The following is a 144,179-nucleotide window of genomic DNA, read 5'->3' on the forward strand; positions in this document are numbered from 1 at the left end:
TTTATTTGCCTTTATGGTTCATATTTTCAAGCTTTTCTCATCAGGAGAGCGAGAAGCTTTTTTAAAAAAAAAAAAAAAGAAAATTTGCAGTTCTCATGTAATGGCCCAAGGAGCTGGGGCTTTAAAAAAAAACCCACATTTTCTGAGACTTGTGATAAAATCATGATAGCTACTACTGCCGTTGAGAAAATGAACCTCATTAATCCTTATCTGTAAAGGCTGTTCTGAGCCAGGAACAGATAGAATAGAGCATTCTGTAAATTTACACAGAGACTAATGGCAGATTGTGTTAGCCCCCAGACAACTAGGTAGATCTTGTGTTTATTGCATACAGAGTTGATCAGAAAGTTACGAGCTCCAAAAATGCCTGCAAAATTTTGTGTGGAAATTTCCTCTCCTCCATCCCCCAGGTTTTTGACCAGCCCTAGTGTTCCAGTATTGCAATAAACATTCTGGGAAAGAGTTCAGCAGTTGCCTAAAAAATACTGTGCTTCACAGTATCTGACACCTACCAGTCATGCGCCCAGGAGAATAACAGAGGCATTGATAGTGGTTAGACTGGTGACCATCTGTAATTACTGAGAATATGATTACTACCTTATGCAAATGCACCCATCTCTGGTGTTCCTTTGGCTTCTCGCTCTCTTCCCCCCATATTTGTCTGTTTATTTGACTGGGGCTTCAGCATACAAAGTGCAAAGCATTGGGGCCTTTATCCAACAGAGCGTGCACACACAATTAATTTTAAGCACAGGAGTAGCACTACAGACGTCAGTGGGGCAATGCACATGCTTACAAGTAAATGCATGTGTTTAAGTGCGTTGCTGCATTGGGGCCAGAATGCTCATTACCTCAGAGGATCAAGCCTCTGCTGCGGATTGTCCAAATGAATGGGATTATATGTCAGGGTTGCCTGTGATAGCAGAACAATGGACCCATGACCCAGCAGGGACACAGGACTGGCAAGGACCTAAATCCTAGATTGAGCGCTTTGATGTAAGGACAGTCTGTGCTATTTGTTTGCACAGTGACAAGTACAGTGGGGCCTTCCTGCAATAGAAATAAAATTTAACCACAATAACAAAGGTGTTTTCTAGCTAGGAAATGGTGGGGACTGTGCTCTGTTCCAAAAACAACATGCTGAACAAATAGACTTTTGCCCTGGGACACTTTTTCTCAGTTTTTGAGAAAATCCTTAGGAATCCAGGCTTTTGGTTCCAGTTCATATGCCTCCAAGAAGCTTCCGTGTTGCCTGTCACCACTATACAGCCAAGAGGAATTTCATTCTCCTTCCTCAGCAAAACCTTCTTCAACAACTTCCCTAAGTAAATGTGATTTTATAACACAAGGCCTTTGATGTGTCTTGCCATCTATCTTTCTCCTTGGGTTATTTCTATTTTCCTTTTCTACTTTTCCTCTCCCTCTCCCAGCATTCTGCTTTTTGAATGACAAATGCCCAGGGCCATAAATTCAATTTAAAAAGGAAACCTCTTTAGGCTCTCTTCTCATTTTTTCTTAAGCTAATGAGAAAATGCATAATTACCAAATGTAAACTAACTATGAAAAAAGAACCCACTAATCAGCTGCTGTTTGCTGTGCCACTAATAATGTTGGATGACTGTTCTGCACAGGGGAGCAAATTCCCTTTAGGAAAGTTGAAAAGGAAAGGGACAGATCTAGAAGTCACACTTTATGTTTCCGGGAATGCCAGGCAAGGAAACTTGCAGTGTCAAATCTCAACCATCTAGTTTGCACTCACTAGAGCAAGGGTGTATCATGGAGTAATAATAGTATTTCTAAGAAAAGTGAATGTGCACTTGTATAACATAATTCCTTTCCTCAAAGCCCTCAAACCTGAAACACCTGTTTGAGGAATGTAAGGGTTATATAGGGATCGCTTCACTCACACTTTTACCTGCCTGCAATAGAGAACTGAACTCCCTGCAATTTCCCTCTCTGTTGAACCCACCCACTGCTTCCAATTGCAATTACTTGTTTTCAAGAATTGAATTTTTGCTGTTGAAAACCATCATGTGACTTAGCAGACAGTCAAAAGCTCCAATCTTGTGAACACTCATGTACATGCTGCTGCTTCTGATTATTATTATTTTATTTATTATTTGTATTGTTGTAGTGTTGGGTAAAGTCTGTTTCTGACCTGTTTTATGTAACAGGATTTGTAAAAGGACAGCTAAGCCTCCATCTTGGATACCCTTCTCTTCAGATGATTTAGTGCCCTTTCAGCCTTTTTCAAATCAAGGAGGAGAAAGGTCAGGGCAGTTAGAGTCATTTGACAGCCATAATCTGCCTAGCAACTACAGGTTATTGAGTGAGTGGCACGCCTGTCACTCAGGGCTGTCCATCTGAGTGGCAGCCAGTGTCCCACACAGTTCAGCTAGCTGCCAGGAGCCCCAGAGGGACCAGGACTCATAGGAATTTAAATTCTTGGTCTCTATTAACATACTTGGACTCAACTGCTGCACACCATTAGTGAGCGCATGCTTGCACTGGACTATGAGATCAAGCAGAGACTGTGTGGGCAAGCACTGAAGACCTACCTGAGGGAGAAGATCTACCCAAGAGGGAGAAGACCTGCCCAGAGGACCTGCCAAGAAGGAGAAGAATACTCAGTTCCTGTTTGGTGTCCAGCACCCCTGATTTTCACCACTATCTCTGTCGGTATCCTGACTTTGTCATTGTTCCCTGTCTTCAGGATATGGTATTGTAATATCCATTGTGGTTTCCTCTGTTTTACATCCATAGGTTAAGGGGGTTTAAGAGCTCTGAGCTTCACTCTCTGGTAACTGTTAACAACCGAGCGTGTCTTGCTTATGTTGTTTATTGTCTGAAAGGGTCCTTGTCTAGTATACTGACTAGTGACATAATAACTATTTGTGTGTTACATCTTATTCTGCCTCTGTCTTAATAAATCACCCAATGATAGATGCAGGCGGGGGTGGGATCTGCAGACAGCCCATCTTTGGAACTGTGTAGACCATAGTTAAACTGTTTTGGGTGAACAGTAGGGCCTAACAGACCCAGAAATGGACTAGGACTTCACTGTGCGAGTTACTGTGCAATCACGAAACAAAAAAGACAGGTCCTGTTCCAAGGACCCTGCAATCTAACATTAGCTTTATGCCTATGAATAGTCCCAGGAGTGCTGATGGGCCTACTAACGTGTAATATCACGCACATATGTAAGTACCAAATTAGCAAAACAACAGCAACAAAAGTCTAGAAAAAACAAAGGATAATCTTTATTTTCAGTTAACATTTCTGAAGAAACATTTTGGAAAGTGCATATATTAAAAGAATGGAATTTTTTTTTCAAAAATACCCCTTATGAAAAATTTTTGATAAGATTTTTTTTTGATAAATTTTTACAAAAGTCTTACTCATATTCTACCTCTTCCTCACATAAATGCCATATCTAGACTTTGTAGCTTTTTTTGCTGTAACTGATCATCTTCTTTTAAAATTATTACAAAGTTCTGCTATCTAGCATACTCCTGAGCTCCTCCAACCCTGCTAAAATATGGCTCCTGAAAAGATCGTCCTCACCCATTCACTTGATCATATCATCAGCATTCTTGTCTTTACCTTCTAGTCCTTACATAACGCCACAAGGGTCAATATCTCAGATCTTATTTCTTATCATGTCACCCCAACTCTTCCCGCTCTATCAAAGATGTCAGCCTTGATGCCCAGTTTGTCCATTTCTTCCACAGCCATCACCTGCTTTCATGCTTTATGAATATACCAGGTGCATGTGAAACCTTACCATTCTCATTCAGTATCATTTTATCCTCACTTTACACAGGTGTAAATGACCATACAAGCCTGATTCTCCACTGCCTTGCAGCTGTCCATATTTTGTGTATTTCAGCTCCCAACACATTATCAGCTCTTAATAAATCATAAATAATTAATATTATTAGTAGCTGATCCTTGGGTTGATCACTAGGTGATTTTATAGAGCTATCACTGGTCTAAATGAAACACTTCTTTAATTCTGATTTAATGGTTTCTTAAGTCACCTTGACAAATTTGAATGTTAGTTGTTCTATCCTCAGTTACTCCAGCAAATATTTCATTGTTGGGAGAAATTGATTTATAAAGCTCTTATAAATACTTCCATTAAAGTATGGTGACTCTTGGAAAAAAAGAAATATTATTACCACAGGATAATTGTCAACAGGTTTTTAAAGCTTAAGCATTTTTTTCTTAATTTTTTTTTGTTATTGTTACTCTCCTATCTCTGGAGATTATTCTGCTCTTTCCAAAGAACAGTCCATTGTCTCCTGAATCGTTTTAAAATAATATAGCCAATCTTAAAAATGATGACTAAGTGTGTGAGGAGTGTCATGAACTATATATATATACTAGAAAGGGTCTTTCATTTCAACTGTGGACAGGCATTCTATGGTGACAATAAGTTAGAGCGGATCCGTGACTAGACCTGGATGAAATTTTGGATGGAACTTCCTTTTGCCAAAAAAAATTGCAGATTTGGTCAACTTAGAATTTACCTAATTGTTTACTCAGGGACACTCCCAGCACCCAAAAAACTCATTAAAAATCAAATTTTTAATTTCAATATTTTCTAAATGAAATGGTTGGCTTTTCTTATTTAAAGGGACTTTTGTTTACAAATTTACTTCAGTTTCACATTTTTTTTAAAAAAAAAAAAGAATAAAAAAAGTTGAAAATAAAATAAACAAAACATTTTAGGTCAAATAAATATTTTCTTTGACCTGAAATAAAATGTTTATGACTTTTCAGTTTGCCATAAAATATGAAAAAAAATTAGTTTGGGATCAACCTAAAACAATTTTTTTAAATTTATTTTTCAGTTTGGCCAACAAACCAAAAAATAAGTTATTTGCACAGCTCTATCTATAACACACCTTCTCTGTATAAACATAAAACTGGAAGTACTTAGGAGTGTTTTAAAGCTTCCTTTGGATATATGAGTAACTGGGGTCAAATTGAGTTTTGGGGAGTAAGTTGGGGTTCCTGGTGGGATTCTTAAAGTCCTCTCCATTTCCACTCATTTACCCCTTTCCTTGCTCTCAAAGTGTTATACTGAAGCCATCATTATTCCAGCTAAGGTTTGGATGGAAGTTCCCTTTCAATCTGATCAGTGCTAGAGATGCACAGAGACACAAACTGGATGTTTGATCCAAAATTCATTTGAGTGTGGATAAAAATAATGGGATCAAACACCAATTGTTATGATTTTAGTCTTGCTGAAGCTGAGGAGAAGACGGAAGAAAGGGGGTCAAGCCATATTTCAACTTTGACAAATCTGGGCCAGCCAAGAGCTGAAGTGGGCCCTGGTGTAAGTTAGGCTACATCTGCGCGATGAGCTGGGGTGTGATTCCCAGCTAACATACACATACTTGCATTAGCTGCATGAGAGCTAGCATGAGTATAAATAGTAGTGTAGCTGAGGTAGCACTGGCAGTGGCAGCAGGGCTTAGCAGCACTGAGTACAAATTCACCTGGACCCTGTGGGTACATACTCGGCACGGCTTAGTGCTACCGCAGCTACACCACTATTTATACTTGTGCTAGCTCTCATCAAACTAGCATGAGTATGTGCTTAAGGACCAGCTCCACTTAAATGCCCAAACCCCATTTTTGGGGCCCCTATGTCCTAGTTTTAGGTGCTGCTGCAATGCACAAAACACCTGCTCGGCTGTCACCTAATCCTGTAGGTGTCTGAACTCCCTCAGTGCCTAAATTTCCACTGCAGAAGTTCCCTAGGCACCTACGTTTCTGCCTTTGGGCATGCATGCTGCAGCCTCAGGCAGGAGTCTTGGTGCCTGTCTCATGCTTAAGCCCCTGCATGATCCTCAGGTCAAGTGAAGATAGGTGGGGCAATGTGTATCTCATCCGCAGGATCCAATCCAGTAGGCATGCTCCAAGCACACTGAACTCCACACAACCTCAGACTCAGTAGCCCCAACACCTGATGAGGCAAAAGAATTTGAATAGGGGTTCCATACCTCTCAGGTGAGTGTCTTCCGATGTGGATCTCTGCACCATCCTGCAGCCTGACATTAAGCACCTAAGTCCACGAGAGGGGTGGAGCTTAGAATATATCCCTCTCATCAGCATCTTCCATTGGTCCATTTAGGTGGCTTCCTGCTGAGCGTGCTGGCCTTTGTGGATCCCATTCTCAGGCACCTATCTCTCCTTATGCATTGCACAAGGAGCCTAAATTCCTCCTCTAGGCTTTGTGGATTCCAATGATTTTCAAGATGCCTAAAAGTTAGGCACTGCGACACCTTCATCCCTTTGTGGATCTGAGCCAAGTCAGTATTGGAACAGGGATGTAGGCTCCTAAGTCACTTAGGTGCTCACTGCTCTTGAAAATGTTATGTTTAGATAATCTCTGACTCAGCAGCCTCTGCCCCTGAATTCAGGACTGCGAGAAACTGCAGCTCGGATTTCAACATGCTGTGCTGTTACCAGCCCAGCCTGCCAAATACTGAAGTAGTCTAGCAAAGAGGGAAATGAGAACGAGCAGGGCCGGCTCCAGGTATCAGCTTAGCAAGCAGGTGCTTGGAGCGGCCACTCTGGAGAGAGGTGGCACGTCCAGGTATTCGGCGGCAATTCGGCGGAGGGTTGCTCGCTCCAGCTTGGAGCGAAGGACCTCCCGCTGAATTGCTGCAGATTGCGATCGCGGCTTTTTTTTTTTTTTTTTTTTGGCTGCTTGGGGCAGCAAAACCCCTGGAGCCGGCCCTGAGAACAAGGTATTTCTAGTGTTAAAATAAGCAGAAAAACAAATGTAAAAACTCACATGTAATGAAAGCATCTTTATTCAGCCTACCGGAGTAGAAAAGGGAGCAAAAACAAATAGTTTTGGCTTGTATTCACAAACCCATTTCAATTGTGCTCCTGAATCTGGTAGACAGGGTTGCTGATCAGCATGTGAGGATTGGATGCATTGCCTCCACAAACCTTGCCACGTTGGGTAGCAAGAGGCAGACAACCAGAACTGGGGATTGGATTTGGGACTCCAACATGACAGTGCAAAGAACTACCATAATTGCTACACCAAATTAGTTTTTTATTTGGTTTTGTTCTGCAGGAATAACTTGGAACACCAGAAAGAGGATTTCCCCAAAACAAAACTTAATATGGCTTCAGCACAGCCTGTTTTGATCAGATAGCAATCTTTATGTTGTATGGAAGGAATGAGAAACGACATGACAGTATTCTCTGAGCCTACAATGGAAAAGCAGAAGGAATAGAAATCAAATGTGTACTTCTTACAGATAAAATCCCCTGAGAGAATTGTGGAGATTTGTATTATTTCAGTGCCCCTTAGTTGAGGCCCAGAATTGACTTTCTAAATTGCCATCATTAGCTCTTTGTCCTGCTGTGACCTAAATATCAACCATGAAATGCTGGTATATAGGTCACAGCATTGCTGATGTATGTGCGCACCACCATGTAACATGATTGTGTCATGGATCAATAATAATGTCATGGTGCAGCGTCAAGACATGTTATTGCACAGTACCTGAAAGCTTTTCAGACCTGTTAATATTGAAATTGGGGTTTCATTGTGCCAGTTGCCCCCTAAGTGTCCCCTCATGGACAGATGTAACTCTGCTGATTGCCTGCTTCAGTTTTCCCCCTTTCAGGGGCTTCTTAAATAAACTCTACACAGGCTTTCATGAGTCCGGTGACAACCGCCTGCCTCAGGCTGTCTGGTCAATTAATATAAAGTTAAAAAATAAACACAAAAGCCTCCCCCGCCCCCAGCCTTTAGCTGAGCACAGACTCAAACTTCCCTGGTGATTCAGGTCCCCTGGCTTTAGCAGGCTACTCCTAGCCCTGCCTATCTGAAGAAACTCCCCTGGTCTCAAGGTCTGCCCTGCAGGAGCCTTTCTCACTCTCTGCAGTCTTTCTACAGCTTCCTGAACATTCTCCCCTTGGCAGTGTCCTGCTGCTCTTTATAGGCAAATCAGCCCCTCCACACCCAGTGGGTTCCACTAATTAACACCAGACTCCATTCCAGGTGTGACAGGCATTGCCAGTTGGATGGCAGCTGGGCAGAGCCTGGCCAGTGGCTGGCTGGCTAGCTCCAGGCCTCTGGCGCTTACTGAAGGAGGCCACCCTATCACAGGATGGTATTGGGACTAGAATTGGACAAAGGCAGTCAGGACCCTACGCACACCACCACAAAAGGACCTCATGACCCCACTGTGGCCCCATTCTGCCATGTGGTGGAAGAGGCCACCCAGACAGGAGACTTCTGCTGGGGAGCCAGAGAGCCTTCCACCATTCCTCAATGGGCTGGGACCTCTTTTCTCTCTGCTTCGCCGCCCCCTGAGTTCAGGCAGGCTGAAGTTCATCCAAGAAGGTGACAGTCCCACTTACACAAGCAGGGGACTCTGTAGGGTGGATTCCCTGCCATCAATCCAACTGAGGGCTCTCCTGTCACACACCCTGGCACCCGAGCCGATAGCTCTATGTGAGAAGGTCCTCCTGCCCTTCAGTAGGGTTGTTTACATGTAGATATTTTCCTCCCACTCATATAGAGCTTTGTGCTGGCAGTTGTAGGGCTTCCCCTACAGTGTAGTCTGCAGGGATAACATTATCCTTCCTCCACACACAGAGCCCTCTGCTGAGGTGATTGGTTCCCTCTGGCAGCCCCATTCTCCTGGCTGTCCTAAGATCAGTAGTCATGGCTGAATTCTCTCTACCCAGCTGTATTAGCAGCCACAGCAGCAATAGCTGAGCCTTCTCTTCCAACAAAGTAGGCCATGTCTACATTACAAAATTAAGTCGACCTAACTTATGTTGACATACAGCTACTTACATTACTTGTGCGTGTCTGCCCTTTGCTCCATGTGTCAGCGGTGCATGTCCTTGCCAGGAGTGCTTGTATCAATTGTCCTGTCAGCTTGGGGCACTGTGGGATGGCTCCTGACACCAGTAACAGTTGGCATAATCAACACAGTGCCTACCCTGACACTGCGCCAACCTAACAACATTGACCTGTACTCTACACCGCTCAGGAAGATGCAATAATTAAGCTGAGGTGGCAGGGCAGTTACGTCAGCAGTAGTGAAATTTAAGTGTAGACTCTTCCATAGTTAGGCCAATGTAAGGTGCCTTGCATCAACCTGACTCTGTAGTGTAGACCAGACCATAAAGACAAGCACTGATATCCTAGACCTTTACCTCTCTGGCTACCCTGACAGTATGCTAAATATGATTCCACCTTCATACCAGCCCCTGGTTCCTGGCTGAGTGCCTGCTTCAGCTGGATCTGGCTACATGCTGCAGGAACTCTGTTCCTCATGCCGCATATGTTGACATCACTGATGATATCATGTGACCCCAGACATGGGAGGCAAGTTTGTAGAAATTTTGGTGGTGCCCAGAACCTGCCCCCCCCAAACTCCGCCCCCTCAAACTCTGCCTCCACCTGCCTAAGGCTCTGGGCGGGGTTTCAGGGGGGAGGTCTGTGGTGCAGGTCCTGGGCTGGGAATTAGGGTGCAGGAGGGGTGCAGGCTTTGGGAAGGAGTTTGGGTGCTGGGTGCAGGCTTTGGGCTGGGGCACAGAGTGGATGCGCAGGAGGGGGTGAGGGCTGCAGGCTTTGGGATGGAGTTTGGGTGCAGGCTCTGGGCTGGTGGTGGGGTGTAGGAAGGGGTGAGGGGTGCAGGCTTTGGGATGGAGTTTGGGTGCAAGCTCGGCTGGGGGGGTGTAGGAAAGGGGAGGTGGTGCATGCTGGGGCAGAGGATCAGGCTGCAGGGGAATGAGGGTTGGGGCTGAGGATGAGGGGTTCGTGATGCGGGGGGGCTCAGAGATTTGGCAGAGGCTCAGGGTGCCGGGGGATGAGGGCTCTGGATGGGGCAGAGGCTCAGGGTGCCGGGGGATGAGGGCTCTGGATGGGGCAGAGGATTAGGGTGCAGGGGGATGAGGGCTCTGGCTGGGGCAGAGGATTCGGGTGCAGGGGGATGAGGGTTCTGGCTGGGAATGAGGATCAGGGTGCAGGGAGGTGAGGGTTGGGGCTGAGGATGAGGATTTGGGGTGTTGGAGAGGCTCAGGGCTAGGGCAGGGTAAGGGCAGCCTGCCTTGCCATTAGCGGATGGCAGGCACTAGGACCCTGGGGCAGCAGACAGCAGTTCTGCCGGGAGCCAATCTGCTAGCAGGCAGGGACGTGGTGGAGGGGGGATGCAGGGGCAGGGGTGGAAGGCGGAGGCCAGGACCTGCTCCAGGCAGGGTCGCGGCGGGGCGGGGCAGTGGGGGGAGACGTGCGGGGGCCAGGGCCCGATCCAGGCAGGGCCGGTGGAGAGACCCAGCTCCAAATATTGCTGGAGCTGGGCCCCCAGCCCTGAATATTCCTGGACCCCGGGCACCTCGAGCCCATATAACTCGCCACCTATGACTCTAGAGTCAGGATCCCTTATCACAGACTTATTCTCCTTAGTGGTTAATCTGGCCATGCATGGAAACACTGTGTCCCATGCAAAGTTGGTGCCTGTCCTCTTACTGAGGTCAATTACTGAGTATTAATCAGAAATATTGCATCATGAAACAGAGGTTATGGAAAATGATATTTATTTAAAGAGATCAACTCCATGTGCTACGAAGTCAGTCCCTGCATCTGTCCCTCACCCCACATGGGCTTTGTCCTACAGCATATCCCTTCATTTGGGACTTGGCATGCGGAGAGAAAGTAGAGGAATGAAAGCAGTAAAAACGAATGCAGAGTAGCTGCACAAAGAAACTGCTGCAAGAGGAATTGGACTGCAGCACCTAAAACTGCCAAGTTATTCTGCAGCTTCAGGGCTGGGGTGGAAAGGGGGAATGGCAGAGGAGGACTGAAGGCTGCATGTGAAATTCTGTTTCTGTAGATTTTTATCTCTGCAGTTAGGTCTTGAATAACAAATCTCCTGCCCTTTTGACTCATGCTCAAGAGTATCTGACTTTCATCAAGGTGATGCGGTGTCTGTAGCCAACGGTCACCCTTCGCTTGAGCAGAAATGTGCATCTTTATCAATCTGGGATCCTGGTTATTACACTAAATACATACAAACTGCTCCCCTACTGGGGCCAGAGATAAGGAAAAAAATAACCCTGTATAATGATAAAAGGGAGCTATAAATCCTTCGTGTGCTATGGGGAAAAAATTACTTTTACTGGCATTTTTTTCCCACCTGAAATTAGGTTTGTATCTCTGTGATGGCTTTATTTCTGCTGCAGGGGAATTATTATTATTTATTGGTTGCTGTCTGTCTTAGTTCTTTGAGGAACAATGTCTCATTTTCCCAGTTATGTGTGTATTTGTTAAAAGCAGCACCGACTGTGAGTTTGGCTGAGGTTATGCTACAGTAACTTAGACGCAGGATCTGCATTGATAAAGCACTCAATGAACCAGAACTATTCAGCCACAGGTTAGGCACTCTTCATTGAGCAAGGCTGGCACCTGAGACAAGGGCTGGTGGTGGCAGTAGCGGGGATGGAGTTTGGAGACAAACGGACCACCAATGCTGCCTGTTGCCTAATGGGAAGCTGCATGGCAAAAACATATCTTTCCCTACTCCAATCCTAACAACCTTGATCTGTGAGAAGATTCTCAGCTTGTATTAGAGACGGGAGACAGGTTATTGCAGGCATGTTACCTCTTGTATCTGCAGGACTGAAACGTGATTGAAGCCCAAAGTGACCAAGATAGAAAGCAGCCGGCAGTGGAGATTTATTTTTTTTAATTATTTTTATTTTAAATTCAGACACTTTGAATGAGAGCTATAAACAACAACCCCTCCCAGCAGCCCTTCTCCTTCCGAGTACACTAGGAGAAATCCCACAGAAGTAGTAACAGAACCAAAGCAAGGTGAGTGTATCACAAACAGTTCATTGATGTCTACACCTATATCAATAGCTTTGTCTGGTTCCCTTCAATTCTTCCTTCTTAGACAGCTACTGCTGTGTTCAGCAGGGTGGTCACAGCTTCATTGTGTCCTCTTGCTGGTTTCCATTACTTATCTCTGCTTGTTTAATATGCCTTTTTTTCCCTCTTGTGGAGGGAATGGCAGGGGTGGGGAGTTGGAAGGAAAGTGGCAAGAAACAAGGTTGTTCTTGAATTGGGAAAGAAAGTTCACAAGTTTCTTCAAAATATTTTGGTTTTCAGCTGCCAGCATGGAGAAGTGGCAGCATGGCACTCCACCCTCACCCCTCTCCACAACCTTCCACTGAATGCTGGAGACAAGAACAGAGAATCTTGTGGTGCTGACTTGTGATTCAGGAGATCTGGGATGAATTCCTAGCTCAGATGTAGAGTCCACATGTGGCCTGAGGCAAGTCACTCAATTTCTCTGTGCCAGTTTCCCATGTGAGAAATATGGTGAATAAGACTTTTCTCTCACCCTTTGTCTGCCCTGTCTATTTAGATTGGAAGCTCTTTGTGACACTCCTGTCTCTCACTATATATTTGTACAGTTCTGTTTATGAAAACAGGTGCCTGACAGCACTAGCTAAAATGAATAATCCCTTCCGTCCCATTCATCTCTCTGCCCTTCCGTACCCAAGTGTTCCTTATTTCTCCAGTTTGTTCCATTTTCAGCTCCCATCCCCTTCACAGGACTAAATGCTCCTTATTTACACCCTCTGGGCCTTTATCTGGAAGCAGGAGGCTGTTGGGCGTGGGCTCTGTGTTCTTCTGATATGTTCAGTCCCTCACTCAGCTACTGTGACTGTTAGCTCATTTTTGATTGTCAACAGTTGCTTAATTATATTGGGCACATGGACTCCAGCTCTGATGCTGTCATTGTCTTTGTATCTCTGGAGGTCAGCTTACCACATGGCCTCAAGCTCAGTCACTTGATGGTTCTGTTGTGCTCTTCCTCACTCCCACCTGCCCGCTACGAAGTTCTGCAGAAGTTTTCACAGCCACTCAGCGATTTCTTTTAGCTATGCACAGAGCTGAGCAGAAATTAGAATTCCAGCCCACAGAAAATTCTGATATTACAATATTTGCTGAAATAGTTGTTTGGAAAAGTTGAAAAGTTTCAACATTTTTCAGTGCGAGGAAGAAAAAATGACATTCCCGAATTAGACCATTTCATTTCAGTGTGTTGAACTGAATGGAAACAACTTGTTTCCAGTCACTTCAACATTAGGCTACCTCTGCCTATGATTTGATGGTGCCTCACGGAGTACCAGTTCAGCTGTGGTGCCTTTTGCCCTCATTCTTCCCTGCAGGACTATGTCTCCCAGGATGCATCCACGTCATGTGACTCCCATGATATCATGCTGCTCAGTCAAAGGGGAAATTGCAGTGAATCATGGGAGATGTGATCTGATGAAAGAGCTTGGTTTGGAGAGGAGAGTGGGGACATGTGGCATTCAAATTTTGCAGAAACTTCATGATTCAGGCAGAAAATGCCTGACCAGCTCTACCTGAGTTGCAGCATAGCATACAGCTATGGAAGAACTTTACTACCCTGTCACAAGCCCAACTGACAGTATGTAGCAATGGTGTCTCCTGAAGGGCCAAATATATTGCAACAATTTATAATGTGTTTTTGTTCCAAAAGGCATTTATAACAAACACTAACCAACAAGGTAAAACATTTATGAAGCACAGCATAAGAGAGAGAGCCAAATTAAGCAAATATCACTGGAGATGTGCCTGTTGATACCAGGCCTGATTCTCCTACAGGTTAACCAGATCAGCCACGACATTACCAGTTCATTCACCTGCACATCCACCAATGTAATATATGCCATCACGAGCCAGCAATGCCCCTCTGCTATATACATTGGCCAAACTGGACAATCCCTAAGTAAAAGGATAAATGGACACAATTAGGAATGGCAATATACAAAAACCTGTAGGAGAACACTTCAACCTCCCTGGCCACACAATAGCAGATTTTAAGGTAGCCATCCTACAGCAAAAAAAACTTCAGGACCAGACTTCAAAGAGAAACTGCTGAGCTTCAGTTCATTTGTAAATTTGACACCATCAGCTCAGGATTAAACAAAGACTGAATGGCTAGCCAACTACAAAAGCAGTTTCTCCTCCCTTGGTGTTCACACCTCAACTGCTAGAAGAGGGCCTCATCCTCCCTGATTGAACTAACCTCGTTATCTCTAGACTGATTCTTGCTTGCGTATTTATACATGCCTCTGGAAATTTTCACTACATGCATCCGACGAAGTGTGTATTCACCCACGAAAGTTTATGCTTTGTTAGTCTATAAGGTGCCACAGGACTCTCTTTCACTTTTTACAGCTCCAGACTAACATGGCTACCCCTCTGATACTTAAAGAGGATGGTGATCAATTGTTCTCCATGTCCACTGAAGGTAGAACAAGAATTAATGGGCTTAATCTGCAACAAGGGAGATGTAAGTTATATATTAGGGAAAATATAATGGTAGTTAACCTCTGGAACAGGTTTCCAAGGGAGATTGTGGAATCCCATCATTGGAAGTTGACTAGGAAGGGGATTAGTTAGGTGAATGTGTTGTCTGTGTTATAAAACCACAATAAATGCATCTGAGTCAACTACGGTTGAGTGATTGCTGTTACACTGTATGACTGTGGAGTGACCAGGCAGATACATTGCTATCTCTTGTGTCATGACTGACTATTGCTTATCTTTGCCTAGTTGTTTTGCTGATGGTTATTCTTCCTTTTGACTATGACACTGTGTTCTTCTCTAAATGAATGGTCAGTTGCCTTTTGTTATAAAAATTGGCCTTAAGATTTTAAAGCTGACTGGAATGGACTGTTCTCTGATACTTCTATAGCCCTCATCACTATAATATCTGAGCACTTTACAGTCATTACTGTATTTATCCTCACACCAACCCTTTGTGGGCAGAGGGGAGGGGAGTACTTTGAGATTGATGTGAGGGTCTTACAGATGAATATGGATCTGTTTTGAGAAGGTTGTTCATCACTGTATAGCACTGGAAGGTAAGAAAAGCAGGTGTTCAGTCACTCCTGCACACTACTAAGCAGTTGGAATAGATGTGGTGGTGTTACTTGGGGTTCTTTCAACCCAAAGCTCTTGGTAACATTTGCTCTGTGCAAGATGGTGTCAGGAAATAAATCAGGGGAGACACAGCTGTCCGACCGATAGATGACTGGCACAAACAGGACAACACAAGAGTGCTTTCACTTAAAGCTAAACTTTACTTAGTCTCAGCACTTACACACTTCCGCAACAGGTTAATAAAACACCCCCAACCCTCGATAATTATTGAAGCTGAGTGTGGCTCTCGAGTGGCACAGCTGCAGCCCATCTGCCAGTGGGGACACAAGATACATTCAGAGGGAGAGTCCAGTCCTGAAGATTCCCCCTACCTCAAACTTTTCCCTCTTATTTATGCGTTAGTAATAGAATGACATGTCCCTTAAAGAAAACTTGTTAAGCAAGCAGTTCCAATGAGCAAGCAAGAGGCTTCCTTGATTATTGATTAACCAGGTGTGGGTTTTTCCCAGAGTTTGCAGACTTGAGACCCTGTTAGACACATTCCTGAGGGCACATCCTGCTCTTCTAAAATGCATGTATCAACAACTTCAACACAATTCTTATCAGGAAGGACGCGGGGTCAAGCTGCCCTTTCTGTGGCACCCAAAACCCCCTCCCCTCCTGCCTTGGTCATGCTGAGGCTGGGACATGGCCAATTTACAGCCTGCTTACTTGGCTGCTTTTAGCAATAAGCAATAGTGGTTTCAGGCACTTTACTGGTTTGCCAAAATCTCCCCATACAGTGGTGTACCCAGATCTGAGTCTGAGCATGGGAGAATTGTGGAATTCCATCCCAGAGAGGTAAGGGCATGAGGCCTCACATCTGAGGGTCTGGATTCAGAGACCAGACAGAGGATAGACGTGCAAGCTGCCCTCTAACTCTGAAATACATACATATTCCCATTTTAGAGATGAGAACTGAGGCACAGAGCAGCAAAGTGACTAGCCCAGGGTCACACAGGAACTCTGTGGTGGTGCAGACACTTGAATCTGAAACTTCCAAATCATAGATTACTGTCCTAACCATTGAAACATCTTCTCTCTTTAAACAAAAATATTCCTGAGTGTGTTTCGGATAACTGCCATTCAAGTGTATCACTTGGCACTTGAAAATGATGCTCAGTGTTTTGTGCTATGCATGCAACATCTCGTATGGCTGGGACTGCCAGAAATCACAGGGGATGCAGAAGGAACCGTGATCTCTGATGTATTTCTCTGGCATTACATCAGGTTCTCCTCACTGCCATTGTAGAGCATAAATAAGTCCTTTGGATATCTCAGCCAAGTGGCTTTGGTATTCAGTAGCCTGACTGGGCAACCCACCACAACTGCTGCTGCAGCACCTTCTGACGAACTGGCAGCCTCACAGAAAAAAGTGCAGTCACTGGCAATACCTACCCTGCAGTTCCAGATAACCTCACTAAGAACTGCTTTTCATGCCAGGACCTGGGCTATCTCACCAGAAACTGTCTGGAGCTACAGTCAGGAACCAAGAGCAGACACTGAAGGAGCTGAGAGGATCAGCAAGATCAGAAATAGAAATGGAGGCCACATTTCAACTATGTGCTCATCACCACAATCAGGAAACTTCTAGAAGCCAACATTTGGATCATACAGTTGGCCAACAACGCAGCTCAAGTTTGTATGGCATGAATAGTGTAACCCAGTGTAGATGTGTGTGCACCATCAGTGGGGAAAACGATCAATTGTCTGGTGGACTCATGGACATCCATCTTCTAGATCTAGGAATAGTTTATTCTTAATGATATACCACAGTTCTTGTTTAGGCTGTGAGCCAAAGATGTAAATGGATTGGTGGTTTAAAAAAAAAAAAGAAAGCAACCTTCTTATGGTCTCTTTAGTTTAATGGCACTTCCTTCCCAACACAGGATGATATTGGACATGAGCAATAGCCTGGAAATCAGGAATACCTGCAACTACAGAGCTTGGTGAGAGTTTTTTACACCAGTAGACATGAGACAGGAATTGATCTAGAATTACCTTGATGTGTTTAGATGGAAGGATGGTCTCCCTCAGCTGTACTAGCCTCACTGAGCACTGCCTTGAGCTCACAAATAGCAACTCATTGGCCACACCCATAATCACCTACAAAAGGAGGTGGGCAACAAGCAGGTCACAGAGCTACTCACCACTGTCCCAAAATACTCATCCATGGTATCATTTATCAGGGTCCAAGCATACAGGCAGTCTCAGTAGTGACTGTACAGAAGCATTGTCCCTGGGTTTCAGGAATGGAGTGATATGAACAAAACAGGAAGTTAGGAGAGAAGGCTAACTAGTGAGACAATTGGTTAGGTTAATGTGTCGGTAAACTAATATAAGTAAGTTAAATTAAACTTCATTTGATTAATCATCAGATTAATCCTACAATACTGTAATATACAGAAGAAGCACTATATGCATAAAGCTATAGAAGAGCATACTACCTGTATTAGCCTGCACCACTTCACTTATAAGAAAAGCTTGCCATCTTGTGGAAAATATAGAACTTCAAACCTGTCCATCACTTACATTTAAGCTTGCAAGAATTCGATTTTTATTGGTAAACCCCATTTTCACCAGACACACACAAACCAATGAAAAAATATTTCTATGGACTATAATTGAAATGTACAGATAGACAAAGAAAGAAAAATGCTGCTTTCAAAGTTTATTTAGGAATATTTACTTAATATATTTTGATATGTGATGTTGACAATTTCTGTTTTAAGGTTATAAAGCTTTAACTTTTTTAATCTTTGTGTCTACTGTCATTAAATATTTATCTCCCTCCCTCAATTTTCCACAGCCATGAAAATTTAAATAAATAAAAACTGAAAAAAATGCTTTAAAAATAAATTTTGGTATTTAGGTGGATGAGATAATATTTTTTATTGGACCAACTTCTGTTGGTGAGAGAGAGAAGCTTTCAAGACACATAAACTCTTCTTCAGATGTGGGAAACTGTGATACTGAGAGTACCTTTCCCGGACCTGAAGAAGAGCTCCGTCTGGCTTGAAAGCCTGTCTCTCTCACCAATAGAAGTTAGTCCAATAAAAGACATTACCTCACCCACCTTGTCTCTAATATCCTGGGACCAGAATGGCTACAACTGCATACACTGATATTAACTGTCAAGAATATAAAAAAGTAAAAATCAAATTCTGCCAATCCTACATACATTAGTTGATGAGTTTACTCCAGGTTAACGTTTAATTATGTTACACAAAAACTTATTGCCAGTCATTGCTGTGGGCATCAAGCAGCATTAAATCTCCCCAAGATTTTCCCCCCTCTATTGCTTTAACTCTTACAAAGTGTAGGAAATTAAGGGTAGGATATAGGATGTTGCCAGGATGCCTCTAACAGAAAGTAGGATGTTCAAATTTCCATCCTGTACAAATTTCAGGTGGAATGTTCAGGACATTCTAAAGGGGAAGAACCCAAAATGAACACTGAAGGAGCAAACCTTTCAGTCAAGGAGATATCCCAGAAGATACTCATAGAAGAATCTGAGATGGACTTCCTATGCTTCTTACATTAGATTAGAGTGGACTAACCAGAACTCAACTGGAAGCTTTAGAATTGAAAACTCAAGGACTTCTGGTGATATTAACAGCACAACGTGGAAATTAGGCAATAGAGGGAAATTGTCTGGGTCAGAGATACATTTTTTTTTTACAGCTAATGCTCATATTATTCTTATAGAGTTTGAAAACATAACATATCCTTTTGAACACTTCAAACAGAGATTTCGAAGCACATGTTGCAGGGAAGCTGCAGTTTGGGAATTCTAATGCCAGAAGCCTTATGAGGCCTAGACTATGAGATTTAGTAGGACTTTTGTTTGTTTGTTTGTTTAATTTAGAGGGAAGAATACAAGGAAGTCACCCTTGTATAGTAACCATTCTTGACCCCTGGTTGGCCCCTTAGGGCTGTGGGAAGGCACACAAAATGGAGCATCCTTCAGACTGCTTTCACTTTTGCCAGGGACCAGCCTGATCCCCAGCTGGTTCTAACATCCAGGTTTGTAAAGGTGGCTCAAAGCCACCTCTCATCCTTCCACCTTCTGGATCTGAGCACTATTTAGCTGGGCCAGTGACTATGGTCATTGATTACTAAAGTATAAGGCTAGCAAATGGTTTACACAGCAGGGTTCCCAACCCGCAGCAAACAAGTTACCCTCTTAAAAGGTTCATAGGAAGAAGCATCAGATGTGTGTTATTGGTAGCACGGTTATTACAATGACATGCAACACAATACAAAATTCCACTGGCTTGGAGAAAAAAGGAAAACCCAGGTTAGAGTGAAAAGTATAACCACAGAAATCACATTTGGGGCACACATGCTTTAAATTGAAAATATGACTAAGTGGTAGAAGGCAGCGGAAGGAAAAAGGATATTAGAAAGAAAGTGCGTAGGAAGTTTTAACAACCACCCAAAGAAGGAAAGCAGAAAATCTGTCTCTTCAGCTGCTTGGAACGCTTGAAGAAAACTTTCTGTTTCTGAGAACAATAGCTGACCCTCCTGCACCCTAGAATGAGAATATCAAGCCCTACTAATAATTGAGGTAGGAGATGGGCAAGGAATGGAAAAAGGTTTTAATAACTTGGATGAAGAGAAAACAATGGATTTTACAGATGTTGTAGAAGAAGAATTGCCCAAATCTGGCAAAAGTTTGGATATGGGAAGAGAAATAGAGAGGAGTCAAAAACACCACTGTTTGTGATAATGCACCCTTTTTTTTTTTTTTTTTTGCATACAAAAATCTATTAAATAAATATATGCTGATCACACGAGGCTTCTACTGAGCTCCATTTGAGAGGGCTCTGCTATTGCAGTTTTCTCCATCAGTAGGATCAACACCACTGAAGTCAGTGGGAATAGTATAGGTTTAAATGAGGCCAATACTGATTTTACAATGTTGTATAATAAGATCACTACTGATTCTTAAAAATTGTCAAAGTTGTTTTTTGATGGAAAATTGGGGTTTTGATCAAAAAAGTTGTTTTGCTTAAAAAAAATCTGCTTCCTGAAGGCATTTCATTTTTTTATTAAAAAATAAGAACAATCTGAATGCACAAAACAAAACAAAAAAAGTGGCCAAAAATCAAAATAGTTCAGCCACAAATCCAAATATTTCAATTTTGAAATGCTACTGTGGTGCCTCATGGGAGTTACTGTTTGGGTGCTCATTCTCCTCTGAGCTCTTCTGCTGGTGTCATAAACAGATAGCTAAGGGTTAATGTCTCTTTCACCTGAAGCACCTGACCAGAGGACCAATCAGGAAACCGGATTTTTTCAACTTTGGGTGGAGGGAATTTAGTGTCTGAGTCTTTTGTCTGTCTGCCTGCTTTCTCTGAGCTTTGGAGAAGTAGTTTCTACTTTCTAGTCTTCTGTTTCTAAGTGTAAGGACAAAGAGATCAGATAGTAAGTTATATGGTTTCTTTTCTTTGGTATTTGCATGAATATAAGTGCTGGAGTGCTTTGATTTGTATTCTTTTTGAATAAGGCTGTTTATTCAATATTCTTTTAAGCAATTGACCCTGTATTGTATCATCTTAATACAGAGAGACCATTTGTATGTATTTTTCTTTCTTTTTATATAAAGCTTTCTTTTAAGACCTGTTGGAGTTTTTCTTTACTTCAGGGAAATTGAGTCTGTACTCACCAGGGAATTGGTGGGAGGAAGAAATCGGGGAGATCTGTGTGTTGGATTTGCTAGCCTGATTTTGCATTCCCTCTGGGGGAATAGGAAAGTACTACTTGTTTCCAGGATTGGGAACAGAGAGGGGGAGTCACTCTGTGTAGTTTCACAGAGCTTGTGTCTGTGTATCTCTCCAGGAGCACCTGGAGGGGGGAAGGGAAAAAGGATTATTTCCCTTTGTTGTGAGACTCAAGGGATTTGGGTCTTGGGGTCCCCAGGGAAGGTTTTTCAGGGGGACCAGAGTGCCCCAAAACACTCTAATTTTTTGGGTGGTGGCAGCAAGTACCAGGTCCAAGCTGGTAGCTAAGCTTGGAGGTTTTCATGCTAACCCCCATATTTTGGACGCTAAGGTCCAAATCTGGGACTAAGGTTATGATAGCTGGACTTCATCTCTCTTGAGGCGTCATGACCAACTTACTGTCATGATGCTCTGCCTCCCGTCACAAAGAGGGGAGACCATAGTGCATCATGGGAAATGTAGCCTGACCAGGAAGCCCACAGAGAAGAATAGTTGCACGAGGGACCCAAACTACAACTTCCATGAGGCACCATGGCAGCATTTCTGAATCCTAATATTCTTTGTTTTTTTGACTGAAATATTTAGGTTTTTGAGTTTTGGAATAAAACTTAAAATGTTAATCAAAAATATAGACTTATTTTTGGTGTGAAATCCCTCTCCCATTTTTTCTGATCAGTTCTAAAGATGACATTGATCAGGGCTAGATTTTCAGAACTGCATCAGGCTCACTGAGAGTTCTTAGCTGCTTTTGAAAATTCCACTCCTGAATGTGGCATAACTAAAGGAGGCTTAGGATGGGATGCTTAGCCAATTTTAAACTGTCACTGTTCTATTGTAAAGCACAGTAGAGCCCAATATCTTCAATAAATAAAAATAACATCCCAGAATATGACTAACTAAAAGTTCCTCCCCGGTAGTTTTAAACTTTCCAAAAATACACCCCAAGTCTCAGCCAGTCAATGGTCATTTTCTTTTCCTTCCCTGCTTTAGTCCCCAGTTAGAACAGTGCATTGCAACACTCAGGCCCTGATCCTCAATGATATTAAGGTGCCTAACTCCCACTAAAATCAATGGGAATTAGGTGCCTAAATATCTTTGAGAATGTGGGTCTCAGTGGCCATGTGCAGCACATCAGGGACAGAGGGCTCTGTGGAGTAAGAGGTGCTATATTTACTATTTCTCCCATTGATGTGATCCACTAAATAACCACTCCATAGGCTAGGTCTTCTGCCCCTGTAAATGATTTACACCAGCTAAAGAGCTGACCCATATTTATTCCACATTGTTCAAGTCTGGTAACAGCTATTCTGCTGTCCCTTTTCCTGGCGTGCACCGCGCAGGTAGAGATGGATCTGAACCACAAAATTTGGATCTAGATCTGAACTTCCCTGAAGTTTGGGGTGGCAACTGGATATGCAGTTTTACTTTGGGCTTTTGTCCACTCACATGGCTGGTACCTGTAGAAATAAAGTTTTTTAAAAACTGAAAATACATCCTAAGTTTCAAACAAGCCCATATGAACCATTTTTCGTTAAACAATCTTATTCATATAGTCTGGAATTTCAGAGCAGGTTAGGCACCCGACTCCTATTTGCTTTCAGTTGGATTTGGGTGCCTAACTCCTTAGGTTCCTTTGAAAATGCCAGACATAAGATTTAAATGTAAAACCCCTTGTTCTAGGAAAGATCATCTCAGCTTCCTGTTCTGTCCCTCAGCACATCCCTTCTATGGTGTCCAGTGACAAGCATCACTAGCTGACTAGTCTGGTTAAAGAAATACACTGCCTGGTTCCCTTGCAGCTGCCATTGCATACACCACGTTCCTTCCGACCTCCCTTTCCCTCTGTGTAGAGAAGCATGGTGAAGTGCGAGTAGAGCGAATATGTTAACTTCATCCTAGATGTGTGCTGTGGGGAGATTTCAATTAGGAATCCAGGCATTCAGTAAAGTAGCACTAATAAGGACTCTAGGCCAGCAGGAGCCCAAGAGGATTGCTAGCAGGTAAAAGGAAGAAGTAAGTATGTGGCTGGGGGTCCCCGGAGGTCTCAGATCAGAATTCAGAGACTCTGGCTGGTAAAATATAGGAGTTTTGTTTTTCTCAGAAAGAGAAAGTAGGTGACCTTGTTTCAATTCGCAAAAGTTTTCACAATCCGTGGTAAATGTTCTCCCAGCCACTGTACTGATAATGAGATCTCTTTTCTGCGTTAGATGAAGGGGTGATCCACACCGTGCTCTTTCTGTGCCTGACTTTTCAGAGGCAACAATTAAATGTGAACTCTCCACTTCCTTTCCAAGATGGCACATTGTACATTGTACACAGTGTGTAATATCCAGATTTCAGTTTTACCCTACATTGCAGACAAGAAAAAATACTTTCATACTGCTGATGGCTGAAATTAATTCACTTCTGTGAAGACAGCCAGCAAAAGACCTGTGCACTCTTTAGGGCAAAGTGTGGCCTTGTGCTGAGCCTCTGCACTAGGGTGCAATTCATCTGATGTGTGCGTACTCCATGGGGATACCTGTAGAGTGGCCATGTGTTCAAGACAAAAACCCTCTGTAACTCAGTGCTGTTGTTTGCCTTTGTTCCCCCATCCCTTATCCTTTATGTACCGCTGCTTACTAAATTTACTTCTCATTCCCCCACTGAGTAGTGCAAGCAGGAGAAAGTAGGGTATTTTTACCCTGCTGCCAAAGTCCTCACTTCCTGTTTATACTTTCTATTCCTGGCTTCAAGTCCTACCTTTATGCATTGCTGCTTTGGTCTACATCCTCTGATTTCTTCCCTGAGAATTTTCTATTCTAAAGTTGTCTCTGTCCCCTCCATTTTCCAGATCTCCTTTGTCTTCCCCCAATACTCTCTTCCCACCAGTGCCTGAAAACACACCTCAACGTCCTCATCTCACTGAGTTTGTGGACTAGGAACTGGCATTTATGCTGCTGCTGCTGCTGCCGCTGTGTTTCAGCTACAGCTCTCCTCTCAAATGTAGTTGAATTCTGTTCCTCCTTTGTTGATCAACTGAGAATCAGCCAGTGCACAACAGGTATGGAGGTGCAACTGAAGGAACTTTGGGAGGTATTGGTCTGTCAAGAACATGCTGGAAAATACTGAAAATTGAGGACACAGACAGGAAGCCCCCAGTGACCAGACAAACTGACAGAAGTACTGACCGAGAATTGCCCCTTAAAACCAGAGCAATCCTATTAAACCAATACTTATCCTAGCCTTCTTTCGTTCATTACTCCCCCTTGGCTGCATCACTGACAAGTAATGAGGTCAGTCAATTTATGAAAATAAATGTGTCCAGATATGCATTCAGAACCCTGTATTCAGATAAATATACATCTGTAGCTAATAGATACAGCAAAAAATCTGATTGCTAACAAATGAAAACAGTAGAGATGGGCTTTAATCGCAATATCCACATCCAGATCAGGATCTGGGCCTTCCTAAACTTTGTTACCAAACCTACAAAAATAAACTATATTTAAACGGTTATAAACTTCACTGGTCTGAGTAAGGACTATAGGATTTGGCCCCAGCAAGTCTGATGACTCAAGAAATCTTGGCCAATTGCTCACCTTTTGGCTAAATGGTCTCCCTAGAGGAAGAACCTGACTTCAAATTCTTCAAAATGAGATTCTGATGGAAACTCTGGGACTTGGGAAATTCTACCACTTCAGTATAACCCAAATTAATTGATTAGATAAGTGTTCACTGCTAATTTGTAAATCTCCTACTGACATGTTTATATCATTAAAACATGTAAGATTAACACTTAAATCATGCAGAAAAAATAGATACTATTGATTTGGGAATTACCGTATATACTCATTCATAAGCCACATTTTTTTAGTAAAAAAGGGAAGCACCAGATATGGGGGTCAGCTTATGAACAGGTATAGAGAGGGAGAGGTGGGACACAGTCCCTCCCTCCAACAAAGGGGGCAAGGAGAGGCAGCACAGCCAGCAGAGCCAGAAGGGATGATGCAGGGCCAGAGTCTCTCTGCTTCTGGCCACACTGCTGTCCCTCAAGCCATCGAAGCAGCTGCAGCTCCGGGGCTGGCAGGCTGCAGCAATGCCGCTTGGCCCCACCCCCCAGAGCAGGCTGTGGTCATGCCTCCTGGGCACCGGAGCAAGGTGCGGCCATGCTGTGCAGCCCACTGGAACATGCTGCAGCCACGCTGCCTGGTCTGGCCTGCCAGAGAAGGCTGCGACCGTGCTGCCCAGCCTGCTAGAGCAGCTCCAGCCAGGCCAGAGACATCCTCCCCTGGCCCTCCCCAGATAAGGTGGGAAGGGATGGGATGGGGAGAGTGTGGGGGTCCCAGGCTAGGGGTGGGGTCATGTGGGGGGTAGTCACAGGGGTTACTCCCCTGACTCCCAGCTTCATCCCCCCAAGAAATTTCACCACCAGTTGCTGTCCCAGCCCATCAGGGCAAGCAGCTGGCATGCCAGGACACTTTGTTTACTTAGGTTTACCTCCGTGCCTGCGGATGCTCAAGGTAAACAAACCATCTCGGCCCACCAGCACTTATCCTGGTGGCTTGGGAGCCAAAGTTTACTGACCCCTGAATTATAGGGTCGGCTTATGAATGGGTTATAAACAATTTCCATTTTTACTTATCCATCTTGGGTGTGCTGGATTATAAACGAACCAGCTTATGATAGAGCAGGGGACGGCAGCCTTTCAGAGGTGGTGTGTCTAGTCTTCATTTATTCACTCTAATTTAAGGTTTTGCGTGCCAGTAATACATTTTAACCATTTTAAAAGGTCTCTTTCTATAAGTCTATAATATATAGCTAAACTACTGTTGTATGTAAAGTAAATAAGGTTTTTAAAATGTTTAAGAAGCTTCATTTAAAATTAAATTAAAATGCAGAGCCCCCCGGATCCTGGCCAGGATCCGGGCAGTGAGAGTGCCACTGAAAATCAGCTTGCGTGCTGCCTTCGGCACATGTGATAGAGTATATATGGTAATTGTCTTGGGTCTCGCTTTAGTCAATAATACGTTGTTAATCATTCAGCAAAATAATGTTCAAATCAATGATAAAATTGTCCTTATCATCTCAAGCCTTGATCCTCACGTGTGACGTTACACTCTTGAGTAGATCGACTAAGTCTGTTGGACTAGTCATGAGCTGGAAGTTCTATCTATGTTTCAGTCATTGCTGGATTTGGGGAGTAGACTTTGTGTGTATTAGTAAAGTCGTAACAGTTTAAATCTATTTGAAATCAATCTAATTAAACTCATGCAACCCTCCTAAAATTGACGCTCTTAAATCTGTTTAACCCCCTCTTAAATCAGTTTGGTTTGCATCAGTAAATCACTAAATTGAGATAAAGAGTGTTAAGCAAGGGTTAAACCAACTTAAGAGTATCTTCATTAGAGGTTTGCACCAGTTTAACTAGATGAATTTGGAACTGATTTAATTAAAACAGTGCAGCTTTCCTCAACAAGGAAGGCTTTAGTCTCTCTTCATAATTTGTGATCTAGTAGAATTATGTCAACACGTTGAAAAAACAGAGAACAACTGAAAATAGACAACCTTTTGGTTTGTAATTTTCTCAATATTTGTATCAGTTAAATAAGGGCAGGATCCTGTAAACCTTATTGGCATGAAGAGCTCTGAGTTAATTTAGGACTGTTCACATGAATGAATAGAGCATGCTTACATAAGTAATGGATCGCAGGCCAGGCTCCTTAAATTGTGTCACTTGTCTTAAAATGTTTAAGATTTAGTTATAGGATAGATGAAGAAGCATATTCTCATTTAGCATATTTGTTAATAAACAATTCACCATTTTTTACAGTCAAATATTTGTCTGGGTTTCCAGCTGGAAATGATGGTACGATTACATCAAAGTTAGTATTTTAAAAGAAAAAATATCTTGTTTGTTAATTTTGTATTCCCAACAAAGAGAGACTGGATTTTAAAATCCTGTCCACAGTGCTGATCTAAATGTTTGAGAGATCATAAAATTTGTTTTCTTTTCAGGTATAATGCTTTCTACAACTAACTATAGACTATATATGTATTTGTTTGCTGAACTTAAACTAATAAATGAAACATACTTGTTGCAAAGTACTGCCTCAAGACAGACTGGAATGGAGTAAAAGGACTCAAAGAACCAATCCCAGATAGATGAGACTAAGGCTAGAAGAAGATATAGGAAAGTCTTATAACCCAGTGTAAGATAACTTCATCTCACTGGCCAATTCCAATACATTATTCGTAAAATTATTACATCTCCGTAGTCTCGGGTTGTTACATAGCAGCTCCATGTCTGTCACTGTAAGAACAACTACATATATTTTAATCCATCATTTCTCAAACTGTGGGTCAGGGGCCCGTTTTAATGGGGTCACCCAAGACAGGATTAGATTTGCTGGGACCCAGGGCTGAAGCTAAAGCCCAAGCTCCACCCCCACCTGAGGTAGTGAGGCTCAGGCTGTGGTCCCCTCTCCCCTCTACCCGGGGTGGCAGGGCTCGGATTCCGCTCCCCGCCCCTCTCACCTCAGGGTCATGCAGCAACTTTGTGGTCAGAAGGCGTTCTCGGTACAATTAGTGGAGAGCACCTGTTCCAATCAATAGATTACTCCTGTACATTGTATAAAACTGTTGTCTCATTTGGAGTCTGACTCTGAAAAGTGCTCTGTTGAAGTATCAAGTTATTTTGCTTATACTACTCAAGAAGCCCCACCCTACACTTACATGAACTCTGATCTTGGGGGACCATCTGCATGTGAAAAGATAGTTCAGCTTCCATGTTGATTAAATACAGAGGATTTCCCAGATGACTGTGACTCAGAGGGATATTTATGGTTCTGAGTTTTGTTTATAACTTGCAAAAAATGATCAGAACTGTAAAAGTCCCCGTGTTCCCCCTATCCCTCTTGCTCTCATGAATACACATTCTGACTTTTTGCTGACGTAGCACAAATCAGTTTACATGCAGCAACTACCTTTTGTTTCTTTTGGGCTTATTTAATGTTTTAGCTAAACCAGTCTGTTTACCTTCCTGGTCAAGTCTAATTCCTGCATACTTTAAACTGATTTTTCATGCTCTGACCTCTCACAAGGGCTTGTCTTTATCGCAACAGTTCGCTCAGGTTAGTACACTCTAGTTACTCCAGTCAAGTTGCCTAGCTCAAGTGAGAGTGACTGCTCTGCAGAGGCAGATTAGCATTTATTGGGGTCCTGGGCACAAAAAACACTTGGGCACCAGAACCAGGGAGGGGGCCATGCTCTCCCACTTTTTAACATGGAGATAGTAGCCTCGGGCAAAGTCCACGAAAGTCAGTACGTACTGTTTTCCTCTGGGTGTCTTTTTTGGGAAAGGACCCAGAATATCCACAGCTACTCGCTGAAATGGGACCTCAATTATGGGGAGTGGCTGGAGAGGGGCCTTGACCTGGTCTAGGGGTTTTCCCACTCTTTGGCACACCTCACAAGACCGGACATACTTGGCAACGTCCTTGCCCATCCCCTCCCAGTGGAAGGACTTCCTCAACCGGTCCTTGGTTCTGTTTACCCCAGCATGGCCACTGGGATGATCATGGGCTAAGCTTAAGAGCTTTTCCCAGTAATTAGTTGGAACCACCAACTGTTTTTGCGGATGCCAGTCTTCCTGGTGTCCACCAGAAAGAGTTTCCTTGTATAAAAGTCCTTGTTCTACAACAAACTGGGATCGATTAGAAGAGCTGAGAGGCGGTGGGGTGCTCCGTGCCGCCGCCCAAGCTTTCTGAAGGCTGTCATCTGCTTCCTGCTCAGTCTGGAACTGTTCCCTTGAAGCTGGAGACACCAATTCTTCCTTAGACTGTGGACTTGGGCTTGGTCCCTCTGGAAGCGATGTAGGTGATGGGATCATTTCCGTTGCTGGTGAACCGCTCTCCACTGGTGCACCAGGGGGTATTTCAGGCTCTGGCTGAGCCTCTTGGGTGTGGTGGTCTGCTGCTTCTACCGGTTTAGGCTCACTGGCACCCTCTGGCATTGGGGTTGAAGATGGATTTGCAAGCACTGTCGTCAGTGCTGGCACCGGTTCTGGTGCTGGCTGCTTTTCCAGTTCCTGGTCTGGGACTGGAAGCACTGTGGCTGTTTCCGTTGTTGGCATGGGATCCAGGTCCACTATCTCTGTCTGGGTGTCTTGTAACACAGACGGGGCCTCTGTGGACGGCTCAGGAACAGGAATGGGTCTGGAAGCTTGCCTGGTTTGGCTACATGTAACCATTCCCACTCTCTTGGCCCGCTTCACCTGGTTGGCCAAATCTTCCCCCAGTAGCATGGGGATGGAATAATTGTCATAGACTGCAAAAGTCCACATTCCTGACCAGCCTTTGTACTGGACAGGCAGTTCAGCTGTAGGCAAGTCTACAGCTTGTGACATGAAGGGGTAAATGGTCACTTGGGCCTTTGGGTTGATGAATTTGGGGTCGACAAAGGATTGGTGGATAGCTGAAACTTGTGCCCGCATGTCTCTCCATGCGGTAACCTTCTTTCCGCCCACTCTCAAAATTTTCCTTCGCTCCAAGGGTATTTGAGAGGCATCTGGGCCTGGTGATCTTTGGTGTGATGGTGGTGTAATGAATTGCACTCGGTTGGGGTTCTTTGGGCAGTTGGCCTTTATATGTCCCGGTTCATTACACTTAAAGCATCTTCCAGCTGACTGGTCACTGGGTCGAGGTGGGTTACTGGAGACTGGTGAGGTGGAAGAATAGGGCATCTGTGGCTTTCCTTGGGTTGTCAGTGGGGTCTTGTGCTGCCCTCGGTTATAGGGTTTATTGTCAGTGTGCCCCCTGGGGTATTCGCTCCCCTTGACAATAGCTTTTTTCTTTTCTGCCACTTCCATCCATTTGGCTCCAATCTCCCCCGCCTCGATTACCGTTTTGGGCTTTCCATCTAGGATGTACCTTTCTATTTCCTCAGGAACACCATCTAAGAACTGCTCCATTTGTATCAGGAGGTGCAGCTCATCCAGATTGTTAACCTTTGTTCCTGATATCCAGGCTTCATAATTCTTTGCAATGTGGTAGGCGTGTCGGGGGAATGACACATCTGGTTTCCATTTTAGGGCTCTGAACCGCCGACGGGCATGTTCAGGTGTTATCCCCATTCGGTATCTGGCCTTGGTTTGAAAAAGTTTATAATCGTTCATTTTCTCCTTAGGCATTTCAGCCGCCACCTCTGCTAAGGGTCCACTGAGCAGTGGCCTCAATTCTACCATGTACTGGTCTTCAGAGATGCTGTACCCAAGGCAGGCTCTTTCAAAATTTTCTAAGAAGGCCTCAGTGTCATCACCTGCCTTGTAGGTGGGAAATTTCTTGTGCTGCAGAACAATTATTGGCGAAGGGTTGTTAAGATTGGCTGGGTTCTGTTGCTTAGCCTTTTCTAATTCCAGGGCCTGCTGGTAGGTCTCCCTCTGGATTTCCAGCTGTCTTTGGTGGTCTGCATCTCTGGCTGCTTGCTCTCTTTTGTAGGCTGCCTGTCTTTCTCTTTCTCTTAGCTCCATCTCTTTTTGTTTTATTTCTAATTCTTGTATTTTTTTTTCCATATCTCGCTTGTGCTTTGCGTCTTTGATTTGTGCCTCTGCCTCCTGTCTCGCTCGCTCCTGTTTCAGGGCATCCTTGGTAGTCATGGTTCCTGCTTTCTTGGGTTGAAGTGCCCTTTGCTGGTTTACTGTCTGAATTACTGTTCTTCTGCTGCCTGTTCTGTTGCTAAGCAACAGAGTGTTTCTAACAAGCCTTCCTGAATAAAACTAGAACAAAAGGAAAACCTTCATTTGCATGTGTGTTCTGCTGGTGTAGTTGACTCACAGCTGGAGTTCTATTGTCTAACAAAAGACCCCTGTTAACTTAATGGCCCTTGCCTGAGGCCATATCTATGCACAGCTAGATCGAAGCAAGGAAAAAAAAATTCTCTGGTTGCAGTTTAAAAAAATAAACCTCTTCCCTCTGCTTATAACCAGCTAGCAGAGAAGCAAATTAATAATCTTACTGGCTTTTGGATTCTTATCTTTCCCACACACTGCCACCATGTCATAGTATAATTCCCAAATCTGGACCTTAGCGTCCAGGATATGGGTACTAACACAAAGTCCTCTAAGCTTAATTACCAGCTTAGATTCTGTAGCGTTGCCACCAATCAGGAATTTTTAGGGCCTGATACCCTCTAGTCCCCCCAAAACCTTCCCAGGGGACCCCAAGACCCAGATTCCTTGAGTCTCACAACAAAGGGAAATAAAACATTCCCTCCCACCTCTTTACCTCCTCCCAGATCTTTCCTGCCTGGGTACACTAGGAGATACTGTGAATCAATTCCTTGAAACACAACACAGAGAGATCCAGTTTCTCTCTCCCCCTCACCCAGAGGCAATACAGATTCAAGCTGCGTGAATCTAACACAAAGAGGAAATTTACCTTTCCCTCCTCCCCACCAATTCCCTGGTATATACAGACTCAATTCCCTAGAGCCTCAACTGGGAAAAAAAAATCAAACAGGTCTTAAAAGCAAAACTTTTAATAAAAAGTAAAAGGTTTATCTCTGCACTTTAGACGGTAAAAAGTTACAGGGTCTTTCAACTTATAAACAATAGAAAGAAACTTTCTCCAGCAGAAACACAATTTAAGCTACTTCCAGCAAGTACACATATGCAAATAGAAAAAAACAAATTAAAAGACTATGACCGCCTTTTCTTACTTACAATTCTGAATAGACAAGAGACTGTAGCAGGGAGATTGGCAGAAACCTGGTTGCACCTCTAGCCCCGTCCAGGACCCAGAGAGAACAAAGCCAAAACCAAAACCCACAAACAAAGGCTTCCCTCCACATGAGATTTGAAAGTATCTTGTCTTCTGATTGGTCTTCTGGTCAGGTGTTTGCAGGTCACTGTTTGTTAACCCTTTATAGGTGAAGGAGACATTAACCCTTAGCTATCTGTTTATGACACAGCCTCATTTGCATTTCAGTTATATGTCAGTTTGGGGCATTTTGGTTAAAATGCAGTTAAGTCTTGCCTTTCGGGGCAATGTAATGCTATTATCTCTGTTGTGGGAAATGAAAGGCAAGAGATCTGTACCCAATGTGCATGGGTTGAGGTGTCACTCTGATCAGATTACAGCGTGGTACAGATGGGTAAGGGAGATGAAGGAAAAGATTGGCTGGTTCTAATGATTCTGTTAAAGGTTTCTATGTGCACTATGGATCACTTTCTGAAGATTTAGTATAGAGGTAGCTTCAAGCCAGCAGATGGTTTTGAGGTGGTAGGCTGAGCTGAGGTTGTTTCAAAGTAGGTGATGGTGCTCAAGTAGCTGGGGCTTGAGCTGTAGCTTATCTGAGGGACTCTGGTGTGGGCTCCTTGCTATCCAGCAATCAAAGCTGAAATCACTTCTGCTTTTAGTGGGGTAGAGATTGGCCTGCTCGAATTCTTGGACTCCACCAGCCCTGCACAGTGAAGGGTGAGTGGGGGAGTTGAGAAAGAGGGAAGTGACTAGAATGTGTTAGCCTCTCACAGATGCAAGAGGAAGACTGAGGTTGGGACTCCTGGAAAGATACCCAGGTTGGGGAGAGGGGTTTTTGTTAAATAGATACTGTTAATTTATTGATTGCTGGCTTGCCCTAGTTTGGTCTGTTGTCCCTCCCCCAACCAGGGAACTCAGTGCTTGTGAATGGAGAGTATAGACACTCAAGGGTGCCCAGAGTGGTGTATATAGTTTCTCAGGTCCCTGGATAGGGACTCGGGCAGATGTTGTTTAAGTTTTCAGAAAGACCCCCTAGAAAATTGAACCTGGCCCTTTTGGCTGCCAAATATATCTGGGTTACATAAGGATGCAAATATCCTGCAAGTCTCTAGAATTGCTATAACTATACCAGCCTTGTACATTGCTATAACTATACCACCATACAGAGCAGAATGAGCTCCGTGTAATTATTTCACTTACTGATTAAAAGTGCTATATATGAGCTAGGTGGTATTATTATTAATTATTCCTACCTGAAAATATTTTCTTCTAAGCCTCCTTCCATTGTATTACTTTCAGGGGTGCCTGTGTAGTTGCAATAAAACAGTTCAGTTTTCAAAAAGACTATTCTTTCCCAGAGTGCTTAGTCAAGACAGAAAACATTACACTTTAGGAAGCCGCTTACTAAGCCTATGGCTAAGGCCAGGCTGAGAGTTGGCAACCACTTTTGGGTGTTTATTTCTCTATGTACTGTCTCTTGGAAAATCAGTGATGATAGAAGGCATGAGTAGAATCAACATACTCTGTGCTATTAATCAGCATGTTGACATGTTAGCCCCTCTGATCCCAATGTTATATAAATGATGAACCTAGCCAAAATTCCTCCGATGTTTAATGTTAGGCTACGATTTTATCCCATCTTCTGTGAATACCCGTTTCTACCACAGAGGGGTCACAAGACAGTAGTCTATTTTCTGCTCACTGAATTTTTCCACTATTATTCTTTTATCTAGCTTCATAAAAAGTAATTTTTAAAATCAGTTTACCGGACATGTGAAATGTGCAATCTGGGAGTGGAAATTGGCCTGAAAGGCAGACGGGGCTTAAAAAGAAAACTTGGAATTTTTTTTTTTAAAGGGTGGGGTTTGAAACTGAATTCTTCATTTTACCACATCAATTGTGAAACCAAAAGGCTTGAGGCGGCTGCTGCTTCCAATTAAAATACAAAATGAAGAAATACTTGAAGGGTCACTATGCTGGTGAAATATGAAGAGTGATCTAACTGCCAGATGAAGACCCATTTTAGTTTCTTTGCTGTGCTTGTGCATGTTTGTTCTAAATTTGTTGTGATGCTTGATTCAGGAAAGCTTGCTGCTAAAAGGCTTTATAAAGACCATCTTTGTTTTGGCACTTACCTTTTGTAATAAAGGCAATAAGCTGATTTTTTTTTACCAAGTGTTTTACTGGGTCCCACAACCATGTCTTCTTGAGGTTAGGATATGAGAAAGTGACACATGTTGTCATGATTTCAAAGCCCACAAAAAAGTGTGAATAAGAAAACATCAGTCACGGGGAAGCAGGAGTCTGGATCTTGAGGCCATATGGGAACAGTCCAGAAGACCTGTAGATGGTAGTCACACTTGAGCCACCCGTCTGACCAAGTGCGATGTTGATGGGCTCTGGTGAATGCTGCCTCCAAGTCCAAAACCCATCTTTGATGGAAGGCAGGATAGCCCAGTGTGGAACGTTACAGGGTTAGGAGGAATGAAGTAAGAAACAGAAGGATCTTCAGTGGGGGAAGATGAAGTGCTTTGACCCAACAAAGTGACATTCCCTCTTGTCGTTACATATATTGTGCGGTTCAGAATATGTCACTATCCAGGACAGAGTTGTCTTACTACCAAGGTGGTACTTATACAGCCCCCATCATCACTAAAGTATCCGACTGCCTCACTAGCACTAATAAATTTATCCTCCCAACACGTCTGTAAGGCAGGGCAGTTTTGCTATCCCCATTTTACAGCTGAGTGCAGAGGGGCAGATTAATCCTTGCGCTGATACAGGTGGTGATGCAGGGATAGGGGAACGTGCCTCTTCCACGCATGGTTCCAAGGCCTGGTGCAGCCTCAAGAAACTTTAAATTTCATCCCTGTTTCATTGCCTCCCGCCCCCCCCGGGACTTGCAGGTGTGTGAATTGACTGAGGTGCAAGTTTGTCATGGCCATGGTGCTTTGAAAACAGATTCACATCTTCTCTCCTCTTGCCCATCCCTATTCTACCTCTTTCCCACACTGGAATGCCTTCAGCATGTTGCACAAAGGTCTTTAGTCTGCACTATGTCTCCACTCTGCCAGCCTAGCTGAACAGGCCTGGGCAGCTCAAGCAATATTTTTTACTTTCGTAACTGATGTGGCAAGCCCAGACGTTGTCAGAGCTATGAACTGTCAAGCCCAAGGGGGTTAAGGCTCAGCCCTGGCACAAATTAAGGACTTGGCCTGGGGTAGCAATGTATTGGATCCAAAGTGACCTGCCTAACGTCATACAGATATAGGTAGGACTTGTACTCAGATCTCCTGAATCCTAGGCCAGAGCCTTAACCACAGTTCCATCCTTCCAAGTTGCAGTAGCCTCAGTACAGGGCCAGTGCAAGACTGTTTCACGCCCTAGGCAAAACTTCCACCTTGCGTCCATCTGCCCCCCGCCACGATCCTGCCCTGAGGTGCCCCCCTGCGGCAGCTCCCCCCCTGCGCCCTGAGGCATCCCCCTTGCAGCAGCTCCCCACCCTCTGCCCTGAGGCACCCACCCGCCCCAGCTCACCTCTGCTCTGTGCACAAGCGCTAGCACCTCGAGCACGCTGTCGCGACTTCACTTCTGCCTCCCAGGCTTGCAGCGCCTAAGCTGATTGGCGCCGCAAGCCTGGGAGGCAGGAGAAGTGAAGCAGCCACGGCGTGCTCGGGGAGGAGGCGGGGCAGGGGTGAGCTGGGGCAAGAAGTTCCCCTGTGTGCTGTCCCCCCCGCTTACTTGCTGCAGGCAGCCCTCCCCCCGCTCCCCTGCCCCAGCTCCCTCTGCCTAAATGCTGGTGGCAACTGGGGCAGCAGCCGCCACAGTAGGTGCCGAAGAAAATGGTGCCCCCCCCAAATCCTAGTGCTCTAGGCGACCACCTAGGTCACCTAAATGGTTGCACCAGCCCTGCCTCAGTATAGCTTGTTTAGAAGTGTTTAGTTTAAACATGGTTTATTGCACTTTGGCTGCTGCAGTTTCCTTGGCTCTCAGTTTAACATTTCACTTTTCTGTTACTACAAAACACAAACGGATTAAATTACCACAAAAGTCCTAATATACCAAAAGTGTGAAATAAATTCTCTCTCTTTTAATGGGCCTAGTGATTGTCGTGCAACAAATAGAAAGAAGATTGGCTTTTTTGCATGCCAAGTAGATGGGCAGTTAGTTAATTTGAAAGACAAAACATAAGGAGTCTCCCTTAAATAGTATATCCATCTGAGAAAAAAACAAAGCAAGCACCAGAGCATGTACTTGCTGCCTGCTGCCATTTCTTTACTGAGATGTTTCTGCTCTTGCCTGACACAACCCTCTTTGGGTCAGAGGCCAGGCTAAATACAGCAGCTCCTGTTTGGGAAATTACAGTACTAGGCAAATGAAAATGAAGTTTGCGTTTTTGCACAGTTATTAGAGTAGGGGCATGAAGCCAAACCTCAGGTCCAAACAACCTTGGGTTCCAGGGAATTCAGCTCTGAACTTTGCTGCACCGTGCATCACTATTAATTAACAATTGCTTTCTCATTACCAATCACTGACTGTACAGAGCTCTTTTCTCTAGTGAGCCAAGGAATTATTGATTCTAGAAAACCTTGAGTACCGTCCTGGTAAGGGTGGAAGAAAGAGAGTGCTCTTTTAAAAAAAAAAATTTCTGTTGGTGAATTACAGGTTATTGAGATTACTTTGAATTAAAGCACTCAGACTCAGCGCTTGTCTACAGATGAAAAACTGCAGATGTTACCTATGCTGATGGGAGGGATTTTCCAATCGTCATAGGTAATCTACCTCTCTGAAAGGCGGTAGCTAGGTTGATGGAAGATGAGGATTTAGGTTGGGCTTGGCATAACTATGCCACTGAGGGATGTGAATTTATCACACCACTGAGGGATGTAGTTAAACTGACCTAATTTTCTAATGTAGACCGAGTCTGGGTAATGAAATATATTACTATGAGCTTTATTGATTATATCAACACTGTGTGAGGGTTCAACAGCACTATTCAAATTCTTAAGGCCCGATTCACCTCTGCCTTTCGCCTTCTGTAGTCATTTTCATCTGGGCAAAGTGAGTGCAAAGTGGATGTAAAATGCTACCAGTTCCAATGGTAGTGTTATACACTTATTTTGTGCAGTTGTAAATGACTCCAGAAAGTGCAAGGCAGTCAAGACTCAGGCCTCTAAGTTCCTGCCCCACGTGCAGTGTGATAGATTGTCTGATGGTGAGTCTCTTCATCAGTTGTTCTAAGGTCCTGGTCAAAATCTGGAGAGAATGTCCCCAGAAAACTACATGTGTGTGTTCTTGTTCTTTTTAAGGCAATGAATTCAGCAGAATGCCTTTCTCACTTGAGTAGGTGTGCGTTGGGGTCACACACTGGTGTATTCTGTGCTGTTGTATCCCTCTTATAAATTTATTTTCAAATTAAACATGCATGGAGCTTTATTTTTGACTTTTAACCTTTATCTTGGAAAGTGTTATGTCCACCACATTCAGAAAATTCAAGCATCTCCTCAGGATATTATGAAATATCTAGAGCATAGTTGCATGGACTTGTCATGTCTGACATACATACATGAGTCTGTATTTGGCCAGATAATTAGTGGTAGTGGACATGTTCTACTGATCTAAGTATTCCTCCATTTCAGTGAGGACTACTGTTTATATGGGGGATGTGTGGCAAATGGAGCAGGAGAGTAAGAAACCATTGATACAGATTAACAAAGGATATGGTAAATTCTCCATCTCTTGCAGTCTTTAAATCAAGAGTGGATGCCTGTCTAAAAGATATGAAAGAAGGTGGTTGAAGTAGTATCTTTACTGAACCAACTTCTGCTACAAAAGACAACTTCTCAGAGCTCTTCTTATTGCTACAATAAGAATGCAAACAACATCTAAAAGATATGCTCTTATTTAACCACAACTCATTGGAGTAGATACAGGAATCACTGGGTTAAACTGTGGCCTGTGCTACACAGGAGGGGTCAGTCTAAAAGATTAAATGGTCCACTCTGGCTTTAAAATCTATTAAGTAAACACTAACAAGAATGTCTAATACCCATTTTAACATTTTACTGCTGGTCCTCACCCACACACCTCTTCTTCTATTGTTGTAACATTAATTGCTAAGATACACAAGTATTTAGCAGCACAGCAAATTCATTATGGACAAAATTAGAAAGGCCAAGGCACAAAACAAGATCAAACTAGCTAGAGACATAAAGGGTGACAAGAAAACATTCTACAAATACATTAGAAGCAAGACGAAGACCAAGGACAGGATAGGCCCATTAATTGGCGGGGGGGGAGGGAATAGTAACAGAAAATGTGGAAAAGGCAGAGGTGCTTAATGACTTCTTTGTTTCGGTTTTCATCAAGAAGGTTGGTGATGATTGGTCACCTAACTTAGTGAATGCCAATGAAAATGAGGTAGGATCAGAGGCTAAAACAGGAAAAGAACAAGTTAAAAATTACTTAGACAAATTAGATGTTAACTCATCAGGACCTGATGAAATGCATCCTAAAATACTCAAGGAGCTGACTGAGGAGATATCTGAACCATTAGCAATTATCTTTGGAAAGTCATGGAAGATGAGAGAGATTCCAGAAGACTGGAAAAGGGCAAATATAGTGTCCATCTAGAAAAAGGGAAATAAGGACAATCTGGTAAATTATAGACCAGTCAGCTTAACTTCTGTACCCAGAAAGATAATGGAGCAAATAATTAAGCAATCAGTTTGCAAACATCTAGAAGATAATAAGGTGATTAGTAACAGTCATTATGGATTTGTTAAGAACAAATCTTCTCAAACCAACATGATAGCTTTCTTTGACAGGATAACAAACCTTGTGGATAGGGGGAAATAGTAGATGTGGTATATCTTGCAGGGCCATCCTTAGGCATAGGCAGAATAGGCAGCCGCGTAGGGCCTCACTCTCCCTGGGGGCACCACTCTGCAGGCAGCCCAGACAGTGTAGAAGCAGGGCTGCTGGGTCCTAGAGAGAGTCAAATGCAGCACAGTCTGAGGAATGGGATTGGCTGCTGGGGTCTCTGTGAAGGGGTGGGGGTGGGGGTTGGGAAAGGAGCTCACCTGTGAGTGTGACTCTTTCCCCCCGGCTGAGGTGAGGCGAGGCAGGCTCTGTGGCACCCCTCTCTCCCTCCTCCCTCCCCTCTGTCAGGGCTGGGTTGAGTGAGGTGCTGGTGGGGAGGGGAGGCTGGCTGGCTGCTTGCTGAGGAATGACAGTGAAAGTAACTCACTTCCTCGGCAGGCAGCCAGAATTGGAATGTCACACAGGGCTGGGTTGGGATTAGCCAGATGTGTGAAAAATCAGGATAGGGGATTGGGGTACAGTGATCAGATATCCCTATTTTATAGGGACAGTCCCAATTTTGGGGTCTTTTTCTTGTATAGGCTCCTTTTACCCCCCCACCCCCACCCATCCCTCTCCTGATTTTACACACTTTCTGTCTGGTCACTCTAGGTGGGGGTAATTGATGCCTATATAAGACAAAGCCCCAAATATCGGGACTGGCCCTATAAAATCAGGACATCTGGATCTGGCCACCCTAGCTGGGGAGCGCCTCTCCCCTGGGCTGGCAGCTGCCAGCGATCCATCTCATCCGGGGGGAGCTGCACAGGGCAGGATGAGCTGCTGTGGCTCCATGGGTGCCCTGTCCCTGAGATCAGATGCTGTGCTAACTTCACCATGGTCTGTTGGGCTGGCAGCGGTGCCCATTGGCGTGTGATTGGACCTGAGGGTTTGCTGCTGCTGTTGCCACTCTGCACCCCAAGAGGTGGATTTTGGGGTCCTGCAGTTTTCCACCTATCTCCTCCTCTACTGCAGCTGTTGGACCAGCAGGCTGGGAGGTGAGCCAAGCATGAAAGCAGTACTGTGTTGCCATTTAGATTGTCATTTAACAACTTTGTTTGCCAAAAATTCTTGCTAACAATCCTGAATCCAATTTCAATATTTTTTTTTTAAAATCAATATCTTAGCCAAAAACAGAAAATTAAGTTGTTGACAATTATTAGTGACAGGTTTGGTTTGAGACAGGGCGTGGGTCAGTTTTCATCAGAGAAACAAAAAATGTTGACTAACTTTCCTATAGCCTGTTACTCCTGAGAAGAGCCCTCCAACAACTGTAATATGCTCATCTCCTTACTAGTGTATAAAGCAGGGTTCGGCAACCTACAGCACACATGTCAAAGGTGGCAGGTGAGCTGATTTTTGATGGTATGCAGCAGCAGGCTGAGCGGCTCAGTCCATCGCTGCTCTGGGATTCCGGCTGCTGCCCTATTGCCAGCTGGAATACCAGCCATCGGCCCCACTCAGCACCTGCTGCTGGCCTGGGGACCCCCAAGGAACCCCAGGCTGGCAGTGGGCTGAGCAGGCCAGCCGAACCACTCAACCTGCTGTCAGCCTGGGGTTCCATTCACTCAGCCGGCAGCGGGCTGAGTGGGCTGGTGGCTGGCTGAGCAGGGCCAGTGGGGGGTTGAGTGGCTCAGTCTGCTGCCAGTCTGGGGTGCCAGCAGCACTCAGCCTACTGCTACTCCGGGGTTCCGGCTGCCGGCCCTTTGCCAGTCAGGAGCTCAGCCGCCAGCCCCACTCTGCCTCCTGCCAGCCTGGGTGAGCAGAATCCCAGGCTGGTAGCGAGCTGAGGGGGGGTTGGCTGCCGGGATCCTGGCTGGCAGGAGTTGGTGGTCAGAACCCCAGACCAGCAGCAGGCTGAGCAGGGCCTGGGATCCTTGTCTAGGGTTCCAGCCACCAGCCCGCTGCCGGTTTGGGGTTTCATTTACTCAGCTGGCAGTGGCCTGAGCAGGACCGGTGGCCAAGACTTCAGATAATAACAATAGTTTATTTATATAATATAGACATAGAGAGAAACCTTCTACAAACATTAAAATGTATTACTGGCACGAGAAACCTTAAATTACAGTGAACTTGGCACACCACTTCTGAAAGGTTGCCGACCCCTGGTATAGAGTGACCATATGTTGTACTAAGATTCTCCTGCTTTTTTTTTCCCTTGTGAGTCAGTATAACTTTTGCCAGCCCAGAAGTTGGGCAGCCAATGTTTTACGTTTTCATAATGTTTTCTCCAACTTTCATAAAGTAAATACATAGTTAATATGAGTTAAAAAGGCCAGGGACACTTCTTTGTGAAGAATCTGTACAGCAGATCATGCCCATAGACAATCCAGAAAAGAAATTTGAGGTTGAATTTTTTAATGTTGTGATGGATAAAGCAGTATCTGCTGCTGATAAAAGGTTTAATACCTTGCAAGTACACCATGAACAGTTTGGATTTTTGTATGACATAACTAAATTCAACGAAATAGGAAAACAAGAGCAACTAATGACAAAGTGCAAGAATCTAGAGAGCCTCCTGAAGCACGGTGATAGTTTTGATTTAAATGGACTTGAACTGTACGAAGAATTGAGTACACTGTCATCAATGTTGCCACATGCAAAATTGGTGATGGACATTGTACAGTTTATTCATACCCGCAAACCTGTTTACATATATCCTAATGTGTACATTGCCACTCGTATTCTCCTGACAATTCCTGTAACAGTAGCATCAGGAGAATGGAGTTTCTCAAAACTAAAGCTCATTAAAAACTATCTCCGCTCTACAATGAGTCAGGAACGCTTGACTGTTCTTGCTGTTCTTGCAATCGAACAAGACACGACTTTGTCTTTGTTATACGATGACATTATTACTGATTTTGCAGCCAAAAAAGCCAGAAAGATTGCTTTTAATTAAAAACAAATCTTTGTTTCAATACCTCTTCATATAAATTTTCAATAAAATTTTGATAAATTAAAAAAATATATTATTTGCATCATTCTGTCACATCAGAATTTTTTCTATAGTGCTGCTTCTTTAGTGCTAGTCCATCAGCATTACAGTGTGCTCAATTAAGTTAAACTGGCTTTAATAATGTGAATGTGGCAAGTTTTCCAATACTATAAGCTTATGTTTGTGTTGCTAAGAGCAGATCAGGCACAGAGGCACCAGTTTAATAATCTCGCCTAGGGCACCATAAATCCTAAGGCCGGCCTTGATATCTTGACTTTAGTAAAGCTTTTGATACTGTCTCGCATGACCTTCTCATAAACAAACCAGGGAAAGGCAACCTAGATGGAGCTACTATAAGGTGGGTGCAAAACTGGTTGGAAAACTGTTCCCAGAGAATAGTTATTAGTAGTTCACAGTCATGCTGGAAGGGCGTAATGAGTGGGGTCCCACAGGGATCAGTTCTGGGTCTGGTTCTGTTCAATATCTTCATCAATGATTTAGATAATGGCATAGAGAATACACTTATCAAGTTTATGGACAATACCAAGCTGGGAGGGGTTGCAAGTGCTTTGAGGATAGGATTAAAATTCAAAATGGTATGGACAAACTGAAGAAATGGTCTGAAGTAAATAGGATGACATTCAATAAGGACAAATGCAAAGTACTCCATTTAGGAAGGAACAATCAGTTGCACACATACAAAATGGGAAATGACTGCCTAGGAAGGAGTATTGGGGAAAGGGATCTGGGGGTTATAGTGGACCACAAGCTAAATATAAGTCAAAAGTGTAACACTGTTGCAAAAAAAGCAAACATAATTCTGGGATGTATAAGTAGGAGTATTGTAAGCAAGACACGAGAAGTAATTCTTCTGCTCTACTCCGTGCTGATTAGATATTAACTGGAGTATTATGTCTTAACAGGAGTATTGTGTCCAGTTCTGGGCAACACATTTCAGGAAAGATGTGGACAAATTAGAGAAAGTTCAGAGAAGAGCAACAAAAATGATTACAGGTCTAGAAAACATGACCTATGAGGGAAGACTGAAAAAATTGGGTTTGTTTAGTCTGAAAAAGAGAAGACTGAGATGGGGCATGATAACAATTTTCAAGTATATAAAAGGTTGTTACAAGGAGGAGGAAGAAAAAATGTTCTTCGTAACCTCTGAGGCTAGGACAAGAAGCAATGGACTTAAATTGCAGCAAGGGAGGTTTAGGTTGGACATTAGGAAAAACTTCTTAACTGTCAGGGTGCTTAAGCACTGGAATAAATTGCCTAGGGAGGTTGTGGAATCTCCACCAGTGGAGATTTTTAAGAGCAGGTTAGACAAACACCTGTCAGGAATGGTCTAGATAATACTTAGTCCTGCCATATGTTCAGGGGACTGGACTAGATGACCTCTCGAGGTCCCTTCCAGTTCCATGATTCTATAATTATGGAGCTGTCTCTAGAACACCTGGTAAAGAACAAGTGTGATAGTTCAGGATGTATCTAGGAAATTCAGAAGCACAATATATTGAAACTTGAGGATATACCAAACTATGTGGCATTGCAGCAAGTGCATAGTATGGGAAATACCTAGAATGTTCGGCACAAGTGGGTGTGCAGTGTGTCATGATGTATCTGGAACATGTAGGAGCAGGAATGAAATAATTAAAGAGATAGGTACCGTCATACTTCATTTAAGTTCAGTTCACTTTATGGACATTATACTGGCTTTTTAATTAGCTTTTAAAAGTATACATTGTTTCCAGAGAGACAAGGTGAATGAGGTAACTTCAGTGGATCAACTTCAGTAGGTGAGAAAGACAACAGAAGTTGTTCCAATAACAGATATTACCTCACCCACCGTGTCTGTCTAATATCCTGGGACTGACACGGTTACAACAACACTACGTACATTATTTCTGCTCATTTAGTTCAGTACATGTTACAATTTTGGAAGTTTAATAAGTTCCAGCTGATACAAAAGGCTCACTTATATATCTCTCTGTTTTTGTTTTACCACATTGCACTTAGGGTGACTTTTTGTCTCTGTCAACTCTTCATAAAAGGGATAATATCAATTTGCAAATCTGAATGTAGTAATTTTTTTACAGCCCAAATGCAGAGTGCAGATCATGTTTTGTGACTAATAAAATATTTCAAATCAGGGCATTTTGATGTTTAAATTATAATTGTAGTGTTTCTCAGGAATTAGACTGTTAAGTTTTAATGAATGTGCAAAATATGTGTTTTTGTCTGGTGCTTGAATGAGAATTCAAATAAATAGCTTTGTTGCATAAAAGGTTTTCTCAAGATGACTTTAAACTGAGAGCAGAAAAGTGTATTAATTTTAAAATAATAGGAACATGAGATGTATTTATTTGTTTGTAAAGACAAGAAATAACATTCAGACTGAAATCTAAATAAGTCTTAATCCACTGTTAAAGTTCAGAATTGCTCAGTAGCCAGGAAATGCTGTGTTAAGATTGACATCTCAGCCTCAGCTCTGCCCCCATCCTCTTCACTTAAAATTTAGGCCCACTTTTCCTCTCACACCAGGTTTGCACTAATGTAACTCCATTGACTTCAAAAGGAATTACTTCTGACTTACAGCTATGTAAGAGAGTGGAGAATCAGGTCTTTTACCATGATGAAGTATTTGTCAGCTAATATAGTCTATAATATAACACGTGTTGGAATGTGTAACACAACCTTCCCTGCACCCTCCTTGCACGGCTAAAGTTTACTGGAATGTTGACATTGACCATAATGGAAGCAGATCAACCCCACTGACTTCGCTGAAGCTCTTTAAGTAACAGGATATTACCTAACATGAGCAAGAGTGGCAAAATCATGGCTGAAGTGATGAGAGGTTGACATGAGGCTGCTTGAATACAGAGGAAACCTATAATTTCATGTGAGTTAAAAGTGAAGGTGACTGCCATTTGCATCAGGCTATGCAAAGAAGGGGCATCTCTCAGGCTCCTGGCACAGACCCCCAGCTAGGTTAATTTAGAGCATCTGATATATTTAATTAAAATATCCTGGTATACTTCCCTCTTCTAGTTTCAGCTAGCCATGGTTGATGCCTGTAACCAACACTTGAGGTGTGGTGTGTGTAACACTAGCAGGGCATGGGACGTTTCCTGCCTTGAGACAAGCTAATGTAAAAGTCCAATGCTGCCACCTGGTTTCACAGATTCTTGGCTGGGAGGCTAAAGAAGGAAACAGATGTGGAGCTCTTTGAACAGTCTGGTGGCTGTGATTTGCTCAGAGCTGAGATCTGAGCAAATCTCCTTTCTTCTATAAGCCCCTCCTGTCTGCTCCCCTCACAAGACCCTCTAATTAGGGTCTACAGCATCCTTACAGAGCCAAAGCAAGTAAGTTGCCTATTCTGTTAGCTCATTACATTCCTTGAGGTATTCCTTCTCTTAGCATTTTTGCAACTCTAGTGAATTTCAAAACATGCCAATGAAAGAATTGAAGGGATTATCTTGTTAATAATTCTCATCCTTTTACACTGTCAGGGAATTACCAGCTCACTGATTTTGCTTCTGTTTATGAGACCTTTCTTGTACTCTGATTCCACTTTGATGAAGGGAGGAGATGGAAGTAGTTTCACTACTTTTGATTGGTGGGAAAAACATGCTGTGAAGCCCTGTGTTGTCAGCACAACTGTACTGATGTGCCTGTAGCCACCCTCTCAGCTCTTAGTCAAAGATTGCCTTACAAGTAGGCAGTCTTCCACTGAGATGAAAAGATTTGCTAATGATTAGCAGTGCTGATTCTAAAGGCTTGAAAGTCCACTAAAAGTTGCAGGAGGGTGTCTCACTTGACTGTGAAGGTTTGCCATAGAACTGCCTGTTAAATTTAACACCAGTTTGCAATGTGCTAATAGAGATAACCTTAAACTTCAAGTTAACTGGTAAAAAGAATGAGGAGTACTTGTGGCACCCTAGAGACTGACACATTTATTTGAGCATAAGCTTTTGTGGGCTAAACTCCACTTCATCAGATGCATGGAGTGGAAAATTTAGTAGGAAGATATATATACACAGAGAACATGAAAAAATGGGGGTTGCCATACCAACTCTAATGAGATTAATCAATTAAGGTGGACTATTAGCAGCAGGAGAAAGAAGAACTTTTGTAGTGGTAATCAGGATGGGCCATTTCAAACAGTTGACAAGAAAGTGTGAAAAACAGTAGGGGAAAAATTAGCACAGGGAAATAGTTTTACTTTGTGTAATGACCCATCCACTCCCAGTCTTTATTCAAGACTAATTTAACGGTGACCACTTTGCAAATTAATTCCAGTTCTGCAGTTTCTCGTTGGAGTCTGTTATTTTGGTTGAATCTGACATCGTCAGTCATAAATTTATTAGATTTTCCATTGAGGCACCATGCAATGCTGTTTGTCATGCTGATCATATTTGCCTTACTTTTACCTTGTGCTCCCCACACCCCATCAGTTATATGCCCTTGTTATCTCTCATCTTATTTTTAGAGTGTAAGGTCCTGAAGACAGGGACCATCTTTTTGGTGTGAGTTTATACAGCACCTAGCACATGGGTGCCTCATACACAGCCCTGAGTTTATGGCATGGCTTGCCCTTCCCATGGCTACTCCAATACAAAGAATGCTACTTATTTGCTGAGCACTGATGGTGTGTTCAGTCTAGTGCAAATACAGTACTTGGGGATGCTTGAAATCTATATCAATAGACTGTGATTAATCTGTTTGTGAGGCCCATTGTTCTATCCATAACCTGTCAGGCAGTGGAGTTAAAGTGACTCAAACTCTCTTCTCATTCAGATGCTATCTCTGCAACCAGTATATGTTAAAATATCATCTGACAATTGAAAGAAATGGGTGAGTGAAAAAGGCATAAAGAACTCCATGATAGAACATAAACTGAAAATCACAAAAGAAACAATACATGCACATCCCAATGCACATTACTCTGATACTAAGAGAAAAAAAATCCTACTACAGTGATGCAAAGATTGTAGGACAAAGTATGTAAATATTACCTACTGCACAGATGAACAAAATCTCTCTCTTTCCTAGCCTGAAGGCTCTCCTGGTTTCTCCCTACAAGACAGCACTAGTCAAACGTTTTTGAAATTTAAAAAGAACCAGGGGAAAAGGTCTAATTGTCATGCCTCTCTGCCTTTTTCAACCAACTATAAAGCTATTTTTTAAAGCAGCTCTGCTCATTAAGTTTTATAATATAGCCCTCAAAGTCTGAAGATTCCTCTTCCTCCTCCTCTAGTGTCAGTGAAGCCTCTGCCCCTGTAACTTCAGTGAAGCCAGGATAGTAGCCATCTTTTCTTTTGATGCATTTAGTAAATGTTTCTCCATTTCATTACACCTTTGCTTGAGTTACAGTAAAACAAGCATTTTCTTTCTGTCAAACAATTTAACCTTTGGCATAATAGATTTTTCACAGTGTATGTTAGTTCTTTGTAAACCTTTTCCAGTGTTTATCCAAATACTGCTTTATTTGTCACCAAAATTTTCCTTTCTTTTTACTGTGCCTGCTATAGCCTTCCTATGTGTATATGTAAAGTTTCCCCAATTTTTTAAATAGGGCCTCAGATCTGCATGCAAAATTTTACTCCTGCAATTAATTGTGTGCAAAGTTTTGCATCCACACCACAACTCATTCAGTCTTTTGCCTGGGCCTCAGATTGAGAATGCTGCTATTTATTGTGGTTGCACTATTTAATGGGCAACCAGTTTAAAAATGAAACTTCCAAATTCATTAGTGTGTTGATTTCCTTAGAACCTCTGTTAAACAATGCTTCATTATCATTTAAATAGCAACAGCCCTTGGGCCCAGGCTAATAGTCATAGTCATAACGAAGGCATAATATTGGAATATAATACTAAATCCCCCAAGATTTATATAACAAATGCAATTCATATCAGGCAGCAAAATACCCTGCCAACTGCCATAGTTATGGATGCTAAGTATGAAAGGCCTTATTTCCCCCACCACAAACAGCCAGCTTAAAACAAAATATAAAGCTCTCCCTTCAAAAATAAACAGGGTGTACTTAAAGGGGATTCCTAGGCTGCGTGCCAAGTCTGAGGTTTTGAAGAGTTCATTTGTGGTTGTTTTCAGTGCCTCTCTCTCTCTCTGCCTAAATGCTCTAATTAGTTTTATCCATTTAAACAAACAAAAAAAAAAGCTCTGAACCAATGTGAGGCTTCTGAACCAATGTGTGGTTTGCTGTGGTTTCCTAGACAGGTTGCCCTTGTGAAGGACAAGCCATGCCATAATCCCAGGGCTGAGTGTTGGGTAGAGGCACATCCCACAAACTGTTTTTCCAGGGTTTCCTGATGCCGTAGTTTATTGATGCACAGACAGCTGCAGTGAGGAGACTTGGAAAATCATCCACTTTCCCCTCTTAGCCAATGGAAATATGCTTGCAGTAAAAATCCACAACATCGAGGCAGAAATGCCTGGGAAGTTGGGAAAGAAGTAACCCTGGAATGATGAGGGGGTGGACAGTGGCTGTTGCCTTCTTTCAGAGTTGTGGACACCCAACAAGAGGAAAAACTCAGAATAATTGAGACAGAAACAAATAGTGTGTGTGTGTGTTGGGGGGGTGTTTACACAATTGCATTTATCAACCACCTCTTGCAGATATTTTGAATGGTTTTGCTGTTGGGAAGCAGAACTTTCTATTGTTTTACAGGTAGCGCCTACAGGTCCCAGTTGAGAAGGGCCCCGTTTTGCTAGTCACAGTACAGAGACACAATAAGACAGCTGCTCATCTAAAAAATGTATTTGTTTTGCCTTTCACTGTCACAGTGTTAAGGGCAGGGCAAAAGCTACTTACATATCAATAGACTTTGGATGAAGCCCTATTGTTTGGACTGCCTGTCTTCTGCCATCAGAAACAACCTCTGCTCCTCTTTGTCTGGCCCTGTCTCTCACACACATACATATAATCCATATGTTGCCTCCTCTGTCAGTCCTGGAATTCAGGAATGGCTTGATGTGCATACCGAGGACTGTTCAGGAAGCCGCAGGGTGATAGCAGACTCTGGCACATCAAATCTTATCAAAATGAACAAACTAATTAGAGCATTTAGGCAGGGAGAGACACTGAAAATAAGCTGTCCAAGACCTCAGACTTGGCATGCTGTCTATGAATCCCCTTGATTCGTAAATGTAAAGAAACTTTTGTGTTGAGCTGGATCTCAGTGGGAGCCAAAAGTGGAAGAGAGCTTTCAGATTTAGAGTGGTGTGACAGGAAACCCCTAGAAAAAGCAAAATATGAATTTCTTAATTTATTTTTCCAAGGGACATTCAATGAAACTGAATGGCAGCAAAGTTAAGGTTGACGAAATAAAATACTGTATTCACTCAGTACACAATTAGCCATCAGAACTCGATGCCACATGATATCATTGAGACCAAGAGTTTAGCAGGAATCCAGAAGAAGGATTAGACATTTATGTGGATAATAGGAATATCCATAGTTCTAATAGTGAAATGTTTTTAAAGAGAGTGTTGGCAGGAAAATAAACTCATGCTTCAAGGCACAAGTCAACCCCTAACCAATGGGGGTTAGGCAGAACCTTTCCCTGGAGTCAATGACCCCATAACTAACTACTATTGTAGGCCTTCTTGCACCTTCTTCTGATGTCACCTTGTGCTGGTGGAGACAGCACACTGAACTAGATGGACACAGTATGGCAATTCCTCTGTTTCTATATAAAACCTAATTTCCCAGTCTAAAATCTCATTAGCAGCTAAATGTTAATATTGGGGGAGGAAACACAAGATCAGGTGGGTGATGTCAGATATTCAAAGAGTGACTTTAAGGTCAGAGACGTGCAGCACAGCTCTTGCTGGCATGGTCACTGGCAGGCTTTTTGCATACCTGATAGAGCATTGGCCTGTGTACCACAGGGATCTTGATTTGAGCCTTAGCTCTGGTAAGGTGAGCAGTCACACACAGAGCAATCCTGGCCACTGAAGAGAGTTTAAATCCATTTTGCTTCATGGCTGCTAGCTAGCAGGCAAACTAATGGACCATAGCCTCTGCTTCAGCATCTCCTTGCTATCCCTCCACCTCTGCAATCAAGCACAGATGAAACCGCGTCATTCCCCACTCAAGAATTGTTAAGAGACCTGCAAACTGTGGTTCTAATCCTGCAAACCTTATTCATCAGGATAGCCCTTACTGGGAGAGGAATCCCACTGACTAATATAGGACTCCTCTAATAAGTGAGGGCTCCTGGCACAAATAAGGAATGCAGGATCGACCCCTATTTTTCTAGAAGAAAATTTGAATAACTTCAGAGCTATTATCTCCCTGGGACCCATTTATCTTCCAAGTGACTTTCTGGTTTCCAACTATTAGACCACAGAACATGCACATCATAGATGAAGGGGGAGGGAGGAGAAATAGAAGGAATGAAAGAGTGTACTGTTACAGAGGCAGTAACCTGAAAAATCTGTAAAGCTGCCTTCTTACTTTCCCTTTGTTGTTGTGTGTTTCGGTAACCCAGCTTGGTGGTTAGTGTTTTCCATTAGGCTTACTGTCAAAATAAAAAGGCGAGATAGTGGGTGAAAAAGAAGGAGAGAGGATCAGCCATCTTTATTTTATAATTTCAAAAAGGATTATGTTAAATTTTTGCTTCCCAAGTTGCTAATGTTTCTATTTGATCTCACTCTGAAACTGGCCAGCATCTGTTTTAGCATAATCTCTCTCTGTTATTTTGACTGAAATAAGGCACAGACATTAGAATCATCCCTTTATTTTTTTTCCCCAGATTTACTGGACAGATAGAAGGAAAATTACTAAAAGATCATACTGCATGTATGATCCATATTTTTGGTGCTCCATATTTTTGGTGCTGAGGTTTATTTTAGTGATCAAAATATTAGTTAGAACAGATTGAAATTGGTTTTACATTGCATCTTTCCTACACTGTTTTCCCCTAGTATTTTACAAAGCCATGAGTTAAAGACTGATGCAGACACTGTACATTCAGTAATAGCTCCTGCACTGCCTTGGTTTCAGAAGGAAATGTGTTTATTCCCTACTCTTTTTGAAAAATCACTATAGGTCGCCAAAGCTTGTTCTAGTGTCAACTACATCACAGCTTCATTGACTTCAATGGAGCTGCACCAATTGACACCAGCATAGAATCTTGCCCAGGATCTTTAACATCCATCTTGAACCCCACAAGAGACTAGACCACAGTTAAATGTCACATTTAAAGGATGGCAACAGTGCAGCAGCAATTTAGCACTGCACATCATGGTTAGCACTGGGTGTGGGACTGACCCCACATCATAATGGCCAAAAATAGAGTGTGTTACCAACTCAGCCTTGCTGCCACTGTGTGAGTACATTGAATACGAGTGAGCGATGGATTTCAGACAGCTCAGCGTTCAGTAGGGGTAATCAGCAGGGATGTTGGCTATCGGAGGATACACATCATCATATGCATAGAAATGCCATCTGAAGTATAAAAGTGCATGCACACAATTTTAAGGGACTGATTCAATGCTGCATTGCTCTAGGTTACATAGGTGTAACTCTATTTACTCCTATTGGTTTAGGCAGTGGGCACCAGACACATACTCTGACTGATCTAATTATCTGTTTTGGAGTATCTGGGGATAGGAGAGATCTGTATTTTTGACCGGCTGGCAAGTACAGATATTCAGTTCTCTAGCCACAGAGAGTGGGTGCACCACTGGTGGGGCTGAAGCATGAATGGAGAGAAGGCAGGAGCAGTCTGCATTGCCCCCTGTGCCAAGGTAGCACTGCGGTTATTTGTATTTGTTTCCCACCTCCAACAGTATTCTTCATTCTGGTTCAGATCTTTGCTGCTTAATAGGAATTCTTCCACTTTCCCTTCTCTATAGAAGCTTGTACCTCTGTTTGTCCCATCTCTTTTCCTGTGCCTTGCTCCCTGGCTTGGAGTCTGCATTCCAACCTAATGGGAATTCCCCCACTATTTCATCAGCTTGTCTCCTGCTCTCCTTATTTCAGGTCTGCACTGCAGCATTACAGATGCAATGAGAGTTGTGAGAGAGTTATAAATTATGAAACACAGATCGGCAGTTTGCTTTGCATTTAATGTATGTAGGTAAAGCTAGTCTTTGTTAATTTAACACAAGTGATGCAGTTTAATGCCATAACGTATAAATCCTATATTCCTATATAGATATAAAATCACCACTACTTTATATGGACCCTGCCATATCAATGTTAGTTTAAAGAAAAGCCAAAATTGGAACCATTCATCCAACCCTCTGCTTAATTCCTCTGAGCTTTGTGGGCTCAGATAAAATGAGAACCAGATCCAAACCATCTCTGGATTGGATTTTAGAGCACAAAACCCCACCTGATGAGGTTTTTCAAACCTGGATTTGCTCATCTTATCTCCAGTTACAAGGACATAATGTGCTCCAATAATTTTCCAGGGATTTGTCCTGTTTATAAGAACACTTCAAAAATTGAGACACCTATTTTCTCTCCCTCCTTGTTTTTAAATATACTTTAATAGTATACTTCCTGCTAGCGACTCTTTCCTATATTTCACTAGCTATAAACCAGAGTCAGACAGGCCTCCCCTATTATCATGTATTATTTGTTTATTTGTATTACAGTAGTGCTCAGGGCCCAGGGCCCCATTGCACAACAATTGTGATTAGTTCAGCCTGAAAACACAAGGGGATGCTGCAATTATCTCACACTGACCAGTGCCCTTAGTGTACTAGAGGTCTTTTCAACGAGCCGGGTGCTAATCAAACTGTTTTGGTGTCTTGGCACATGAAAATTCAGTATACAGTGCAAAAAGCTGCTGAGGTAGTTTGAAGAGAACCGTGAATGAGGATGCAAGCTGCAAGGAGAGTTGAGTAGCTGCTGCAGTACGAGATGTTCCATACTACTGTACTTTCCACGCATAAGAACGCCTTTCATTGCTGCTAAGGGTGTTGCTATAAGCAGGATACTATATATAAATAATAATTCCACAGGAAAAATGGAGGTAGGATTTGCTGTTTTTTCCATTACATCGGCTTTCAAGCTCTTGTGCCAAACTGAGGGTGGCTGGGGAGGCAGAGAGAGAATCTGCGTCAAAAAGAAGTCAGCCCACGCCCTTCTCAGCAATGTGAAAGGTGATTTGGGGGTGTTGCCCTCAGTACATTGCAGCACTGACCAGTGACACCCATCTGCTATAAAACTGGGGACTTTGGTTACAATCATAACAAAACCAGCCAGTTCTTCAAAGGGTCATGAATGCACAGTACGGCATGGCATACTGCTTTGAATTTCCCCTGAGGTGACATGAATTATGGCAATAGCAGTATATTCATCCTTTAGGAACTGAGCTAGTAAATGTCCAGCTCTCTATCTCTAACTACTTCTGCTTTGCTAGTGACTATACTGGACCAAATTTGGCCTTAGTGTGAGTGAACACATCTAAAATGTCTGTAAACTTGGAATATTCTGGGTTAGAACTAGGCTAATTGTTCATATCTAATAATTTTTAAAGAAATGTAGCCCTCTTTTCTGTGTACACATTAGCCATTGAGAGATTTAGATTTTTATGAAGCGTTCATTATTTGAAAATGTTTCTATAAATATTTTATGCCAGATTCTCCACCAGGCTTTGGTGCCTTGGTCTAGCCTGCCACCACAAAGGGTGTGACTCTAGCCAGCTAAAGAGTCTCCCATTATGGGGTATCTGAAGTGATAATATGATCCTCAGGAGAGGAGAATCCTTGGGCTATGTTAAGTAGCGAAAATGCTTCTACGCTGCACCCTCTCACAACCTTAGCCATGGCAGGCAGAGGTTGCAGCACTCCAGCTGCCAGATGGTCTCTTGGAGGCTGTTGTGTTTGAGTGTAGTTTAGAGAAGCCTTCACGCTGCTCCACATTGTGCCAGACCAAGAAACCCAGTAACCCAGTCTCTGGCTGAAAAAGCTTGCAGCCCATTAGACAGGAAGACAAAGAATGAGGAGCAAAGAATATTCTCCTACTTATGTTACAGATGGGGAACTGAGGAAGAGTCAATGAGTTAGTCAAGATAACACAGGAAGGTGTGTGGCAGAGTCAGGCTGCCACTCCATGTCTGCCACTCTCTTGAAATAAATAAAGCTTCCACCTCATTGTGTCCAATAATGAGCCTGTGTTTGACATTCAGTATTTCTCTTTGCCCCAGAAATGGCACCAGTTAGTCTGCTTTTCCATTATCAAGTCCTGTTTTCTTTGGGTTTGAATGTAAAATGTATGGTGGTATTTACTGAAGAGAGACTTCTCAGCTGTTCCGAGAAATTAATCCTTAATCCCTCTGCTGCGAATGTGCAGGGCTGTGGTTGTCTTTATGGGCTGGAAGGCAGGAAATTCTCTGAATAGCTGACCTTCCTTTATGATTTTAGCAGTGATTTGAGGCATGGCACTCTTGTCTGCTTCAGTTCGGCGCTCATCCTGCAGTAGCACTGCTGATAGCGTTTTCTCTCATTTAACTGTAAGTCATGGCCTTGGTGTTTACATTGTCTTCCTGCCATTGCAACCTACTAGCCTCCTGTAAAGAATCCAGAAACGCAAATAAGATTTTGGAGACTTTTAAACTTAACAGATAAGAGTAATGCTGCATTGTACACTGAAGGCAATGGAGACACAACTATTTCCTCCACCTGAGGGTCTGGCCCAGTGGTCACAGATAAGAGTTACCTGTATATAGTTTACATAGCAGTGGAGAGGGAGACCAGTCAGCCACCTTTCCTCCCTTCATCACCAGTCATTTGCCGTAATGAGTAACTCTTGCTACTGTACCTTCAGCCTCCCCTGTCTTTGCTTCCTGTTTGTGCTAGTGTCGCAAATGCCATTTTGGCTAACACCCCAGGAACTGTACCAGGGACCGTTAGGGCTGAAAGCATGAGTTTCTACAGCTCAAGCTAAACAGCCAGGCTCTGTAGCTAAGACTCACATCCCATGTGAATCGGGAACATGGGTGGTGGTGAGGCAACATATTAATACCTTCCTCTTAATAGCGCTACACAAACTGGGGTATACTAGACCAGTGCCATGTTTCTCCCTTCAGGAGGCTATTAATTTTCTCAGACCTATTGTCTCCTTGTCCAATGGATAACGACACTGAAACATAAAGTTAATTCCAGGCCATAGTCAGCAGGCTTCCCAGACGTTTTGTGAGATTTTTTGCCTCCAGTTATTGCAAGCAGCTATAAACCACAACAGAAATATTTGAGAGGCTAACAAGAGCCATTCCAGATAATGAGAAGCCAGTAATTGCTCAATTGACAGTAATCTGCTTCTGAAATAACCTTTTATTTCCTGAAAGTCAGTGAACTGTTATTTGAAGGGGGAAAAAAGATGACTTTGGTGGGGCTCCTGACTAGAAAGGTCCATAATGTCTTGATTCAGTCACATTTGGCTATTGGGGTTTGGCACTGGTGTTGTTATGTACTGGAACTGGAGTGCATGGGTGTACCAGAAGAGCAGTTAACAGTGGCAGTGGTAGTCACAACTCTTGAGTGCTAGTCTCAGCTCTAGCACTGACTCACCTTGTGAGGCCTTGAACAAGTCACTTAATCTGTCTGTGCCTCAGTTTCTCCACCTGTGTAATGGAGATGATGATGCTAACAGCCTACCTCACATGAGTGTGTACAGACTTGTTTAATGTTTGTAAAGTGCTTTGAGAGACTCAAGTGAAAGGAGCTTATATAAAAATAGCAAGTTATGATTATTAGTGGCATAGTACAGATGGACAATGTCAGAATACTAGCATGTGGGAGGCACCACGGTCTAAGGAACAGGGCCCTTGATTGGGATTCTGGAGATCTCTGACCTTGGGCAAGTCACTTCACCTCTGTTGGCCCTTCTATCCATTATCTATCTTGGCTTTTTTAGACTGCAAGCTCTTCAGGACAGAGACTGTATCCCATTCTGTGCTTATACAGCACCCCACACAATGGGCCTTAGCATATATGGGCAAGAGTAGACAGTGGCATTGTGAATGTAAATCCCTACCCAGTAGTGCCTGTCGATGTTGGGTTCATCTGAAAGCAAGGAGATATCCTATGGCTCCTGCCCAGTGGGAAAAGTCAAGCTTCAAGGCCTGCCCGTCTTCCATCAGATTGTTTGTGATGGGAGGGTTGGAGCAAGCAGCATGGAGAGCAGAGGAACATCAGGCTGTGGGGATAGATGCCAGATTTCCTCTGTCACTGTAGGAAGCTTCTGCTGCTGCCACAGTAAATGGAAAAGCAGCTGCCAGCTTCTTGGGTGTCCCCAGTTCACCTATCACTCTATTGCTTCCAGCCACAGAATATAGACTGTGTTGGAGCACCAATGTATATTGACAGTAATTGCTAGCACTGGTGCTGGTATACAGGAATGTTTGTCCCAAATGGAAAATGGATTCTTTTGGGTTCCAGTAATATTGTTGTGAGTCCCAGAAATGTCAAATTTCCTGCACACTCATAACACCTGCCAGAACTAAAAGCTTGGCACACCCTCTCCCTCTCTGCCCACCCTCCCTCCCCCAGGGCCTGAAGTCTTTCACAGATGCTGGGAAAACTGAAAGACTCTCAATCTCAACAACTGAGCAGCTCATAGGAATAAATTATTTGGCCCTAACTGCTTTACAGCTCTAAATTTAGGGGAATATGCTAAATTTATATTTCAGTATAATTGTCCCCACTAGAGATTTGCACCATTTTACCCATATCTATTTCTAAAGCAAGACAAAAACTATGTAGAACAAGTTGCACTCTCATATGTCAATTCTTTTTTAAACCAGAGCTCCTTCCATGTGACTTCTGTCTCCATAAGGGAATATCCTCAAAGTGACTCCAAGGTAGGGGGTATAATTGTGTTGAATGCTGGAGACTTGCCTCAGTTTCAGCCACTGGTGTAGCTGCACTGGTTCAAAACCTTAGTACAGGCAGGGCAAGCTGTGATTTGCATCAGACTGGAATTGGAGCAAGTATCCAGGACAGTTGTTAAAATGAATAGATGTGTGGCTAAGTTTCCTGTGCTTGTTTGAAAACTGGTTTATCCTGAGGTTTCTTAATAGCAAGGATGTTGTGTGTGAGAGAGAAAAAGAGTGTGTGTGATACCTAATCTCATACTGATTGTTGGGACCATTTACACATTTGTACAGAACAATTTACACTAGTAACATTTAAAGGAGAATGGTTCCCTTATGTTCTATTTTTAGGCTGGCACTTTATAACTACAGCTGCATTTTCTTCATTAAAAAACACCCAATACAGAGATGACAGGCAAACGTGCATCATTTATGGCCCTAATATAGAATCAGATCTAAAGATGCTAGTGTGCTCAGAGAGGCTTGCAAGGCTGAGCAAACACTGCACTGAGAAAGTGAGCTTTGCAGCTCACTGTTACCATATGTCTCCTGGGTGCTGTTTGCAGATGCGATGCTGCAGTGCTACACAGCAGCATCCCCTTGCCTTGCCTTGTGGACGGCAGACAGTGCAATATGACTGCTAGCTGTCGTCGTTGTCCCATGGGTGCTCCTGGCTGACCTTGGTTAGGTTGGTCGGGGGCACCTGGGAAGACATGGGTACTCCTGGCTGGCCTCGCTGAGGTCATTTGGAGGCGCCTGGATAAAAGTGGGAATGACTCCAGGTCATTCTCTTCTTTAAGTTTCATCTAATGGAGATTCAGTCCTGCCTGGAATATCATGCCAGCTGGAGGCTTCTGCCTCAGGCTGCTTTCCCAGTTGGCAGTACTGCATGGTCACACCTACCCCAGCCTACCCCTGGCTCCCATGGCTCATGAAGCCTGGACAGTAGTAAGGAGCAGTTCAACTATAGGGTGAGCAATGCATAATGGTGATAGAATGTGCCTTTAGATGTTTAAAAGCTCGCTGGTGCAGTTTACTATCTCGGTTAGATCTCAGTGAAACCAGTATTCCCATTGTTATTACTGCTTGCTGTGTGATCCACAATATCTGTGAGAATAAGGGGGAGACATTTATAGCGGGGTCGGAGGTTGAGGCAAATCTCTTGGATGCTGATTACGTGCAGCCAGACACCTGGGTGATTAGAAGAGCATAGCAAGTGTGCTGTGCATCAGAGAAGCTTTGAAAACCAGTTTAATGGCCAGACTATGGTGTGAAAGTTCTGTTTCTTCTTGATGAAAACCCGCTCCCTTGATTGACTCTTCCCTGTAAGCCAACTGCCCTCCACTCCCCCAATTGATCTCTGCTTGCAGAGACAATAGAGTCATTGATGTTTCAAATTCTTGCATTCTTTATTAATTCATCACACAAATGGGGGGAATAACTTCCAAGGTAGCCCAGGAGGGGTGGGGGAAGAGGGAAGCACAGGGGTGGGGTAGTTGTTGGGGCATCCCTAGAATGGCATGCAGCTCATCATAGAAGCGGCATGTCTGGGGCTCTGACCCAGAGTGGCTGTTTGCCTCTCTGCTAGGCTTCACACACTGCTGCGGGTCCCTGTTATAACCTCTGTCCTTCATGCCCTTGGTGATTTTTTTAAAATATTCTGGCATTTCATCTTTTGGAACGGAGTTTGGATAGCATGGATTCATCTCTCCATACAGTGATCAGATCCAGTACCTTCCATTCAGCCAATCCTGGAGCTCTTTTGCGATTCTGGGACTCCATGGTCACCTCTGCTGATGAGCTCTGCATGGTCACCGGTGCTGACCAACTCGCTACGCTGGCCAAACAGGAAATGAAATTCAAAAGTTCACGGGGCTTTTCCTGTCTACCTGGCCAGTGCATCTGAGTTGACAGCGCTGTCCAGAGCACTCTGGGATAGCTCCCAGAGCCCTATTCTATCGAATTACATCCACACTACCCCAAATTCAACCTAGCAGGGTTGATTTCAGTGCTAATCCCTCATCAGGGAGGAGAACAGAAATTGATTTTAAGAGCCCTTTAAGTTGACAAAAATGGCTTCGTTGTGTGGATGGGAGCAGGGTTAAATCGATCAAACACTGCTAAGTTTGACCTAAACTCGTCATGTAGACCGGGGTAAAGGACTTCACACCACTGTAGCTGTATTGATGTAATCCAGTGGCTCTCAAACTTTTTTACTGGTGACCCCTTTCACATAGCAAGCCTCTGAGCACGACCCCCCCTTATACATTAAAAACACTTTTTAATATATTTACCACCATTATAAATGCTGGAGGCAAAGCGGGGTTTGGAGTGAAAGTTGACAGCTCAAGACCCCCCCCATGTAATAACCTTGTGACCCCCTGAGGGGTTCTGACCCCCAATTTGAGAACCCCTGATGTAATTAAAATAGTACTGCTAAATTGATACAAACCCATAAACTCCATTATATACTATGCTGGCCTAAAGGGGTTTATCCTAAATCAGTTTACTTACTGGATTAAGCTGCACCAGTGGTGCAATGCATTTATGTTAGGGTTTAAATTTCCTCGGTGTAGAAATGCCTCAGACTCTTACCACTGTGCAACGTACACACCCAACCCTTTGCCTGTCATCTCTTAATTGGGGCCACTATGAGCCTGATCCACTACTGCATTATTCCAATTTTACACTGGTGAGTTCAGTGGTGTTACGCTGATATAAGACTGGACCAGGACAACGATGAATTGGGCCCTCAGAGTCAACCCTTACACAGCCAGGTTCCAGAAGAAAGGAGAGTAGCAAGACAAGCAACTAACAAGAGTGTGTAAGAATACATGTGTTAGAGACAGTTATTCTCTGCTTTACTTTACATCTTCCATCTCCTTGGCATGGAAATTACTCACTTACAGTCACATTGCATTAGGTGAGCATAACGACATCTGGGAAAGTCTGCATTTAGGAAAATTCAAGTCTGTTGGAATAGAATTCACATCACCTTAAGCAACACAACTGATTTTTCCCCATTGTCGTTTCCCCTACCTTCCCACCCCCTTTTCCTTTACAAACAGTTATAACAGTTTTGCTTGAATTTGGTACTTGGGCTGGTGAAGGAATTGTAGCCTTGGCTAGAGCATGGTATCTGAGAGACCAGGGCTGTGCAGGTTTTTCCTCTGTGCAGTCCTGCCATGGACATCAGTCCTGATTTGAAGTATCCTCTGCTATTCCTTGGCCCTTCCCTGTAACTCTGCTAATCTATGTAATCTGAGCTAGATTCTCTTCAATTTTACCCCAGTGTGCCTCCACTCACTTCATTGAAGTTGCTCCTGGCTTACATATGTGTAAGTGAGAGAAGAATTAGAGCCACTGTCTATCTCTGTGTCCATCATGGGTTTCTAGGCACTAAATAGAAAATAGAGAAGCAAACAAATATTTGCGTCACGCATTGATCATCTTAGTGTCCACATCCCACTACTTCTTCCCTGTGTTCTGATACGTAGCAACCCCTGATACTTCAACCCTGTGTGCTCTCAGTGCACCTCGGTCATGACCTGAAGGGTAGTGGTGGACCACCCTACAACTCTGATAGTATGCCTCATTTTTCTTTACCTGTATACCCCCAACTGTTTCCATTCTGGGTCTCTCCTTAGTAGAATCTTTCAGTGACGTCAGATTGAGTGTATTTTGTTATGTGGACCAGCATCATCAAGGCAGCAACTATCAAATACCTTTTCACTTCACGAATGTTGACTCCTTTAGACACTTTCCACCCAATGCAGTAGGTGCTGTGCAAACACAGAACAAAAAGATGGTCTCAGTCTCAAATTGCTCACTCTAAGTATTTTATTTTTTTAAGTGTTCTCTATAAATGAGCGATGCCCGTGAACCACAGTGGTAAAAAGTTCCTTCTGTGAATATGCCTCACTCCTTGTATTATGCATCCCAGGAATGCAGCACACATCACCACAGATCTGGCTTTTAGCTGAGTTACATGTTAACATATGCCCATGCGCATAGCAGAAAAAAACCTACAGAATGACCATTTAATAGTGTTCTTTCATAAAGCTGCTCCTGTCTGTTTATTTGACATTAAAAAAATGGCCCTTCTAACAAATGGAGCTTGAATACAAAAATGTAATGACATTTATTCTCACAGCTGCCAGCAAACTCACATGCACCATGAGTCATTCCAGATGTGGATAAAAACAAAGTGTGCCTATGAAAGCAAGTTTGCTGATCCCTAGGAGAGTTGGTTTAGGGGAAGAGCTGCTGCATTGACTTCAATAGCACTCAAGAGAACAGACACGTTCTTCTTTGGGGGTGGGGAGGTAGTCATCTCTTCCAGAAAAGGAAGCAAGGAAACAAATAGCTAATATACAGATAGACAGAGATTTTAAAGTAAAGGATGCACTGGAAGACTTTGCTACTGCTGCTTTTCTATTATAATACTCATGCCACTGTGAGCCCGAGGTGGAACAGAGGTAAGATTTGAATATTACAAATAAAAACTATTTATGGGAAAACTCTGAAATTGCAGAATGGCTCTGACATTATGATTTTTCTTTATTTGTCACCTCCAGCTCTTGAATTTTTTCCCATTCACAGCAGGTTAAATGGAAAAAAAAATCTCCTCACTTTCTTTCTTCTTCCCCCTTCTATTAAAATAAAATTAGAGGCAGCTTTTTCAGGACATGGAATGCAGAAGAAAAATCTTGGCAGCCACAAGGGGCATAATTCTATCTTCTCTTCTGGGCAGGTGTTAGGGGTTTAAAAGAAATAGCTACATAGGACAAAATTTAAAATCCCTTCAGGATACAGGGCACCTAAGTAATAGGAACTCTGAATCTGGGGGACTAGCATGTTTCATATACAGAAAGCTGTCAGTATGAAGCTACATGGCATTACCTATGTATATTTATATTTTTTTCAGTGACTTACAAAGGAAGTGTGTCCAGCCAATTCAGGAATTACCTTATGTAGCCCCATCCAGTATCTTTACTAATGATTTTTTTTTACTCTCTCTTTTTCTTTATTCTCTCCACTGGAATTTGGCTGTGGTTCTGTGACTGGTTTGGTAGCACTGTCTGGAATGGGGAAAGGAAACACCTCCTAACCAAATTTTTTGGGACTGAACCTAACCCACAGACATTTCAAGGGAACTTTGGCACCAATGAAGTAGGAGTTAAATTTATTATTCAGTCCCCTCTCCTCCTTCTGTGGGCTTGATTCCTTTCTAACTGAGTCTGTGCTTTATAATAAGAGTTGGATTTTTGAAGGGGCATCAGTGAATGAAGTTGGATGAGACTTTAACTCTTCTTTAGGAGGCAGTGTTGCCTAGTGGCTAGCACGCTGGGCTGAGACTCAGAAGACCTGGGCTCTATTCCCAGCTCTGTCACTGGCTGCAGGGCATTGAGCAAGTCTCTTTGGCTCTCTTAGTTTCCCCATCAGTAAAACAGGGATAGTGATACTGGCATCCTTTGTAAAAAGTGCTTAGAGATCTACCAATGAACAGAACTGTATTAAGCATTATCCCATCTGTGTGTCACGCTGATAAGATAAAAAGGAAATAATTATGCATTGGTCTTTGAAATAAATCTTACCTCTAGGTGGATCAAGGCAGAGAAGTTGGGCATCTTTTCAGGACCAATGTCCTTGAAGTAGAGAGGACAACAGTTACTGCTATACCTTTAATGCCTCTTTGTTTTTATTGATTCAATTACTTTAATTTATCAAATTCATGTAATTACTAAAGTCCAAGGATCGTGAACAAAATGTGGAGAGAAAAAGAAGAGGGCCCCATTCTCCCCCTAGTAGCTTTTAGAGCATGGTAATGCTGAGAGTTTTAACTCCATTTTCTGGCACATTTTTGGGGTGAGTATAAAGGTGGTACTGCCTGGTGAGCCCTACATAAAAGAGGTCAGAAATCCAATTCCCACCTGCTGATGTAGGGGTATCAGCTCGAGGCAAGGGGCTTCAATGGGAAGGACTCCCTGACTGTTCACTGGCACCTGGCCCTCTCAGCTTCATGGCAGCTGCTAGAGCTGTTTCCAGGCACTCTTGCTACCATAGCTGCCTCATTAATTCCTCCCCCACCCCATGAAATACCAGCGTGGCAGCCCCTCTCTTAGTGGAAACCTGAGAGTAGAGTGTTGAGCCTTACATCTTTCCCTAAATGTCAACAGACTTGGGCTCTGTCAGAGCAGTAGGGGAAGCCAGTTTCAGTCAGGGGCCTTCCACTGAAAATAACCTATCCTTAGTCCTAGATGGCTAAATCTGGAGACTGCTAGCTGGAGCACCATCAGCTGTGAAGATCAGCTGCCATGACTGTGAATAAGGGGGTGGGGAGCTATCTCAGATGGCCAGGACCCGAACCATTCAGCAAAGCCAACAACCTGCATGGTATCTGGAAGTGAACAGCATGATGGAATACGTTCTTTGGGGTTGTGACAGTTCTGGGACTCACCACCGTATCACCTCCCACTGGTCGCTCCAGGAATTAATTCAGTCCATCGGGAGCACCCTCTGCTGGCAGTGTCCCATCCGTCTCTTGTCCTCCATTGGCATCTGGACCCACATTGCTCCCCACTTGACAGTGTCCTTCTTCAGGCCACTGCCCCTCCAGCAGTGCCCACTAGTCCATCCTCACCCCTTCTGGGGGATGGTGGTGGGAAATTAGCAACAGTCCTTGCACCTGCCTCAGTGGCTAACCACAACCCCCAAAGTCTAGCTCCTTGTCTCAAGAGCTGGTTGCAATTTGTCTTGGCCACCGTGTGGCCAGGTGCAGTACTGCCCAGTCCAAGGTGGTGGTCTCCTACTCTAGAGACAGACCGCCTGCTGCTTTTCTGGGCAGCCATTATATAGGGCCTAGCCTAGCCCTGATTGGCTGGCTCTAATCTCAGCCCTGATTGGTTCTCAGTAGGCCCTTTCCTGATTGGCTGCTGGCCTGGGCAGCCATTCTGGCCTGCTCCAGCCCCCTCTCACATGGGGGTGGGGTAGCCACTCCACCACAGAGGTTAATACGTCTTTGCAGAGAAGCAGGCACCTTCCAGCATCTCCTGTAGCTTTGTAGTAGTCTTCAAGGGTGCCCCATGGTGGAGCCCATTACACAATCCAGTCTCAAAGGGACAAAGGCATGAATGACAGTAGCAAGATCCTGATGTGAGAGAAATAGTTGCAAACAGATGTAGGTAGGGGATGAAAAAGCCCCCTTGGCCACCAATCTCTGTGTGTGTCTAGGACCATTTGGGAGTCCAGATAAAAACATATTTGTATCAATAATGAAGACAGGACACATCCTTAGTACACACTCAGAATCCTTCCCTCAACCCTCAAGCATCACCTCTGTCTTTTCTGAGCAAAACCTCAGACAGCTAACTCTCATCCAAGTCCTGATCTAGGCTTGGCGCTGAGAATGCAAAGGCAGCACAGCATCTGGATCTGATGAAAACCTGGAGCTGCATATCATCTGCATACTGACCGGTAGCATGAATTGTTTAAAGCAAACACTCCCTCACAAAACAAAAAGTCCCTTGTTAGTTAATAGTTGGCTTTCACAGTAAGGATGAGCATTGGAGGTTTGAGTAAAACGGTACCTGGATCAGAATCCTGCTGTCAAGGATTTGGCCTGTTTCTGCTCCGAGATAGTGATGGGCTAAGATGAGAGACATTTAGTTAAATCTCTGAACTTTGAGAGCTCTTATAAAACAGAGTGCTGCAGTCATAAGCACATAACTAAGAGTGAGCACGTAACCTGCAGCAACCCAAATCTAAATCTTTCTGCCTCTGCAACAGAGCAGTTGAGAGGAGAGACCTAGGGAAGCCTTAGGGTGGGTCTCTCCATAGTAGTCAGGAATGGCTACCAAAGGGAGATAGCATCTCCTCTCCCCTCTCAGCTGTGGTGGAAGCTGGGTAAGCCTTGGGAGGTTAGTACTCAGTATCTTGAATATATTTGCTCTTGTTTTTGAGCGCTTGTTTGAAGGAAAAGAAAAAAAAAAGGAAAGGGTCTTGGGCCGAATGGTGGTGGGAAGCTTTATTCTACTTCCCCCTCCTGGTGAGTTTCATCACTGTTTGGTGTGCACTATTCTTAGCCTGGGCTTTACCAACATTTAAAAAAAGGCAAACAAACATCTTTCTTTCTTCTTGCTCATCCCTATTCTATGCTAATGTTTGTAGTGCCATATGGAATATCACACCCACTCTGTCTCATTTACCTGCTCATATCCAAACGTGAGATGTATCAGGCGGTAGCCGTGTCAGTCTGTATCCACAAAAACAACATGGAGTCTGGTGGCACCTTAAAGACTAACAGATTTATTTGGGCATAAGCTTTCGTGGGTAAAAAACCTCACTTCTTCAGATGCATGGAGTGAAAATTACAGATGCAGGCATTATATACTGACATATGAAGAGAAGGGAGTTACCTCACAAGTGGAGAACCAGTGTTGACAGGGCCAAGTCGATCAGGGTGGATGTAGTTCATCCCCAATAATATATAAGGAGGTGTCAATTCCAGGAAAGGCAAAGCTCCTTTTGTAATGAGCCAGGCACTCCCAGTCCCTATTCAAGCCCAAATTAATGGTGTTAAAATTGCAAATGAATTTTAGTTCTGCTGTTTCTCTTTGAAGTCTGTTTCTGAAGTTTTTTTGTTCAAGAATAGTTACTTTTAAATCTGTTATAGAATGTCCAGGGAGATTGAAGTATTCTGTGCTGGCTTTTGTATGTTACCATTCCTGATGTCTGATTTGTGTCCATTTATTCTGTTACATAGGGACTGTCCAGTTTGGCCACTTTACATGGCAGAGAGGCATTGCTGGCACATGATGGCATATATCACATTAGTAGATGTGCAGGTGAATGAGCCCCTGATGGTGTGGCTCATGTGATTGGGTCCTCATGTTTGTGGGGATGGTGGGGCAGAAAGAGAGTCTCTGAGATAGGATAGACTCTTCAGCCGGGCTAAGTGTGTGGTTGGATAGATTAACAATATTGTTAGATGAGCTGAGGGTACCACTGTTGTAGCCCCCTGTGAGATGGGAACATCTTACAATGAAGGCAAAGCTTGACTAGGAGCAACATTCAGAACAGACCAGTGAGGAGCTTGAATGGAGATGAGGCACATTTCTTTTACACAGCTGAAGTTTTCTAAAGCCTCAATTCCACTCCTTGGCATTCTGATTTCACTTATTTACTCTGAGAAACAGCAAGATAATAACAGGTCTTTTGCAGCAAATGTGATTTTGGATCCATAATGAGTGATTCCCCAGCCCCTCTGTAACAAGGTACAAATAAGAGGTGTGATTATTACAGATGAGCTTGAACCAAAACTCTAGAGCTGCATAGATGTTCAAAGTGGCCAACTTCCAGTAACTATAGAAACCATGGGCCAAATTCTGTTTTGTTTTTTCTATAAACCAGTATAAATCCGGATTAACTCCATTGACTTCAAGTTAGCTGAGAGCAGAATTTAGCTCATTATCCGTATTCTTGGAATTGCTTGGTTTTATAGTAGAAACCCTCAAGCCAGGCTTGCTTGCACATTTCAATTCACGTAGTTATATATTATTAGCTTTCAGAGCTTCCTGATCAGAATCAAATACCACACAGCCAATGAGGTGTGTTTGTAGTGTGGTTCTCTGGGTGAAGATGCAATCTGATTCCTCAGGGGTGAGCTTCCGTCGACAGTGAGGAAGCAATTGTGTCTGTAATTTCACCCACCATTAAAGGCTGTGGAAGGAGGAATGGAAAATGTAAGGTTGGAAGAAGGTCAAGGTTTTCTCACTGGATCCATATGCATTGCTATAAATCTCTCCTCCCACTCTCTGCAAAAGTGGATCATCTATAATTCCATAAAGCTGTGGATGTATTTATTCCCTGGATACATTTCCTGTGTTTGCCGCTGGGGAGAAAGGATGCCTATCTACCTTGATTTCCCCAGAACAGTCCTAATTCTTAGCGTTATATCTAGTGTTCTGGCAATGTAAATATTGAACCTGAGTGAATGGCTATTGTTCAAGTCACTACCATTTCGAATTACATGCTGCTGCCTATAGTGCTGCCACAGCTGCAGAAAACTGGCTGCTTTCTGGAGCCAAGTGGGAGAGGGAAGTGTGTCCATGCCCAAGCATTCATTTCACACTTGAGGTAGGGTTTAATTCTTCAGCTGATCCATGACCAGAGGCCCATGCCAGGTCCGTGGTGGTCCTGCCACGTGCACTGTCTATATAGTCCATCCTGGCAAAGGAACAAGGTGAATCACCAAAACTTTTTATATTACTCTCCTCTTTCCCACCCTGCTCCATATTGTCCACCTCCTTTCTGCAGCAGCCTCTAGAATTCCCTGCTGACAATAATACTCATCACTTCTAGCTTGGATGGCGCAAGCAAAGAAAATCTAGCTTGAATACCGCATGTAATTACCACACAAATGGACACACACACCCAGTAGCCCCACATGTACTGGGTCATGGTTTTGGCTTGTATAGAACATGATGATGATTGTAAAAGTCTGGCCCAAGAAGGAAAACAAATTAAACCAGCTGGTCTTGAAACAAGAGCTTTTTAAATACAGTGTCCTTTTCACTTGCTCTGATTTCCATAGAGTACTTATTATCTGATTCATAAAAAATATATATACAACTATGAAGGATTTGAAATACTATGAAACTTGGCCAATTTTCTTTGCTTGTGTGTAAAATTTGCTCCTTCTTACACAGTAAAGCAGTGTTTCCCAAACTTGGGACACTGCTTGTTTAGGGAAAGCCCCTGGCGGACCGGGCTGGTTTGTTTACCTGCCACGTCCACAGGTCCAGATGATCGCTGCTCCCACTGGCCGCGGTTCTCTGCTCCAGGCCAATGGGAGCTGCTGGAAGCGACAACCAGTACGTCCCTTGGCCTGCGCTGCTTCCAGCTGCTCCCATTGGCCTGGAGCAGCGAACCGCAGCCAATGGGAACCACGATCACCTGGACCTGCAGACACAGCTGGTAAACAAACTGGCCCGGCCCGCCAGGGGCTTTCCCTAAACAAGCAGCATCCCAAGTTTGGGAAACACTGCAGTAAATAAAATACTTTCCTTTTATCTGACTTCCATGCTTGCCTTGAAGGGTGCCTGGATCCCATATTATTTTGCTTGTATGATACTATTGGGCTAAATTTTTCTCTAGTGTAACTCCACTGAACTCCGTGCAGTTATGCCAGCAGAACATTTTGCCAGTTATATCAGTTATATCACCTGTCCTGAATTTCATAGGTTTATACCAGTTCTTGGAGATCTATGATTGTTACAAGTATCTGGAATCTCCTCATTTCAGGTTAATTTCTTAGTAGTGACAATGCAATTCACAACATTGTGACTTTGTTTAAAGCAGTGTGGGCTAGTGCAATGGTTTTCAAAGCCGGTCTGCCCCTTGTGTAGGGAAAGCCCCCTTGTGGGCCGGGTCGGTTTGTTTACCTGCCACGTTCTCAGATTCGGCTGATCGTGGCTCCCACTGGCCGCGGTTTGCTGCTCCAGGCCAATGGGGGCCACGGGAAGCGGTGCGGGCCGAGGGATGCGCTGGCCACCCTTCCTGCAGTCCCCCATTGGCCTGGAACAGCGAACCACAGCCAGTGGGAGCCGCGATCGGCCGAACGTGTGGATGCGGCAGGTAAACAAACTGTCCTGGGCCACCAGGGGCTTTCCCTGAACAAGCGGTGGCCCTGGTTTGAGAACCACTGGGCTAGTGGCTAGAACATTGGACAGTGATTCAGGAGACCTGGATTCTACTCCCAGCTCTACCACCGGGCTGATGGGTGACCTTGGACAAGGCACCTCAACTCTCTGTGGCTCAGTTTTCCCATCTGTAAAATGAGAATATTGATTCTTTTTCTCCTTTGAAAAGTGCTTTGAAATGTACTGATGAAAAGTGCCATATAAGAGCACATTTTTAAAATTTGATGTCATACAAACAGTGCCTCTACAGACACTTGATGGACTTAAATAATAGACATATGGAATCAAATAAAGAATAAATAAATTTAAAATAAAAATGACCAAAAGGAGAGAGAGTGAATATAGAAAAGAAAAATAATGGGGTGTGGAAGGTGGGGAATGTATTTTCAGGTGGGCTCTGAAAATGGAGTGAGAGCTGATGAGGTAAAGAACTACAGGGAGGCTGTCCCACATGGCAGATGGTTCAGAGGAGAAGGCTCTTGCACCAGCAGTGGTGAGAATGTGAATTTGTAATGAAAGGAGACTATTGCAGAGGCAGCAGACAAGGGACTAGAGGGATCCTGAGGTAGGGTAGAGAAAGCCCAGACAAGGTTAAAAAGGGGCCAGATCCTGATCCCCATTCAGGCTGCGTTGTTTCACCCCAGCAGCAGAAAGTATTGGAAAGCCAGTGAACTTAATTCTTGGAGAGTTTTACCTACACAGGAAATCTCCTAGTGGTGTAGAACTGGCATAGCAGCTCTATACCAAACCTCATCCCAGCATGTTGCTGGCTCCTGAAGCAGCGGGGCCATGGGTAGCCAGATTTAAGTTACAGGAGCCTTTTTTCCAGACAAGTGGTAAAGGCTGTTTAAAAAAAAAAATGCAGATCAAGCATTTAGTGTAAGCCTGTTGCAGATGAATCAGATAATACCATCAGCCTGGCATACATAGATGGGACACCGCTGCTAGAGACAGACCTGCACTAAAACCCTGGAGCTACACACACAAACATTAAGAGTGTTTTGCTCTGGGTCTGAAATTTGTGGATCAGTCTAATTTCTTGTTTAAGGTTCCATTTAGTAAGTAGAATCTCAGCCTCACTGAAGTGAATGGGACTTTTGACATTGATTTCAATGAAGCCAAGATTTAACCCACTATCTGTTACTGCATGTCCCATAGTAGGTGAGAATGATCAAAGACTTCCAGCACATGCATGAGGAATTGCTGGGAATTTGCTAAAGGTGTCTTCATCAGAAGTGGCTTTAGCACTTTTGAATGCCACATGTGTAGGTTATATGGGTGTCAGAAGGTAATAGGGAAAGGAGTTGTTGTTCTATAGAATCACAGAATGAAAGAAGAAATGTTTTCCCAATCAGCACTGAGTATACAGACCACTGTTACCTGCAAACCGGCTTTGTGGAGAGGGGAACAAGCCAAAGTCCAAAATGGTAAACTTCCTCCTCCCATTAAAAGGAAAGGCAGGAGTATTGGGCACACTTTCCACCCACCTTTCTCCATCTATTTCTCCTTCCCACCACTCTGAGGTAATAATAACTAATCATACTTTGTACTTCTATATCGTATGACACCTGTTCCTTGGAGAGACCCTCCCCATGGGTATTCTGCCTTTCTGACGATTGTGTATCTGCTGGATCTGAGACATAGTCCCTTGAACCAGCCTCAGTCTGTTACATAACATGAGCTTACTAACCCATTAAGTGGCTTAACCTTTAAGAAGGAGCAGCTTTTATCTCCTCAGAGGTTCCGAGGAGAGTTAGTGCTGTAACGATGGCCCGGTTGCTATTGTCTCATCATCAGTGTGGTGGTGATGGTGGGAGTTCAGTATTGGAGTTGGGACCCGGAAGATGAATGTGTGAAAAAGAAAAAAGTAGACTAAAATGATAACCGTTGCTCACTTTTGTTCCCACAGAGGGTTCTTTCTTTCATTAAAGCATATGCAGGGGCATTTCTCGGCCCAATTTGCTGGCTATGGTTGGCAGCTCACCAACTCCCTTGAGATCAGCATTCATTCCTTTCATTGTTTTGAAATTCCTCACCAGCCACAGTGAATTAGGTCACCAGCCACAGTGACTTAACACTGCACATGCGTCTCCGCTTGGAGAAGTCATGTTGGCTGTTTCCCTTCCCTCCTCCTCCCACCCCCCCAAAAAAAAGGTTGGATGAGGAAAAAGAAAATTCCTGAAGGGACAGGGCATGCTTGCTCGGCTGGAGACTCAGGTTAGATTCCCTGGGGAGTTCAAGTGGCAGAAAGATGCATTTCCAGGCCAGATACCCAAAACTGCACTGTGGTGGCACATATATTGCCCACACCCTCATGATACTTGAGGAGTAGAATGATGAGATTACATGATGACACGAAGTATTTGCATAGCTATGAACCTGTAAAGCTGCACTGACTTTGACCTGGAAATCTGCTTGCATGGGTGAGACATGGGTTTGAGTGGTGTGGTCTATTTTGTGGGCTTCAGGATAGCATGGACCAGTGTCCTGGTTTCTCTATTGTTTTGGAAATGGATATTGTTTTTCCAAACTGGCAGTGCTTATATGAGCCAGATAGGAGGAACCACATACCTATCTATAAAATGGACAGGCTGGGCAAGGGGAGTTGGGAAAAAGGCACAAGACAGACACACAGAAAGACTAGAGGAAGGGCTGGAGGCAAAAAGAAAACAGAGCAGGTGAGAGGGCAGAGGATAATCCATGAAACTAAAAGGGGAGGGAAAAGTAGAAGATGGAAGGAGAAACAAAGAATTTGATAAATATGAATGGTGGGAAAGATTAAAGCATACACAATTTTATAGTTATGGCAATTGTAACCCACAGAGCATGTTGGTCTGTTACAGCTGCACCCTGTTCCTTCCCATGGGAGCCTGCTTCTTTAGCTTAAGATGCACTGACATCTGCTTTTAGGTCTGGAAGTCCCCCGTTCATTCCCTCGTGTTGGCCATCCTGGTAGATGTTGCACAACTTTGTTTATTCCTATCCCTGGAGAGGAGAAAAATAGTTGTTTTCTTGAATTTTTATTCATGAAATGCAGATTGTATTCCTGTGGGTATTGTTTGTGTCTCTAACACAGGGGTAGGCAACCTACGGCATGTGTGTCGAAGGTGGCACGTGAGCTGATTTTCAGTGGCACTCACAGTGCCCGGGTCCTGGCCCCCAGTTCGGGGGGCTCTGCATTTTAATCTAATTTTAAATGAAGCTTCTTAAACATTTAAAAAACCTTATTTACTTTACATGCAACAATAGTTTAGTTATATATTATAGACTTATAGAAAGAGACCTTCTAAAAATGTTAAAATGTGTTACTGGCACACACAACCTTAAATTAGAGTGAATAAATGAAGACTCGGCACACCACTTCTGAAAGGTTGCCGATCCCTGCTCTAACACCCAGCTAAAATAGAAAATTAATGTTAATACATGTAACTGTACTATTTATTGCTATTGTCCATGGTTTGGCACTGGACAAACACCATTTCTAGTTACTCACTACTTTTTAAAATTGCAATATCAATGTTTAGGACATCATGCCATAACTGGAACCGTACATATCATAACCTTAGTCCCAGATTTGGACCTTAGCGTCCAAAATATGGGGGTTAGCATGAAAACCTCCAAGCTTAGTTACCTGCTTGGACCTGGTACCTGCTGCCACCACCCAAAAAATTAGAGTGTTTTGGGGCACTCTGGTCCCCCTGAAAAACCTTCCCTGGGGACCCCAAGACCCAAATCCCGTGAGTCTCACAACAAAGGGAAATAATCCTTTTTCCCTTCCCCCCTCCAGGTGCTCCTGGAGAGATACACAGACACAAGCTCTGTGAATCCAAACAGAGTGAATCTCCCTCTCTGTTCCCAATCCTGGAAACAAAAAGTACTTTCCTATTCCCCCAGAGGGAATGCAAAGTCAGGCTAGCAATCCAACACACAGATCTCCCCTTGATTTCTTCCTCCCACCAATTCCCTGGTGAGTACAGACTCAATTTTCCTGAAGTAAAGAAAAACTCCAACAGGTCTTAAAAGAAAGCTTTATATAAAAAGAAAGAAAAATACATACAAATGTTCTCTCTGTATTAAGATGATACAACACAGGGTCAATTGCTTAAAAGAATATTGAATAAACAGCCTTATTCAAAAAGAATACAAATCAAAGCACTCCAGCACTTATATTCATGCAAATACCAAAGAAAAGAAACCATAGAACTTACTATCTGATCTCTTTGTCCTTACACTTAGAAACAGAAGACTAGAAAGTAGAAAGTACTTCTCCAAAGCTCAGAGAAAGCAGGAAAACAGACAAAAGACTCAGACACACTATTCCCTCCACCCAAAGTTGAAAAAATCCGGTTTCCTGATTGGTCCTCTGGTCAGGTGCTTCAGGTGAAAGAGACATTAACCCTTAGCTATCTGTTTATGACAGTACATTTCTCGTAATTGCAGGAACTTCTGCTTCTCCAGACCTGCATTCCAAGTTGACAGAAAGTTCTGGGAGCCAGAAGGTCCAGTAATTATTAAAACACAAAGGATTTTTTTTTGTCCTTACTAACTTTATAAACAAACAGAACCATGAGTTACAGGGGACCGAGTTAGTATAGCCTCTTCTTGGACTGGAAAGTTTAAGGCTCAGTTGTGTCTGCACAGAAATGAAAGGGGAGAGGACAAGGGCACAAGATTTTTCTTTGCCCATGTGCCCCAGTGGAAAGGTTGGCTTAGGTAGCCAAAGGACTATGGAAATCCAGAGAGGACAGGAAATGTCTAATAATGTCATGGCCTTGCTTCTATACAGATCAGCAGAGCTAGCCCAATGTGGAACAGAGGGCATGCTGCACCCATCAAAGGGATGCTTGGTGGCCATGCCCCTGGTTTAGATGAGTGAACTGCAGAACTGTCAGATGTCCTCCATCAAACCCACTAAGATCAATGAACAACAGAGACCTACTTCCTGGAAATGTTTGAAGCTCACTTCTGCATGATCTAACACAAAAACTGCTCCCCACTCTCTCTCATCTATCTGTCTGCTCTCACTCATGCATTATCCTGTCTCCGCTCAAAACCATCTCAGCTGCACAGGGCCAGACTGGGTTTTGCAGAACCCTGAGTAAAGTATGATGTAGGTGGAATGAGGTTGTAGCCCACGTAATGTAGCTAGAGGGAATAGTTCTGAGGAGAGGATCATGGCATTTGGCACTAAGGGTCTAGATAGGAAAATGTGTCAGTTGTTAGTAGGGCATGTTGACTAGGCTGCTTGTCTTTGTTAGGCCATAGGATGTTGCATCTCCTGTGCAGGAAGACAAGACTGTAAGTGGGTGTTGCTAAGAGGTCATTAGTGTGTTGGCGAAAATGGAGTCTGTCACACAAGCAAGTGCCTCTCCACTGAAGTCTTTGCAAATCAGTGCAGCTGATTGTACCTTTGCAGCCCTACCAGTGAGTTAGAACATAAGAACAGCCATACTGGGTCAGACCAAAAGCCCAGTATCCTGTCCTCTGACAGTAGCCAATGTCAGGCACTCCAAAGGGAATGAACAGACAGGTAATCATCAAGTGATCCATGCCCTGTCACCCAATCCCAGCTTCTGGCAAACAGAGGCTAGGGACACCATTCCTGCCCATCCTGGCTAATAGCAATTGATGGACATATCCTCCATGAATCTATCTAGCTCCCTTTTCAACCCTGTTACAGTATTGGCCTTCACAACACCTTCTGACAAGGAGTTCCAGAGGCTGACAGTGTGTTGCATGAAAAAATACTTTCTTGTGTTTGTTTTAAACCTGCTACTTATTAATTTCATTTGGTGGCTCCTTGTTCTTGTATTATGAGGAGGCATAAATAACACTTCCTTATTTACTTTCTCTATACCACTCATGATTTTATAGACCTCTATCATATGCCCCCTTAGTCACCTTTTTTCCAAGCTGAAAAATCCCTGTCTTATTAATCTTTCCCCATTCGGAAGTCGTTCTATACCCCTAATTATTTTTGTTTCCCTTTTCTGAACCTTTTCCAATTCCAATATATCTTTTTTGAGATGGGGTGACCACATCTGCACATAGTATTCAAGGTGTGGGCATGCCATGGATTTATATAGAGGCAATATGATATTTTCTGTCTTATTATCTATCCCTTTCTTGATTCCCAAGATTCTGTTAGCTTTTTTGACAGCCACCGCACATTGACTGGATGATTTCAGAGAACTATCCACAGTGACTCCAAGATCTCTTTCTTGAGTGGTAATGGCTAATTTAGACCCCATCATTGTGAATGTATAGTTAGGATTATGTTTTCCAATGTGCATTTCCAATATGCATTATCAACATTAAATTTCATCTGCCATTTTGTTGTCCAGTCACTCAGTTTAGTGAGATCTTTTTGTAACTCTTCGCAGTCTGCCTGGGACTTAACTATCTGGAGTAGTTTTTATCATCTGCAAATTTTGCTACCTCACTGTTTACCCCTTTTTCCAGATTGTTTATGAATATGTTAAATAGGACTGGGCCCAGTACAGATCTTTGGGGGACACCACTATTTACCTCCCTCCATTCTGAAAACTGATCATTTATTCCTACCCCTTGTTCCCTATCTTTTAACCAGTTACCAATCCATGACAGAACCTTCCCTCTTATCCCATGACTGCTCATTTTGCTTAAGAGCCTTTGGTGAGGTACCTTGTCAAAGGCTTTCTGAACATCTAAATGCACTATATCCACTGGATCACCTTTGTCCTCATGCTTGTTGACCCCCTCAAAGAATTCTAGTAGATTGGTGAGGCATGATTTCCCTTCACAAAAACCAAGTTGACTATTTCCCAACAAATTATGTTCATCTATGCGTCTGACAATTTTGTTCTTTATAATAGTTTCAACCAATTGACCTGGTATTGAAGTGAGGCTTACTGGCCTGTAGTTGCCAGGGTTACCTCTGGAGCCCTTTTTAAAAATTGGCATCACATTAACTATCCTCCAGTCATTTGTTACAGAAGCTGATTTAAATGATAGGTTACAGATGACAGTTAGTAGTCCTGCAATTCCACATTTGAGTTCCTTCAGAACTCTTGGGTGAATACCATCAGGTTCTGGAGACTTATTACTGTTTAGTTTATCAATTTTTTCCAAAACCTCCTCTACTGACACCTCAATTTGAGACAGTTCCTCAGATCTGTCAGCCAAAAAGAATAGCTCAGGTTTGGGAATCTCCCTCACATCCTCAACAGTGAAGACCAATGCAAAGAATTCATTTAGTTTCTCTGCAATGGCCTTATTGTCTTTTAGCGCTCCTTTAGCATCTTGATTGTCCAGTGGCCCTACTGGCTGTTTAGCAGGCTTTCTGCTTCTGATGTATTTAACATTTTTTTTGCTATTTCTTTTGGAATTTTTGGCTAGCTGTTCTTCAAATTCTTTTTTTGGTCTTTCTAATTATTTGGTCTTTTCTAATTAGAAAAGAGTTGTGTTAGCTCTTCTAACCTCATCTTGGTTGGAAAAAGCTATTTGCATTTTTTAAAATCTTTTTGCAAAATGCAGCGCATTTTGTGCAATGATACTTCAAGGATCATTTTCTAAATACAAATGATAAAAATAATCCAGAAAACTACAAAGCACCATCTGAGCAACCTCTCACTGACAAACTGATATGCACTGCTCACTCTCCTTATATAGACACGCAGTATTAAAGCAGTGTGCATAGTCTGGTGCTCATGAGCAGCTCAAGAATAACAAATCAGTGCCCATTATTATTTTATTTCTTTATTTGCATTGTGGTAGTGCCTGGAAGTCCCAGTCACGGACCAGACCCCCTTGTGCTAGGCGCTGTACAAATACAGAACAAAATGACGGTCCCTGCTCCAAAGGGTTTACAATCTAAGTAATAATCCAGTGTTCATGAGTAGCCCTATGTAAACAATCTAGTGAGCATATGAGATGATGGAAAAACAATCCTCTATGGAAGAACATTTCAGATGGAATGTTCTAGGCAGTTATCATTAATGAAAGGATAAATAACATTAATCAAAGTTTTTTTCTCATTAAAGAGGAACAATACATTCTTTTAAATCCAGGCTATTTTATTCAAGGCTTTCTTCAGCAATTGTACAACTTCTCCAGCTCTAATAACCCCTAGAGGGTGGGTGGATATCATGGCTGCACTCAGTCAGTAATGCCTCAGACTCTGCCTCACATGGAAGGAGCAGTCTCCTGAATTTGGTCTTCCTAATTTTATAACATCATGCCATTATCATTTTGGCCTAAATATTTACTTGGGTCATTTTCCTGGAAGCCAAAATCCATTTTTCAAGTTCAGATCAACAAACTCCAAGGGAGGAGTGACTGGAGAAAGGGGATGCCTATCGCTGAATTGAATACACATCAACAAATGCCGCAAAATCCAGTCAGGCTGAGAGAATGTGAGATGGCACCTGCAGAGTGAAGTCAGGGACTGGAAGTTTTCATTTGTTTCAGTGGAAGCAGCAGGTGCTCAGCAGCTTCAGAATTGGCCCCATATATGGATAATTGAGAAAAGTTCTGGTTATATTGTTGAGCACAACACTTAGCGAACGTAAACCTCAACTCCTCCTCTCTGTGCTCCAGAGATGGCCCCTTGGATGCCAGAGCTCTTTGCATGACCTTGCTTTACTCCATATATGGCACAACACAATGCGATTTGTAGTGCAGTGCCTTTATGTAAACTTCACCAATGCTGACTTTAATGAGGCGATGCCAGTTTAGTTCATCTGAGGATCCATCCCAGAATGTCTAGCTGGCTTTAGCAATGCACTTTCTTTGAGTTGGCTTGGCTTTCTGCACTTGAAATCCTAATAGCAAGCCCAGTCTTACTTCAAACTTCAGCTTTCACTCATTGGGATATGAAATCAGAAATATTTGAATATTCCAACTTCAGAGCAGTGTGAAATTTATTGTGGAGAAAGGACAGCCTTGTGGGTAAGGCACTCTGCTGAGACGCAGGAGAGAGGGATTCAGTTCCTGACTCTCCTGCAGTCTTTCTATGTGACCTTAAGCATGCCACTTGGTCCAGTGTTTCCCAAAGAGAGCGTCACGGGAAGGGTTCTAGATGGATTGCATGCCCAGTGCACAGGGGAGGACCTGGGGTCAGGGGGTTGGAAAGCCAGCCTGCCCAGCACTCAGCCCACAATGGCAGGTTCTGTTCTGTGGGGCTGACTCCCAGCTCCAGACATTGCGACCAGGCACCAGGGCTGGCTCTAGGCACCAGAAAAACAAGCAGGTGCTTGGGGCAGCACATTTGCAGGGGGCAGCATTTGGGCTTTTTCTTTTTTTTTTAAACTCACTTCCTCCCCTCTCACAACCCTGCAGAAGCAGAGCCACGGAGCAGAGGGGGATCCAGCATGGGAACTGAGAACCCATGGGACCCTGGGAGCTGTAGTTCCTTGCCTAGCTCCCTGCCCATAGAGCCAGTCTTGGAGCAGGGGCACTGCTGAGGGTGGGGTCAGTGCCCCCTCAGTGGGATGAGGAGCAGGCAGAGGTGGAGAAGGATGCTGGCTGATGATTTTGGGCCAACCCACATGAATTTGAACGTTGGGAGGATTGCAAAAAAGATAAATGCAGTTGTTGGTCACCTCAGAAAAAAGTTTGGAAACCATCAGCTTAATCTCACTGTGTTTCAGTTCTCCTTCTGCTTGCATATTTTATCACTTCTTCCCCTCCTTTGTCTGTCATGTCTGTTTAGGTTGTAAGAGGTTTGGGGTGGGGATTGTCTATTTGCATGCACAGCATCTGGCACATGGGTCCCTGATCTTGGCTCAGGCTTCTGTATTAGAAATAATACATTTCAAATCCAACTTTCAAGCTTTTAGTACATTATTGGCAATACCCAAAATGCTGGTGAAATTCCACTGGTATGCTATAACATGCATACACTTTGCAGTGTGTTTAAGATTTTACATATCTTTACAGTCATCGTCTGTTATCCCATCAACGTCACTTTCATGCCAGACGTTTGCAAAGTTATGATGAAAATTTGATAGAATGAACTCTCTTCTTCTGATTTTTATTTCAAATGTGCCACACCTCACACCCCTGGCTCTGAGTTAAGGACTTTTAGGTGGTTCTTACTCTTCAGATTTTTCTGAGCAGCAAAATAGCTGTGCAATTCCAATTCATAAAACACATCTACATCAGTCTTCTCCTCCCACTCTTCGGAAATACATGATGCTTTGGAAAGACTCTGTTTCCAGGGACAATTCATTTCCTCAGTGAAAGGATCTTATAGTCCCCTGCAACTTGCTCAGTGGACAAGGCTGGTTTCTACACTTTCCCCATCTAGCACATCTTTATGTCATTAAGAAAACTAGCAGCAGATGCACAGACATATGGAGATCAGCTAACATCTGGAAAGACAGCTGTGTTCTTCCTATTTCTGAAGCAGAAATAAAATCCTAAAGCAGGGGAGAGAAAAGAGAAATTAATGTTTTCTCATTCTACAAATTTATTTAAATTTGTAGGGTGCTGTGGGAGGGAGAGGGGAACAACTCTGGTCCTTCCTAATCAGAGAAAAAAATCAGCAATGTAAAGGAAATCCCTCGCCAGCTTTGACCTGTGTGTATTGATACCTGATATTACTGGAGATCAGCTTACCCCATCTGTGGATCTAGTAATGTGTGAGTACTTCATAATAAACTATTTATTAAAAGAATTTTGCCTCTATTTCTGTTCCCAAATAGTTTGTGGGTAAATTGTTATATTTCTTAATTTATTCATGACATGGAATTATTTCTAAGAAACTAATCTCTTTGGCAAATAATTCTTGGAGCCAGGTTCTGCTATTCTTTCTTACATTAAATAATAGCTTGGTGATCTCAGTGAGACATCTCATAGATTAAGGTGCTAGTCAATGTGAGTAATAGCATCTAGATCTTAGTCTGCAGATTGTCTGTGGTAAATTCATAGATTTAAAGGCCGGCAGGGACTATTAGATCATCTAGTCTGACCTCCAGTATATTACAGCCATAGAATTTCACCCAGCTACCCTTGTACTGAGCCCAATACTTCTGTCTGGCTAACACTTATCTTCCTGAAAGGCATCCAGTCTTGATCTGAAGCCATGAAGAGGTGGAGAATTGGCTACTTCGCTTGGTAGTTTGTTCCAATGGTAAATCATCCTTGTTGTTCAAAATAATTGTGCTTTATTTCACTGGAAACTTTTGAAATCAATGTTGTGTTAGTTAGTTACCTAATTATTGTCTTATTGTTTCTGTCCCCTGATTTGATGTCTGATGGAACTAACCAACAATAGTGCAAATTTAAAATGGAATATTTGAATGCAACATTGCTGTTTGTGACTCAAAATCCAAATTGTTGTCTGCTTAGTTATGCAATTCAGAATTGACTTTTGATTAATTTTTGAGTACTTACAATTTAAATGAGCTGGTGTGTGTGTGTGTGTGCGTGTGCATGCACACACGCTATCGAAGCGTGTTTCTTGGAATAGTTAAGGGAACTAACAAAAAGGGAGAAACACAGCAGAAGTAAATTAGTTGAAATTTCAAATAACTTTGGTTGGAAATGTTTTGCCCAGCAATACGGGGAGCAGAAGAAGCAGTAATAGCTTTCAGTGGCACAACGCATAAGGAAGTCTGTGTGCAGTGCCGGCTCCAGCTTTTTTGCCGCTCCAAGCGGTAGAAAAAAAAAAAAAGAAGAACCTGACTGAGCTGCCGCCAAAGTGCCACCAAGGAGTAAGGCCTGGTCTACTCTACGCGTTTATACTGATTTTAGCAGCATTAAACTGATTTAACGCTGCATCCATCCACACAGCGAAGCCCTTTATATCGATATAAAGGGCTCTTTAAACTGGTTTCTGTACTCCTCCCCGATGAGAGGAGTAGCGCTGAAATTGGTATTACCATATCGGATTAGGGTTAGTGTGGCCACAAATCGACGGTATTGGCCTCCAGGCGGTATCCCACAGTGCACCACTGTGACCGCTCTGGAAAGCAATCTGAACTCAGATGCACTGGCCAGGTAGACAGGAAAAGCCCCGAAAACTTTTGAATTTCATTTCCTGTTTGCCCAGCCTGGAGCTCTGATCAGCACGGGTGGTGCTGCAGTCCCAAATCCAAAAAGAGCTCCAGCATGGATCGTATGGGAGATACTGGATCTGATCGCTGTATGGGGGGACAAATCTGTTCTATCAGAGCTCCATTACAGAAGACAAAATGCCAAAGCATTTGAAAAAAATCTCCAGGCTATGATACAGAGTCCACAGCACAGTGCTGTGTGACAAGCGTAACAGAAAGCCAAAGAATTAAATGGATGCTCATGGAGGAAGGGGGGTGGGGACTGAGGACCCCAGCTAACCCACAGTCCCCACAGTCTCTGAAAAGCATTTGCATTGTTGGCTGAGCTCCCAATGCCTGTAGGGTCAAACACATTGTCTGGGGTGGTTCAGGGTATATCTCGTCAATTTACTTCCCCTCCCCCCACCGTGAAAGAAAAGGGGAAAAAATCGTTTCTTGACTTTTTTCAATGTCACCGTATGTCTACTGCATGCTGCTGGTAGACACGGTGCTGAGGCAATGAACAGCAGCATCCTCTCCCCTCCCTTCCCTGGTGGCAGACGGTACAGTGCAGTAGGACTGGTAGCCGTCCTCATCATCAGCCCGTGAGTGCTCCTGGCTGGCCTCAGGTGAGGTCGGCCGGAGGCGCCTGGGTAAAAATAGGAATGACTCTCGGTTATTCCCGGCAGATGGTACAGAACGGCTGGTAACCGTCCTTATCATAGCAACTGGGGGCTGAGCTCCATCAGCCTCTCTTTCATGTCTAAAGAAAAGATTCTGTACTGCCTGGACTATCATAGCAGCTGGAGGCTGCCTCCTCCTCATTTTATCTCACTAAAAAGTCAGTGTTTCTTATTCTTGCATTCTTTATTACTTCATCACCCAAATGAGGGGACCCTGCAACGGTAGCCCAGAAGGGTTGGGGGAGGAGGGAAGCAACGGGTGGGGTTGTTGCAGGGACACCCCCTAGAGTGGCATGCAGCTCATCATTTCTGTGGGATCTGACACGCAGAAGCTGTGCTCTCTGGTTCTCTGATACACTGGTTCTCTAGCACACTTGCCCCATATTCTAGGCAGGACTGACTCTATTTTTAGATACAACATAAAGGAGTGAATGACCCGGGTGGTCATTCCCATTTTTGTCTTTGCGCCCCCGGCCGACCTCAGCAAAGGTCAGCCAGGAGCACCCGTGACAGCAGCAGACGGTACAGAACGACTGATAACCGTCATCTCATTGCCAATTTACAATGGCACAGCAGAGACGGTACAGAATGACTGGTAACCGTCTCTGCTACCTTGCAAAGGCAAATGAATGTAGCTCTGTAGCGCTGCAGTACCGCCTCTGTCAGCGGCATCCAGTACACATACGGTGACAGTGACAAAAGGCAAAACGGGCTCCATGGTTGCCATGCTATGGCATCTGCCAGTGCAATCCAGGGAAAAAGGGCGCGAAATGATTGTCTGCCGTTGCTTTCACGGAGGAAGGATTGAGTGACGACATTTACCCAGACTCACCCGCGACACTGCTTTTGCACCATCATGCATTGGGCTCTCAACCCAGAATTCCAATGGGCGGGAGTGACTGCAGGAACTATGGGATAGCTACGGGATAGCTACCCACAGTGCAACGCTCCAGAAATCTACGCTAGCCTCGGTACATGGATGCACACCACCGAATTATTGTGCTTTGTGTGGCTGCGTGCACTCGACTTTATACAATCTGTTTTACAAAACTGGTTTATGTAAAATCAGAATAATCCTGTACTGTAGACGTACCCTAAGACAGCGAGTGAACGACTTGCTGCCGAATTACTGCCAATCTGGATTGGGCCAACTGAGCTGCCGCCAAAGTGCCGCCACTGCCGATCCAGACATGCCGCCCCAACAACGGATGCACTGCCACCGATTTCTATTGGCCGCCCCAGGCACCTGCTTCCTTCACTGGTGCCTGGAGCTGGCCCTGCTGTGTGGTAACTGTTACATCAGAAGGCATGGAACCATGTGGATTCTAGGGTGTAACTTTTCCAGGCTGGGCATTCCCCTTCAACCCCATTAGGTGTCATGTGTCCTGGAATAACCATAATATTGCATCACAGCCTGAGTTTTACCATACCTGCACTGGAAATCCTTCATCCAGAGCAACTCTGCCAGTGCACCAACTGTGTCAGTGAATCAGAGACTGTTGCACAGCTACTGTCTCCCTTACCCACCAGCAGAGTGAGGAAGTCTGCGTGAATGACCGTATATAACTAAGCGTGTAAGTTAGATCCTTCCTTACAATCTTATATGTCACCTATGAACAGTCCACAACAGCCCTCAAGTGCTGCAGTTGATATGAACCCAATTGTTGTTGGCATAAGGCTTGAATGAACTGCTCTCTGGCCCAGAGGTCTGCCGCTTGCAATTGCTAAGGTAAAAGGGTGTAGGCTTGAAAAACTTTTTCTAAGGACCTGCCCTTTCCAGTGAGCAAAGGGACAGAATGATGCTGCTTTTCAGAGCTGGTAGGAGTCAGTGGCTTTGTTGGTATGGTTTTCTTGATTTCCATTGTTCCCATTCCCTTGTTTGTTTGAACGTTCCTCCTTCTTGTCTTGTCTGTGCTGAGCTTCCTACTAAGTCCCGCATGTAACATCCCCAGGAGCACCAACATCCTTCCTCACTTCCTCCCTCCCCCTCTGCTCCTTGCTGCAAGAAACGAAAATAGATCACATCACTGTACAGTTCCGTATGTATTCATCTGTGCAGAGAGATTTCAAGTTCTTTTTTTTGGATGACCTTATGGCTGCTACTGACCAGAACTACCCAATAAGGATGGAGAGGAAAGATTGTCTTGAAGTTAAGGCATAGGACATGGACATAGAGTGGAAATTGCACCCACAATTTTCTGTTAGAGATTCCTTGTGTGACTAGATCTCTCTGCTAGGGGAGGAATGAATGACACAGGATATTGTTCCATGCTGAGAGGTGTCTGGGACTCTCAGGTGAACAAGAGTGACCTGATATAGTTTCTAGGTGAGTGAACATTTCTCCAGGTGCATTCTAGCTGCCTCACACCAGTGTGCTTTTTCCTGCTCAAAACATTTCACCCGGAACAGATACAGGTGAATACTTTATTTAGCTATATAAACAAAATCTCCAGAAATACCTCTCTATTTAAACTACAGATGGAAAAGGCCTTTAACTCTCCCCAAGGGATAAGCTCTACGGTGTTATCACTAGCACACAGGAAAGGATTTGCCTCTCCAACCTGTTCTATACTGACATTGCTCTACACTGCACATCTTCTGATCATCTTCTTTGCAAAAAGGGCTCTTCTTTGATGCATGATACACAAATTAAAGGTAATCTGAAACAATAGTAATTACTTAGATAACTAAAGAGTTATATAGTTCATTTTAAACAACTTTAAAAATAGAATTTATCTTAAAACAGCATAGAAAGTTGGCTGATTTTCTCATGCATTCCCATGGCAGATGTATTTCCTTAGTTCTAACCTACAAAATCAGACTTTCAATATGGCAGCTTCATTTCTGGATCTTATTTAAAATAATAATAATTAATGATTAATAAAAATAACAAACTTCTAGGCCTGCCTCTAGCCAACAGAGCAGAAAAAAAAATAATTGTGTTTTTAACTCTTGGGAACTGAGTCTAAGGTGGTGGGCATGGATATAAAAAGCTAGATCAACAGATTCTATTTGCTTTTAGCTTTTTTTAATTACTTATTTAGGTTTTTTTTGTTTTTGTTTTTGCAGTTATTGTTTTCCTTCATAGGGGATAGAGACTTCATACCCCCAAAATGGGGGCTTTACTGCATGAAGGCCAGTTTCTACAGGTCTTTGTTTAGCACTTGTCATTGATGGACCTACTTGTGTGAGTTAGTGCAATTCCATGTAAGGGCTGCAGAAACTGGTCTTTAGTAATCTGCTGCGTTTTCTTGTATTTATGGCTCAATCCAAATGATCTTTTCTTTCTTTCTCTTATTTCTATCCCTCCTCCAACAGTTTCTCTCCCCATTTCTCTTGATGATGGGTTAGTATTAAATCATTTTTAACCTGGGATTTTTGATAGAGAAGGCAAAATGTCAAGAACTAAAAAGAAGCTGTGCCTGACCACACTCCATTGCAATGCCGGTCAGGCAAAGTTCAGGTCCTGGCCTGACAGACAATTGCATGTGTTCTGCGTGCACTTTCAAAACACCCTGGGGGAACATACATCCTCCTGGGGTCAATGGAAGTGCTGGCCAAGAAGTAAGGAAGGATGGGAATATTGCAGACAAGTCTGCTTATCTCCTATTAATACAGATCCAGTCACCATGAGCTTGGTGGATTTCATTACTTCCTTCACTGCCTGCTGAACATCCCTCATGGGCCACCACCACTCTACCCAGCAAGAGCAACCCTTCTGCCACCAAGGGTAGGGCAAGCTCAGCCACAGATGTACACTAGGTAGTTGCCCAGGGATGCAAAACATCTAGTGACTCTTGATCGAGCAATTGCAGGGCTGTGAGATGCAGATATTTCACAGTTAACTTGAGGTGGCAATAATCCTGGAGCCAGATATGACTGATCAAGTGTTATTCTATTAATGGAATAACTAAACAAAAGGACTACAATGACTATTCCTCTAACAAAAAAATAATACTTTCAAACATCTAATATTATGGGTCTGACTCAAAAACCCCAAAGGCAGGCATATTCAGAGATGACAGCCAGATGAAAACATTAAGCAGCATGTCTTGGGTTTGAGTCTCACAGCAAAATTTCTGCTCATCTCTAATGTCAATACTATAGTGTACTAGTGGGGTGGGAATTGTGAGATGAACTACTAGACATACCTCAGAGGAGCGGCTAAAGCAAATTCTCTTGTGAACTTTTCTGGTGTCTGCCCAATGGCCCTTCTGAAGAAGCTAGAGAATATCTTCAGTGAACGGCCCTGCAATCGTCTCAAGCATATAGGTTCTATTATCCCAGGCTCTTTGTAAGCTGTTACTGGGTGCATGATGGCTAATGCATTTGCCTGCATAGTCACTGCACTGCCAGTATCCAATTCATTTGCTTTGTCAAGTGCTTGGGATTACCTGAAATTAAAAAGATGCTGATTTACAATGAAACTCTGTTCTAGGAAATAAAATAACCTATCTCAGCTCAGTCCTCAGGATTGCCTGAGCTGCAGTCAGCACGGAACACAAGGGGAGGAGGGCAAAGGTGTTTCTAAGCTACTTTTGTGCCCCTTTCCCCCAGAGCCTAGGACTGACAGTACTCATTGCAAGTTACAGCAGAATATACACCCAGGAGCAACAGCTCCCAAGGAGCCATTCTGGCTGTCGGTGACCCACAGCTGCAGCAGCAGTGCTAAAGCTGTGACCTGGCACACCCCCTGCACTGGGGTTGGTGGAGGGTTGGCGTAGAGAGAGCTACACTCTGTCCACCTGGAGATTCCATGATCCCAGGGAAATTCCCAAATACCCAGCTAAATCGGCTTTCCACATGTCTTGCACTACCAGAGCAGTAAGCAGATAGAACAAGGCCCAGGATATGGCCCTCTATTTATGGTCCTGTACACTGTGTGACAGCCAGAAACAGCAAAAAGCCACAACTTCAAGCAAACAATAAAACATGGAAGATCCCATCAGGCACCTGTGACCAGGCATGCCCTTTCCCACTACCAGGGCTGGCCCTAGATTTTGAAGGACTGAAAACTAATTCCTGGGGGAATCCATCCAGCTTCCACCCAAAACCTGACCAGCTCTACCCACCTCTGTGTACTCTCTTTTGTCCACTGCTGGCCACATCTGTTTGTGAAGCTCTGGCAATCCATGCTACAGGTGCAAGGAGGCTAAGAGGTAGAGCCAAAGTACAACTTTCCTAGTGGGGACTAAGGAGGGAAACTAGGGTAGTCCATTGTTGCCATTGGGACCACATGGGGACATGGATGGACAATCAGAGATAATACTCTAGCTCAGGTGTGTGCATAGAATATGGGGTGTCGTAAGGCTAAGCAGACATATATTTTGCATAAGCCACCCCTCTTCATCACCAGGAGTCTGGAGTGACTTTAGAAGTAGTCCTGATTTATCTTCAGCTGTTAGCACTAAGGAAACCTCCTTGAGAAACATGTAGAGAGTTACAGCTTTAGGACAATGGCAGTCGGAAAGCTGCTTTATCTAACCAAACTCTAATGCTAAAGTGCTAAATTTTATCTCCTTGGAGCATTCCAACAAGGATTTAGGCAGAACTGTTACTGCTTCACTGAGTTAGAGGGGGAGAACAGAGAGGCATGGAAAGTTGTCACAACTTTGGGCCAGTTCTATTCAAGTTAATTTATGATGTTGCAGACATCCTCCTCGTGTAACAACAAAAAACACTGTGCTCTAATGGAGAATTACCTCCAAGGAGAGCATATGGTGTTTCTCTTTCTGGCCTCCTTTGGGTTTATGACTGGGAAAACAGTTCTGTTTCTGTTGGGTACTCCCTACTGTGGCGATTGCCAAAGTGCTCACTGGCTCACTATAGCCCCCCTGAGAGACTGAGCTTGTGGTAACCTCCCATGGCCATAAATTCCCACCCTAGAGACTTTTCTACTCCAGCAGAGGCTATCACAAATAAGGGCTGATTTTGGCATTTCATGTTTTTTTCTTATTATTTAATTTTTAGTGAAGTGAACAAATGATACTCTTCAGAGTGTAAAAGATCTTCCTGCTTTTCAGTGTGTGGCTTGGGGAAGGACACAACAGCACTGTCAGAAGAGACTTTATAAAATGCATTGGTTTCAAGCACATTATCATGCCGAGATTAAAAATAACGTAACATTTCTCTATATTCTTTGGTATGAGAGGAAACTTCAGAAACCAGTCTGCTCTTGGATAATGTCTGTCTATTACAGCTATCTATAAAATATTTCCTTCTTGTTTCACCATATCGGAGAGATAGGGTCTGATCCAGAACCCACTGAGGTCAAAAGAATGACTCCCATTGAGTCAATGTCCATGGGGTTTTATAATCCAAAGCCTATTGAAGTGAATGGAAAAAACTACCACTGAGTCATGATCCCATTTGGATTAGATTCTTATTTTGCAGCCCTGAAGACTGGAAACAGTATTATGTTCTCCCTGCAATAAACATACATTGGCATAGTGCTCACCAGTGTCTGTCATAGAGTTCTGTATGATTTCCTGTCTGAAGGAAAGGGAAATAAATGTATAAGATTCACAATGGTAGTAAAAGAATGATTTTTGTATTTGTGTGATTTGCTCAATATTTATTTTGTGTTCAAGTCACTACTGGGATAAAAACAAGGCAAGCAGCAGTCTGGACTTGAAAGAGGGACAAAATATCTGTCAGTTCGGGCCAGTTCTTAAGTGAACGTAAATGGAATTTTGGAAAAGGGAGAAAAATACTTGTCACAATACTAATGAAATACAGGACGTTCCAGCATGCCTACTTTAGAAATAAGAAAACAGTCTTTAAGAAAACATTTTGAATATAAAAGTCTATGACTAAAAGAGAAACTATTGCAAGCTTAACTCTTGGTGGTATATGTAAATATCTAAGCAACGGTGACCCACCATGAGTTACAAGTTGGCAATGCAGTTACCAAGTAGGCTAATGCAGAAGCAGCCTTCATCAAAGTTTGTGGGATAATTCTCAGAGGGAAGTAGTGGCAATTCCATCTCTTGTGTCCTTTTAGAAGCAGATGAGATAAAGCACTACGAAATGTTCTGTATGAAACAGTCTTGTGTGGGGTGGACTGGATGACCAAATAAAGCACTTCCATCTCTAATATCTAAAACCATGCACGCACACACCCACACCAATACCCTGAGAGCCTGCTTTTGGTGAGAAGGGGAATTTTGGCCAAGACTCATTGTTGAAAAGTGATCAGGGAATCTTTTATGTTGGTCTGTCATACCCCCTGCCCCTTTGTCTGTCTTGTGGATTTAAATTGTAGGTTTTTCAGGATAGGGACTATCTCTTACTATGTTTTGCATAGGGCCTAGCACAATGGGGCCTAGATCTTGGTGATAGTCTCTAGGCACTATAATAGAAAATGGGGGTGGGGGAGAGAGTCAATAAGAATGTCTACATTGACTAGATGATTCTTGGATCAGGTATTATATGACAGCATTGATCAGAAATCCCCTTCCTTCAGACCATCCCAATTTTTGCGGATGATATGAATCAGCTGCATCATCATCATAAAATGATACATATTACTATGACATAAATACCTAGTAATACTACAGGAAACTCCTTTGGGGCAAAAACTGGAAAAGAGATGGTAAGTCATACAAATGGTCCTGTGCTATTCTTTGATATTGCACAGGTAACTCATGTCAAAGCTGTAAGTGTAGGAGGAAGTCAAGTCAGCAGAAAAGTTTCTAAATGAGTTTATAATAATTAAATTCAGACTTTCTTGTAACTGGCTGGCTACAGATCTTTCCCCATCTTGATTTTTGTGCTAAATTTACAAGCTCATAAACACTGAGTAAATGAAATCAGAAATCACTTTCTGTAAATGCATACACAAACCCTGAAGGAAATGTAAATCACTGGGTTTAAGAGAATTTAAAGTGTAAGTGTGTGTGTGTGTGTGTGTTAGAAGATGAGTATGGTTAGGGATTGAATTAAAATGCTGAGCAAGAAAAAATAAAAATGCAAAAAAGGAACACAAAGTTTATGAAGATAGAAAAAAGTTTATAAGAACTGTAGCAAAGGTTTAATATCTGTATTTGGGGCCAGGTGAACAGTTCAGAGAGTTAATGCAAACCTGGCCCATATAGAGGGGTTTGTACTCTCTAAATACATTTGCAAACAAGAGGCTTGTATGTATCATGTTCAGGCCTTGGCCCCATCAAATCTCACAGCTGACTAAGCAATGTCATCCTGGTCAGTTATTGGATAGGAAAACATCAGGAAGTGCAGCTAGTAATTCAGTAAGAGGCACTTTTCTAAGGATGTGTCTACACTTCAAACTGGGGGTGAAAATTCCACCTTGAGGAGATATACCCATGCTAGCTGTGATCAAGCTAGCATGCTTAAAGATAGAATGTAGCCACCGGGACACAAGAGGTGGGAGGGGCTAGCCACCCTACATACATACACACCCTCAGGGCAGCTAGTCCCTCCTGCTGCTCCCACCCCTGCAGCTACTCTCTATTTTCAGTGTGCTCACTAAATCAGAGCTAGCGTGGGGATGTCTCCCCAAGCTGAGAATTACACCCCCAGTTCAAAGTGTAGACATACCTTAGGCCTGGCTACACTTGTGAGTTACAGTGCAATAAAGCAGCCCCGGGCACCCTAGCTCACTCCTTGTCCACACTGGAAAGGCACGCAGAGCACTCTGATTCCACAGCTACGGCCCTGCTGTACTCCACCTTGGCGAGTGGAATAACGTTTGCTGCACCCCCTGCTGGAGTACCACGGCGCCAGTGTGAACGAGCTGTTGCGTTACTGTGCTGCAATCAACCTCCGGAAACGTCCCATAATCCCGTTAAGTCAAGTAGCCACTCTTGTCACTGTTGTGAAATCGGCTGCAGGAATGTGGAAATGCCTTTTCAAAGCTCCCTTTTGGAGAACCCGGCTGCTTATCAGATCCAAGAAAAAGCAAACATTTACTGTTTGCTTTGAGTGAGAGAGAGGCGGGGGGGGTGGGGGTCTGAACTTATAAGACAGCATGCTGACACACTCTCAGCACCCCAAAAACCCACTCACTCGCCCCCCCCCCCCACATACACACAACACTCCCTGTCACACTGCACCTCACACCATCCCATTTGAAAAGCACGCTGCAGTCACTGTCATGCTGGGATAGCTGCCCATAATGTACTGCTCCCAATGCCACTTCAATTGCCACAAATGTGGTCATTCCAGTGTGCTTGCATCTGTCAGTGTGGACAGACAGCAGCGCTTTTCCCTACTGCACTCGACGAAAGCAGGTTTAACTCACAGTGCTCTACATCTGCAAGTGTAGCCATGCCCTTAGGTCAGAACTGTGCCAATTTCCTAACATCGAGAGGGCCTTGCTCATGGAAGTAATGTCTTCTGGTTGAGTTGTAAAGTAAAGGTATTGATCATTCTTAGCTAGATTTCAATGTAATAATCCACCCACCTAAATTCTCCCTATGTACTTTCAGCTGGCACTATCATCCTTCACATCCTTTATCAAAAGCTGTTGTACAGTGTCACTGTTAAATAGCAGTTGCATTTCCATGGGGGATAAGTGATGTCTATATGTACACAATTTGCATAGTGCCTAGGAGATAGTTATAGATATAAGGCACTATTACATAAACATGGAAGTGATTCTACAGAAATCGATCTGTCCAGAATTTCAATCTATTTTCTATCCCCCTCTAACTTTGAATTGTAAGTAGTGATTAGTCTGAAAATATACATGGTTATAATAGACTCGGAGAAGATTTTGTTTTCCCCTGGAAACTTGGAAACTAAAAGATAAAACATCCATTCACTCATTCAGATAAAAATAGCCGTCTTTTTAAGTATTACAGCAATATCTTAGGATACTTTGGTCACCTGTTCCACAACATAGGGAAAACTTAAGAATACAAAATTTCACACCTGTATAGATGTTTCTATGCATGGGGCAGTTTCCATGGAAAGGATGCTTAAAAAGTTATGAATGAATCTACATTATTTTGACTGGATCTCTGCCAGCTGCTTGGCCATTAACATTTTAATGGCCCAGTGATTAAAGTTTGAATTACTAAACAGACATATCCATAGATAAGTTCATATTAGATATATCTAGGCTTGGAATAATTCAATTTTTATTTTTTTTAGAATGTTGAAAGATAATCTCGATGTTTATGTTTAAACATTTATTTTAAAAGTAATATATTGATTTAAGTGTACACAATTGTGGGAAATTATAGATTTTAAGCATTTTTAATTTTTTTTCTTGATTTTAAATCTTTACATTTGCAGGACTTTACCATCAGGGAGCGGAGGGGTTAGACAACAGGGGGAATCAGAAAATAATACATGACAAAAATGGAGATTCAAAAAGTTAAAGATTTGTAACTGTTAAAACACAAATTGTTAAGATCATCTGTCAAAATATACAATGGAAATATCCTGAAATCAAACTGGAATATTTTCAATCAAACTGGAATAATCAAACTGTTGCAAAAAAAGCAAACGTGATTCTGGATGCATTAACAGGTGTGTTGTAAACAAGACACGAGAAGTCATTCTTCTGCTTTACACTGCGCTGGTTAGGCCTCAACTGGAGTATTGTGTCCAGTTCTGGGCACCGCATTTCAAGAAAGATGTGGAGAAATTGGAGAGGGTCCAGAGAAGAGCAACAAGAATGATTAAAGGTCTTGAGAACATGACCTATGAAGGAAGGCTGAAGGAATTGGGTTTGTTTAGTTTGGAAAAGAGAAGACTGAGAGGGGACATGATAGCAGTTTTCAGGTATCTAAAAGGGTGTCATCAGGAGGAGGGAGAAAACTTGTTCACCTCAGCCTCCAATGATAGAACAAGAAGCAATGGACTTAAACTGCAGCAAGGGAGATTTAGGTTGGACACTAGGAAAAAGTTCCTAACTGTCAGGGTAGTTAAACACTGGAATAGATTGCCTAGGGAAGTTGTGGAATCTCCATCTCTGGAGATATTTAAGAGTAGGTTAGATAAATATCTATTAGGGATGGTCTAGACAGTATTTGGTCCTGCCATGAGGGCAGGGGACTGGACTCGATGACCTCTCGAGGTCCCTTCCAGTCCTAGAGTCTATGAGTCTATAAGCTCTCAAAGCAGTATTTTTCTAACTTTGTCTGTCTGTTCATTTTGATTGCCGTTGATGGAAATATGTTTTATTAGTTGTGTGTGTACAGTGAAATCAACACTTACCAATATGGGGGGAGGGATGGCTCCGTGGTTTGAGCATTGGCCTGCTAAACCCAGGGTTTGCGAGTTCAATCCTTGAGGGGCCATTTGGGGATTTAGTTAGGGATTGGTCCTGCTTTGAGCAAGGGGTTGGACTAGATGACCTCCTGAGGTCCCTTCCAACTCTGATATTCTACAAAAAGCTATCCAGTCCTTTCAAGCCTGGCTATATCATAGACATGGCACTCTGACCACCCCAGCAGACTCAACTGTAGCCTGCAAGGAGGCTGTGTAACCTCCCCTTACAGTTATCATAGGGGGAGTCTGAGCAATAAAACAAGGGTTGAGTGATTTCCTGACTATATGTAACTAACAAGGTGACATGTCCTTTCCCTGTGACGGTATTAGATTCCCAAACTGAGGCTCCTTTCTGGTCCTGAATCAGAGAGAAAACCTCTAGGTCATATTATTTTTATTTGTATTGTGGTAGTGCTTAGGAGCGCCACTCTTGGACTCTGGACCCCATTGTGGTAGGCACTGTACAGACACAGAACAACAAGCTGACCCTTACTCCAATGAGCTTATACTCCAATAAGAGCTTACAACCCAAGGAGTCAATTTCCTTGCCCAGTGCAAGGTTGTTCCCACAGTATATTTTCTGCATCAGACTGTACATTGGTTAAAGTTGAAACTGAAATGTCCTTGGCTCCCTTAGTGTATTCTACTCGCTTAAGTCTCTCTTCCTGTTGATTATTTTTCCAGCCATGCTTTTCCCAGATGCTCAGCGGTTTAAGAGATGGTCGTCATCTGCCCCTGTGAGCCCGGTGCTGCAGAACTCGCTGGATGATGTGAACATGCTTTTTGAGGTTCAGTATGTGGGGGCAATGGGCACCCTTCTGTCTCTATACGGAATAGTGTCAGTGTTTCCCATTCATCACAGCCTTCCCATTTCACCCTATCTCTGAGCTCTGCCCCAGCCTCAAACCTGAATTACTGACCACTGTGCGGTCCCTTATGGTTAGTAGCCCACTGTTGGTACCAAACAGAGAGGGATTGGAGACGTATATACTTTTTAAAGTATAAAATATCTCTATTTCAGATTCTACATACATGTACATTCAATAAATTAAAATATACCTAAATTTGAGAAACTCTCAATTCAAAGTGAACTCCTGATTTAAACAAACAAACAAAACTTCCCAAGAAATGACGTCCCTTCAGCCCATGGGTAAACCTGACATTGGCACCTGGAGTTCAATAGATGTGACTTCTGTCGGACCAACAGGGAGGGCAAGATCCAGAGCCAATGCCCCTCCCAACATACCCCATCTTCTGCCCCCTAACCGATAACCATATAGTGCCATTTTGATTCCTTGATCCAAAGCATCAGTGCCAAACAAATCAGTGCTTAGCAGCACAGCACCATGCCTGGCAGTGCCAAGGAATCAAAATGAAAAACAAACCTCCTGGGACAGCATGACTATTTCACCTGTACAGAGCAGGCTCAAATCCTCTGTTCAGGCCACATTTGAAAATGATTTTGGTGCTTTGACACTAGTATAGATTGCAAAGCCACTGCATGATCTGCCACAGTTCAGCATGGCTAGAAAAGACCCTGAACTATAAAAGGAAGGGTATCATAGGCCAGTATTAATATGTGTTGGTAACACAGTGTAGTGGCCTCAGAACTGGAAGGGCAGGAATTAAGGTGCAGTGGTGGAATATTAGAGGCCAACTTGTACAGTGTCTTTTTACTCTACCCTGGCTTAGTTCTTTGCTTGCATTTTACCAAGAAAAAGAAATAAGAACAAACTCTAAATTTACTCTATATATAGACTCTCAGAGGATAAATTGCTTTCTGTGTTCTGATTTTGTACCAGTTTCTTTTAGCTGAGATTGAAATTGACAAAAATCTGAGGCTCTCCATAAAAGACGAGGAGCTGGCTTCGCTGAGGAAAGCCAAAGAATTTGACACTGTCTGCAATGACATTATCCCCAAGAGCATCACAGAGATTCGTCGGCTGAGTGCCAGGCTGTCTGACTACCCGAGGGTCCTAAAGAAAGAAGATTTTGAAAGGACAGTTTTGACCATGGTCTACACAGCCTACAGGGCAGCTCGATCTCGGAAGCACCAGAAAGACTCTTGGGCCGAATCCTTCATCAGTCTGTACAAGGCCCTGAAGCATGACTTGATGTTCTCATGCAGCAAAAAGCCATTGCACTGAAGAAAATTATACACCAAGAATGCAACAAGCTCTGATGAGAAGGGGACACATAGCACGTCCACCACTTTATTCTGTAAACAATTTAGGTCTATGCATAGTTAAAGATTCTTTATTCTCTAGCTCCCCCTAGTGGGATCCTGTTATAGAAACATGTTAAACAGGAAAAACATCTTGTGGCTTCAGTCCCTGGCGTCCATTCTCATGTGGGCAAAGAAGAATGTTTTATTACTGAGGTAGAAGGGAATATTTATATTATATATACATATTTAAAGTTATTCCCAAAGGATGAAGGAAGGGCACGTTCATCTGGCAAGTTTGAGGGGAAGTTTTAGAAACCCCTTTCCTGTTTTGGAAAGTCGTAGATATTTTGAAATTGCATTAAACAAGTCCATCCCTGGTGTAATATCAACAAAGTTAATGGCTTTATGTCTGTGATGATTTGGGCTTGATCTATCTTGGGGGTGAAGGGGAGTATGCTATTCCGGTAATTAGTTTGCAAAGCAAGCTCAGAAGGAGAATGCGCTGGGGAATGCTACCTTCCTGGCTAGAAATGGGATGTAAAAAGAGAGAGAGAGAGAGAGAAAGGCTAGAGCTTGGAGGCTCTGGCAAGAGTAAAATCATCAAATTCTTGTAAATCTAACTGGCTGACTTGCTTCCCAGGTATTGGCAAACTATTTTAATCTCTTGTTCACATACATTGGGTTGAGCCAGTTTTTATTCACAAGAATGTTTGTTTGTGGAAGGACACATAGTTATCTGTGTGTGCATTCTCCCCAGAAGAGCTCTCACAGCCAGTCTATAAAGGTCCTTCTGTTATTTGCACATGTCTCTGAGCCTGCAACTATCTGTCCATGTGGAATCAACTGCAGGATCACAGCCTAAATTAATTTAACAATTACACATTTTTCAGCTTGTCCCTATAACTCAAAGTCACTGAATTAGTCTCCTGGTTCAGAACATCTCTGAACTTTGTGAAGGGTGTAAAAAATCAAGACTTTTATGGATAATTCATGGATAGAGGAAAGGTATTCATCAGAGAAATTATTTGCAATGAACAGTTCAACCTGTTCTAGTGACAATCAGGGCCGGTGCAAGGAAGTTTCACGCCCTAGGCGAAACTTCCAACTTGCACCCCCCCCACAGCTAGCCCCCCCCCCAGCAGCTAACTCAGCCCCCCACCCGGGGAGCCCCTCCCACAGCAGCTGCCCCCCCCACCCCAACAGCTAACCCCTCTCCCCCCCATCCCTCCACTGCAACTAACCCTGCCTGGGGAGACTTCCCCCCTTCCCCCGGCAGCTAACCCTGCCTGGGGAGACCTCCTGTAGAAACTAAGCCTGCCTGAGTAGCCCGCCCCAGCTCACCTCAACTCCGCCTCCTCCACTGAACACGTCAGCACTGCTCTAATCCTCCTCCCCGCCCAGGCTTGCAGCGCTGATTGGAGGAGACTTAGGGCTTGGCTACACTCGAAACTCCAAAGCGCTGCCGCGGGAACGCTCCCGCGGCAGCGCTTTGAAGTGTGAATGTGGTCGCGGTGCCAGCACTGGGAGAGAGCTCTCCCAGCGCTGCAGGTACTCCACCTCCCCATGGGGATTAGCTTGCAGCGCTGGGAGCCGCGCTCCCAGTGCTGGGGCACTGTTTACACTGGCGCTTTACAGCACTGTAACTTGCTGCATTCAGGGGGGTGTTTTTTCACACCCCTGAGTGAGAAAGTTGCAGCGCTGTAAAGCGCCAGTGTAGCCAAGGCCTTAGAGTCGGGCTGTGTGCTCAGCGGAGGAGGCAGAGCGGAGGTGAGCTAGGGCAGGGAGTGGTTCCTCTGTGCGCCCCCATCCCCCGTTATTGCGGGCAACCCTCTCCATGCACCCCCCCACCCAGGTCACCTTCACCTCCTCGCCTGGGGGGGCTTTTAGGCGCCCCCAACCACTAGGCGCCCTAGGCGGGCCTAGTTTGCCTAAAGGTTGTCCCGGCCCTGGTGACAATGTCCTAAGATTTAAAACAGGTTATACTAATGCTGTTTATCTACCTACGTCCGATATTTCAAGCATATCTCACAGTAGTATCTGAGCACTTCTGAAAAGCTGTTACCCACTTAATATTTGCACCTATGCTCTCTCTCATTGACTCTCACACACTACACTCAGTCTTTCTCTCTTTAATCATCCACTTTACTTCACTGTCTAAAGTTTATAAATAGAGACGGGCCCAAACCAAAACCAGCCAGGCAAATAGTTTGGTTTTGAAGGGCCAGACTCTGAGCCCCATGTTGCTCCTCTTGCATCACTCAGGCTGTGCAGAAATTGCCTGCAAGTCCCTTATTGTAGGGATATTCCACTAGGTGGGTGATTTCCCTGTAAATGTGGAGCCGGCAGAGCCACCTCCTACACTTCCCTCTCTGCAGCTTGCACTGCAGACAGGGTGTTAGGGACAGTCAAGGGCAAGCAGGGGGAGTTATCAGAGCACAGTGTCTCTGGCAGTCCTCAGCTGGTGCATGACCATTGCCTGCTCATGCTCTTTAGAGTTTTGCAAAGTTATACACAACTGAAAATAGGGTTTTATAATGGCAAGTCTGAGGTGTCTTTAACAACAGGTGTAGCTAATTGTGTTCATGTGTGGAAGAGTATTCATACCCAAAACACCACGTTGTGCATCCTTTAAAACTGGCCTACACTTAACACATCTAACAGAAACGTTCCAAATGAAAAGCAATACATACTGTCCACTCCTGTGCCTGGAACAAGGCAACTCATTGCTAGCCAAACTACCATATGATACAACCTTTATTAATTAACGCTTCCCCGAAAAGGACATCAGTCTTCCAGAATGCCCTTTCCCAAACTCCCACCACCACAAGCAGACCAGCAGATGTCCCACGTATAATGTCTCTTCTGCGCCGTTTTGAGAAACCACCCTCCCATATTTCACAATCTTGCGGATTACTCTCTTTTTCCAGAGCGGTGTGGAATGCGAGTAGAGGGGAGCACCCATATGTGTCTTATTTCTTAAAAGCAAACACAAACCGTCTGTTTTTTCCTTTTTAAAAGTACCCTGTCGTATAATTAATTTGCTCACAGAGGGTAATTACCATGAATGTTCATCCTGCTTTTACTCTGTGCTCCTATTCCATTCCCTAGAGTGATATCTGCTGGGAGAGACTGGAACCAGAGCATTCAGGCGCTCCCGCCACAGGCCAGTGGTCCTATGTTCTTCCTTACTGTGACAACAAGCAGGACTGAGGCAGTAAATTTGAAGTAGAATTGGCTACACAGAGAGGTCTCTCTCACAGCAGGTGGTACTGTACTGCATACAAAGTTCGTCTGCCAGTGAGCATCATAAGCCCCTCAGAAAATGATCAGTACAAACATTGCTCAGAACATCCTACCATTCCTCGTGGATTACTGCACTTTACAAATTATCTTTATTTCTTCACTGTTAAATTAAGTCTTTTCAGGCTTGTTATCCCCTCCCTTCTGTCCCAATTTCTGTGGATAATGTAACAAAAGAGAAATACTATTGTGTCACTCACATTGCCCAAGTTTATTTAATACAGAATCATTAATGAAATAATAAAACTATAATCGACAATTACTTGACTGTTTGGTGTATTTGTTAAAGGAAGTAACTCCACTGAGGATATGTGGTAACTTGCAGATGTAACATGCCCTTATTTTAGGAGCTGATTTGCTATTTAACTACCCTGCAGCATGTTCTCAGTCGCTGGATATCTTTCAATCTGTGGAGCTCCATCCCCACAAAGCATAACCATTAGAGACGGGCAGGAAGCGGGATTTCTGTTCAATGGGAAACTCCAACACTTAGAAACTCGTTTTCATTTTTAATTGTTTCAAAACGGTAAACAAATTTCATTTTCATGTTGCAACGTTGTAATATAAAATATTAAATATAATATAATGTAAAATATTAAAATTAATATAATAGCAAAAAATGAAACAGGACTGTTTTTGCCTTATTGAAACTAAATATTTAAACATTACCAAAATGAAATGAATCATCTCCATGTTCTTCCATCAAAAATGTTGTTGAAATCAACATGTTTTGACCAAATGTTTTGATTTCAATCAAACTGCATTTTCTGATGGAAAATTACTCTGTGGAAAATGTTTCCACCACTTCGATAACCACACTGCCAGGACATCGGGATAATTCTAGTGTCTGGATCTCTTTCCCACTACAATAAGAATAGCCATGTGATTGGCCACACAAGTTTTCAGCAGCCCACAATGTTTTACCAAAAATGGATGCTTGTGGCCTGTTGGAGTAAAAGACCCCAATGTACATTGCAAGACATTTGGTGCTCACAGTTCTCTGGCTGTGCAGAGGCACTCCCCACTCTACCAAACTGGAAAGCACCGAGCAAATGGATCAATAGCCCCATGGGGTATCTATCTTTCCCCCAGACAGAGGATACAGAGTTGTGCATAGGAGCCAGGGTAGAACAGAGAAGGGCATATGGTCCCTTGTTTTGGAAAGGAGGTAAGAGGTAAGAAGTAGAGTTCCCTTCTTTTCCTTCAGCTAGGAGAGAGGGTGAAGCATGGAGTTCAGTGCAGTGGAGCACTCTGACTCAGGAGAGCCATCCTGGCACAGTATCTCTCCTAGACTTACTCTGACACGTGCACAGATTGTCTGATCTTCTGGGGAGAGAAGTAAGCACTATTGTCATCTTTATTCCTGAGTTCTTTCTAGCATAACTTGTTTAAAGTCGGGAATTTTTTGGCTCTCCCTACCTTGGTCTCATATCCACAGACAGTGACTTACACACAAACTCATTGCTTCTCTAGTGTGACAAAGACCCATTGTCCTTAAGAGAGTTTTGTGCCATACCCTCAGTCATACATGAACAAACTGTCACGGAGTGAAAGAAACACTGCTCCCTTGTGGTAGCTTCATGATCCAATGGAGTTAAAGACACTTATGGCACCTTCAGATGTGTTCTCCTTAGCATATGGGCCACAGCAGCAAGATGTGAATATTTCACTGCAGCATCACTTATAATTCTGGATTTATTCCCCTCCCCCCACCCCCGAAGGCTGCTCCTGTGGACCATATTCTCCACGTCTCTGCATTTTGTGTAGTCACTTACCTTCTGCTATGTCAGAATAGTGGCTTTTTGCATCCACTTTGCACAGGTGTGGTTGACAACACAGGTGCAAGGCAGTGGAGAACATGACTCTATATTTTTAATTCTTGACCAGACTGTGCCTGCTTCTCAGATTTCCAGTTCTCCAATGTGGGGGAAATAGAGATAATAATGACCTCAAAGAGGGGCAAAGGGAGAGACTTCATTTTTTCTCTTATATTCAAATATCCTTTCTTCGCCTCCAGTCTCCCTTCACAAGCCCATCTCTCTTCATTGCTGCCACTTTTCTCATCTGTGCCCTTCAGCTCTAATTCCCTTATTCAGACATCAGTGGTAGGGGGCAGCAGCTGTGGGAACCTGAGTAATTCCATGCCTATGGGTGGTAATGGGAGAGCACAGGAGGAGAAATAATCTGTCATTGCTATTGGTTGGGCTGAGCCAGCCCTTTGGCCTGCCAGCAGGAGCTCACACCCAGCCAGCCCTGCTGCAGCCATCAGTCGAGGTTCACATACAGCTGTCTGGGCTCAGCCTGTAAAGCAAAGTATTTTCCCAGGCTGCCAGCAGGACTGATTGGTGTCCAGGGTAGATGGAGCAGATGTTGCACAATTTGAACCTATTTTGGAACATGACCCCCAAAAAAGTGTATCTACTGTGTGGTTCCCCAGGAAATTCTGGATGCTTGAGATGTACACCCTCATGGATCCCTGCAGCCTATGGATGAGCTAAGCCATTAGAACCCCATGGTTGGGGAGCATTAGGTCCTGAATTTGCGTCTGATTTCCATGGAGTCTGGCTGATGTTAGTGTGTACATAGGCACAGATTGCAGCACACCCCTTCTAAATTAATAGCCCCCATGAATGAAGCAACAGTGATCATGAAAGAGAAAGTATGTTCTATAGAAAACAATGTTTGTTTATTTATCAGCAGCTCCTAGGCCTTGAACTAATCACACTGTTCAGCAACTAAAACAGCCTTTCTTTGTGAGGGGAGGTTGTTTGTCTTCCCAAGCATCCTGATTGGCTTTTGGATGGTGGGCGGAGGTTCTACCATTTTCCATCCTCCTTACTGTCAAATTATAGTTGGACGAGCCTTTTTAACAAGTTTTTTTATCTTGAGACTGAGGATAATCTTTGCAAGTACTGCCACCCTGCGAATTCCAGGCTGAAGAAAAAGTAGGGGAAAGGTAAACTCAAAGTCGAAAAGAAAATTATAAGGAAGAAATCTGAACAAAGCACATCATCAAAAGCAGGAAGACTTTAAAAAAGAATACTACATCTTTCCTTCAGTGATTTAAACTGTAAACTGTTGCTATTAACAATTTCCCAGGAAGAAAAGAAATCCAGTATTGGAAAACTCAGGCTATAGTATTAGTGAAGAGAGACTTTAGAGCATACCGGGGGTGGTTATGCTAGTATTAGATTTCGTTTATCAAAAGCAAGACTTACATCACTGAAAACCAGATGATGGAAGGAACAGAAGCTTTATAAAACAGGGATGAGAAGGCAATGCAGCAACTTTCCTTATTCTGAATAAAAACACCAATACCAAAAAGACCACTATGCTCCAGCTTGCAAACCTCTGTAGGTTATGGTGTGACAATCATAAGGACATGCTAGTAAGCCCTACATAAACCTGATAAAAAGGTTAGCAAATTTGATAGCGTTTCTTTAAAATATAACAGAAAAAGAATAAATCTTATAACAAAGATATTTCAGGGGTGGGAAGGTGGGGAAAGGAGTTGACACAGTGCAGTCAGAACCTGTTCGGAGACATCAGGGCAAAGCTGAAGAAGGACCTGGAGCTGAAGTAGAAGCATCTGAGGAAAACAAGGACAAATCCAAGAAGAAGAGTAACCAGGAAGTGGAGTATTATGGCACTGGTGAAGGAGCTCCTCAGGGCCAGAAACCTGCTGCTGGTTGTGCTCATTCCACTTCTGCTGCTTCCTCTGCCACTTCTATACCCCAGTAGTGTAAGTACATTATTGTTTCCTTTTTATTAAAGCTTGTGGAGCAGATGGGCAAAGAGAGTGATAGTGTGTTGCAGGATAACCCTCCTAGACAGAGGTGCTGCAGAAAATGGAGGGCCGGGGAGAGACTTACAGAGCAATTATTCTTACAGAGCAATGATGCCCCTTTGTAGAACTTAGAAATACGATTTATTTAGAAGCAAGAGTAGTAGTCTCCATAGCAACCAAATATGATGTCACAAGCAGAGGTGAGAAATCAGCACTGAAGCTGAAAAAGCTCCTATTTTCAGGCAAATGCATCAAATACATTTTTTTTAAGTGTGACAAAAATAAGGACTATATATGGCAGATACACAGCATTATCTTTAACAAGCATTCTTTTAAAAATTATACCAGGTGTCATGAGGCTCGTAATGACAACAGGTTGTCTGGGGACTTTCAAATTAGACTGAGTTTTTATAAGACAGCTGTAAAGAATGGAGCCAGGATTCAGTAATAGAAATGTAGGAACATCCACAGCATTTGCTATTGCATATCAGACCTTGGTTTCTCTAGTCCAGTATTACACTTCTGGCAGTGGCTAAGTGTTGAAGTCTCAGAGAAAGGCACAACAGCACAAAATGGAGGAATTGTGCTTGGGGGCTGAGGAATCTGGTTTTTATTCCTGGCACTGCCCTGGACTTCCTGTCCTTAAGGTAGTCATTTTATCTCTCTGTGCCTGTGTTTACCCATTTGTAAAATGGAGGATAATAGTGCTTCTCTACCTCATAAGGATGTTGAGGTTTAATTTGTTAATGTTTGTGAGGTATTAAAAAATCTATGGTGATGATCCCCATAGAGATGCCTATAAATAAATATACATCTGGCCAGTGGTGCGGTACCTTACCTTGAGAGCAAAATTCCTTCCTGATTCCTGCTAATGACCAACTCAAACTCTCCTACTTCTGTGAGGATATATATTACCATAAGCATAAATAGAAATATTATTAATGGCCATAAAATTATCCATCTCTTTTTGGAATATAGCCATAGGGTTTGATAGGGAAGAAGATCAAGATTCACAGAATAGGACTGTTCCAACACCAGAGAGCTTTGTGTTGGACTTTGCAGTAACTTTTATTGCTCCAGACTTCATGGTAGAATACTAATAAACTTAGCTGACAGGATACTACTCAAGCATTTTAATGTAGTTTTTATTTCTTGCTCTCTCTGATTGTAATTCCTCCTCAAAGCTCGAAGATTAAATTGGCCCTTAACTGATTTTGTCCTGTTCCATTAATCAATGGAACAGGACAAAATTAATCAATACATTTTTCTGTCTTTCTCATGGAAATTGAAGTTAACACAGAATTTATGTTTTTACCAGCTGCCAGTCCAACACTGGGAATAACATTTGGTTATATGAATTACATCCCCTCACCTCATGCTACCAGACCCACTGCCCCACTGAATCCATTCACTCACACATAGCCCTTCCTTTCCAAGAAGAGCAGGAGGTGCTGGGTGCAGTAAATAAACAGTGTGCCAGGGGGACAGACTAGGATTCAAAGAACATGGCCAAAGATTATGTACTTTGGTTCATATTAGTCTTATTTGAATTAAAGAGAGGAAACGTATAAGGTGATGGAAAAAGCACAGGAATGAGGATTGGGATCTGGTTTTCATTCCTGCCACTAAATCACTGTATAATCTTGGGTAAGTTTTCAAGAGTCTCTTGAGTTTGGGTACCCAACTTGAAAGGGACCTGGCTTTCAGTAAGTGCTGAGTCCCCACCCTCTGACAATCAGGCCTTTTCAAGCTCTTTCAAGTTGGGCACTCAAAAAACCTGCCCTGCCAATTTACCTGTCCCTTTTAAAAATCTTGCCTCATTTTCTCCATCTACATAACCGGTAAATGCCTTCCTACCTCATAGGGCTGGTGGGAGGTGACTTCATTCATGCTTTGAGAGCCTAAAATGGAAGATTCTTCAATAATGAAAAATTTAATCATTATCTTTAGTCAGGGATTGTAACATGGCTGCCTACAGTCCCACCTTTTTTCTGCCACAGGGGCTAATTGAGATGGCATTGGTGGAAGCCGAGTCATTGCACCACAGCCTTTCTATATACATCCCTCTCCACTGCATTCTGCTTCCCTACTCCCTGTTTCAGGACCCTCTGTAGCTGTGGATTTTGCACCCTCTTGGGGCTGTGGGAGGAGAAGGGATGGGGTAGAACAGCTAACGCTTCACTAGACACAACCCCACTTCAGTACTTAGTTACTCTGGTTACCAATGAATAAATAAATAAATAAAGGTGAAATAGAAGAGATTAGCATGGTTTCTCATAGAAACAAGCCCTCTTAAAGTACTTGCAGAATAAATAGCCCAAGCTGCTACAGAAGCTGATTAAGTCTTTAGCAGAGATTATGATACAGCAGTTATTGTGGACACTTTTCTCCCCAAGCACTTACTGCTCAGTTTTCCGTCTTTTCAAAATAGACTTTGTTTTTTTTTGTTTGGAAATTGAGGACGCACTTGTTCTTAGGAAGAAAAAAAGCATCAATTGTAACAGATTCAACTTTTCCTCCATCCCATGTAAACTGTGTGCTGCCCCATTTTTACTATTGTACGTTATTTACATCACAACAAAAGGGTTGGTGAACGTATGCAATGTAGTTGTAGTTGTCTTTGTCCCAGGATAGTAGAGAGACAAGGTGGCTGAGGTAACGTCTTTTATTGGACCAACTTTTGTTGGTGAGAGAGGCAACCTTTCAAGCCACACAGAGCTCTTCTTTATTTATGTGTTAAAAAATTATATCACATACTTTTGAAAGGGGAAGTAGTTTAGGATCAACATATTATCCGATTAAAATTATTTTTGGCAAAGAATATCTTTAAAATTTTACATATTTACCATAAGCAAAGTAAAACACTCTTAGTTCCACCAAGGTTTATTTTTAAATGGTCACTGTTTCTCATGTAGGACCTACACAAACTCAGTGCTTTTGTTCTGCAGCAGAAGTTAACTAATAAACATTCCAGAAATATGTTAAATGGCTCCCGGGGGCTCTGAGTGCAGGTTCATACACTGTATCATATATAAGTCTATATTACTTTTGTTGTCAATGATGAGGCTGCACTAACTAGGGAGTAAACAAATAGAGTTGTGTTTATTTCATGTCCTATGACAAACATATGGAAAGATCCAATATATGTTAAATGGGAAGGGAGAAAGTTCTTGGCAGAATTTTTTTTCAGGCTTCTAAATGGAATTATAAGCAACAGAAAGAAAAATAAAGAAACCTATACTAATGGGCTTAGTTTTTAATTTAAGTATCTCATACTACTTTTTCCTTGTCATCATCCTTTTGTATCTTTGCCCAACATTTGGACTCCTGTCACTGCCATGTCACAGGTGGGAATCGGTAGCAACATGCAGAACAGCCCAGACACTTGATTTATGACTTGACTTGATTTATGACAGTTTTTCCAAGGCTGCAATTCTGCCCCCACTAAATCTATAAGCCTGATCTAAAGCACATTGAAGTCACTAAAGGTCTTTTCATCCAGGCTTTTGTGAGCTTTTCAATGAGACTGTGTCAAAGGGTGACTGGTCTTTTAAGGGATGCTGGGTCTAGCCCCAACTATGACACACTTAACTCACTTCCCTAGGTGGAGAAAATCAGCAGTTCAATGACAGGCAGGTCATGCGGCTAAAATCATGCCTGGTGTGATGGTGATAAAAACAGAAGCCACTGAAGAGCCAGGAGAATTGAGGCACTGAGCAGCAATGCTAGAACCTGCCTGCTTGTGGGCTGGTGAAGATGACTTGAACCATTGCAGGAGGGCTATGAAGTCCCTTACGAAGGGAGAATACTGCATAGCTCCACAAAGGAGGTCTGTAGAATCCTTTAACCAGGGAGAAGGGTTTGAACCCGAGAGACCAAAGGAAACTGTATATTTATAAAGACTCAATAAACTGGACACCAGGAAGGGAAATATGACTTTAGGATGTGAACAAGTTAGTTGGGAGAAGCAAGAAGAAGCTGAGGGTGACATTAGGGTTGCCACTTCTGAGGTTAAAAAAAAAAAGGGACATCTAGGATGAGCCCAATCCATGAAATTGGACAGCTGGCAGTGTGTACTGAGCACCATACAGCTTTCTCAGGACACCTAACTCAAGAAAAGGATGATCCTGGGAAAACCTGAACAGGGGGCAACCAAGGGTGCTGGAACAATTTGTATAGCGGGGATGCTGACAGCCATTGAACCAAACTGTAAAGCCTGTATATGATGGAAACCACTTCAAGCCAGGGGGTGCAGCAGCACCCCCAGAACCACTAGTTCCAGCACCTATGGTAGCTACCCAAGGTGGCATGCCTGCAGCACCACGTTGTTCCAGGATGGGGCATGCTGCAGGGATGGAGCCAAGCATACCCATACTCCTGGGTCTCTCTTGAAAATTGACTATGAAGTCTAAAAGTAATTGTTGATGTGGCTGACAAGCCATTGACTCCTAAGTTAATGTCATTAACTTGATTAACCATGTGACTCTGGCCTAGACTACGTTTAACTTGTCTCCATAGATTACAGAAAGTAGATTAATTCTTTGCACCACACAACCTGTGTTCTTTCAGTTTACTCTTCATTTTGTGTAGGATTAAGAGGTTACACAGCTTTTTAAAAATAAGATTTTGAAGCCAATCAAGCATTTATTTTTATTGTGTGAGCACTTCAAATTCATAAACATATACATCAAATAATTCAAATGTATGCTTCCATGTGATTTGTAGATTTGGACCTCATTATTCATTTTTTAGTTTTGAAAAGAGAAAAAAGCAAGATAATTGCCATGTGAATTAGGATACTGTCCATCTATCTAAATAGCAAATAATTGCAGTGAGCCATATCCCAAGTGCATACTTCATTAACTTCAATGGAATTTTGTCTGACTTTGGCACAGTCTAAAAGAGAAAATTTCAGGCTAGCTCCAATCTCTAGACTTTTCACTATATTATTTTAAAGAATCTGTTACGAATGTCATAAACTGTATGTTACCCTTCCTTCACTCCCAGATATCCCCACTCCCACCTCTGCATCTTCATTCTTTTTTCTAAAGTTAATTCTAGGTTTCCTGCTGCTATCCTGCCCTTCAGAATTTGAAGAAACAAAAGTAACAAATGGTTCAGCGTAAACCTACAATCACCAGGAAAAGTAAAGTTAAGGATGCCACTTTCTGTAACTTACTTTGTGACCTCATTCCAAGAGTCTGAGATCCATGTGTGGGGAGGCAGAGAGAGAGAGAGAGCTTCTGAGATCACTCCCTGTTTTTCTGTAATTTAAATGTATGTGTGTGTGTCTTTGTGTCAGATTTTGAGATCAGTGAACTTGTGGCAAAAGGGCGTGGTCAAATCAATGTTTGGGGACCTGTATGATGACTAGCTTTAGCTGAAACTATCACTCTCATGAGCTACAAACTCGCACTCAAAAATTAAAACAGAAATTTGTGATGTGTAGAGATATAAAGGAAAAGGAAAAAACATTCCTTAATCTTACAGAATTCATTGCTCTCCAAAGTTCTGGTGTCGACAGAATTGGCAACAATTTGATAAGTGTACATTTCTAGCAATGGAGATAGCTGGCGTGAAACCATGCAAGTACCTTTTCTAGGCAACCCGGATAATTTACTGCAGTCTTCCAGCTTATTTTTCAAACAGACGTGTCACTTCGCTCTCTATGACATTCAGCAGAGCTCGCCTGCGTCTCAGTGAGTTATGTTTAGAGTTCTGGGAATATTTACTGCTAACAACTAAACAAATTTAGCCTCTTTTACTGTTCATGAATTATCTTCAAGCAGATGTCAATTTTCACAAATTAGGGGCCAGATCCTTAGCTGGTATAAATTGATAGCTCTATGGAGGTTAAAGGAGCTATGATCATTTATACCAGCTAAGAATCTTGCCATTGTTCATTATTGAAAATTATCCACTGAATGGTTTGTATGAAAATATGTCATCCTATGGATTTCTTACTTAATAATCACAGACTGTTGCTTTGAGTGTTCACTACTCATAATTTCCTGTTTGAGCTGCATGATTTGTTCCTGCTCCTGGACTAGATGATTCCCAAAACAACAAAGAGTTTTCAGGAAGCCACATGAACTCTTCTTGTGCCAATTGACAGGTATTTCTAACACTTACCTTTTCCTCCAGTGAATTATTGTGTACAAAAATTACTGCAGAAAAAGAAACAGAGAGCAAATCACAGGGGACTTGAATACCCTTTAAATTAATTAGTTTTTATTCAAATCAATGTTTGTGAATATCTGTTGACAGTACTACTTGGGCTCTAGTTATGATCCCCCCTCAAATGTTTCTTTTCTGTAGTTCAGCATATAATACCATCCAGAACTCAACCCAAAGAAAATGTTTATGCAGATTAGTATCTGTCATTGCATCTATTTGTTTAAAAACTTCAGCCAGCCTAGGTTTAAATTAGTTGTCGTTGACCTGGCTTTAACTCTTATTTCTGAAAATGACATTAAACAGTCACAATTCAAATAACAAAGAGCATTACAGTAACTGAAATATAAATAGTAAAAACAATAATTGAATTAAATAATATAAACTAGGAGTACTCAAGCTGCCATTAGAGAAATACAGATCCAGATTGCTGTGCTCCAGCTATATAATTTCATTGGAAATTCTGGAACTATTACAATTCCATAACACACATGTATATTTTGTTTGGTTCTGAACCTTAATACAACACTGGTTCGTATGTTAAACTTTCCATCATAAGGTTTCACTATTCCATAGTCTGAGATCTGGTTGAATTAGGAGAGACATTTTTTCTCATTCTTGTACAAGAATTTATCACAGTTACAATGTCACTATAGGCAAGAAAAAGCAATTGGAGTGTCTAGACTAGTCTAGGTTAGACTGGATGAGATCAAAGACTGATTTTAATATTTCTGGATTATGAAGCATGTATTTGGGAAATGGGAAGTCTTGAGACGCCAAGGATTGTGGTTTAATTGGTAGCAATTTGAAGTGACCGTTCAATAAAAATAAATTCTTGATTTAGCTTCAGAATTGTATTTTTAAAATTGAAGTAACTTAAGAAACGGTGTAACCTCTTTAATAGTCACTCTTTGTGCTCTTCTTTTTACCCCAATTGTTTTCCTAATCCATTTCTAATTTGTCACCGGAATAATCCTTAAACTCTGAGTAGCATCCTGCTCTCATCTGGAATTTCTTCAGTCCTCTAGTGGTAGCCTACAATTTAGTCCCAGTTAACTGGCTCTTTGGGAAGTCCCCATAATATGGTCTCCATGGACTGTGCTGTAATCTAATCACCTGTTGTTGGGTCCTCTCTGTGGACACACTTGCAAAGGCTGATGCAGCAGAGGTGATTTCAGTGATGTCTAACCTCAGTGATTTGTCCCCACAGGAAGCCTCATGTGCCTATGTGCTGATAGTGACAGCTGTGTACTGGGTCTCAGAAGCAGTACCGCTTGGAGCTGCAGCCCTAGTTCCTGCTTTCCTGTATCCACTCTTTGGAGTCATGAAGTCCAGTGAGGTAGCTCAATGTGTAATTTTGAATCACTTCTTCTTTCTCTGCTAATCGTTTGCAACAAACAATTCAGAGCAACAGGGATAACAGAGTGCTAAGTGTCCTAAACATGTAAAAAGTAGGACAACCATCAGGTTATAGAAGGAACGTAGTATGACATTCTGGGGTGCAATCTAGACGGATGTGGGGCTGTCACCCCTGCCCTGCAACCTTGGGTGTCTCACAGAGCTGCTGTAGCTTCCAGCTTGGATCACTCACAATTAGCTTGCCAGCATGCAGGTCACACACAGAGTGTCTTTGTATATCCACAGCCCTGGTCCATCAGCTTTGACCCCAACAGCCTGTCAGCAGAGACCAGCCACACCCTGGCTTCCACCAGCCTGGGTTACTATTTGCAGGGTGACCCCAATATACTCCCAGTCCTGAATTTTCCCCCAAAACATGTCTTCTGCACTGTCCAGCCCTCTCCTGGACAGTCCAAATATATTAGGTCTGTTGCCCCTCAAAGGAAATCCATACACAACAGTTTGTTACCTTAAATGAAGTTACCCAAATAATTCACAACACTGGTTTAGTTTTAATTAAAGAATAAAACAAGTTTATTTAACTATAAAAATAGATTTTAAGTGAGTACAAGAAGAAATAAGGCATTAAAGTTAAAAATGGTTACAAGAAAAATAAAGATAAAATGTTTTCTAAACTTAAGAAAATAGACTTGGTCCAAGGTGAAATTCTTACATGTTTTCCATACTTTGCTGACTACACTCTTAGGCCAGAATCTGTTCCCAAAGTCCATAGGTTGTTTCTTTTTTCATTTTAGGTGGCAAAGAGAGATGGATAGGGAGAGAGAACTTGGGGTGCTTTCCCCTCTCACTTGTATAATTCAATCACCTTTTGAAATGCATTTTCCTAAGAGTGACCCCTAGATAAAGTTCTTTCCAGCTGAGAGCAAGGAGACATGGAGTCTGGTGGGGGGGGGAGGCTTTTTGCTGCTGTTTGCTAAGATGCAGACCTATTTTTTCCTGCCCCTTTTCCTTGCCAAAGAATGGCGACTTGATAGATTATGGCTCATCAGCTTTGATGACACCTGGCTGTGGCATCAAATTGTCCTTTGTCTTTGAGGAACAGGTTTACCCACTTCCCAGACTTGACTGATAAACACACTTCAGTCATGATTTCGCTTATGTTCATAACTGTGCATATAATGTTTTTACCTACATCTGATCATGAAATTATTGACCAGCAAGTTATTAATTTTCAAATGATAGCTTGCAAGGCATATTTTACACAAATATTATTACAATAGCGTATAGCAAGGGTGGCCAACCTGCAGCTTGTCAGCCACATGCAACTCTTTTACAGTTAATGTGTGGCTCACGGAGCCCCTCCCACCATTCTCCAATTTCCAGACTGTTTGGGGGAACTTGGGGCTTCTGCCCTGTGGGAGGGTGGTGGAACTAGGGGCTTCTGCCCAGCAGGGAGGCGGGTGTCAGGGCTTCAGCTCCACGGGAGGCACCTGCCAGGGCTCAGGGCTTCAGCTGGAGTGGACTGAGACCTCAATCCCTGGCAGGCATGCCCTGCAGGGATGAATCCCCAAGACCCCCTTACTCCTTAGGGCAGAAGCCGCTAGCCCTACCACCCCATCACAGGGTTAAAGCCTCAAGCTCCAGCAGACATGCCCCAACTCTTGAACTTCTGAAGATTGTTATATGCAGCTCAGAGGGTCAATAAGTTTGTCCATCCCTGGTGTATAGGATGTGAATACAGAGGTGCATTCCATCACACAGAAATATAGGAATGGCCACACTAAATCAGATGATTGGTCCATCTAGTCCAGTGTTCTATCACCAACAATTCTCAGTATCAGCAGCTTCAGAGAAAGGTGGAAGAAACCTTGCAATAGGTAACTATGGAATAACTCTTTCCCAAGCAAAATTTCCTCCTGAACCCTAATACTTAGAGGCTGTCTGATCCCTGAAGCAGGAGGATATGCATGACTGATATTAATATTTACTATTTTAACTAGCTATTCTTATCTATATAAATGTCTGATCTGTTTCACAAATCCAGCTAAACTCGACCTCAGTGATTGATATCTTGTGCCAAAGAGTTCCACAAACTAAGTGCGTGTTGCGAGAAAAAAAGTATTCCCTTAGATCAGTTTTGAATTTTCTTCCTTTAATTTTCATTAGTTATCTTGTATTATGGGACTGGGGACTTCCATTCATGCTATCTACATTCTTTATAGGGGTTTTCTTTTGTTATTGTTCTCAGTATGGTCATAGTCAGCTTATTAGAGCAGGAAGCAGAGGGCTTATCTACATGAACAATGTGTATAGAAGGCAGGAAGTCATATTCCTCACTCATAGCGTAGATTTAATCTAAACGTAATACAAGGCCCGAATGTAAACCGGTACAGTGAAGTGTACAGACAGCCTGAAACTGCTCTGCAAGGTGTGAAGTGCCCTGGAGATCAGCAGTGAAATGATTAACTGTGTTGACATGGAAAATTACATAATTAGATTACAAGGTTATGTTTTGCACTTGTTACACAAGCTCAGCCTACCTCTTACTTGTTCCCAAGTGCCAAAACCCCAGCTATGCCCTACGCAACTGCAAGGCCCTTCACTTTCCCCTGACTTCTAAACAGCTACACATTTTCAGTACAAAATTCTGCAGCAGGCTGAAGATTTAAAGATGTAGCAGCGTGCTACAAATTGAATGTAATATTTAATTTAAATAACCACAGGAATACTCAACAGACTGCTTTATTCATTTATCAAAAATAAAATGGGAACTTAAATTAAAAAAAACCCGAAAACCTAAGCTGAAGCTGTTGCAAAATTTCCAGTCTGCTGCACTGGAGTGACACAAAACAAAGGTCTTGCCACACACTTTACATCAAATCTTGTTCACAGGGCTGTGCGTGGGTGTGTTATATTCATTTCTTTCTCAGAAATAGTGTAAAAGGGATAAAGGGAAACAATTAAATCTTTGTGCTGCTAGCCTGATAGATTCCTTTCATTCAGTCTAAGAACTTTTTTATTAAAAAAATGCTGGACAGAGTACTAGGGAAAAAAAAAAAGTTAATGAGGCAGAAAGTAGTGAAAGAAAGCCAAAGAGGTGATATTTAACAGTTTCTGGCAAACACTTAACCATGGTGGCCAAATCCTTTTTCTCACCATGGGAATTTGTTAAATAAAAATAAATAACTTTTAATAACGTATGATAGCACTTTTCATGAGCAAAGCTCTACAAAAGAGAGTGAGTATCATTATAATGAGATAATGACAGATGAGGTGTAGAGAGATTAAGGACAAAGAGAGAAATCTTGACCCCATTGAAGTCAATGGGGCTAGGCTCCTATTGATTTCAGTGGGGCCAGGATTTAACCCAGGTGTTTTCAAACCCTAACCCTACATTTAGTTAAATACATAGTTGGGTGTTGGGTTAAATGTTTACCTACTCTTTTAAATATTACTTCTTTGGGATCATCTCCACAAGGAAAATAAGAGTGATTTTAAAGCGTCGTAGCTGATACGTGATTGCTAAAGCATTTTAAAATCCCAGTGTAGTCAGGAAAAGTTGTAGTATTAACTGTTAGCTGGTCCTTGTAAACCCTTTCCTGTGAATCCTTCACCTCAACAAGCTAACATATTAAAACTACAGCTTGCTCTATCTGTATTAGCGATCACATTTTAAAAATACACCCTTTGTTCAACTGTGGAAGAGTCCTTTGACTTTTTTGAATTAGCAGCAGGCAGAGGTGCCAACTCCATGGGTTCTGCGGGGCTGGGCACCACAGGGAAAATTAGCGAGTGTTCTGCGCCCACCAGCAGCCAAGCTCCTTCCACCCCCTCCTCACCTCCTCCTTCCCTAGCATGCCAGGTCCCCGCTCCTCCCTCTCCCGGCGCTTCCCACCTGCTGCCTAACAGCTGTTTGGTGGCACTTAGGACTTTCCAGGAGGGAGGGGGAAGAGTGGAGAAACAGCGCGCTCATGGGAGGAGGCAGTAAAGAGGCAGGGCAAGAGTGGGGACTTGGGGGAAGGGGGAGGAATTGGGGCAGGGTGAGGGTGGTGCAGGGGCGGGGCCAGGGGTGGTGGTCGGTGGTCGAGCACCCATGGAGCAGTGGGGAAGTCGGCACCTATGGCAGCAGAAGCTGCAGTTGCACAGCACATCTGAAAACCAGACCCATCTATTTAGATGCTAAAATATGAATTTAGATGCCTGACTACAGGTAACTAATTTTGAAAATTTAGGCTTTAGGGACTTAACACAGCAAATCTGTGGCTGAGTCAGGAATAGCACCTAGGCATCCTTACTTTCTTTCTTTTTTTTTTTTTTAATTATGGAGAGGCAAGATGGTCCAGTGGTTAGAGTACTAGTTTAGTGCTCTGGAGACCTAGGTTCAGTTTCCTGCCACAGGCTTCCTTTGTGACTTTTCAGGGAGAAATGAGGCCACAATTTGGCTCTAAATATCTTACCCAGGGTCACTAAGAGAGTCTATGTCAGAGCAGTGGGTTGAGGTTTATAATATAGACATTGGTAGTGACTCCATAGTTACATTTGTATGGAGATTTGCTATGAGATTGTGATTAAATCCTGTTCTGTTTTACACTTTGGTGATGGAAATTTGTCCCATAATTTCCAGAAAATTCTTCAAAAAGCAATGGCATTTTCTGTGTAATTTTTTTTAGTAAAATAGCTGCTGATTTTTGTGCTTTCTCTCTGTCACACGCATATGCTCACACGTGCATGATCAGTGGCCATTACACACTGACATTTCAATCTTTACCTGGTTGGGTAGAGTCAACATGTCTCTAGGGGTTTTTCTGTGGTTGCATTTTAGCCCTGGCTTTCCTTACTATTAAACAGAATTAAGTGGGTAGGCAGTAAAATCCCCAGATTGAGTGAACACTTCAGAAGTTGCCACCTTTATACCTATTGTGGGAATCAGTAGGAGATGTTTCAGTTTGGGTCTAATCAGAACATTTAATACATTACAAAGCAAATCCTGTTCATGGACGTAAGAGAGAATCACATGACTTCTCTCAACTTCTTTCAGTCTCTCCAAAACTGAGAAACCTAGTGACAGGAGGCATGAGACATATTTTAATTTATAAACACCAGAAGAAAGAAAATTAAGATATGGTATTTTGACTCATAGGTTCTCCAGTTCCTCCACCTTGCCAGCATGCTCCCTGCTTGGAAACAAGTAATATAAGTGTCTTCACCTTCCCAGCATGGTCTCTGCAAGTAACTTTTACTCTGTGATTGCTTATCTCCTGCTTGCCTTTCCTGCAGGTGGCTGCAGAGTATTTCAAGAACACAACTTTGCTCCTAATGGGCGTGATTTGTGTGGCAGCTTCTGTTGAAAAGTGGAACCTACATAAACGGATTGCCTTGCGTATGGTCATGATGGCTGGTGCAAAGCCAGGCATGTGAGTGAATCCTCTGTCTTAGAGCATTAAAGGATACAGGCATCAAATTTAAAAATAAATGAGCAAATATTAATTAAATCTTGCCCTGTATGCTTTTCAAAAGCAAATGATGTCATTACCCATAATGCACTGTACAATGCACTGTACTTTTACAATCAGGTGTCCTAGGTCAATCTTTGATGATCTTTTCATGAGCTGAAAGTTTATGAATTTTCCTGTCATTTCTCATTCTCTGCCTCTTCTTTTTGCTTTTTATGCCTTCACCAGTACTCTCTGTTTATTGTGCTCTCACACTTCTTTGGTTTTTGTCTCCTGTGTTTGTTCTCTCTTTGCCTATTGTTTAATATGTACAAAATACTCATGATGAAATGTAGAATTTCTTGTTTTCATGTTATAATGAATTTGTAGTCAGGACATAGGTCGGACTTAAATGATGCATTGTATTGTGCTGGTCCCCTGCACTGGGGTGAATTTCAACTTGATGCAATCTAATATATTTGTAAGCAAAGAGAATAAATAATAAATAAATAACAATGAATTAATTAAAATATTAGAAAAGGGGTCACACAAAAAGTTGTACAAGTGCCCCAAGAGTGCTGTTCTCTCCTGTATTCTAGGTTACTTCTCTGCTTTATGTGCTGTACAACGATTTTATCCATGTGGCTTTCCAATACCTCCACCACAGCGATGGTGATGCCAATTGTGGAGGCAGTACTACAAGAATTAGTGAATGCTGAGGAGGAGCATGAAGTCATCGGTACTGCAGGCAACACCATTTCTGAAGAGAGGGAGCCAAAAGGTATAGGATGATATCAATTTAAGGCCAAATCCAGCTCCTGTAAATGGGCATAGATCCGTGGAAGTTAGTGGAGCTATGTGATTTACACCAGCTGAGGATTTGGCCCATATTATCTATTTTCATTTATTTTATACGCGATGTTTATTTTATAGCCTCAGGGGTGCCTGGCAGGAGAAGTGGAGTTAGGAGCCTGAGTAGGCTGAAAGAAGCTGAAGTGAAGGCATCACTGCAGGACAGATTTAAGTTGTAGCTTATGCACAAGATTTCAGTGAGTTCTAGCTATATGGAAAGTTTGAAGGGTCTGTGACAGGACAGAGGTAAGGTTGTCTGGGTGCCCTAACTCATATGTTTGGAATTATTTTATGTTTAAACAGTGAATTTCCAGGGTTGCTCATGCTTAGTTTTCAGATGTTTATAACATTCCTATAATGCAGTTTACCGTAAATTACTGATGTGTACTCTCAACATAATTTTTGTCTAGGAATTCCCTTGGTTTTTTTGCTTTGTTTTAAATGAAAATGTTCAAGAGAATGTTCTCATGTGATATCTCTATTGATTTAAATATGTGAATTATCCATCTTAACTAGTTTATTTAGTTTTGACTTTTGGGGAGGGGGGTCATATTCTCTGCTACACTCTGGCTGTTTTACCCAACTTGAAAACAGCACAAAACATCCAGAGCATACAGGCCAGTTAACCTGGGTTTACAACCGCTTTGTTAATTGGAGCTGTACAAAACACCTTCAGTTTTCCCCCTCCCTCTTTTCCTTCAGATTCTTACTGCCTTTTCCACCTCCCTACACACACATCAGTTGCCTGCACTCCTCTGTATTCCCTGCATGAAGACACATATATATATTCAATTTAGTTTCTCCACCCTCCTAGTCTACTTATTGAGTACATCTGGTGCCATGGATATTTTTAAATATTTAGGCTTAATGGTCATTTTGTGCCATTAGTTTTCATAACTGAAAGTTTATCTCTTACAAAGAAATCCCCCCTTTCCAAAATGGCCATCATCTCTCATTGCTGTCGATGGAACTTAAGCCACAACTTCTCTCAGAGAAGACAGTGGCCACTTATGCTTCCCAGAGGCAGAGGCACTCAGTACCACTGAGATCAATGAAAGAGAGAGAAGATGGCTTTTTCAAAATAGCCACCAACTGAGGGCGTCTGTCTCTTCAGTACTGCCTAGAACAATGGCAGATGGAAGATGTTTTGAAAGAGGGCAGGTCTTATTTCCTAGCTGACCATTGTGTCTTTCAGCTTTTGCTGAAGGAGAAACGTCCGGTTATGAAGAATAAGAAGGGAAATGACCACTAATCTTAAAACATTAAATAAATAATAAAATACAATAATTAAAAAATCATAATCAATTGTAGCTCATGCACAAGATTTCAGTGAGTTCAAAAAGTGGGTTGTTCTGTTACTGAAATAATTAGGGACAAAAAAATCTAAGATTGGGTGCTAACGTTTTTAAGGTCCCACTTTTAATTAAGTTTAATTCCTAAGATAAGAAATTTACTTCTACATTCTCAGATCATTGGTTCTATACTCAGTGTTATTATTTGGAAGAGAATACACTATATTTTAAATAAGGAACAAAGAGGGTAAATTCTTGCTTTAAGTGCAAGACTTAATTATCCATGCCACCATAATACATTACTTAAAGTTCTGGACCATCTGTATCAGAAGGAAGATAGCTGATTATCTCACACATGTTTCATTCATGGTAGTGGAGGAGGGAATACTAGACAGGGCATAGAGCTCTCTGTCACTACAGGGCATAGTTAGAGTTGTTTGGGTCCCTTAACTGTATTTCCAAACATTAACATGTTTGGATTTCTTTAATGTAACTCTCACTCTGAATACCATCTGTCACTGAGCTAATTTACAACATCACTGCAGTGTTTTTTACCCTTAAGTTGCTAAAACATACTCTCAACCTTAACTCCATTTTGATGTAATGTTTTGTCTGGGAATTAATAATGGAATGTCTTCATTCATCATTGAAATGCTTCCAGGACACAGAGGCACAGCCCAGAGGCATAGAAGCAAAAGTGTATTTAAGCTGGTCAGAGTCTGAAACAACCCTCCTTCCCCCACACCACCATCACTGCCATAAAAGTTGACAGCTCAGGGAGCAGATCTAAGGTACAGCAACCCAGTCCTTGTGGCCTATGGGTAGCTATGCAGAACCTCCATAATGCTATGTTACAGCCCCAGCATGACCCTTATGCTGGGGGTTGTGAGAAAAGGCCTGCACAGGGCATCCTACAGCTGTCCAGTTCAGTACTTGTGCTAGAAGAATTTGCCACCTGTCAGCTAAGGGGCACTTTTTGCCCCATGTGCCACTGCAGGAAAAGCCCTCCTTTTTAAAAAAAAAATTTGGAGGTGTTCCATCTTAGTACTGACCAGATCCAACCTTGCTTAGCCTCTCAGATCTATGACTGAGGATATACAGCTATAGTCACGTAGAATGTGTTACTGTTAGGTCTTTATTGGCAAAAGGTAAATAAGCAAGAAAATATGGAGTAATAAGATGCTGAATTAGGTCCCCGAATAGAAGGAAGTGTTTATCGAAGATTTTTTCTGGATTCATTTTACATTTGCTCCTGCATATTCATGGACACAATTCTGAATTGAAGCCAAGGAAATCAGCTGAATTCCCATCTCTGACAGTCTCTCTCTCTCTCTCTTCCCCCTCCATCCCTCTACCCATTACTATAGGTCTCAGCGAAAAACATGGCCAAGCCTCAGTGGAGGTCATTTTCATCAATGAGGAGTAAGAACGAATCCTGTGCATCACTACTGGAGATATGAACCTACACAGGTTACAATGAGATGAACACAAGAATGGCAAAAGGAAGGGCAAACAGAAGCTTGCAAATGAACATTTTAGATGTGCTTGAAGGGAAAAGATTATGCAAGGAGTGGGGTTAGGGTAACAGATGTCCCTGTTTTATAAGGACAGTCCTGATATTTGAGGCTCTTGCTATATAGGTGCCTACTAATGCCATGCCTAGGCCTGATTTTTAAACACTTGTTAGGGTTGCCAACCCTCCAGGATTGTCCTGGAATCTCCAGGAATGAAAGATTAATCTTTAATTAAATATTACGTCTAACCAAAATTGGCAAACCTACTTGCTATCTGGTCACCTTAAGTGGGGTTAATGTAATGATCTGGATCTCACTATGTTATGATCCACAAGCCACACAAGATAGATGTTAGTCATGTTGCTTTAATGTTAGTCACGTTGCTACTGGAAGGTGCTCAGATGTTATGGCAATGAGGGAGGTATAAGACTCTACACAGAATAGAATAGATTAATAGTGTTGGGTTTTCCAGTGATTCACTCCACTGTGATAGTGATATTAAAGGTTTGGCCACAAACACTGTTGGTTTCATGGAACTGGAACCCCAACATCATAGAGCTAGAGATAGAACCTTGGAACAAAGTGATTCTTCCCATGTATCTAGCTGAGATGTCACTGAGATGTCAGAATAAATGGAACTTTTCCCAACTTCAGCAGATTTTAATTCTTGTTTAGGTGCTCCACTACCCGCCCTGAACATGTGCCTTTTGAGATAGCTGGGAAACATGCCTTTAAAAATAAATTTTCTTTTCTTTGTTTTTAGTGCTACGATCACTGACTTCAGCTCCGTGGTACATACTAAGGTATTGTGATAGGTAGTACTACACCATGTGACCAATACTCAGCTCTGCATTATAAAGCAGTACAGCAGGAATGACCAAAAGCACACTCCTGTATCTTTAATGGGAGGTAGCTCTAGTAGAGTCCATATATTATAGCATGCCATGCTTTCGCTGGATCCTATCAGCCTAGCTCCTGAGATCAAGATGGAACACTGGTTCTGTAGTTTCTATGGTCCGCATCTCCATCTTACATGCGAGGCTGTGATCAGCTCAATTGATTAGTGAGTAAATGTAGTCCATGGGCTCCTAGCAAGTAGCAAATGTGGCCTTTTGTTCTGCCACATTTGGGCACTCCTGCAGTCACGGATGTTCAGTCAACTAGAGCACTCTAGTGGTTGACCATGCTACAGCTTATAAAATCAAGGCTCAGGTGCTTCTGGCATGGTTTATGTTGGATTCTACCATCACAAAGCTGCCTTGATGACAGAAGGAGATGAGCTAAACTGACCATTTAATTTTAAAGATTTTTTTAAAGATAAAAAGACTTACTTTTATTTAATCTGCCTTATTTCATAGAATAAGGTTTCAGACAAATTGTAGTTGATTTATTGGAAGATTCTTTGCCTGAAATATTCCAAAGCACCCTTGAATTTAATTCTAAGTGTCTTCTGGAATTAGGTAGAGAGAATTGTCTAATCAAAGGACATTTACCTTCTTATAGAATATGAATGGTGTGCACATGATAGCCAACCCAATTGGAACTGTGAATCCCCCAAACAAGGGGCAGAATCTACCTCAGGTAAGAGGTGGTAATCTTCTGTGGGAGACAAGTATCACACATTCTTCCTGGCTTCAGGTTCTTACCTTGTAAGTAGCTTTCCATGAAATATTTGCCTCTGTAGTCTTAGAACATTTAACAATTAGACCTGTGCTGGTTCCTCAGATGGTTTCCACTTTTTTAGTTCCCCCCCTTCACAGCCCTGTTACATCTTTTTGGGTTTCTTTGATGTAGTCAAAAGGTGAACGGAGCCCTTTTCATAGAGGTGCACCTCACAGGCTGTTCTCACATGAATTCAATATCATATATTCCATGCTATGGCTAGACAGTTTCCATTTCTGTTTTGCTGTTCCACTTTGTTTCCCCAAATGTCCCTCTGGAGGTAGCTCTACATAAACATCAATTTTTGGCACAGATCACTGGCTAGAGCCAAACATAAGGTAGACAGAAACTGTTCCAGCACCTTATGGACAGCTCTATCAGCCCTCACTTCCAATATTCCTGCACTTTCTGTCCTTTGGCAACCCACCACACACGCAGCACACACTCACAGAGACACTTCTGCCAATATACCTCAATCCTGATCTGCATTTCCCTCTTCCAGTCCTGGGCATGCCTGAGTCAGGACTTCAATTACATGTATGCACTGTTTTTATGTACAAACAGATGTCCAGCAGAGGTGAGACTCCAATCAACACATTTGTTTGCATATATGGCTCAAAGGCAATTTATACCCAGATCTTCAGAAAAGCTACTGCACTACCCTTGCCACTGAGCATCCTCCCATCTCATACTCACATTCAAGGGTTATTTTGTAACCATCAAATTCATTTCAGTTTTGACCTAACACAGATCTGAACCAGGAGTTTCATGAGAGAGACTGCAGGAGGATTGATAAATTCATAACAGCACCAGATTCCTCATGGAAAATAAGTCCATTACAAACCAACAGAATTATATTATGGCAAATGAATCCAGCTTCTCTGCTGCTGGGGCCTTTTTCCTGAGCCTACAGTACAGCCTTTTTTCTTTCTCTTTTCCCTGTGCTACAAGTGATAGGTCTCTAGGAGTGGCACCTTATTATTTTCAATATAATACCTTAATTTCCCAGAACCATGCACTGACAGCCACCGCTATGGAACCTTCTTTGTGTCACGCTACCTTTTGCAGCCATGTTTTCATTTACCACTTCTCTCTGGGACATATCCTAGCAGCTAAGCACTAGGTATTACAGCTAATTATCTTGTACCTTCCCCCTCCTAATATTAGATTGCTAATTAGAGGTTATGATTCATGAGTCAGTGTGAGGATGGAAAGTCTGCCAAACGTTGCCTGGAAGCTTCTAACATGCCTCAAGGATTATATGTTCTTAAAATTGAAATAATAGAATCTCCTCCTCCCAGCTCATAAAGGTTTCCTGGTATCCAGTTGAGATCCCATTGAGGACTGGAACAGGGCCAGACTCTGATCAGAAGTCTGATTACTGTTTATGCTGCATTTTGGTTGCAGATCAAGCAGTTTGGGGTCACTGGACAGGTCTCTAGTTCTGAGCCCAGTTAATTCCCATGGAGAATAAGCTGCCTGCTCTTTCACAGGCAGGTTATTTCTTTGTAACCTGTAGACATCTTGTCACTCAAAGTTTCCCTCTGGCCCAGGCCAGGCTGTTGGTAGTGTCTAATAATAGTGTCTTATGGCATGTCTTTCTTCTTACAGACTCAGATACTTGTCCTGCCTCCTAACCCCAGAGATCTGGACCTGAGCACTAAATACCAGTACCAGTCCAGACACGATCACATGATCTGCAAGTGCCTGTCCTTGAGCATCTCATATGCTGCAACCATTGGGGGACTGACCACCATCATAGGGACCTCCACTAGCCTCATCTTCTTAGAGTACTTCAACAAGTAAGTGATGATATTGCACAGTTTCTGATATTACATTGGGGAGCAGTGCTGGAGTAACTACCGTCATGATGACTCTATCAAAGGGTTACTGATGTCTAGTGGAAACCCTGGAAGATATTCTGTTTAGAGATCATTTTTCTTCTATCTTGTACATTTTCTTTGTATATACTTTCTCTCCTAGGGCTTTATTACTAAAGGTATTTAACTGAAAGCGGGATCTTTATTTCTTATGTGCTCATTTCCAAATGGGAGTTGACCTCTTTTGAAAAGATCAGGCCCTATGTTATAGTGGGCACATGCATGTACACAGATGGAATGTTTGTTTGCTTTTTTTATTAGAAAAAATGCAAAACTACTTTGAGGGTCAGAGATAATTTCGCAGAATAACTTTTGAAATGACACACATGGTTTTTGTAAAACTGATTCTACAGGTGAACTCTTGATGGAAGGTTTGGGTTTTCAAGCACCCTCAAAGAAGACATATTAGTGTGCCTTGCCATTATGACACTTCCAGCACTTTTGGGTTGTTATGAGATGCACTGTTAAACAGCTTTGCCAGAGTCCAGTCTGCTGTATTAATTTTTTTATATTTTGTGTTCCAAGACCACAAATACACAGAAACCATGAGTGAAGTCCTGCTGCTATTGAAGTCAATAGAGTTTCAACAGGGCCAGGATTTCATCCCTTGTGCTTGCCTGTACCGCTGAAATTATCTGTACATATGTTATCATTTTTTTAAAGAACAATTTGCTGTATTGAAGCAGTTTGTGATACAACTAGGATGCAAGACACAATGCAAAAACAGTTGTATTGCATTATAACATCCATTTAAATTTACCAGTGAATTCCATCCTCAGACTAACCTGTTATTTCCATAGCCATGGTTGTTTTTACATGTCATCCAGACTACCCCAAATATGAATCAATTTGTTTCCATCACAAACTCCTTGGAGCAAAGAGATATTTTATGCAGATGTTGATTTCTGTTGAGATGAGCATCAAGATGTATTGATCTGTGAGCTTCTTAACTGAGGTTACTACATACATTCGTGACATGTTTTGAATCTATATTACACTGGGCCAAATTAATCCCTCCTGTAGTAGCAATAAAAATATGTGCCATAAAAACATTTCTAAAATGTCTGTGGTAAACTGAACACATGCTGGTATTTGGTGTGGTGTTGATATAAAGGCTAATTTGGAAATCATTTGGGAGTGGCTTTGCTATGCATGTGTAATGCAGTTATCACAAACTCATGCTAATACAACCCTTATGCCATACCACACAGCCACATACATAGGCATAGATGCATGTTGTGAGAGTCTGACCATATATCCTGTGGCCTTCTTATCTCTTATACGGTCTTTTTCTTTACAGCCACTATCCACATGCTGAGGTGGTGAATTTTGGAACTTGGTTCTTGTTCAGCTTCCCCATATGCCTCATCATGCTGGTCTTGACTTGGTTCTGGATGCACTGGCTGTTCTTGGGATGCAAGTGAGTGCAGGCTGCTAGAGCTGTGTGGGAATCCCAGGGCTAAAACAGTAGGGAATGCCACAGCTTCCTCCCAGTGCTGATGCTAGCCCACTGGGGGTCCTAAGCAGGAATATTTTGGGGCCCCCCACATAACACATACTAATAATTAATAGGGGGCCCCCTTTGTGCTGCTCAGGGCCCTAAGTAATTGTTTAGTCCGGTTATGCCTAGCACCAGCTCTGCTGGGAACCACCGTTTTAGAGTTCACAAAGGCACTAACAATCATAAGGGGCAAATGCTGAATCACTATCGCTTCCCCTTACCAGGGCAGTGGGTCTTGTCCACTCCCTAGAGAGAGTCTCCTTTCCTAGTAGCACTGGATGTGCAACAATGTACTTTATTGATGCTTGAGTCCAGTGGCTGAATAGGACTGATGAAAATCTGCTACACACCATGTTTATTTTTGACGGGAACAGTTTTAACACTGCCCTGCTTTGACGAGGGCCATTAACCAGCCTTCTAATCAGAAGGTGCAACTGAAAAAAACAAAAGAAAAAGCCAGTTAGTAAAAACATGCCCAATTCTCCTTTCACACTGCTGTAAATCAGGAGAGATGCCACTGAGGTCATAGAATCACAGAATATCAGGGTTGGAAGGGACCTCAGGAGGTCATCTAGTTCAATCCTGTGCTCAAAGCTGGACAAATCCCCAACTAATTCATCCTAGCCAGGGCTTTGTCAAACCTGGCCTTAAAAACCTCTAAGAAAGGAGATTCCACCACCTCCCTAGGTAACCCATTCTAGTGCTTCACCACCCTCCTAGTGAAAATATTTTTTCCTAATATCCAACCTAAACCTCCCCCACTGCAACTTGTGATGATTACTCCTTGTTCTATCGTCTGCTACCACTGAGAACATTCTAGATCCATCCTCTTTGGAACCCCCTTTTAGGTAGTTGAAAGCAGCTATCAAATCCCCCTCATTCTTCTCTTATGCAGGCTAAACAATCCCAGTTCCCTCAGCTTCTTCTTATAAGTCATGTGCTCCAGCCCCCTAATCATTTTTGTCGCCCTCCGCTGGACTCTTTCCAATTTCTCCACATCCTTCTTGTAGTGTGGGGCCCAAAACTGGACACAGTAGTCCAGATGAGGCCTCACCAATGTTGAATAGAGGGGAATGATCACGTCCCTCGATCTGCTGGCAATGCCCCTACTTATAGAGCCCCAAACGCCATTAGTCTTCATGGCAACAAGGGCACACTGTTGACTCATATCCAGCTTCTTGTCCACTGTAACCTCTAGGTCCTTTTCTGCAGAAGTGCTGCCTAGCCACTCGGTCCCTAGTCTGTAGCAGTGCGTGGGATTCTTCCATCCTAAGTGCAGGACTCTGCACTTCCTCTTGTTGAAACTCATCAGATTTCTTTCCGCCCAATCTAATTTGTCTAGGTCCCTCTGTATCCTATCCCTACCCTCCAGCGTATCTATTACTCCTCCCAGTTTAGAGTCATCTGGAAGCTTGCTGAGGGTGCAGTCCATGCCATCCTCCAGATCATTAATGACCTGGTCAGTGGACTTACTTTGGTGTCAAACCAATGTAAATGACAGGGGAATAAGGCTCAATATATCTGTACTTGTACTGGTATAAAGTGCCATAATCACAGTGCTAGAGACAAAAATCCTATGTTTATCAACAGAAAAGTTTGGCAGTGAGAGTTAAAGCTTTCCCTCACTCCCAGGCTGAAGGCAAGAGAGAGAGTTCAGTCTCTATGATCACTTTAGACCAGGGATGGCCAAACTTACTGAGCCTCCGAGCCGCGTACAACAATCTTCAGAAGTTCCTGAAGGAAACATGCCTGGCGGGGCACACCTACCAGAGCTTGGGGCCTCAGCCCCACTCCATTAGCTCAGCAGGCACCTCAGGTGGGACTGAAGCCTCGAGACCTCCCTCCCTCCTGGGCAGAAGCTCCTAGCCCCACCACCCCACCACAGGGAAGAAGCTCTGAGTTCCCCCAAACAGTCTGGTAGGCAGAGAATGGGGGGGGAGGTGTGGGGGTTCTGTAAGCCACTCTTTAACTGTGATAAAGCTGCATGCGGCTCACAAGTCATGGTTTGGCCATCCCTGCTTTAGATGATGGCATCTCCAAGGGACAAATAAAGCCAATTGTGAGGGCAAGAGGGAGTTTGGCTGACATCATTAACATATTTCACATAGGACAAGGAATAGCTGTTAAATGATAGTGACTTCTGATGCTACTGATCTTGAGTGCATTTGAAGAGGTAAATAGCACTGTGTCCTTTTCTCAATCAGTCCCCTGAGTCTTCTAGTTTTGATGTAAAAGGCTATAATAAATTATTTCTTTTTTAATCCTGAGAGGAAACAGGCCCTAACATGACTCTCAAATTCTTTATTTTTTAATAAACAGCATTGAAATTCCACATTGCATCCAAGAATTCTCCCTGATTAATGTTATTCTAAAGAACACCAATGAACTGAAGCATTATTGACCTTTTGTGAAGTGTTGGTTGGTTCCAAGCCTCTTTAATCTCCAACTCCTGTTCTCTGTGGTTCATTAGAGAATATGTTAGGTTAGGAGTTTGTCTATAATGCTGTGCCTGAAAATCCTTCTAAGACTTGGCAAGTGATACTGATAACGTGGTGAAGCAATGTTTAGTCTAATGGTTGCTGATGGACATCTATGGAATTCCTGGAAATGTTCATGCCACAAATCCTTTCTAATAGGGCACCCACTGTCAATCTCTTGCCCCTAGCTAGTGCAATGACTGGAACAGCTTTCCAGATTTTCTTTCTAGCCTAGAAACTCAAGTTCTTGGATCAGAATGCAGCATCTAGCCTCTTCGTAAGTCAAAGAGGGAGGGAAACAGGCCTATAAAGTTCTTCCTATCTGAAAATCAGGGGAAAAAATATTGTGACCCCTCCTTGGGACAGGGGAAAGGGTAGTTCACAGAGACACAGCTATTCGCTTCAGCTAGTGCTGCACAAAGTAAGTATTGCTGCAAATATCTAAGCATCAGTTTTACAAAGGTATTTTGGTGCCTGAAATTGCAGGTAGACCCCAATGCAATTTACAAAAGTATCTAAGCAGGTTAGGTGTCAATTTCCCATTGGAACAGAAAAGCAAAATGTTGCTACAGTACTTGAGAAGAGGGTAGAAAAAAGCTTATAAGCATCTCAATTTAAACAGTACAGACTCTGTGACACGCAAATGCAATTTTACATGAGCCTGAGGGCTGCACCTAATTTGCATATAAATTTGTAGGCAGTTTAAATGCACTCAGCCATAAAATGTGCTTGTATTTGTATCTCCTTGATACAAGTATAGAAATTGTTCATTGGCAGAACAGTAGGATCATCAGCTTTGACTTTACCCTTCAGTTACAGAAAGAGTGGAACCTTGCAAGAGTAATCCTGGTTTAAACAGTGCTAGAAATATCAAAGGCAGTCATGTCAGTCTCATGGACAGCAGACACTGTAGTTGTGGGGATTCCCAGTGTACGATGGGTCATTCAGTCCTTTGTCAGAGCTTCAGTTTGTAGCAAAGTTCCTCCAGAGGTAAGAAGCAGGACTGAAGACAAAATGGAGAAGATGCAGCTGCCTTTTATAGTCTTTTGCCGTGCGGTCTGTGCTTCCTTTGTTTCAAACACAAGCTGCCTAGCACATGTCTTGAAAGCCTTAAAGTTCTCTCTATAGGCATGTCCCTGCATGCCTTTCTGAGTCACAACGTTTATCTGCCTTCTTTCATTGGGTCAACTATATAGCTAATGGTCCTCAATGGGCCTTCAAGCAGGCTAGACAGTGCTGTCTGGAGGTGTCACCCAGAAGCATAGCACAAATTTTGAAATACAGACATACATATCTACAATCCGTAATACAAAGGTGATACAAACATATAAACAAGATTATCATAGCTGGCAAATTATAACATTTCTGCAGATACCTTACATGATATATCTGACCTAACTCATTACAATTTTACAATATTGATATTCATAATATCCTCAAGTATTTCCCAGATTCCATGCAGCATCACACCTTTACCAGACTACCTAAAGCAGAGAAGGTTGCACCCTGAGATTTCAAGAATCATACTCTCTTCACCAAGTCAAATGGGATTAGGCAGCCAGAACTCCTTTTGTGTGTGCTATTCAGAATGCTATTCCTGGAAGGGGACAACACATAGATCCACTATATAGAAAAACTAGTCCCATTTTAGAACAAAATCTCTATATGTTTTGGGCCACAACCTACCTATGATGTGGTGTAAAGTGGTTGTAAGCTGCCCTAAACAGGCACTATCAGAACACAGGATACTGGGTTCAATGGACCATTGGTCTGACTGAGTATGGCCATTCTTATGTTTCTAAGGCTTGCCTGGCATAGGGACCACTTGGGTGTTGCAGGTCTGGTGAAACTGGCTAATTAGGGAAATGTGATGGGGCATGGCGTCGAGGAGGTAACATGGCCGGAACACTAATGTGCTCCAGGATAATGATCTGGCATATTGACCCCTTGTGTGTTATAACTAGCTGGTATTATTTAGAACAGCCCGAAGTTGCTCATGCTGGGGGTTGAATTGGATCTTAGCACCTCTGGGAATTGGATAAGTGCAAAAGGGGTATACAGCAACCATCCCCACTTTAGCTCTCATGTACTGCACCAAGCACAGCTCGGCCAGCCACAGGGATTGAGTCCTCAGCTATCTCATCTGCTGCATAATTTGCGTACTGTGGTACCTTCATTCTGAAATCTGACTCCCTTCTCTCATATTCCTGTGCCAAATTATCCTTCTCAGTTTTAAAGAAACATGTTCTGTGAGCAAGAAGAAGAAGACCAAACGAGAAGAGATGTCAGAGAGGAAAATTCAAGAGCAATATGAGAAACTGGGGGATACTAGGTAAAAGGAGCATATATTCCTGTGGAATTTGCCTTTCTTGTGTTGGAATCCATCTTTTGTTTTGTCCTCCAAGTTGAATTTGTCTTATATATGTTGGACTTGATCTCTCAATTCTTTCTCCCTATTGAATCAGTCCCTATGTTTTGGAACTTGTTTCTCTTTCTTTTCAGGGTAAGTGTGGGGTCCACTATAAAGATATGTCAAAATCAGAGACTTAAATAAAAACACCTATCATTTTTTTAGGGGAGGTGGGAAGAGGGCATTGGCTTCAGACTCAAACCCATAGATCTTGATTTGCCCCTACAGTTAAGGTTGCAAAGCAGAAAGGGACCTATTTTGGCAATTTCATGTCAGACGTGGCAAAGAGAAGCTAAATTTTGCAAGATGCCCACCTTTCAGGATGGGAGCTGTCTCATGAGATCAGCTCTTCTTCAAAGATTTCTCATTGTTCACTGGAAAGTTCATGAGATCAACTTGCAAGATTTTAGCATGATCAAATTTGAATCTAAATCCTAGTCCTTATTCAGCCTCTGAACCGTGAATCTGAACCCTGAATAAAATCCAGATCAGAATAGCAATTCCTCAGCCCATCTCTGTATTTGTTTGTGTTTAAAGTAGCGATGCTTGTTTATTTTGGTATCTGTAATTATATTTCTCATATGCTTTTAAAAATCACATAGAAAGACATTTACAATGCAGAAATAAGGGAAAATTTATTTTGTTGTCATATTTCAGTTCCTGGATCATTGAAATACTATAAGAATAAAAATTTTGTATTTGTTTGGGCTCATAAATATCTCATGACAAATGAAAGTATAAATACAGATAATGAGATACTCAGTTTTATTTTTTTTCTAACTTTATTTACGTAACAGCTGGGACTCAAATGTAAAACCCTAGTTCAAACTGATCTCCCTGTATTTTATTTTATTCTCCCTGTAGATTTTTTCCTTGTATGTTGAAACAAATCTCTAATTCCTTTCTCTCTGTGGAATTTGCTCCTGGATTTTGGCATTAATTTTAGGTTCTATTTTTGCTTTTTCTCCCCACCTCTCCTCCCAAGCTATCCTGAGATGGTGACTGGGTTTTTCTTCATCTTGATGACCTTGCTTTGGTTTACACGGGAGCCTGGCTTTGTTCCAGGCTGGTCATCTTTCTTTGAGAAGTAAGTGAGTAAGGTTGCCTCCTAATCATTTGCAGAGGAATGAAGTTCTGATTTTCCTGGGTTTCTAAAACAATTTGGTTGATTGGTTTTTGGCCATAGAATCTCACGATGCCAGTAGCCATTTTGAGAAAGGCTGGACCATATAGAATCTTAATCCTAAACTGAGGATGCTCACTATTTTAAATGTACCTGTTCACACAACCAAAACAGTGTCCCTGTTTCTCCAGGTAGCAGGGTGACCCCAATAGACTATGAGAAACAACACGAGAAATTTGTTCCTAGTAGAAAAAATGGAAGAGCCCAAATTCTGAAGTCAGAAGCAAACAAATCTTTTAAAAAACCAATTTTACTACAAAGAAGTCCCGAAAAGCATGTTTGCTGCTAGGTTTGATTGTTGTTATAGTTCACATTTCTGGTGTTTGGGGCTTGGTTTTGGATATTAGCCCAGGGAACATCAGATAACCTGCAGATTGTTTTTAAAGTCATCATCATTCTCTAGTTCATCCATGCAATGAAATAATTGGATTTTCTCCCAGAATTTGTTTACTAACACTTGGTTCTAGTAAACATAGTTCTTTCTGCTACCCTCAGTTTTACCAGGAATACTATAGAGGGTTCAGCATTTAAATCCTGAACAGTTCTGTTGAGTAGATTCAGAGACTTTAAAACCTGAAGGGACCATTATTAGTCATTAGAATATTAATAATTCTTGATAATGACTCCATTGAGCTAGCACACTGAGGCACAAATCAAGGGAAAACATTAATTTATTCCCTTCACATTTTGGGGCAAATTTTCTAAAGGCAATCTACTAAGTTTTCAGCTTTGCAAAATTCCCTGTGTAGAGCCCTGCGTGGATACAAAATTCATATCCACATCCAATCCACAAAAATGATCCACAGATATCTGCATCAGTGGATCTGCATATCTGCAGATATAAAATGGATATCCATGGATTTGCAGGGCTCTATGCATGTGCACTGATATGTTTCCGCACATGAAATGTGCAAGTACATGGGCTTGTGACTGTAAATCTCTAACAACTTCCCACAGACTTACATCTAAGGCTTGGGATACACTACGGGTTTAAACCGATTTTTGCAGTGTTAAATCGATTTAACGCTGTACCCGTCCACACTACGAGGCCCTTTATATTGATATAAAGGGATCTTTAAATCGGTTTCTGAACTCCTCCCCGACGAGAGGAGTAGCGCTGAAATCAGTATTACCATATCGGAATAGGGTTAGTGTGGCCGCAAATCGACAGTATTGGCCTCAGGGCGGTATCCCACAGTGCACCACTGTGACCACTCTGGACAGCAATCTCAGCTCGGATGCAGTGGCCAGGTAAACAGGAAAAGCCCCGTGAAATTTTGATTTTCATTTCCTGTTTGCCCAGCGTGGAGCTCTGATCAGCACGGGTGTCGATGCAGTCCCAAATCCAAAAAGAGCTCCAGCATGGACTGTACAGGAGATACTGGATCTGATCACTGTATGGGGAAACAAATCTGTTCTATCAAAGCTCCGTTACAGAAGACGAAATGCCAAAGCGTTTGAAAAAAAAATCTACATGCTACACAGTGCTGCATGACAAGCATAACGGGAAGCCAGAGACTCAAATGGACGCTCATGGAGGGAGGGAGGCGGTACTGAGGACTCCAGCTATCCCACAGTCCCCAGCAGTCTCCGAAAAGTATTTGCATTCTTGGCTGAGCTCCCAATGCCTGTAGGTTCAAACACATTTTCCGGCGTGATTAAGGGAATAGCTCATCAATTTACTCCCTCCCCTCCCCGTGAAAGAAAAGGGAAAGAAATCGTTTCTTGACTTCTTTCAATGTCAGCCTATGTCTACTGAATGCTGCTGGTAGATGCGATGCTGCAGCAGTGATGAGCAGTATCCACTCCTCTCCCCTGCCTGGTGGCAGATGGTGCAGTAGGACTGGTAACTGTCCTTGTTATCAACCCGTGAGTGCTCCTGGCTGGCTTCAGGTGAGGCTGGCTGGGGGCGCCTAGGTGAAAATAGGAATGACTCCCGGTCATTCCCAGTAGATGGTACAGAACGACTGATAACCGTCTTCATCATAGCAACTGGGGACTGAGCTCCATCAGCCCCCTCCCTTTCCTGTGTAAAGAAAAGATTCTGTCCTGTCTGGACTATCATAGCAGCAGCATGCTGGGCTCCTCTCCCCCGCACAGCTTAATGTCTTGCCTGGACTGTCATCGCACCGGGAGGCTGCCTCCCCCTCATTTTATCTCACTAACAAGTCATTGTTTCTTATTCCTGCATTCTTTATAACTTCATGACACAAATGTGGGGGACACTGCCATGTTAGCCCAGGAAGATTGGGGGAGAAGGGAAGCAACAGGTGGGGTTGTTGCAGAGGCACCCCCAGTGAATGGCATGTAGCTCATCATTTCTGCGAGATCTGACACAGAGCAGCTGTACTCTCTGATACACTGCTTCTCTAGTACACTTGCCCCATATTCTAGGCAGGACTGACTCCATTTTTAGAAACCATAAAGGAGGGATTGACTCGAGGAGTCATTCCCAGTTTTGCCTTTGCGCCCCTGGCCGATCTCAGCCAGGGGCACCCATGATAGCAGCAGACAGTACAGAAGGACAGATAACTGTCATCTCATTGCCAATTTACACCGGCAGCAGACAGTACAGAACAACTGTTAACCATCTCTGCTACCATGCAAAAGCAAATGAATGCTGCTGTGTAGCGCTGGGGTATTGCCTCTGTCCGCGGCATCCAGTACACATACGGTGACTGTAAAAAAAAAAAAAGCTGAACGGGCTCCATGGTTGCTGTTCCACGGCGTCTGCCAGGGCAATCCAGGGAAAAAGGGCGCGAAATGATTGTCTGCCATTGCTTTCCCGGAGGAAGGAATGAGTGACGACATTTACCCAGAACCACCCGCGACAATGATTTTTGCCCCATCAGCCACTGGGATCTCAACACAGAATTCTAAGGGGTGGGAGAGACTGCAGGAACTATGGGATAGCTACGGAATAGCTACCCAAAGTGCAATGCTCTGGAAATCGACGCTAGCCTCGGACCATGGACGCACACCGCCGAATTAATGTGCTTAGTGTGGCCGCGTGCTCTCGACTTTATACAATCTGTTTTATAAAACCGGTTTATGTAAAATCGGAATAATCCTGTAGTCTAGACATACCCTAAATCGTCATAGATTATTCCCTTCAGTGAGTTACATTGATTTACATCAGCTGAGGTTCCCACCCAGTGTAGCCCTTATGTTACTGACAAAATGTTAAAGTGGTTGTCATTTAAACAACGTTTGGATGGCACTGTTATAGGGCAATACAAGTACATCACATTCTTGTATTTGTGTTGGTGCTGGAAGGAGCTGAAATGATTTTATGCTTAAAGTATTTCCCTCTATAATATATAGAATAAATGTATGGCATGATGTGTGGAGGAAAGGTACACCAAACCCAATAACAAAAAGAAAAGAAAAGCAAAGAAAAGAAAAGGCTTAAGTAGTATGCTCAGCTCCCTCAGCTCCCCATGCATGCTGTTGAGAACATGGGGTGTTGCACATACACTTCACTACAGCACACTTTTAGTATAGCATTGCTATAATCACAACGTTTCTTTCCTAGGAAAGGCTACCGGACTGATGCTACTGTCTCTGTCTTCCTTGGTTTTCTCATGTTCCTGATTCCAGCAAAGAAACCACGCTTTGGAAAGAGGGATAAAGGTAAGGAGTCATCTAGAAAGAGACTTGACGCACTTTTTTCTGGGAGGTTGCGATCCCCATCCCCTTATTTTATGGCTACATTAAGGTCCCAAAACTTATAACATAGGATCATGGTGTGGCAAAGGTTGAGAATGACAGTCTTTATTATTGCAGTTGAGCGTTGCAATAGTGCATGGAAATTAGAACTTGTAAAAAACTCAATCCTTGCCATATTTCAGAATTAGAAGAATTGGGGAACTGCTTGGCACAAAAAAAAAAAAAGTCTCCAATGTACTACCACTGCTATCTGATAATATAGCTAGAGACTGATCTATTTTATGTTACCATTACTGTTAACATAGTCTTCTGGATAGTGATTATTATTATTTAATGTTTACATTTTAGTAACACCCAGAGGCCTCAGTCAGGATGAGGCCCCTGTTGTGCTAAGCATTGTACAAACATATAAAAACATGGTCCCTTGACATTTGCTTCCATATATTTATTAGAAATCGTATGTAAGTGTGTACTCTTACATGGCAGATCACCCTAAAGATATATACAGCATTTAGGGAAAAAATGAATTAATAGTAAGTCCAATTCAACTAAAGACTCAGACCTCTAAAAGCTAGTACTACCCTCAAGAAAAGATTGAGCAAATAGATGGACCTTGTAGATTGTCCTGATATTAAACATACTTGGGCTCTGTTGGGCCAGGAAAAATGAATTCTACAAGTGAAGACCCTCTTCTGAGAATGCCCAAGCACCAAACCTCAGACATTCAAGTGTAGGACTACACAGACATGTCTGAAATACACACATGCCCACACTTCTAAAATAACCATTACCTAAACCATAGGGCTATATAACCATCAATGTCAACCCCAGAAGCCAATAGCAAGTCAGTTCAGCCTTCAGAAAATGTAGGTACTATGCTTCCTGAGGCTGAGACCACCAAGGAGGTTGGCAGCTGCATTCTCCACTAGCTTTATTCTATAGATGATCTTCAAAAGGTAGCCCTATAGAGTGTGCATTACAGTGATCCAATCTAGAAGTCACAAAGTCAGAGGTCAGTGCAGAATGCTCCATATCTTAGGGAAATGGCCAGTTTAGCATTAGACATTATCTTTATTTTGCTTTGACATAGGAGATAGTGAAAGTTCTACAGATATTAACTCAGTGGAGCCAATAATTACATGGACGGACTTTCAGAAGACCATGCCCTGGGAGATTGTAGTGCTGGTTGGAGGAGGTTATGCTCTAGCAGCTGGATGCAAGGTACTGAGTTAGATTTTCCATTCTTCTCTCACTGAGAACTTGAATATCTAAAACACTTACAAGCCTGCACCTTTGTTTTAACCTGTGGTGTTCTGAGAATTCTGATAACAAAATTCCTGCGACACTTTCAAAAGGGTATGTCACTTAAATCTCCGGGATGCTCTTCTGAAAGTTGGTCATCTAACACAATTCAGGAACTTGGTGTGCAGCCTCTTTCATAATGACTGGAAAGTAGCAAACAAAAGTCACAAAAACAAGTCAACCACTGTGTTACAGTGTTACCATTGGAAACACTGCTTCAGTCTTCATACTCGAATGCAAGTATGGACTGGTTTTGGTGATGGCAGGGATTAAAATGAAATGAGTATGAGTGAATCAAATTAGATTAGCAACCCTGGGAACTGAGGTCCTTGATTTGCAGAACTACAGCACAGGAAATGGCATTACCATTACTTTTGTAGTAGCACCCACAGGCCCCAGTCTGGTTTGGGGTACCACTGTACTAAGTGTTGTAAAAATCTATATTTAGACACGGTCCCTATAAGTTTCCCCCACTCATTCAGTGTGCCTCAGTTCTAACCTGGAAGAACAATCTTTACAAGTTAGGGGGAAGTACAGTCTTTCTGCCCATTCAGTTCTGGTCTCACTGCTAAACAACTAGTAGTGCCATTTAGTGCCAAATGACGTAGTTTTATGTTATGGACCCTTAGCTACTGTAGAATCTTAGGGTTATGAACACCAGAGTTATGAACTGACCAGTCAACCACACACCTCATTTGAAACTGGATGTATGCAATCAGGCAGCAGCAGACACAGACAGACACACACACACATACAGTGATGGGGAACAGTAGAGTACTGTGTTAAATGTAAACTACTGAAAAATGAAGAGAAAGTTTAAGAAAAGATTTGACAAGATAAGGAAACTGTTTCTGTGCTAGTTTCACTTAAATTAAGATGGTTAAAAGCAGCATTTTCTTCTACACAGTGAAGTTTCAAAGCTGTAATTACATCAATGATCAGTTGTAAAATTTTGGAAGAGCAACCATGACCTTTTGTTCAGAGTTATGAATATTTCAGAGTTACAAATAACCTCCATTCCTAAGGTGTTCATAACTCTGAGGTTCTACTCTACTAAGAACTGGACTGAAAGCATCAATTTATTGAACATAAGCTACTAGATAGAGGACTGCCCAGTTTACTGAGCTAAATTTTTTTGCCAGTGGGATACTCCATTGCAAACTCTCTCAGATACAAGGATTTGGTTTGGAAACATAACTTGTATCCTGCCATTCTCTTATTATTGTATGTTTCTGCCAGACCTCTGGCCTTTCAACATGGATTGGGCGTCAGATGTTGTCCTTGAGCAGCCTTCCCTACTGGGCTGTCACTCTTCTGGCTTGCATCTTGGTGTCCATGGTAACAGAGTTCGTTAGTAACCCAGCAACCATAACTATCTTTCTGCCTATTCTATGCAGCATGGTGAGTAAAAGCAATAGGATTTTATGCTGGGTTTTTCCCTGTTAACTTCATGGAATATCTTGAGATTTTAGGCGATTAGTGCTGTGAGCCAGGGTAGAACTCTGCTTCATTTTGAGTGCCATCGCTATGCTCTTTCTTTTATAGAAAAATTAATAAGCATGGTCAGCCAACAGGCCTGAGTGCAATAAATTTCTGAACACCCAGAAATATGCTCAGCACTTCTCAAAACAAGTAAAAACATAGTCCCTGCCCTGAGGGGCATACAGTTTAATTGTAACAGAAAAGGAGGAAGGGAGATGAGAAAGGAAAAACAAGATTGACAATAATAAGGTCACAAACCATGAACACGTCTTGATGCTTTTTTTAATTCTATTTTGTATTTATAGTCCAGTAGTTAACAGTCCACCTCTTTGGGTTTTGTAGCAGAAACATCATAATTGTTTCATAGGGGATTTAACTAAAGGGTGGGAGACAGCTTGGTGAACAGGTTGGCAGGCCAAGCATAAGGACAGCACGGAAAAATGAACAGAGACATTTGTGAGAGAGGAAGACATTGTGGGTCTGGAGACTTGTGTCTCTGGCGGGGGAGGGGGACAGCAGATACTAATTATATCCTATATTAGTGTATATATATATATATATAAACTATTATTTTCACAGAAATTATAGAAATCTTCCTCGGTCGTTGCTTTTTATGTAATGAGTAGTTCTTTTCACAAGGGACATACGCTGTGAAAAGTGAATGCTAGATATTTTCACAACTTTCTCCATAAAAGCCATTTTAGGGATTTGTCTTAGTGATCTACACAGTGAAATGCCATGGGGGTAATGTGTACGGTGACCAGACATCCCGATTTCATAGGGACAGTCCTGATATTCAGGACTTTGTCTTTCAAAGGTTCCTATTACTCCCCACCCCCGTCCTGATTTTTACACTTGCTATCTGGTCACCCTAGTCACTTGAATTGAGACCAAAAGCCTGGTACCATGTTCCCTAGACCAAGAGTGCTAAGGGTTTTATGGATGCAACATGCTTGACTGCTGGGGGAAAGGAGCTCATCCTGTCAGGCTATAGTGGCCTCCTCTGGAAGGAGCAACATGGAGTACAGCCCTCCGGCATGCCCAAGGGTAATAGAGGGGGGAAGTAAGATAGACCTTAGAATTTAGGGAATGGAGGGTATGCTAATAATTCTAGATCTTGAGGTGGGGGGAAGCAGACAGGCGTCTTTTATCTGTAATTGTAGCCAGCAACATGGAACTTCTCTTTCTCACCCAACCTCTCTCTTTACAGTCGGAAACCTTGCATATCAACCCTTTATACACCCTGATTCCTGTAACGATGTGTATTTCCTTTGCGGTGATGCTGCCAGTGGGCAACCCCCCAAATGCCATTGTCTTCAATTATGGGCACTGCCAGATCAAAGACATGGTAAGTCTTGAGAATAGTCACATTGTTCCAAGCTTAATGCAAACTGAACTCATCATCATATATGGGATCTGAAAATAATCACAGGATCCAAGTTAATGTAAAGTCACATTGGTCAGCGCTGCAACAATTTCACAATAACTCTCATTTTAAGAACATCGGAGGCAGGAGTGTGCATGTGTGTGCACTCTGTTTTTTAAAATGAATATAATGCTTGTGAAATGTATCAGAGAGTGACAGTACAAGATCCCCCCCCGTTATCCTGCAATGCAACTACAATAGCAGTCCTGGAGAAGGGAGATTAAGATATGTCTACAGTTGGAGATGGAGTGCAGGGGACTGGACTAGATGACCTCTTGAGTTCCTTTCCAGTCTTATGATTCTATGTACATTCCAGGTACAGGAGTCATACCTGAGCTAGCTGTGATTGAGCTAATACACTAAATATAGGATATAACTTCAATGGCACAGGCGGAGGCAGGGGCTAGCTACCTCTAGTTTGTACATGTCTGAAACCTTAGGTATGTGTTTGAGGCAGTTAGACCCTTCTGCCACTTGTGCTGTCATGGCCACACTCTATCTTCAGCATGCTAACATGTATTCTTGAGCTGGAATTCACACCATTCAGGTCTAGTGTAGACATAACCTTCGTGAGCAGAGTGCAAGTGCAAAAGTTAGAGGGATATGACAAATTAGATTTATCATATACCTACAATTAATCTACAGCTATCACCTGGTATATGTGGTATAAATATATGGAGATGTCCATGTGACAAATTGTAGTCATGTGATGAATTGCATTTATCATGCACCTTTGACAACGTCTCCTGCATTTTCCCCATTAATACACACACTCTCACACACAACTATTCATTAGGCTTTTTCTGTGAGAGCAGTCAGCAAACTTACTTTGTTCTTTATGCAACAGGGAAAGTTAGAGAATTGACTGTTCTCCATCCCGCATCCTTCCATCTTCTGTGTTTATTAATTAATGCTTTCTAAACTGTTTGACATTGACTGTTCTCTGGTTTGTTTGTTTTTTCCACAGGTGAAAGCTGGCTTGGGTGTAAATCTGATTGGTCTAGTGGTTGTCATGGTGGCAATCAACACTTGGGGAATTAGCCTCTTCCAACTGGATACATTTCCAGATTGGGCAATGGTCAGCAATGTAACTGGTCAGCCATAACTATCAGTGACAAAACTTGTAGAATCAAAGCTGATTGGGGCAAAATATTTAATTTAAATTGCACAAATAAGGAAGAAACTTGAGTGTATATAGATTCAGTAGCCCCAGCAAAACCATGAAGCAAGTCCAGAGAAAGGTCTCCCATGAAAGACAGCTTGCCCTTTATTTCCTAAAGTGAAAATTTACATTGCCTTTGTCAATGTTCAAAATCAACATGAGAATAAAAGTCAGATTTGCTTTGATTGATTGCTGCTTACCCTGAGATACCATAATTCCAAAAGAGAAGCCTGCTTATAGCTTTCCTCTTGCTACAGAATAATTACATAGCACTGTCCCTGTTGAAATACAGAATACATGATTCCAAGGAGAGAACTCAAGAATATAATGGATACCATTCAGATTTCCACAGGTGACTTTATTCCTAACTTGAAGGTTTTATAAGCCTAATTCTTTTCAGGGCATTTTTTTTTCTGAGGTGAGTATTGCTGCTTCAGAAGGATCAATTAGTCAGAGACAGAAGGTAGAGAGAAATCTGAATAGCAAATATGTAGCACCTACAGGAATGAGAGGGAAGAAACAACTACACAGAGAGGGACAAAAGGCCTGGGAATGGCTATAGGGGAGGGGGCTGAGGGTTTCTCCACAGTTCTGGCATGTAAAAGCAGCAAAGAATCCTGTGGCACCTTATAGACTAACAGACATTTTGGAGCATGAGCTTTCGTGGGTGAATACCCACTTTGTCAGATGCATGTAGTGGAAATTTCCAGGGACAGGTATATATATGCAAGCAAACTAGAGTTAACAAGGTTAGTTCAATCAGGGAGGATGGGGCCCTGTTCTAGCAGTTGAGGTGTGAAAACCAAGAGAGGAGAAGCTGGTTTTGTAGTTGGCAAGCCATTCACAGTCTTTGTTTAATCCTGAGCTGATGGTGTCAAATTTGCAGATGAACTGAAGCTCAGCAGTTTCTCTTTGAAGTCTGGTCCTGAAGTTTTTTTGCTGCAGGATGGCCACCTTAAGGTCTGCTATAGTGTGGCCAGGGAGGTTGAAGTGTTCTCCTACAGGTTTTTTTATATTGCCATTCCTAATATCTGATTTGTGTCCATTTATCCTTTTCCGTAGAGACTGTCCAGTTTGGCCGATGTACATAGCAGTGGGGCATTGCTGGCATATGATGGCATATATTACATTGGTGGACGTGCAGGTGAATGAACCGGTGATGGTGTGGCTGATCTGGTTAGGTCCTGTGATGGTGTCACTGGTGTAGATATGTGGGCAGAGTTGGCATCGAGGTTTGTTGCATGGATTGGTTCCTGAGCTAGAGTTACTATGGTGCGGTGTGCAGTTACTGGTGAGAATATGTTTCAGGTTGGCAGGTTGTCTGTGGGCGAGGACTGGCCTGCCTCCCAAGGCCTGCGAAAGTGTGGGATCATTGTCGAGGATGGGTTGTAGATCCTTGATGATGCGTTGGAAGGGTTTTAGCTGGGGACTGTATGTGATGGCCAGTGGAGTACTGTTGGTTCCTTTCTTGGGTTTGTCTTGCAGTAGGAGGCTTCTGGGTACACGTCTGGCTCTGTTGATCTGTTTCCTTATTTCTTTGTGTGGGCATTGTAGTTTTGAGACTGCTTGGTGGATAAATGGACACAAATCAGATATTAGGAATGGCAATATACAAAAACCTGTAGGAGAACACTTCAACCTCCCTGGCCACACTATAGCAGACCTTAAGGTGGCCATCCTGCAGCAAAAAAACTTCAGGACCAGACTTCAAAGAGAAACTGCTGAGCTTCAGTTCATCTGCAAATTTGACACCATCAGCTCAGGATTAAACAAAGACTATGAATGGCTTGCCAACTACAAAACCAGTTTCTCCGCTCTTGGTTTTCACACCTCAACTGCTAGAACAGGGCCTCATCCTCCCTGATTGAACTAACCTCATTATCTCTAGCTTGCTTGCATATATATACCTGCCCCTGGAAATTTCCACTTCATGCATTTGACGAAGTGGGTATTCACCCACGAAAGCTCATGCTCCAAAACGTCTGTTAGTCTATAAGGTGCCACAGGATTCTTTGCTGCTTTTACAGATCCAGACTAACACGACTACCCCTCTGATACAGTTCTAGCATGAAAATTCATTACTGCAGTACTTGTCGTCTCTCTTTTGGAAAAGGGAACTTCAGAACCTCCTCCAGATCTCAGTTAAAAAGTATTTGTCAGGCCTTGCATTCCTTTTTATTTTACTGCTGTGGTGAGAGCTTTCTCTAGCAGCTCTATAGTGGAAGCAGTTCCCGGCAAACCCTTATGTGGCCAGGCCACATGTTCTCTAAATGGAGAAAGGACAGTCTCATCCAAGATCACAATCAATACTGCTCCGTGAGTAAGAAGGGAGAGGGCTGAAGAGGAGAGTCATTGGCATAATCTCAACATCACCACATTCACTCCAAGACTCCACTCACCTGCTTTCTAGCAGCCCAGAGACTGGGAACTCCAAACTAAGTTAGCTTCAAGATACAGTAACTAAGAGGCATACCAAGAATATGTCTGCACTGTAATATAAGCCCAGGGTTTGGACTCAGGCTCAAGGCTAACCCCTCCTTCCATCTACACACAAATTGCACTGACCTAGAGGCCCAGGACCCCACATGGGTGTAGGTTCCAAGTCTGAGTTAAGTAAGGACACAGGGTTCAAGCCCTACTTCTTTGCAGAGTAGTCACAGCCCCATGGGACTTGTGCACTGGGAGTCAGCCAAAGGTATTTCACAATCTTATGGGTTGACTTTCTTTGTCCTCTGGACAGGCAAGTTTGGTGGAGGGTCATGTTTTCCAACCCTAGAGCAGCCACATTTTGAGAGAGTGCTAGGAAGTCTGGGATATGGATGGTTGGACTCAGGGGCCACATAATGCAGTGTAGACTCTGGAGCCCCAGCTTGAGACCCAGGGTTCAATAATTCCTAATCTGGGGTTACACATGAGTGTAGATGCTCGAAATAACTAGAGTTCTATATCCCTGGGCTTACATTGCATTGTAACTATACTCCAAGGGGCCAGTTTCTCTCACCTTTCTAAAGGTGGATGATCTGCATTACTGACTGGATCCCAACGATCCCTAGTAGGCTTCCCTTATGCAATGTATTTTTAATTACTGATTTCCTGTCAATCTTTGATCTGTGTATTAGGAAAATTGGCTCTCACATAATCACTATCTATGTACTTTAATCAGTTTTTCTAGAGCGCGTTCAATAGGCTACCCCACTTTGAAACAGGCATCTCTCACAGTTAGTGTGAATTTTCTACAGTGCATCAATAAGATGTCAATAAAAAAAATTATTCACTGTGTCATGTTCTAATGCTCTGTAAGACTATAAATGAGACTCAGGGCTACATTTCTCTCAGTGACCCAAGTGCTGCTCACGGTGGTACATTTCCAAGTAGATGTTAACATCGGTGTAGTGCTTACATTTTAACAAGCAGTTTCCTGTAATGTAATTGATATAATAAAGAAGGGCCTACCAAATTCATGGTCCATTTTGGTCAATTTCATGGTCACAGGATTTTAAAACTCATACGTTTTATGATTTCAGATATTTAAATCTGAAATTTCACAGTGTGGTAATTCTAGTGGTCCTGGCCCAAAAGGATATAATAGGGGAATTACAAGGTTATTATGGGGGGGGATCACAGTATTGCCACCCTTACTTCTGCGCTGCTGCTGGCAGTGGCGCTGCCTTATGAGCTGGCTGGACAGAGAGGAGCAGCTTCTAGCCAGGAGCCTAGCTCTGAAGGCAGAGTCACTGCTGGCAGCAGCACAGAAGCAAGGATGGCCTGGTACGGTTTTGCTATCCTTACGTTTGTGCTACTGCCCTCAGAGCTGGGCCCTCAGCCAGAAGAAGCCACCACTCTCCTGCCACCCATTGCCACACTCACTTTGGCACTGCTGCTGGTGGTGCTGTCATCAGAGCTGGGCGCCTGGCCAGCAGACGCGACTTTCTGGCCACCCAGCTCTGAAGGCAGCGCAGAAGGGTGGTAATGCCATGGCCCCCTACAATAACCTTGCAACCCCCCGCAAACTCCTTTTGAGTCAGGACCCCCAGTTTGAGAAACTCTGGTCTCCCCTGTGAAAGCTGTATAGTATAGGGTAAAAGTACACAAAAGACCAGATTGCAAGGTCCGTGGTGCATTTTTCACGACTGTGAATTTGGTAGGGCCCTAATAAGAAGGGGCATATGTATTTACAAATAAGGGTGTTGAAGGAGGAGGACTCTCTCCATTTGCCTTTCTATTTAACAAAAAACACTCCTTTATAATCATGACAAAAGAAAGAGGCAACACCACTTGGTGGAAATTTGTTCCTGAAAAATATAATGAGCCCTATATAGCAATAGTATAGTGTAACCCACTGTTTCATATGTGCTATACATCCCCTCTCTTTAACTGTTACAAAGAGGGTAGCTGCCAGCTTCTTCCCCCAGTGATGGTCTTAGTCCTTTGGCTCAAGTGGTGAAGGGTTGTGCTGGAGATCTTGAATTCAGATTCATCTGCTGATCCATGCAGGGGGCTACAGCAGCACAATGGCCAACCTGCATGCATTTAAATGTGGGTGGATGGGAGCTCAGACTTTTTAAAGGGGTCCAGGTCCTCAGGATGTTATTGCCTCTTGGCTGGTGGTTACTGTTAGGAGGCAAGATTGATGATTATGTCTGGTCTTTGGTGAAATATTGTTTATTTATAAAAATGGTGTAGAGCTGTTTCCCTGAATGCAGTGGAAACACACAACAGAAGACAGTTTCCTTGCTCAGAAATCCAAATCTGCCTTTCCAGCCAGTACTATGCCCCAAAGCAGCTCTTTCTCGGCTTCCTCACAGAGCCATGCTCACACTGCTTCTCTCACTGTCTGCTCACTTTCTTGTTCCTTTCTGCCACATTCAGACAGTCAGCTGCAACCACATCAGTCCCAACGTTTGTAATCAGCCTCCAAGGAAACCCCTTGAGCCACATGGTTTGACTTCTGTTTAGGCCTTGCCATGCTGGTCCATGCCTTGGCCGCTGGCTTCTATTATTTCAGCCATCACTAAACCTAGTGGCATTTAATTGCCCCCTCATTTAGCCTGAATGAAATGTTGCTAGCATGCCCATCAACTTCAGTGAGATCTGTGACTGCCTAGAGACCAGACACCTTGGTTAGCAGCTACTAACACTCTCCAGCAGGAGAACATAAGTTTGGAAAGTATTTGATGTAATCTGACGCATTCCAAAAGCAAAAATTTAATTCTTCATAAGTATTTTCAAAATTCATTCCTGACAGGGTTAATGTAGAGACATCTAGAGAAGGGTGAACTCAATCAAGGAGTCTCCACAAAAACCTTTCCCAGCATATCACTGGATACAGCACGTTGATCTCAGCTGTTGGCAGCCAAGATGTCACGTTTTGCTAATTTGGTGCATCAGGCTGCTTACAGAAATGTGGTATGCTGAAAAAAGCACTTTTTTCACTATAAGCAATACAAATGGCTAAATTCTGCCCTTAGATATATGTGGAGGGCTGCTATTAGTTTCAGTGGGAAACATGAAAAAATATCTGAAGGCAGAAATTGGAGGCAGAAATTGGACCATAGTCTATGCTTTGGTATGCCAAATGGGGCATATTTCTCCAACAGTGGTCTCCGAGTGGCATCTCTTTGGACATGTTGATCATGTCTACACTGCAATTAAAAACCTGTGGCTGGCCTGAGCTAGCTGACTCAGGCTCACACGGTTCAGGCTAAGGGGCTGTTTAATTGTGGCGTAGCTGATCAGGCTTGGCTGGAGCCTGGGCTTTAGGATCCTATGAGATGAGAGGGTCCCAGAGCTCAGGATCCAGCCTGAGCTTGAACATCTATACCACAGTTAAACAGCCCCTTAGCCCAAGCCCCACAAGCCCGAGTCAGATGGCATGGACCAGCAGGAGTGTCTAATTGCAGTATGGACATACCCTAAAAGTAAAACTAAAACTGCTAAATGTACAAAGGGGGGGGGGGGAATCTTTTAAAACAGTTATTTATCTTTATAATGTACTGTCATTTAACTTCAGATTTCTCTTTTCCAATAACCAAAAATTAAGCCTTTTCTTCAGAAAGGAAAAAAAGTAATTTCCATATCCTTTGAACACTTCACATAAATAGTCAAGCCTACTAAAAGTTCTGCATCAGTCTGACATGTAACAAGAAAATGCCGGGTTTTCTTTCCAAAATCACTCTGCCATATTAACTGATAGCTGTACTATACTGTCTATGAAACCATCTTATAATCCTATATGCAAGTAAAAGGTTAAGTACAATCCCCTTTAAGGACAAATATATAGTTTATTACATTAATGTAAATCCTGAATAATACCACTGAGGTCAACTGAGTTACTATGGATTACACTGAGAGCAAATTTTCACTCTATAATGGACA

The 144,179-nt window shown here is 42.8% G+C and overlaps 2 protein-coding genes and 1 long non-coding RNA gene across 9 annotated transcripts; 2 read left to right on the forward strand and 1 right to left on the reverse strand.

The window, feature by feature from the left end:
• The first annotated feature begins 7,237 nt into the window (after positions 1–7,237).
• On the forward strand, positions 7,238–94,323 carry FAM180A (family with sequence similarity 180 member A). Of its 6 annotated transcripts, none has more exons than XM_050919066.1 (5): positions 7,238–7,310; positions 11,763–11,866; positions 12,164–12,376; positions 92,458–92,561; positions 93,576–94,323. In XM_050919066.1, the coding sequence occupies exons 4-5, from the start codon at positions 92,460–92,462 to the stop codon at positions 93,918–93,920; spliced, it is 447 nt and encodes a 148-aa protein (XP_050775023.1). In that variant the 5' UTR covers positions 7,238–7,310; positions 11,763–11,866; positions 12,164–12,376; positions 92,458–92,459; the 3' UTR covers positions 93,921–94,323. The 6 variants fall into 6 exon arrangements, 4 of the variants coding, with proteins under 4 accessions (XP_050775023.1, XP_050775014.1, XP_050775008.1 ...); XM_050919057.1 differs by lacking the exon at positions 7,238–7,310 and adding an exon at positions 10,326–11,199; XM_050919051.1 differs by lacking the exon at positions 7,238–7,310 and having other exon boundaries at positions 11,225–11,866.
• Positions 37,970–38,689, reverse strand: LOC127032136 (uncharacterized). The gene is made up of 3 exons (XR_007768718.1): positions 38,561–38,689; positions 38,316–38,465; positions 37,970–38,107 (listed from the first exon to the last, which is right to left on the reverse strand). It is a non-coding gene; the product is annotated as an uncharacterized LOC127032136 (long non-coding RNA).
• A 5,786-nt stretch (positions 94,324–100,109) lies between the features above and the next one.
• On the forward strand, positions 100,110–137,846 carry SLC13A4 (solute carrier family 13 member 4). Of its 2 annotated transcripts, XM_050918650.1 has the most exons (16): positions 100,110–100,982; positions 108,412–108,540; positions 113,838–113,974; positions 114,592–114,773; positions 117,504–117,558; positions 118,414–118,453; positions 119,154–119,231; positions 120,924–121,114; positions 122,493–122,612; positions 127,401–127,502; positions 128,566–128,667; positions 132,299–132,396; positions 133,523–133,653; positions 134,974–135,135; positions 136,427–136,564; positions 137,610–137,846. In XM_050918650.1, the coding sequence occupies exons 1-16, from the start codon at positions 100,884–100,886 to the stop codon at positions 137,745–137,747; spliced, it is 1,902 nt and encodes a 633-aa protein (XP_050774607.1). In that variant the 5' UTR covers positions 100,110–100,883; the 3' UTR covers positions 137,748–137,846. The 2 variants fall into 2 exon arrangements, with proteins under 2 accessions (XP_050774607.1, XP_050774610.1); XM_050918653.1 differs by lacking the exon at positions 127,401–127,502.
• Positions 137,847–144,179: the final 6,333 nt, after the last annotated feature.

This window comes from Gopherus flavomarginatus, chromosome 1 (genome assembly GCF_025201925.1).
Source record: "Gopherus flavomarginatus isolate rGopFla2 chromosome 1, rGopFla2.mat.asm, whole genome shotgun sequence".
Taxonomy (NCBI): Eukaryota; Metazoa; Chordata; order Testudines; family Testudinidae; genus Gopherus; species Gopherus flavomarginatus.

Coding starts and splice junctions, on each gene's coding strand:
- FAM180A (XM_050919050.1), top strand. CDS start 60,533: ATGCACTGGAAGACTTTGCTACTGCTGCTTTTCTATTATAATACTCAT. Junction 60,609..92,457: donor GAGCCCGAGGTGGAACAGAG/GTAAGATTTGAA, acceptor TTATTTTTCCAG/CCATGCTTTTCCCAGATGCT. Junction 92,562..93,575: donor ATGTGAACATGCTTTTTGAG/GTTCAGTATGTG, acceptor ATTTTGTACCAG/TTTCTTTTAGCTGAGATTGA.
- SLC13A4 (XM_050918650.1), top strand. CDS start 100,884: ATGGCACTGGTGAAGGAGCTCCTCAGGGCCAGAAACCTGCTGCTGGTT. Junction 117,559..118,413: donor GTCATTTTCATCAATGAGGA/GTAAGAACGAAT, acceptor CTTTGTTTTTAG/TGCTACGATCACTGACTTCA. Junction 119,232..120,923: donor AGGGGCAGAATCTACCTCAG/GTAAGAGGTGGT, acceptor TTCTTCTTACAG/ACTCAGATACTTGTCCTGCC.